A 144,179-nucleotide genomic window follows, 5' to 3' on the forward strand; every position below is an offset into this window, starting at 1 on the left:
TATCTGCACTCAGCTGATTCCTATCTGCTACTGCTGCCGGATTCCAGTCCGCCTCAAACTTTCCTGTGTTCAGCGTGTCTGCTCTCCGCTGCCTCCGTTACTACTGCCGGATTCCAGACCATCTCAACTCTCCTGTGTTCATCGTGTCAGCTCTCCACTGATTCCTATCTGCTACTGCTGCCGGATTCCAGACCATCTCTACTCTCCTGTGTTTAGCGTGTCTCCCCTCCGCTGCCTTTACTACTACTGCCGGAATTCCAGACCGCCTCAACTCTCCCGTGTTCATCATGTTTCCAGTTTTACTTACTACTGCTTCCTGAGTATTGCTCCGTTGATTACCGGTTGCCTTCCGTGCGCTGCACCAACCTGATTACCGCTTCCAACCTCTAGTGGTCTCTCCTCCTGCCGGCGTTCGGCCGTTCAGGTATCCCTGCACGTCTCCTTGACAGCCTGCTCTCCTGAACCGCGGTATGCATACTTTCCATTGACTTTGCTATTGTATTGCATATCCGTCTGGACTGAGTTGTGTTCATCTCCGGAGTCTTCTATCTACTGAAGCTATTGTTACTATTGACTTTGTTTCCTATTACCTGGATCGCTATAGTGACTTTGTATTCTTCAAGCAGCGCTTGTCAGTTATTATTGTATTGTGGATATCATCATGGGATCAAGTTTCGTGTGCCCCGTGTATCCTCTGCATTACATTCATCTCCTCGTGCCCCTCCTCACATATATATATAGCAGTGGTACAACTTGCTGTACGCAGACCACTGACTTCCCCGTTACCTACTTGCACCTGGAATCCATTCCTTCACTATAGACAGTGGTACGACTTGCTATACGCAGACCACTGACTCTCACTACCTCCTCTCTACTCCTGGACATTCCTCCTCACTATAGCAGTGGTACAACTTGCTGTACGCAGACCACTGACTCTCCTCACGTTTCCTTGTCCATCTGGTTCCTCGTGTACATCCATCTAAGTCATTACCAGTTGCTGCTAGTCATAGACTTTCCTTGAGCATTCTCTCACCATCTGCTGATTCTCCTGTTCCGATGTCACCCTGCTACCAGAGGACCATAGTACCAGCTATATTACTCTGGTAAGAACATCATCTGGTGATATGCTGGGCAAAGACTCCTAGTGCCCGTGACAGTAAGATCAGGCCATGACAGACCCAGGAGCGGAACCTACAGCTAAGGAGAAGCTGCAGTAACTGGTTACCCGTATTGAACAACAGGATGTTCGCCAACAACAATTGCTGCAATGTTGCCAGACGTTAGCCTCCCAAAGAACGTCTGCGCAAAATATCACAGCTACTGTTGATGTTCCTATGCCTTCCTCTGTTTCCCCAGTGCCATCCCAGGTGTCTACTGCTTCCACGCTACACCTGCCTACTCCTTCAAAATATGATGGAGACCCCAAAACATGCAGGGGTTTTCTAAATCAATGCTCAGTTCATTTTGAGCTTCAACCTCACAATTTCTCTACTCATCGTTCCAGAGTGGCCTATCTCATTTCCTTGTTTTCCGGACAAGCTCTCGCATGGGCTTCCCCTCTGTGGGAAAGAAATGATCCATTAATACAAGATTTATATATAATATAATACAATTTATTTCCACGTTTCGAAGTGTATTTGATGAACCTGGTCGTGTTATTTCCGCTGCATCCAGCATCCTCCGTCTACGTCAGGGTTCTCGTACTGTAGCCCAGTACGTCACTCAATTTCGGATATTAGCCTCTGAACTTCAGTGGAACACTGAAGCCTTAATTGCCGCCTTCTGGCAGGGGCTTTCTGAGAAAATTAAAGATGCACTGACTACTCAAGAATTACCTACTTCTCTAGAAGATTTGATTTCTCTTTGCCATCGTGTAGACATGAGATTTTGTGAAAGAGAGTCTGAAAAAACAACTTCATTTAAAGCACCTCTTCGCTCAAGTCCTCAAGTTCGCTAAGTTTCAACTCCGGTGATACCTATGGAGATAGGTCGCTCCAAATTAACTTCAGAGGAGAGGGGCCGAAGAGTAAAAAATAGACTTTGTATCTATTGTGCTGATTCTACTCATATGCTCAATTCATGCCCTAAAAAATCGGGAAATGCCAGGACCTAACTAGTTCTGGAGAGGTGAAGTTAGGGTCCCTGGAGTCCTCTCCATGTTCTACGAAATTAAACGTTTGTGCTTTTGATGTTACGGTTTCCTTTGCTACCAAATCTTTCATGTCCCAAGCACTTATTGACTCTGGAGCTGCAGGAAATTTTATTTCTAAATCCCTCGTGAATCAATGGTCCCTAACAGTGATTACCTTGAAAATACCTATTACGGTGACTGCTATCGATGGATCACGCATTATTAATGGTCTCATCACCCAGAGTACGTCTCCAGTAACCCTTCAAATTGGTGTATTACACCAGGAAGAAATTTCATTTTTAATTCTTCCTGTTACTACCAGTCCGATTGTATTAGGCCTTCCATGGCTTCAACGTCATTCTCCCCAGATTGACTGGCACACTCCTCAAGTTACGTCTTGGGGGCCTGAATGTCATCATCGTTGACTCTCTCAAGTCGTTCCTCTCAAGATACAGCAATCCTCCATTTCACCTTGTTCACCGGGACTTCCTCCTCAGTATGCTTCTTTTGCCGATGTATTTGATAAAATTCAGTCTGAACGTCTTCCTCCTCATCGTTCGTGGGACTGTCCGAATGATCTTCAACCTGGCAAGACTCCTCCCAGGGTTTGTGTGTATCCACTTTCGTTACCTGAAACTCAAGCCACATCTGAGTACATCAAAGAGAATCTCCAGCGAGGATTTATTCGACCTTCTACCTCTCCCGCTGGAGCAGGGTTTTTCTTCGTAAAAAAGAAGGATGGGTCATTACGTCCTTGCATAGATTTCCGTGGACTTAACGCCATAACTATCAAAAATCGTTATCCCATCCCATTAATTACTGAGTTATTTGATCGTATCAAGGGAACCCGGATCTTTACCAAGTTGGATCTTCGTGGTGCCTATAATTTAATTCGAATTAGGTCCGGTGACGAATGGAAGACAGCTTTCAACACCAGAGATGGGCATTATGAATATTTATTAATGCCCTTCGGGTTATGTAACGCCCCCGTTGTTTTCCAGGGTTTCATTAATGAGATCTTCCGGGACTTGTTATATGTTTGTGTCGTCGTCTATCTGGACGACATATTAATATTTTCTCAGGACCTGCCTTCTCATCATCAACATGTGGCAGAGGTCCTTTCCAGACTCCGGAAAAATTCATTATTCTGCAAGTTAGAAAAATGTTCATTCGAGTTGCCCCAGATTCCATTTCTGGGATATATTGTCTCCGGAGCTGGTCTTCAGATGGATCCAGAAAAGGTGAATGCTGTATATCATTGGCCTCAGCCAACTACTCTTCGTGCAATTCAGCGTTTTTTAGGTTTTGCCAATTACTATAGACGCTTCATTCAAGATTTTTCCTCGATTGCATCTCCTATTGTGGCCTTAACTCGTAAAGGGGCCAATACTAAACAATGGTCCTCTGAGGCCCTTCAAGCCTTCCAGTTTCTCGAAGAGTCCTTCTCCTCCGCTCCTGTTCTTCGACAGCCTGATGTGACGCTTCCCTTCTTCCTAGAGGTAGATGCCTCTATTGTTGGCTTAGGAGCCATTCTCTCCCAAAGATCAGAGCAACAAAAATTCCATCCTTGTGCCTTTTACTCTCTGGGGCTTCTGCCTGCGGAGAAGAATTACACCATCGGGGACAAGGAGTTGCTGGCTATAAAAGTAGCATTAGAGGAATGGAGATATTTGTTGGAGGGAGCTCGTCATCCTGTGACAATTTTTACTGATCATAAAAATTTGTCATATTTACAGTCTGCTCAATGTTTGAATCCTCGTCAAGCAAGATGGTCTCTTTTCTTTTCTCATTTTGAACTAATCATAACGTTCAAACCAGCTGCGAAAAATAAAAAAGCAGACGCCCTATCTCGAGCCTTTGTGACGTCCTCAGACGTTGAAGATGGTCCGAACGACTCTATATGAGACCCCAAATGTGTTTCTCTGGCTGCTTCTTCCACTAAGGTGCTACCATTTGGGAGAACCCTTGTGCCTCCTGCTCTTAGGAAGAAAATCCTTTCGTGGTTTCACTCTTCTCGTTTTTCTGGACATTCTGGTGAAAGCAAGACTTTTGAAATTCTTTCTCGAAGTTACTGGTTGCCTTCTATGAGGAGAGATGTCAAAGATTTTGTGGCTGCTTGTGAATTGTGTTCCCAGTTCAAGACTCCCTGCAGAACTCCAGCGGGTTTGCTTCAACGACTACCCATTCCTTCCAAGCCGTGGACCCATATTAGTATGGACTTTGTTACTGATCTTCCTCCTAGTAAAAAGTGCAATACTATTTGGGTAGTGGTGGATAGATTTTCGAAGATGGCACATTTCGTTCCTTTGACCGGTTTACCTTCTTCATCTACTCTTGCTGATTATTTCATCAAAGAAATCTTCCGTATTCATGGATGTCCTTCCGAGATTGTTTCAGATAGAGGAGTGCAATTCGTTTCCAGATTCTGGCGGGCCCTCTGTAAGACCTTGGGTATCCGATTATCACTCTCATCCTCCTACCATCCTCAATCAAACGGACAAACCGAAAGGGTCAATCAAGATCTTGAGACTTTTATAAGGATGTTCTCTTCAGCCAACCAAGACAACTGGGTAGATTTGCTTCCATGGGCTGAATTCGCTCATTACAACATGTATCATGAATCATCTTCTAAAACTCCATTCTTTGTGGTTTACAGTCACCATCCGTCTTTTCCGGAATTTCCTGCCCTCCCTCCCACCCAAGTTCCTGCTGCAGAGACTGTTTGTCAGACCTTCAAAAATATTTGGTCTCAGGTCAAAACCTGTTTAAAGAAGACATCTGCCAGATATAAGTCTTTTGCAGATAAAAAGAGACGGGCTATTCCACCACTTAAAATCGGAGATCGTGTATGGTTATCAACCAAAAATATTCGTTTGAAGGTCCCATCTATGAAGTTCGCTCCTCGTTTTATTGGTCCATATAGGATCATTCAAGTGATAAATCCAGTTTGTTTAAAACTTCTACTACCTAAGAACCTTCGTATTTCCAATGCCTTCCATGTGTCTTTGCTCAAACCTCTTATCATCAACCGTTTCTCGGTCCCTCCTTCAGCACCTCGGCCAGTTCAAGTTCATCAAGAGGAGGACTTTGAGATTACTCACATATTGGATGCAAAAATTTTGCGAGGAGTGCTTCGTTTCCTCGTTCATTGGAAGGGCTTTGGTCCTGAAGAGCGTTCATGGATTAAAGCAGAAGATCTCAACGCTCCAGCTCTTCTTAAGAAGTTTTATTCCAAGTTTCCGGACAAACCCGGTTCCAGGTGTTCTGTGCCCACCTTTAAAAGGGGGGGTACTGTCACTCACCGGACTGTGAGTGCCATTTCTCCTGTGTTCAGGAACCGTGGCCGTCCGCCATCCTGAGGGTCTGCGCATGTGCAGCCCTTATGAAACCTTCAGTACCTATTGGTTTTAATTGATTGGATGATCAGGCAACCCTCCCTATTTAAACCACCTGTGATCATTACCTGGTTGCCTGATCTTGGAGTCTCATTCCCCATGAGCCTCTGAAGGTGTTCCTGTGTTTCCTCGTGTATTCAGCTCCAGCTGATTCCTGTCTACTACGATTGTGGTTTCCAGACCACTTCAACTCTCCTGTGTTCATCGTATCTGCACTCAGCTGATTCCTATCTGCTACTGCTGCCGGATTCCAGTCCACCTCAAACTCTCCTGTGTTCAGCGTGTCTGCTCTCCGCTGCCTCCGTTACTACTGCCGGGTTCCAGACCGTCTCAACTCTCCTGTGTTCATCGTGTCAGCTCTCCACTGATTCCTATCTGCTACTGCTGCCGGATTCCAGAGCGTCTCTACTCTACTGTGTTCAGCGTGCCTCCCCTCCGCTGCCTTCACTACTACTGCCGGATTCCAGACCGCCTCTACTCTCCGGTGTTCAGCGTACCTTCCCTCAGCTGCCTCCACTACTCTGCCGGATTCCAGACAGCCTCAACTCTCCCGTGTTCATCATGTTTCCAGTTTTACTTACTACTGCTTCCTGAGTATTGCTCCGTTGATTACCGGTTGCCTTCCGTGCGCTGCACCAACCTGATTACCACTTCCAACCTCTAGTGGTCTCTCCTCCTGCCGGCGTTCGGCCGTTCAGGTATCCCTGCACGTCTCCTTGACAGCCTGCTCTCCTGAACCGCGGTATGCATACTTTCCATTGACTTTGCTATTGTATTGCATATCCGTCTGGACTGAGTTGTGTTCATCTCCGGAGTCTTCTATCTACTGAAGCTATTGTTACTATTGACTTTGTTTCCTATTACCTGGATCGCTATAGTGACTTTGTATTCTTCAAGCAGCGCTTGTCAGTTATTATTGTATTGTGGATATCATTGTGGGATCAAGTTTCGTGTGCCCCGTGTATCCTCTGCATTACATTCATCTCCTCGTGCCCCTCCTCACATATATATATAGCAGTGGTACAACTTGCTGACGCAGACCACTGACTACTTTTTCCCATTGGCACCAGTTTCAAGTATTCTTCCACATAAGCAGTGGTACAACTGACTTCCCCGTTACCTACTTGCACCTGGAATCCATTCCTTCACTATAGACAGTGGTACAACTTGCTATACGCAGACCACTGACTCTCACTACCTCCTCTCTACTCCTGGACATTCCTCCTCACTATAGCAGTGGTACAACTTGCTGTACGCAGACCACTGACTCTCCTCACGTTTCCTTGTCCATCTGGTTCCTCGTGTACATCCATCTAAGTCATTACCAGTTGCTGCTAGTCATAGACTTTCCTTGAGCATTCTCTCACCATCTGCTGATTCTCCTGTTCCGATGTCACCCTGCTACCAGAGGACCATAGTACCAGCTATATTACTCTGGTAAGAACATCATCTGGTGATATCCTGGGCAAAGACTCCTAGTGCTCGTGACACGGGGTTATGGCGGGATAGACAGGGGTGGCCCAGAATTAAAGGAACCGACGGACATTCGATAAGACGGAAGACTATGGATTCCGAATTGAGAGCGCCAATGTTCAACTGTAGTGGTGGGGTCTCCCAAGTAATCTTGCCGCCTGGCAACGGACTACCGCCTAATCCACATACCGTAATGGCAGATTGGAGTTTAATCCGCGGAATCCCAGCAGATCGGGCAAACTCGAGGTCGAGGAAGTGGCCAGCAGCTCCACTGTCAATGAAGGCCGATAGTTTCACAGAACGAGCACTGAAGGTGAGCTGTGCAGGAATCAAAACAGCATTTTTCGGGGAAACAATCTGCAGACCTAGGTGAACTCTTCCCTCGTTCCCTAGGCATGCTCTTTTCCCGGCTTATTTGGGCAGGAACGGGAAAAGTGGCCTTTTGTGCCACAATAGAGACATAGGCCTTGTGATTGTCTCCTGACTCTTTCCTCAGGAAAAAGATGATATGCCCCTAAATGCATCGGTTCCTCACCATCCGTGGAAACAGGAATGAAGGCGGATGGAGGTGATGATGTCTCCTTTTCGGTTTTCCGCTCTTTAAATCTCCTGTCGATTTTAATGGAGAGGTGCATCAGATCCTCCAGAGATGTAGGAGATGGGTATTGCACCAAAGAGTCTTTGATCTGTTCCGATAGGCCGAGACGGAACTGACTACGTAAGGCGGGATCATTCCATCCACTATCAGGTGACCATCTACAGAATTCAGCGCAGTATTCTTCTGCCGACCGCCGGCCTTGTTTCAAGGCCCGTAGATGAGCTTCCGCGGAGGCCACTCGATCCGGGTCATCATATAGTAGACCCAATGCCTCAAAGAAAGCGTCTACGAACTGCATGGCAGGACTGGTCTGTGGCAAAGAAAAGGCCCAGGACTGGGGGTCACCTTGTAGGAGGGAAATGATAATCCCGACTCTTTGATGCTCTGACCCGGAGGAGCGGGGTCTCAACCGGAAATAGAGCTTGCAGCTCTCCCTGAAATTCCGAAACAGGGATCTATTTCCAGAGAAGCGATCCGGCAAATTCATCTTAGGTTCACAGGTGGAACTTGCAGTGGGTTGTGAAGTTTTTGCTGCTTCTTCTTGAACAGACAGACGCTCAGGCAGGCCCTGGATCATCTGATACAAGGACTCAACATGGGCTGCTAGGGCTTGTGCCAGAGACGGTGTGGATCCACTTGCATCCATTCCAACCTCGTCACCGTGAGTGGGCCGGTTATAATGTTAGGAACCCCTCCAGCTGGCACAACACAACCCGGAGTCTACTCTGCCAATCAGGTGTTCACTGGAGTCTTTGATGGTGGGGACAGACTGGGCTGCAGACTGACAGAGGGTCGTGAGGTGTGTACCGGCTGGGGAGAACCCAGGCAAGCGGAGTGAGGTCCACGCAGAGGTCAAGGGCCGGCAGCAGGTAGCAAGTCCAGTTTAACAGGCCGGGGTCAAGGGTCACAGGCAAACACGAGAAACAGTAGGCAGGCCAAAGGTCAGGGTCACGGGATACACAAGCGAAGTCCAAATCCAAAACCTAGGGTCATACACGAGAGGTCAGCAGAATACAATAGACAGGAACAGGAACAGGAACAAGCAGGTCAGCAGACTGTGGGACAGAAGCTATAACCGTCAATGAGGCAGCAGACATCATTTCCCTAAATACTGAAGCAGACGAATGAGAGCCCAGCTCTCTAATTACATCAACTGGCCAAATTAGCCCGCAGGCTTGCCCCGCTGTTGCGCACGCGCCCGGCTGCCCTGCAACGCCGGGACGCGGCGCCAGAGAGAGGAGCGTCTATCCGTTGAAACGGTAACGGCAGGCAAGCCCCCGGAAGTGACGTCCCGGTTGCCATAGCGACGGCCGGGACGGAGGTAGGAGAGTCGCAGTGGCTGGGCACCGCCGCGGCTCGTAACATATACTGAGCTGCGCTGATCATTCTACTTTTTGTTTTGTCACATGTTTGTTTATCTTTATTTCAATTATGGTATCTGTGGATGTTAAACTAGTCTAAGATCTAACACAGTGATGGCTAACCTGTGACACTCCAGGTGTTGTGAAACTACAAGCCCCAGCATGCTTTGCCAGTAGATAACTAGCTGATAGCTGGCAGAGCATACTGGGACTTGTAGTTTCACAACACCTCGAGTGTCACAGGTTAGACATCACTGTTCTAACACTAAGGTTATTAATTTTAGCAAGACAGGCCAGTGCCCTTTCACAATTTTGGAATGTTTGTTGAACTGGGTTATAAAAATGATAGGATCAGTCTGTGGTTTAGGTCTAGACTTGAATGCAAATAGCTCTCCTCTTATCTTCCTTTCTACTTTTTCCAAATCTTCCATGACTTGGCCCATGTAATTTTGGCTCTAATTTGTTAACCTGTTAGTATTTACTTCCTTTTTTAAATAATTTCTCCAAAGGCATTTAAATTGCCCCCCAGGAATGTTCTTGATTCAATTTCTGTGATGGCTACTATTGTCCACAATAGAATTGTTGCAGTTCAAAAGCTTCATTTTTTTGTTGTTGGCAGAGTTTGATCTTTCATCTATATCGCTAGATCTACAAATTTTACCTTCTCTTGGCATATGTTGGCTGAAAAATCCTAAAAGCATGTAATTTTGATTGAAGTGTTCCATAAATAAGGCCTGTTGTTCTTGTATTCTTTTCCAGATGAACAAGATATCATCTATATATATCTTGACCAGGAGATATATTCTGGGAAGGGGTTATTAGTCCAAATATTGTCATCTTACTTCTTCCAGCTCATATTAACCATTTGAAAATATTACACTCTAAGCTGGTCCATGGATATCAGGTGGGGTTTGTGCCAGGTCACAAAGCCTGTGACAACACAACTGAGGTTATAGATCTAATTCATCATATCTCACAGTTGGACATTGCTTCTATACTTCTGTCAATCAACATCAAGAAGGACTTGGGCAGGGTGGATTCAATTTCATGCAGGCCTACTATCTACTTTCCTATCTACCTCCACAAGATTTTAGCTCTCTTTAACTCCCAATCTGCCAGAATTAAAATCAATTGTACCCTGTCTGACCCATTTAAAATAAAAAATGGCACTAGTCAAGACTGTACCCTTGTGTCCTTTGTCCTCTGCATGGAAGACTTGGAAAGGTCAAATAGAATCATCCTAGTTATCTCAGGGATCTTCTTGAGAGATAGCAGATATAAATAAGCACCAGATGATCTGCAGGTGATGATCACAAATCCTGGAAGTTTAGTCTCCAACCTGGGACCTTCTCAGATCTATTGTATTAATTTTCTTTTGTTAATATCTAAACTCTATTTGGAACTTAAGGGCTGGCAGTCCAAGGGCGTTTCCTGGATAGGGAGGAATAGAATCATAAAAATGAATATTTTTTAAAAATTATGTACATACTACATACTTTATCAATGCCTCCCAATTGGTTACTATATAGTAGGGGAGTTTGTGTGGGATGGGAAAATGCAACAGCTGAAACAGGACACACTGTATAGATGCAGAGATGGGATGGGCACATGCTCCCCAGGGCTTCCGGGCTCCCCCTCAGTTTCAAATGCCTTGGTCTGGTCTATACCTAATACCACTTATAAGGATGGCCCGCTGCTCATGGGACATAATATGATGTGGGCCTTCCACAGTGAATCAAACATTATGGCTCCCTAAGCACCTCATGGATTGTGGTGCAGACTCTAAGAAATTAATTAGTCTTTAGTATTCTTACCATTGAGATTCAGCCACTAACCTGTACACTCCCACCAAGTACCCATCTCAGGCGTGCCCACAGGCCTTGAGACCTCTCCGGAGCTTATCACAAAATATCAGAAGGAGCTCTCCGAGTCCCTACTCTCCTGGTCTTTCCTCTGGCAGCCACTAGACCCTCTGAGAAGTGCCCAGCATCATCATGACTTTTAGCAGTGCCCTTTCACAGTAGATTCTATATTGGCTATTTTATTTTATAACTTCTAAAAACATATATATGAATTGTGGCAGCAGGAGATCATTTATCTGCCACCATCTTAAAAGTTTAAAGAGCCGTCTCTGGGTTTGGCAGAATTGACTAATTTATAGCAATAACATGAAGTAGATTGATCTGCATTGTCTTGGATTAATTTACATTGTCTGCAACAAATAACAAGATAAGTATAATCCATATTCCAATACATTTTATTTTAATTTACTGTCTTCTATCCATGTTCCCATAGAATTTACGTTACTACATAAGTACATTTTAGCTTCAAAATGATCATGATGTTTACAGCACAATTGCAAATCTATCACAATGTATTTTCTTTATCTCACATGTTTATGTAGTTAAAATATGAATTAGGCATAATAAATCAATTTAAAAAATAGAGCTTTTTTTCCATCCATAAATGTAAATCTTGCTCTGCTCAGTGAGATTTTGAGATAGCAAAAAAATACATTTTCTATATTTATATATCTATTTCTAAATTAAATGTGTCACAAATAGTAAGTCATCACTAGGTAGTGCAGCAATGTTTATATTCTTGTTGCCTTGAGAACCCTATTCAGAATTAACCCCCTATAGATCGCTACCCACTAGATAAAAAAAATCCCTTGCATTGCAGAGAAATCTATTTGATGGCTACTACAAAGGAAACAAGAAGTCCCTTTCACAGTTAAACCCCTTTCTCAATTTATATGCAGTACAGGCCGTCATATAAGTTTGAAACAATAAATATTCCGCTACTCCTTCGATGACACTAAAGTCTCTTTTAAAGTTAACTCTTCGAATCCAAATCTGTAAAAAAATAGAGTTAGTGTAATATATAAATATATCAAGCACCCGTAAAAATATCGTATTTACGCCCATATGCTGAGTGGTAGTAATCTGGATATGCGTCCAGCTCTGCACCTGCAGCATATATACCAGGTTTACGTCAGACTTATGTCAGGCCTACATACACCCACATACACGCATACGCACAACCAGATCATAAGTGCAATACATTTTTGTTAACCTTTGTTTTGATAATCAAAACACATTCAAAATTAGCCTTCATGTAATACAGCAGATATAGGGCCTGAGTCATTAAGGAGAGTAAGGCAAAAAAAAAAATATATGTTCTCCGGCACAAACCATATTACAATGCAAGGGATGCAAATTAGTTTATTATTTTGCACATAAGATAAATACTGGCTGTTTTTTCATCTAGCACACAAATACTTGATAGCTTTATTTTTACACTGAAATTGATCTAGGACATGCCCTACCCAAACTATAAATCTGTCCCCACATTTTAAATTTACCTCCCCCTCCAATGCAACATGGTTTTGCCCAAAGTTACTCTTTTTTGTATGCTTTGCTATCCTTAATGACTCAGGCCCATAATACTCCTACTCACGTATGAATAAATGTAGCAAAAACAAAATATTCCAAAACATACACACACACAAAATCCTGTAATACATGCAAAATCAATGCAGAAAGCACCAGGTTCAGAGGAGAATTCGCAATTAGTCAATCAGCAGCAGCTAGCTATTACTGGCGACCATCATCATCATGAGCGTGTATTTGCCCCTGCCCTCTAGCAGGTGCAAAAGATATAGCTCTTGACATGCCTAAATGCGTTTCTGTGGTGGCCTGCCTCAGCCGCATTTGCGCAAACACATCCTTACTTTATGTGGCCTATGTTAGACCATTAATTCCCTTCCCCACACCGCCTCTTTAGTCATAAGTAGCAAATGTGCGCAAGTCTGCATTCATGCATATACTGGTGCAAATTTTCATAATTTATGCAACACAAATGGGCATACTTCCAACTCAGCATCAGGCCCTTAATGCCTCCAAACTTATGACTTTTTATTGAATATACAAATATACATCTTAAATTATAAACTTGAACCTAGCTCTTAAAAAGAGATATATTTACCGGGTGCCCAGTTACCTCCTCTTGTTGTGAGACTAATGGGCTTGGTTCATTAAGGATAGTAAACCAAAAAAAAGGAGTAACTTTGCACCTTGCCAAAACCATGTCGTATTGGGGGAGGGTGTAAATTGCAAATAGTGACAGCACATTTGTAGTTGGGGTAGGGTATGTCCTAGATAAACTTTAAATTTCAGTGTAAAAATAAAGCTTAACTATTTGGGGCATATTCAATTAGCTTTTGGATTCGCGGTAACGCACCGTAACGGCCGCGAAACGTAATACACGGTACCGCAATAACGTGGATTTTCGTTCGCAGCCCATAGGGTTGAGTACGAAAATCTGCGTTAATGCAGTACCGTAATACCCGCAAGAACGCACACTTTTCGCGGTAACTCGCGTTACCGCGAATCCAAAAGCTAATTAAATATGCCCCCTTAAAAACTAATTTGCACCTCTTGCATTGTAACATGGTTTGTCCAAGAGAAAATTTACTCTTTTTTTGTGCCTTAATGAATTAGGCCCTATATGATTTATACCTAATAATCTTAGAGTGTCGTATGTACTAGTGAGAAAAATGTCTAGGACTGTAATGGGTTTGAAGATTACTTAGAATATTTTCCCTGTGCTCTAGAAATCTTATATTTAAAGAACATGTGGTGCAACTTACATTTTGTAGACCCCATCCACATTCAAGACAATATATGCTATTCTGTATATAGTATTACAATAAATATACTGTTTAATATTTTATTTATTATTGGTTATTTTAGATTTAGATTTCCGAATTTGAACATTACTAACTTTGTTAGATTGAAGTTAAGATATTTATATTTGAAATCTACGTTCATGATGCAATCGACTTAAATATGTTTTTGCAGCTTTTTTCTCAATCGTGATATTTTAGGTAATTTGTATATTATTAAGTTTTAGGTGAATTTATCATATTAGCACTATATACTTACACTTTATACTTTTATGCTTCCATGCCCAATATCTCATATATTCATCAGAACTTATTTCTAATGTTTTATTCTTTCAGATGTAAGGCATTTTAAGTATAGATAGATAGATAGATAGATAGATAGATAGATAGATAGATAGATAGAGTATTAATTATGTCTGAGTCATTCTCTAAATTTTCTCTTTTAGTATTTTATTATTACTACATTAACGGACAGAAAGGGGAAATAAGTTATTCTATTTTTCCTCAATTATGGACCTCATAAAATCAGCTTGAAAATAACTTATCTTTAAATTATTTTTTATTTTACAAGAACAATTATTTTTTGGTTTATCATAGTACTCTTTTACTGGTATTTACACTGAAAGAATACTTTCTTTGTTTGAATTATTTCCCCCTCCACTAAATTGGTCCTACCTACCTATTTCTCTAGAGGACAAAAATCAATACAGCATGAAATAGCTATTTCTCTGTTTGGCCACATATTGCTGATCAGAGTTCTAATCTTCCCTTCCTCTTACTTTCATTAAAAGCCTTTTATTGTATTTTATAGAAATTGAGACACCACAAGAACAGATTTCATCTATGCACTAAATGCTGCGGTCATAAATTTGTCAAAACTAAATGTGGTGTTCTTTTATAAAGAAAGTAAAACAGAGCAACAATATTGATAAATAGTCCTATTTATGCACAATATAGGAAATACTTTCTAGTGATATTGTATTATACATATATACAGTAAGTATATATGTTTTTATAACTTATATATGAACTAAAAATAAGGAATTTTATGCTTTAAAAGTGTGGGGAGTTGACCGATTCACTATTATTTATTAGTGGAAATGTTTATATTTTTCATTCACATGTCCATAGCCTACTTATTAACATGATTAAAGAGGAATTTGAATTGGTCTAATAAAGTGATTAAGCAGATTAATTGAAAAGTCATGAATTACATATCTTTATTACAATTTAAAATATATAACATATAAGGCTAGATTTACTAAACTGCGGGTTTGAAAAAGTGGGGATGTTGCAATAAAAAAAGCTAGAATCTGATTGGTTGCTATAGGCAACATCCCCACTTTTTCAAACCCGCAGCTTAGTAAATCTAGCCCATAGTCTTAATTAAATTATCATTTACAATGATAAATAAAATGAATATATTTTACATTAATCTTTTACAGTGGTCAATAAAGTAATATTATTGTACCCTTAGTGTATTGTGCTACTACACTATCTGATATGATTTCTGTGCTGCTTTTAAACAGTTCAATCCTATAATTTTCAAATAAATATCAAAAGGTCAAATATGCAGTAAAAGAAAAAATAAAGATGAAATCAACCTTTACACAAGTATGGTCTTAGTAAAAGACATATTGTCCCCCTTGGTTACCTGAGCCAGCCAGTTTGAATAAAGTTTTGCCATTTCTCACAGCCTTATAGTGCTGCACCAATTGACAGTCCCATTACTATTTAAAATAATTGAACTGCTACTGTCAATCAGACAATGTGGTAAGACAGCATGATGCTACAGGGAGAATAAATATACATTCAAACTGGTGGGCTTATTGTTGAGGATTTCACTATGGCTTCAACAACAGAGCTAGCCACTAGTTACTGGCATAGGAAAAATGACTATGTGGTCATGTTTGGGAAGAAGACACTGCAACTTGCTCCTTTTTTCTCCCAAGAATGATAGCTGTCAGAGCCTTTGTTTAAAGAAAGAGTAAGATCTCCTTCAGAGATTAATAGATATGCTAAGGTAGTCATTATAGATATATATATATATATATATATATATATATATAGAATAAAGAAAAATAAAAAAATAAACACATTTAGAGATAAACGGTTATTGGTGTCACATAGGGTTAGTCGACATCACAAGAGGCTTTATTTTACTGGTTCAAATTATTCAGTTAGTCGGAAACTTTCTCCTTAAGCCACTTCAGCCTGGGATATCGTGATGAGTTACAATATGCTTGTGCATAATACTCTACAAGTAAAACACATCTCAGAAATGGCCCTTTCATTACTGTTGCTACATGGGGAAGTCACTGTGATGCATTGTGCATCTGAGAGTGCTGTATTCACATTTCCTATAACTATATAAGCAACGCACTCTACAAATGCAAGATATTAAATACAGAAAACAGGAAACATTTTTTCCAATGTTGCATTGAACATTGACTTCTTATCACAGCCTTGTAGTCCTACAGATTTCTATTAAATTTATTTGAATTTTCATTACAAAGAAAAACGTCTGATCCATCCATTGAGGCATTGGTGTCACTCTATGCTGTGTAGAAACCACTAATACCACCTGGGATTCCCAGATATTGAATGCTTATGCCACAGTTCTAGGTACCATGTAAGAGAAACTGGCTTAGGAGCATTTTTGCAAAGTAATATATTCTCTTTATTTTCTTTTTTAGATTTTCTTATATTTGAAGTTTGGATTTCTTTATTTTTCAATGTAATGATATAAAACCTGAATAAAGTATAGAAAACTGAGGCTCATAATGTGAATTCATCTTCACATGCATTTACTTACTCAAAGAAACACCATTATGATTTAATTCCCAATCCATTAAATGTGTGTGCATCATGTAAATGTATTTGAATATAATCAAATCATACATGAGCCAATCAGGGGTATAATCAACACTTTAATCTCAATTCCTCTGTTTAATTTGAATTGAGTTAGATTGAAATAATGTAACAATAACATTTTATGCTGAAAAGATATATAACTTCAGAAGGATAGGTTTAGGGGTCTATTTATTAAGAGGAATGCTGGCTCACACTGGAACTGGAAGTCCAGACTCGGACTTCCAGTTCCAAAATCCATTATTAAAAAAAATAATATATTTATGAAATAAAACAAAATTAAAATAGGGAGGTGAAAAACTTTATTTTCTAAAAAGAAAAAAAAAGTGTTATTTTTAATAAAGTATTTCTCCATTGCTGCACCCATACTAACTCTATCCTGAGACAGCGTTATCACTTGGAGGACAGAGACGGTATCATGTTATCACCAACATGGGAGCTTTTATAAATAAGCAGAAGTCCTAAATCATATGAAAGCTCCTGTAGGATATAGGGCTTTTGTGCCTTTGTTAAATAGACTCCTTGGTGTTCTTTACACAAAACATATTCTAATGCAAAATTGTCAGTTGTTGATATTGGTATTAAGACATAATCCGAGACAGAAATCCACACAAAAAAATAAGTATTTTGTTAACTATATTTTAAACCAAAGGAAAAAAATTCACATTATAAATACATTTTATGCACAAATAACTTGAAATTGACCTCAGAAAGCTATTTACAATATAAATAATTAGAAATGGAAAATTCTTTGCAAGATATCATATTTTAGCCATGTTTTCCTACATTACATTTCAAAGTTACAGATAATATTGTACAATGTCACTAGAAATATACATTGCAAAGCATGTCAGTGCTGACATCTGAGGCTGAGTATTCCATCTCATAAATATTTCAATGTGATTTAAGGGCACCAGCCATAAAAGCAAACATTACAGACTGAATTATTTTCATTTTCCAATGTCAGACACAATTTTTTTCCCAATATAAACACACCTTTGATTTTAAAGTGCTGTCCACCGCTAATTGTGTCCAACGTTTATTGTACCAGGAAAAATTTCGGACCTATTTTAACATATTTGTATTCTATAATTCACATGTATTTTGCCTCGAAAAAAAGACATTTTAAAAAATAATTTATGCATTATAACCATATGCTGTATTATTGTATTGCTGCCCATGAAAAAACAGGAGAAAAAACACATTTAATTTGAAGGTGCATCATAAAAATATTTCAAAGTAAACAATCATTTACAGTTCTTCATAAAATTAAACATAGCAATGTAAGTTAATAGAAACAAATCGTGTATATATGTATTATGTTTTTAGAATGCTGCTTCTCTCTACTTTTCTTTTATAGTATTTTAGGTAGTATTTTTTATAGCCTGCAATAGTCATGGGTGATATAAAAGAAGAGGATTAGTCAAACACTAGTAGCAAACTAAAGATGAAGTGTGCAGAACAAAATGTAAGTGCAGAGCGCTAATTGTCAAATGTAAATTTTTTTCTGACTAAATAACCTGCAAAGTTTAATGATATTTAAAATGACACAACATATTAAAAATGTTAAAACAGCTCCACTGCAATGGAGTTACAGTCAGATTTCACAAGATGGTTTGTGCAAGGAGTTATGTAGATTGTCCGATCAGTTAATGAGGGCTTTTTTAAATGGGCAAACATTTTTATTTTAGACTTTGTATATTACTGAAGAAACTACAAATACATACAGTTGAATAATAAATATTTATTGGATGATAAAATATAACAATTATTTGAGCTATAATTGTTAAGACAAAAATATTTTGCTTTTTAACCCCATTATAATAGCAAGGAGGATTGAATTGCTTTAGTGCTCACGTGTTCAATGAAACATTTTTCATACAGCTCTAAAAAAAAATCTTTAAGACTGTGCCTCCATATACTATGCAAACTCATTTCAACATAAAGTACCTTTCAGGTGCCACAATGCAAATTAGGAAATGCATATACCTTATATCAGATTTATGTTTACTTGGAAATTTCTATTATCATATGTGCTTGATACTTACTTTTTTAAATAACTTCCATGTGTCACTGGATTTGCATGCAATTTTTATTTATATAGAGCAATCCTTCTGTTCTGATAGTTAGATAGCTGTTTAAAATAACAGACCAATCAACTAATAATATATTACTAATTAATAATCAGTTAATAAGTTATTGGTAATAGTATTGAATAGTTATGATAGTCACACATGCTGTAATTCCACAGCCGATGTTGGGTAATTGTGTGATCAAAAACAACTGGGATGCCCAATAATAATCTTACCAAAATAGTTTGGGTCATTAATTAAAGGCATGTTGGTAAGTACAATTGCAAGATTATCTGTCTGAACAGTCGACTTCCAACTGTGCTAACAGTGATGCCAAAAATGAGCAGGCCATCTCATATGTGCGCCAAGTGGCTGGATTGGACCACATGTCCAGGATTACTTCCCTAACTATTAACAACATAGTGAGACGGGTTGTTCTTAAAAAAAGGCAATTCCCTTTTTAAGGAAACTTTGACATTGCAAAGTTGACTGCCAGGTTAACCAGTCTGTTTTGCTTTTTGTTGTTCAACATCTTGCAACAACTGTCCAAGTAATTCATATTTAGGGGTCACAAATTCTTATAAGGTAATTTCTCATTAAAGACATTTCATGCCAAAACAAACTGCAAATTGAAACATAAATATTGGAATCCACAAATTGGACAACTGTGGTTAGATTCCAGAAAACATATAGGCTTAAAATCTTCAAGAGACAAGAAAAACACTCCAGTGCATAGAGAGGTAATCTAAATCCTATTTTATTCTTTCTAGACAGACTATTTACCAAGAAATACAATTATTTTTAAGTGACTGGAATAATAAAATAGGCTCTGCAAGGATATATGGAATGTTTTTCTCTCAATAAGTTTGAATTTCAAATATAATGTGTTCTTATGTATGGATGTATGTATACAATAATTTGCACCTTAGCATAAAATACTTGTGAACTCGAACTTAGTCCATTTAAACAAGCATGGGACGATAGAATTGCTGTGGTTTCATAAGATTTTAGGGCACAACATATTTTAAATATTTAAGAGCATTTTTAGGACTTCATTGTTAAAGCCATAGTGATAATATAATATGAGAACATTCATTTATGTTTATTGATTTTATCTTCAAACCTACTTCAGTAAATCTACCCTTAATGTACCCTTAATGTAATAGGACACAATAAATGTAATGTAGGTTAAGCAAACATGATGATTTTGAAACGTAACACTTGTATATTGTTTTAATTCTTTTTTCTGCATATCATAATCATATAAATAGTATGTGCATTTGTGCATGTGTATACATAAAGTTGAACATTCAACTTTGCTTCAAGTTCAATGTGCATAGTTTTAGGGGATTTTGTTGGTTTTTTTTTTTGTTTTGCTTGTTTTGTTTTGGGAGGGATGGTTGGGTTTTTTGGGAAAAGGGTCTTTATGTACATGCAAGTGTAATTAGCAAAAACTTGTAGCATTTGAACAACACTGAAATTCCTATTTTTAAAAGCCCACACAACTGGCTAGAATTTGACATGTAACGTTCTCAGACTAATTTTTACTGTTAGAACGTAATAGTGTGTTATAAATACAAAATCCAAACCTACAATCTCCTTCTGTCAAATCCAGTGCACTGTTATTCATCAGATGCTGGTAATAATAGCATGAAAAAAAACTTATTTTAATTCCATTGTAAAGATTATGGTGCATATGACATATCAAAGAAATTCATCAACTTCCGTTCGTTATTATAACTGAGGTGCCCTTGTGCACTTGGGCAGAGTCCTGTTGCATTCTTAAGTGAGAAGTCACATCAAAGTGTGATCCACTGCAGCCCAAAGAGTAGTTTCTAATAGACTCAGTGTCATATAGGTGTTCAAGAGCATATCCAGTAAATGTGTAAGCATGCTTATCAAAATATGGACGGTGGGCACTGTAGTAGTTTGGCGAAGCAGAGTGGTCAACAGTTTGTTGAGGGGACACATTTGTATGTAAAAAGTCTTTTGTTATGGTTACTCCCGTTTTAGGAATTCTGTCAGAATTTGGACTGTTCATCCTGGACAGAGTTGTAGGGCTGTTTTCATATTCATTGTCATGTGGGCTCAAGATTTTTCCATCTCTCTGCTGTAGATGGTCACATGGAGAAGTGCTGGTAACAGAAGGGCCACGGCACACGACTCCAGTCAATTGGGGTTGTTGGTAATTAGCAAAGCAAATTGAATTTCTTTTTGGTGCTCCATTAATAGGAGTTAATTGATCTGGACTAGATTTACGTATCTGTAACCTGTTTTCTTCCTCTTTAATCATTTGTTGAGTGGCACGTATAAGGGTTTCAATTTTGCTTGGCTCATGATGGCTATTTTGATATTGCTCAGTACGATAACGATCTCCTGATTCACTTGCAGAACCAGGGTCAGGAGAACTGACAACACTGTCTTCATCCCAATGATTTCTCCCTAAGGATAGCAACAAACAACAATAGTCAAATATCAAAAGTATAACAACCGCACAGGAGGACATGGATGTCACAAGTGGTTTTTTATACAAACTGTAATATATGATAATGCTTAAAACAGATCTTTGCTCCTTGAAGTTAGACTCCCTCATTGTTCTCTGCATACAAATAAACATCACACCAATGTACTTAAAGTAACATTATAGGTCTATATTAATAATTACATTTAAAGGTATTCTTGCTAGACATCTTTGGAATGAATACATGACAGTTCTTAGTACTGGGACAACAGCATTATGTTCATATAACAAAGCTATGCAACAATTTTTTCAGTCATATATTTTGGTCCCTTTAGCAGGACACTTTCTGCAGCACTTTATTATGTTCTTATTTCAGTTCTGTGTAGCAGAGATCTGGTAATCCACTGGCATGTTGCTCCCTTCCAGAACTTAGTAGCAGTCATTTGAACAGTTGCAGGCATGTTTATCAATTCCTCCCAGGTTTTCAGCTGCCTTTGTGAGTTGGGTTAAGTCCCTGGGAGACCACTCGTTATTAAGAGTCCCTTTATAAGGGACTGCAAAAGAACAGGTACGAGATTTTCATTACTCCACAGAGGATGTAATGGTAATATGAAAGATTGACAATGCATTCAATCCCTGTGTTATAGTCTGCTGATTTCTGTTAATCATCCCTGTTTATTATGCTGAATAAAAGCTTTTATTTATGTTTGGTTGCTGATTTCATGCTGTTTTTTGCTTGGTTCCTGCCAGTTGACAATGGCAATAACAGCCTGTATTTCATTTCAAAAAGTCCTCAGAGAATTCTTGCTATAGTCACTTTTAAAATATTTATTTCCATTTTCAGAATAATTTACTATAGCACAACTGGCTAAAATTCAATAAAGATTGATTTTGAACCGTAACACTCTTTGCTAATCATTACACTGGCTAACAAATCCCCAAATTCAAACTGTTGAACCGCACCTACAAATCCCTCAGCCTGTCTTTCTCCCCTACATTTCCAATGTCATCTCTCTTCATACTGCCTCCCTACTCTGCCAACCTCCCATCTGATAACCATGTCACATTCCCACCTCCAAGACTACTTCTGTACCATTCCACAAGTATGAAACTCTCTCCCATGTCCAATCAGACTATCCTCCAGCTGTCAATATTTCTAATGCTCCTTATAACTTACTTGTTCACCAAAGCCTACCAGTCCACCACTGGCCCGCCCTCCCTACACCCTCACTTTGTCAACCTCGTGTAAGCCCCTTCCCTTTACATTGTAAGCCCCTCCCTTTTAGATTGTCTGCTCTCATAAGCAGAGCCCTCCATCCTCTTGACATCTCACCTGCTCCCTTTTCATCCACCTGTGCATTCGTGTCTTGAACATGCCTTTCCTCCTGCTTCTTCAGCACCTACTATTGCATCTTGTGCACTGTACCCTGCTTTTATGCTTCCGTTTTATGCTGCCTTATGCGGTTTTACTTCTAGGACACAATTTTTTGTCCTTTTTCTTCTTATGCAATCTTTGTTACGCATGCTATCCCCCCCCCCCATTGTGCAGCACTGTGATCCTGTGAAGCACTTCATAAATATGTAATAATAATATTAAATTATTATTATTATTATTATTATTATTAATAATAATAATAATAATAATAATAAATACCCTTATGACTGATAATTCTTTCATTCAATTAACACCAGGTACCAGAAATGAATTTCGGAAAACCACCAGCTGTACTCACTATTGATTTTAGGAGTAATTATCCAAAACATTTTCCAAAAATATCCAGTAATTTTCCAAAAAATTATCTCCAAGTATATGGGTCACTGGTTTACATTTATTATTAGTGTTTCTAGGCAACTATAAATGGCATATAGTATTCTATTTCATCAATATTTACTATATATTTTAAAATATAATGTAACATATAATAAAGGCAATCTGCCCAAATATTATGATGCTATTATTTACCCTAATTGTATTTATTTTTCTTACCATGTACTCTCTGAACTGAAGTTATATGTGGCATGGAGCTCTCATACCCATCTCTGCTTTCTGGGGAGGACTTGGGCACAGGCAGAGTCGAACGAGAACCCCACCATGTCTCTCTCCCAGCTTGTGGGCTTCCTAGAAAGTATCTTCCAGCTTCGCATCTGCCACTTTCACAAGACTGACTATGATGGTGTCTCTCATCACTTAATCTTGAATGGTCAAGGGCAAATCCAAAACACAGGGCACTTCGATCTGGATATTGTCGATATGCACAAGAGACATCATGCTGCTGGGAGTTTGGTCTTTCTATTGGATCTAGAAGTTGTGGTGAAGCTGTATCAGTTAGAGGGCTACCACCCCACTGACTGTCATGGTCTGATTCAGATCTTTCAGTGTGGAATCCAGAATACTGCAAAAATATTATAAAATAAATACAACTATAAATACTTTGTTGTCTAATAATAATCAACTATATTCAATAAAAAAAAATCATATTTGAATATACATAGCATTGAAAAAACTAAAGCAATAATAAAGCATGAAAGCACAATAAATAATAAATTACAGATTTACACAATGGTAATTGTGCACTTATATTAATTAAAAGAAAGCATTAAAACAGTGTCAACAACCTCTCCTTCAACTACCCATCGTTCCTTCCAAATGGTTCCCCTTTTGGATATGATATATATTGCATTAGTTCACAAAGATGTCCATCTAGTAGCTTCAAAATTTAGTATAATAGCATCCAGATTGTATTTTCATTGAGTTTTAGTGCCTTATCTTGTCAATAGTTGTACACATCAGGCTATGTTTATTTTAATTTGTACCTCACAGTCCTCCAAAGACCATGTGTACCATTAGTGCAACCAAAAGGGAATCACTGTTAAACATTCCAATACCAAAAGGTATGAAACTAACTCACTGAAAATGATAAATACATCACAATATTTGTGTGTGTGGAAGATGTCTGTGCTCCTATCCTTATAGTATTAAGGTGAGATTCTACCCATTAAAAAAAAATATAGTGTAAGAGATTAAATCACATTTCTTTTAAATATATAGAACCATATAGCTACCATAACATCACCTTCTCCATTGGTAGAAATGGTAGCAAGCAGGGCAAATCATGCAACAGGCGCACAATATGTGACTGGGACTTAATATCACCATTTGTCTAAATTATACATGCCATATCTGTTTACTGATTGTATTTTAAACAACTTTTCGATTGGTTTAGGGACTAAGCTTCATGACTGCATTAAGCCTTAACATATACTTAAATCCCTGTTTTAAGACAGCAGCATTCATTTTTAGTGTGAAAATTTTGCCTGTAGCAACACTGTGATTAAAATAAGTTGCAGGAAACTGCAAACTGCATTTTGTGTCATTTCTGGTTTTTGTTATTTAATAAAAAACTTTGCATTACAAGAAATATTTTCAAGTGGTAACACACAGCAGAAACTATTATCTTTAGAAAACAATCATTACCACAACAACCAAATCTGAAACATAAGAAATACAAGCATGCCCCAACATAAAAGTATTTGTAGCTATTATAAAAAAAAAAATTGTGGCCAATTGGATAAAAAATTTAAAAAATACATAATTGTAAGAAATAATTTATATTGTAACACATTTTCTACAAACTAACTTGATATGACAAATACCATCCTGTTTAGTATTTTTTTTCTAAAATGTGCTATCTATAGTCTTATACATGGTTGTTTAACATAAATATATTTTTTGGGGGGTTGGGGGTGGCTGATGCTCATCTTTATACAATTCTAGAAGATGAAAAGTAGAGGATATAAAAATGAGTTCTAACAGAAAGAATATCATTCCTTTATCTGGGATTATATGAAACGCTCTTAAATTCTAAATGTTGATCTGTACCTGAACCAAAGGAAAATGCCACAGATGTCTTACACGCCGGCCAGATGGTAGCCATTAAATCACTTTTATCTTATGTTTTACTAATGTAAACCTTAAAGTTAAAATATGTTTTTTTGCATTGAACATTATAGCACAACACAGATGGCAGAAGCCTTCTTTAAAGTAACATAATATAACCATAAAAATAAAAGACAACTTGTAATAGTCTATAATATGTTTTCTGTATTTGAAAATGTTTTTAAACTGAAAACATATGGGCAGGCATATATGTATGCATATTATTGTGCTACCAAATGTGTTAATTGTATCTAATTTTAAATATAGGTTTCAACATTTTTTCTCATGTCTATAGTATCAATGTGTCTTTCAAATAATTATAGTAAAAACAGTGTGTGTTATATAAAATAAATTGTAATCATTAGATTGATAGTAAGCGTAAACTTTCATTTTCCATGAGACACTCAATTAATGTCTAAAAGGGTGTAAAGCAGCAAGGCATAGCTGGCCTTAGAGGTTGTCCCATGCTAGATATGAGCCAAGCACATGATACTCACCACTTTTTACACTTATTAAATGGCAAATTAAATTCTAGGATTAAGCTTTAAGTCCCTTATAACAAACTTACTTTATACTTAAAATGTGTGGACAATTTTAGCTTTATAAGGAACTAGAATTGCTCAAAATCAACTTCACTGGAATTCTTTACATAGAAATTTCGGCATTTCTGGCATATAAAAAGTAAATATAGAATAACTCTGTAAACTGTTCTCTAAACACAGTTCCATCTGTAAAAAATATTTGACCAACATATCCTTTAATAATTCTGCCTTTAGGTCCATTAATCTTAGAGATCTTTACATTTTCATAAATACATCCAAAATATGTTTTGCCTAAATTTGCATATAGTAATAGGAGTTTTTATCATATAAAGTAATGTGTGCTTAAAATTTACCAGCTCTTCTATATACAAACACAATTCAATAATAAACCTAATATAACCTAATCAGAGATGTAATTATTAACACCAGCAAAAGTAACAAAAATAAACATATTAGAGACTCAGAAATCTGCAATCAATAAAACGTCACTATTAGATCTTTGAATTTAAACAAAACTTCCATTAGAGGCAAAAACTACCAACAATTCCGCTACTGAAGACAATTTACTATCTTATGACAAATGATTTAAAGAGGCATTTGTGACATATCAAAGATATAAACATGAAGTCAGAACCTTTGAAAATGTGCATCCCATAAAACATATGCTTAATGCAGAAAAGAGTTTATCAAAGACTTCTAAAGAAATTCTAAGCTACATAATCATTCATTCATATCAAGCCTTCCAAAAACGAAAGCAGAAAGAGACATATCATATGGATTGTGACTGGTTGAAGTGAGACAACCACTAAGATCTCAGGAAATATTACTAGATATTCTTTGTAAGTTTCAGTAATAGGAAATTCCAGAAATATTCCTGGCATAATATTTATATTAGGCTATATGGGGCTTGGCTGCCTATATTTAATTTCACAGCATTCAAAGACTCATCTGCAGGTTTATATGCCCTAAAATTTGCGTTACTCTAACGCTTCAACTGTACTCATTAGAATTAGCCTGTTGAGGTATGTCTCTAGAAGACTAGCAACATGCATTTAACATAAAAGTGCAACTAAACATAGTTTAGCTTTAATGAGCTTTTAAAAATAATGTCAACATAATTTTCATACAAAAATAAAATGAAAACAAACACTTAAATGTTTTGCAAAAACGTCACTCTTTTTAATAAGCAATCAAATATAATGCCTGAGCTAAAAACAAAAATAAAAAAAAATACAATCCATCTTGGATTAAATTACATATCAAGCATCTCTAAATGTCTTTTTGTACAATGTAAGCTAGAAAAGGCAATATTTTGTCTTTCTTTGTGAGGCATCCGCCCAGGCGCGGGCTGGCCCGGGGGGCAGGAGGGCATCGGCCCACCGGGCCGCTCGGTCAGGCCGCTATTAGGGCCGGGGGGTAGGCCGGCCGGCCGCCCCCCCGGCTGCAAAATACTATGCTTTCCCCCGCGGCCGCATCTGATGACATCAGATGCGGCCGTGTCAGCGCACAGGCGGCCGCATCACATGACAGGGGATGCGGCCGCGTCATCAATGACGCGGCCGCATCCCTTTTCATGAGATGCGGCCGCCTGTGTGCCCCCCGGCCACGCCTCTCCCAGCCCGCGCCTGTATCCGCCCCTAGCCTAAACCAATTTAGGTTTGTGAAAAAAGGTTCCTGTTAAAAAACAAATAAAAAAAAATGCTGTAAAATGTTGCAATCAATCATATATTTCCTTTTGTTATCTAAAACGGTCAATAACAATGACAGAATGTGATTGGGTGTGATGGGTTATAGTTATCTGTACAATATTTTACATGTGTTCTACATCATTTCCACACTTTATTACATAAAAGTGACCATTGCAATAATCATACTACTAAAATAAAACTATTTGTCCCATGGGTCCAGACTTATAGTTTAGACTAGATTGAAAGACAAAGCTAAATATACTTTATAACCCTAGTCATGTCATCCTTGGTACTCCCAATCCATTCCGGTGGGATTACATGTGAAAGGTTTGCAACTATTGCTATAATAATGTGTATTTACAAATAAAGTTCGTGAGAAAAAATTGAATCTAATAATCTCTAAAAAAAAACTATTCACTGGAGTAAATTACAATTACTTGACAAAAAATATTGCATGCCAATGGTATCAAAGATATGTAGAAATTATTGAAGATGTGTTCACTAAAACTATAGACTGGTATTCCCAAATATTCTCTAAAAACTCTTCTCTATTATTCTCCTACAACGTACTTGTAAGTAAATTAGAGATGTTGGCTACAACTGCTGAGGTCCTCAGAGTAACTGAGGCTGCTAAAGGTGAAATGCTCAAGTAGCCTAGTTTTGGGAATTCATCCAAGGCTGCATGTGTTTCATATCACAGATGTTATTCAAAGCTATTTTTAAAAAAGCAATTGTAAAAATGATCAGGACCCTGTGTTTGAGACTTAGGAGCTGGTTACCTGGTACCAGGTCCTAGTAAAAAACCTGGCGATATGTGCATAGCGCTGTATATCCTTCTCTAGTAACAGTGCTGGGATTGCACTTGTCATAACAACTGTCATTGAACCATGGGCACATCATTTAGAAGCAAGGCTGCTATTAAGGAGGAGACTGATCACATAAGTTGAGCACCAGCCAATAGAAAGGATGGATCAGCTTCTATTATTTTAGCTATTGTGAACCTGTCTTGTACATCGTCACACAGCAAAACTATTACTCCAGGCACTGACACTAGAGAAATGCACTTAACATGTGCAGTATTTCCAAAAATATGATATATCTAGAAGGGGCTGTTAGACAGACAAACATTCTGGTTTAATAATAGTATAAATAATAAAAAACAAATCTCTTGAAACATTGTCGTGCAAATTCTGCAGTGTGTGTGCACTCAGCACTCATGACCAGCAGTGTAGGCAGATCTCTACAGAGTTTACAGAGTCACAATCTTTTCAGTTGATGATTATGACAGATGAAGAGCACAGATCTGAAGATAAATCTTGTAAAACGTGTATAGTGTGTACACATGAATCGGCATGCTGATCGGGACTTTCAGTCATTGGCAAAATCGTTAACGATATTGCATCAGAAGAAATTTTCTGTAGTGTGTACCCAGCCTAATTGTGGCTCAAATTAAAAGCAAATTAAACAAAGGTTGAAAAAAAAGTGAAGAAATAAGCTAATACAATTTTTACAACTTTATAAGAACAATAGAATGAATATTTAAAAATGGAAAAAAACAACAATATATTTGCAATCAGATGCTGATGGATTAGCAATAAGATTAAGGGACTGATGCAGCATTAGAAGCAAATTAAAAAAAAAAGGAGTAATTTTGCTCCAGGACAAGCCAGGTTACAATACAAGGGGTGCAAACTATTATTTTTTTTACAGCAAGGAAAATACTGGCTGCTTTTTAATGTAGCACACAAATACCTTATATGTCTATGTTTACAGTGAAACTTAAAGAGGATCTAGGACACACCATATCTCAAATATAATATTGCCCCACATTTTAAATTTACCTACCCCCCTCCTATGAAACATGGTTCGTAGGAGGTAAATTTGCTCTTTTTTTGCTTTGCTCCTAATTCAGCATCAGGCTTGAAATGTTTAAAATGAGTGATATGTTTGATGTTTGCATTAAAGAGATGCTATATACAAATCCCATTTTGGTCACAAAATAAAACACAAGACCAGTTCTTAGTAAAAAGAAAATAATATTCCAAAAAAATCAATTTACAGCCACATTTGTTGTACAGAAACAAAAATCCTGTAGAATTCATAAAACCCAAATAAATATGTGAAAGTCAACATGACATCATATCTCAATCATTTACCATGAACTGTAAAACAAGTTATTATTGGGTCACTGTATATTGCTTGACAGGTTAGTTATCTCCTCATGGAACTAGAGGGTTTTTTTAAGAACCGTACCCTTATGTTTATAGCTAACCACTGTATGACACAGATATAGTCTAAAGAAGCCGATAGTGAAAAAAGGGCCAAATGTTTATTGCATTTCACAGTCCAAATAAATAAAAGTTCACCAGCCTACTAATTTCAATATACTAAGCAAGGGAGAGTAGGTATACCATAAGAACGAGGCTTAACATGGTTAAGGTAACATTATATACAACTAAAACCAGAACAAAATTAATCTTAATAATACAAAACAGCAATTAATCAACTTTGAGTATCCACAGAATAAACCTGTGTCCAAGCAGACAAGGTCCATCCCCTCTAGTCAGACCAGACATCACAGGTTCTGGGTTGATCAATAATCTGTACAGATAATAGAAGGTGGACTTAAAACCAGGCTTGTAAGATAATGGAACTCAATATAAGCTACTATACATTTGCTCCTTTGGTGGTTGGTCAGGTCCCCAGATTTCTAACCCTGATAAACAGATGTATTACTTAACGTATATGTAAACATTAATGTCATGTAGAAGAGAGAAAGAAAAATAAAGAAACTGGCATGAAACAGTCTTTCTTCAAAATAATTAATTATATATTGCATATGTAACCCTAATAGCCAAATAAAACTTAACTTTTATTTATACTCCTGGTAAAATAACCTGTTTTTATATAAAAGCTGTGAAATATGTGATATTAATATGGGATATCCCATAGATTGTAATCCTGCAAGCAGGGCCCTCTCACCTCTCTGTCGGTAATACACAGTATTGTTTTGATACTGGTTGTTCCCTATTGTAAAGCGCTACGGAATTTGCTGTGAATTGGGAGTTAAAATTGCCATGTCTATTCCCTAATCTCATATAAACACAAATCCCTCTTCACTTTGGATTCAGATATAACAGGTGTAAAATTGCTATATTGGTCCGTTATCTATTGTCCTTTATAGTTGCTACAAAATAATAGTGTTACTCTAATAATAGACCTGGGGGTAAATGTATCAAGCTGAGAGTTTTCCGACGGGTTTGAAAAAGTGGAGATGTTGCCTATAGCAACCAATTAGATTCTAGCTGTCATTTTGTAGAATGTACTAAATAAATGATAGCTAGAATCTGATTGGTTTTTTCAAACCCGCCGGAAATCTCTCAGCCTGATACATTTACCCCTTGATCTCCTAAAATATTCTGATTATCCCAGTTGGAGTTCCTTCTAGTGGGTGTTAACTGGTAGCTTCTCCCTAAGTCACTGACATGACAGGGATTATAACCCTTTCTCCATATACGGTTCCCTGTATTAACTAAATGTGGGGGTGCTTTGCTAGCTGCCTGCAATACATCTAATTCTCGGGAATGGGCACAACACTAAATCCTCGCACAAGAGTTGAGATCTAAATATAGGTCTTAGTAATCATCCAAAAGAACATAATAGAGTATATAAAATTGAGAGGGAAGACACAGCGAGAAGCTGACACGCATTTCACTGTGATTGCTTTTTCCAAGCAGTAAACATTACTAATGAAATACCAGTGCAGAAGTAGCCTAAACATTGGAGAAAACACAGATTTTATCGCATCAATTAGCCCACTTTTGGGGGGATTTTAATCTTTTTATTACAACCACTTAAATGAGATGCCTAATTATTGAGTTTGGAGAAACAGAGCCAATCCCCTAGAGGGCAAACTTCTAAGCTAGCTAAGTGCTTATTATCTGACATTGTAGTGTAAGGTACCTGTAACTAAGGTGAGCACATAAACTTTATCCACTATCTCCTAGCACCTGGCTGTGCCCACGCTTGGTAGCGCCCTCATGCAGTATTTTTTTTATAAGCAGAGGAAAGTTTGTATAACTAATTTATGCCTATGAGAGGTAACTGTGGTGAGATTCCAGAACTTGTCAAACGCTAATTTTAAAATATGTCATAACATTTGATTAAATGTGCTGCTTTCACTGACCGCTAAATGGAAGATTTTGTATGACACCTTCTTTTTAATGAAGGGGAATGATTAGGGCTTTATTTTGCACCACTCATTATCTTTATTAGAAATGACAGGTCAGTCTATCATAGTAGTTATCTTCATAGCCAAAGACCTTAAGTCTAGGCCATGCCCTGCAGCTCCCTGCAGTGTAGAAGTTGTTGGAAAGATTACAATTAAGTGAGAAAAATTAGATTATAATGAAGAAGAAAAATCTCTGCATTTATTCTTGTTCTACATTTTGATCCAATTGCTGCAGGATTGAAAAGTAGTAAATGTGAACATTTAAGAAAAATGCTATTGAAACTTTATCTTAAAGGAGAATTATCAATTCTCATTATAAGCTACATGGTATGGGAGGAAAGGGGAGATGAAAACAGTAATAGTTCAAGGCCTAATGCTTTGGCTAATGCATATAATAGCTAAAAGAATATAGAGATATGTTTACCACATCTTATTCTCCACATCCATCAAAAAATTTATGTTTTGTAAGCGGCATGTTATACGGTTTGTGAACGGTCATGTGACTATAAAAAGATGCAGGAGTGGATATTATCCCCTACCTTTAAAAAGATCCTATTAATAATTGAAATGCATTGGAAAATGGATGTGGTTCTGTATGTGAACCTACTTTGATGATGGTTCCTGGGACAAGTAGAAGATAGAAATCCCTGGACTCTAGAATAACTTATCTATATGCATTTACCTTAAACAAATCCGGCGGGAAAATTTGCAAGTCCTTTAGGGGATTGATATATGTTTTTCATTTTTTTATAATGTAAGTGTGATACATTTTTTATAAATTGTACGTTTGGAAGTATTAAGGTAATATGCCAAGGCTGCGCTTTATTCCCTTTTTCTCTCCTTTGGAGCTAAGCGGATTTAAATTGACGAGACCGAAAGGAGGGAGTACAACTGCTAAGGACATCAGTCCAACAGAAGGCGCATCTTGACATCTAATTAATGAGGAGTCTCTGTCTATGTCTATACCCATTGGGCCCTTGGTGTGTGCACGTTTATGGAGATAGGATACTGGTTGGAACACGTGGTGTTGGGTTTACCAACTTTTACAGGACATACTTCACCATATGAATTTATTATTCTCTTTATATGGAATTACCATATCAATTGGAGAATCATTTGAAATAAAGACCCACCTACAGATGAATATTTAGGATTTACGGAAAGTACTGACCCTGGAACAAAAGGTGGACTTTATGTTGGACATTTATGAACGTTTGGAAATACCTGTGGAGAGATTTTTCTGCCATTTATGTACTAAATAATTGAAGTCTGCCTATTACAGTGAGTGACCAGAACAATACCAAACATCTTCCAACCCGGTATTTGTAGAGATAGGTATCGTTCCCAATCTCTCAGTTCTGTGCTTCCTGTTATGTACTGAATACAAGGAACCGCTTTTTATTTCCTGCACTAAGTATTGGTTGTTTTGCCATAGTATGCTTAACAGTACTAACTTACAATGCCATGTAGTGAATGTATACATTCTTTGAAATGGATTTGTATGTTAAATAACTACTATAATGACACGTTGACACATACTAACTCCTAGAAGTCTTCCCTGGTACTAGAATACCAACAACAGTGTCCCTATAAATTAACAAACAATTATGAAACTGCCTATTTTAAAATGATTTGCTTTCTTTTGTTGTCCTCTATAACTTGCTGTCTGAGACATTGGTCTCATTACAGACATAGCACTGTTTACAAGTTTACCACGTAGATGTGCCCAAAATTCCACCCATTATATATGAGCTGACATCAAAGACGGCTATCACAGTTCAAATCAGCATGAAATATTTTCAATAGGTTTTGTGTATCCATTGAAATTAATTATTTTAACAACATATCATCTTGTTATTTATAGGCAATTTCATGTTCCCTACTTAGGTGTGAACTGCATCCTGTAATGAAATATACACACTACCAAACCTATTTATAACATTTAGTATCTGCTAGCAGGGAAATCCATGTGTCAAATATAGATAGCTTTCCCCACAACATGACCCATTCATGGAGGACACAATGTTCTGCACTTGTGATTCCACTTATTTTCTAATTGCAGTAACTTGAACCGAATGTCTGATGTGTCTTTTCTATGAATTTTATTTTCATAATTTATCAGCACCATTCAGTTGTTTTCCTTTTCAACCACTTCATACAGTAATTAGATTTTCACTTTCAACCAAATTTCTACTATACACGTGTTATCCCTCCGATATTTCCATTAATCTGTGTTAATATCAACGCTGCATGTACTATTTTCCAAGTTTTTTGTTTTCATTAAATTGCTTGACAAATGCTTAAAACATAATAGACACTTTGAGGAATGAAATAAAACAAAGTGTTACATTTAATTATGGATATGCAGCCTAAACCGCTTCTAAAAAGTACACTCTTGAAGAGTGCGAGTTGCATAAAGAGAGGACATAAAAATGAGTATTAATGTTCCCAATTTTATTTTTGAAAGAATGTCTGACAATGTGCTGAAATGAACTTAACAGGAGATGTGTATTAGGCTACTCAAATATAGTGCTTTGACTGGCTGATTGCGAATTCTCCTCTGAAGCTTTCTTCATTGCTGGTGCCTATACTATGTTTTTTGTGGGCATATTGTTGAATAAATTTTTCGGTCCTTTCATTCGTACATGAGAAGTAAGATTAAACCTGATGCATCATAAAGGGATTTTTTTATTTAAATCAAACCCAATAGTAAATTATTTTTTTCAGTATTAAAACAAATGTAAACAAACTTTTCTCATGCTTTTGACCTAGTTGGGTGTAAGTTTATTTGGGTGTACGTACACCTGATGTAAACCTGGCACATATGCTACTGGTGCAGTGCGGATGCATATTAAGATGCATCTGACTCAGGATGTGGGCATAAGTACGCTACTTGTTCATACCAGCTTTTTAGAGTTTATATTTGGAAGCCTGTTTCGTCCAAATTAGAATGAGCCCCATGTTTGTCTAGACTAAAATTAATTGGATGTCATATGCTTTTTTGAATGTTACACATGTTAGTGTCTGGGCTGTGTGCTTTGTCTTTAATTGTACTAATTTGAAGCTGAAAATTGTAAAAGATTGTTATTTTATACACGTGAAAAGGAACATTTTAATTATATGCAAATGCCACTTACCTGCGGGTATGGTGATGTCCTAGATTTCGACTTTGTAGTAGAAAGACGTGTCTTACTGCTCTTCCTGCTGTCATTTATGGCTGGATTTGAATTTGCATAAGAGAATGTCGGTTTTGTTGTTACTTGATCCAATGATAGCTGCAGTCCTTTATATTCTGTATCCCTGTAAGATATTAACATATGTGCAGTTAGTTATATATTTGTCATATAGAAAACAGATTTGCTTTATGATTTACATAACTCTTCGCAGTAGATGGATTATATAGGGAAATTTTAAGTGCACTTTTGTGCAGGAGACCTTAACTCCTCTTCAGCTTAATACTCTTGATAAGGAAAGTTGAAACTGTGAGCCATTGCCACCCGTTTTGGAAATGGCAGCCTCCTAGTATGGCAGTCATATGATCTGCACATCATCTGAGCACATTACTGCACACACAGGTGACGTGCAATTGATAGGTCAGCATGACAGGAAACATGAACCCCCAATCAAAGTATCAATAGAGCTGCTGCAAAACCATATTAGATTTGGATGAGTGTCAAGAAACCATATTACCCTAATCATTATCCCTTATGTTACAAATGTATAACAAGTAAATGCAATACCTACCCATAGCCTGTGGGTGGTGTTGTATGTTGTTTTTGACAATATAAATGTTTGACTGCAGCCTAAAAGTACCACAAAAGCATTCAACGTCACCTGCAGACTGCACCCATGTCTTACTTTAGTATGGCAGTAAAATAGAGATGAGGGCATATATTTGGCAGGAGGAGCCAATCAAAATGCAATGGAAACATAACATGGATGCAGGTCTTACTAAACTCCTCCTTTAGCCAACTCCATTTACCACTTTAGCATTGATGCATAACTACATTCATTCTAGTGATGAACAAAATAGTTTATCAGGGTCCACAATCAGAGGAGAAAATTAAACGCAATTTTGTTATTCTTGTACTGCAGTTTAGAGATGGCAGAGAGAAATAGTCGCATTTGAACATTTCCCTCCCATAAATAAATGATGATGATGATTTAAAAACAATTAAATTTCATTGTCACTGTGTCTGCCTTAAGCTATACACTGGCTGATGTGGCAACTCAGCCCGAATATTATCACACAGCTGGATTTCAGACAGATTTGGCCATAAACATAACAAATGTCCAGATCTGACAGAGCTACAACTACCAACCTTTCAGTTCGACATCTGATGGCTCTCCATCAGCTATAGATCTGGATCAGCTTTCACACAGCTATTTATGGTCAGTTAGGTCTAGAACGATACAATTGGCCATCTAAGTGGCAGTATGTAGAGACATCTTTAGGTATTGTGGATCTAAATAATTGGTTACCATTGCTTTGAGCTTCAGCAATTGTCCAACCATTAATTCTACGAGAAATCACAAACAATACATGGGATCTATTCAGTTAAATCCTATTCAAGAACACAATACAAAATATAAAGGAAAATTATCATAAAACCATGTGTTTACCATCACTTAAATAGAGCTGCCTCATGACTGAAGATCAATAGTCCTACATGATAAGTGCAATATAATTTCAAATGAAAGGCATGCAATAGATATTTCACAATCTTCTGCTTATTAAAGTTGTCAGGATGACGGATGATTAATACAACATATCATTATGTAACTATTTTATCCTATATTCACTTTGAAATCTATTACAAATATAGACTTCAACTATTTAACATAACAAAATCCTTATATATTGCAAGAATCCAAAATAGTATGACTTCACTCAGTCTGAGTACATTTGTTCCAATGGGATGTTTCTGTCAACTATAAAAAAAAATATTCTTTTGTTTTCCACTATTTTAGTTTCTGCATATTTATTGCCAGAATGCTAACAGATTACCACATACTTTTTTCACTCCCATCTTGCTGTTTCCAGAATTGAGAATTAGATAGTTGAAGGAACAGGGAACCTCAGAAAAACAGACTGGCAATGTCAGATTGATGCAGAATAAATGCAGAATAATTGTGGTGTCAAACAGACCTCTATTTAAAACAAAGTTCTTGCTTCCAATCTGTTTTAAACCATCATTGGAGTCTATTTAGCAATCATCAAAATTATTTCCTCTGAATGCCATATAACTGTGCCTGACATGACAACAGTGTACTGTTTACTCAAGTGTTTTCTGCTCTCTTTGACTAGGGGGCGCTGACAAGTCTTTTTTACATACAAAAGAGATTTAAGCATGGATTCATGACAACTGGGAATGCTTGTCGTCTTTTCTCATTAATATTTTTTTTACAACACAAATGTTGTACAACTCACATACTTGATTAAATCTCATCTAGAGCCAGCCATAATGTTTTGTGCAAACAGTTGATTCATGTCTCTGATATAATGCATTTCTTAGACAGCTCCGTTAATTACTTTCATTTATTTCTAATCTACTTAATGCCTTAGTACAGTAATGCTTGACTAAATATGCATTATGCTCTTTTATTTAAACTCCTAAAACAATTTTCTGCTATGCCAAATGCAAACAGTTCTTATACACACAGTGTGTCACGGTGCTATGAATAACAGTGCAGATGTCTACAATTTATTTCTTACTTTCAGGGAAACCAACATTTAGAATCATTTATTTGCCATATTTCATAGTTTCATTGCCGCTTTTTCAGCAGAGCAAGAAACATGACAGTCTGAAAACACATTTTATAGTACATGCATACTGCGGATTTAAGGAAGTCATTTTTTTATGCTTATTTAAGTTTTTATTTTGATATTTGATACTGAATTCTGTTGGTTTATACAAAATCCCAGAGGACAGTAGCATGCTGCAGGCTTCAGATGTATAAACACTGTAGTCAGTATATTTGGCACTGGATATAAGTATAGATCTGAGACAACACAAGGGCCATAACTGTTTCATGTCACACTGCTTTAACAAAATATTTTAAGGCTGAAATGAACGAAAACATAAAAATTGACACAAAGAAAATATTTTCACATATAACGCCATCATTATAAATATTTTGCTGTTTACACTTTTGCACATGATGAAGCTGTTTGATATAGGATTAATAGACAGGTTTCTATTGCAATCTGTGAAGAATTGCTACCACCAGGATTTATAACATATAATAAAAATAAGGATTCAAGTGTACTAAAAGGGGGTTGGACATGATTTACACTTAAAATGACATTTTTGTCCCTTAATTTACTCATAGAGACGTATCTGAGTCTGCTCAGCATAGTCAGTAAGGAACATCAACACGCACTTTCTACAATATATCTATACCTGGCTGCCCACTACCTTCCATATTCCTCCTCTCTAAGGGTAGAGCTTCACAAGAGGGAGAAAAGTCTCTGTCTGAGATCAGACGGATATGTAAGTGTGCGCAGTTGTAAAAAGCGCTTTATGTGCTTATAAGTCTGACAATTTATCTGCGCTGGTTGCTCAGTTTTACTCAAATTAGTGCATATTTAATTAATCCCGTGTAAACTTCAAGACAAAATTTTGTTTTGTTGATGTCTTGTCACAAAGAAATCACAAAGCTGTAGTGTCTTGTGTTGTGCAGTATTATATGTGCACAAATGGCAGCACAGCTCTCTACAGAATCCATTCTTGATAGTCAGCTATGTCTATTTTTCCAGCCACGTTAGAAAGAATTATAGGCATCCTACATTCTCTAGGACTTTCATACATGACGATAAGCATTCTGCGCTAGTGTTCTTATAATTAATTGGTTAATATAAAATAGCTAGTCAAATTAACACTCTCTATTTCTCCAAACGTTACCATAGTACATTGACTTTATCGTTTCCTGTTTCAAGTCTCTAGTGCTAAATAATCAGTATTTTAAAAATGTATATAGTAAATGTTCCTTTTAATAATAAATTAGATTAATGTAAAAAACAAGCTACTATATTTGAAGTGAGGACAACTTTATGGAGAGTATTTCATTCCAGTTCTAAATACCAGCAGTTAATGTGTCTGTAATGGATCTGTCACTGACAAATCATCCTTGTGAGGCAAGCCTGCTTTAGGCAAGCAGAAAGGGTTCAAGTCCCTCTCTAAATTGTAGGGTTTTAAATGTGTAATCTACCTCTTGTCTCTTTTGCAGTAATAACTAACATTAAAGTTGTATAGATTCTGACCTTTCTCCATTATAAATGTGTTCACTAGAACTTTATGCCACATGTAATAATGTGTGTAAAGTAATTGGATTCTGCCAGAACAGAGCACAAATTCAAAATCCCATAGTCCATAAACATGGGGAAAAACTTGTAAGAAACTGAAATGTGTTCGATGTCAGATGTAGAAAATAACCAGCATCCCTATTGTATTTCTATTTTCACCCATTTTTATTTTTTTTAATCATGCACTTTAAATGAATGCTTGGAAAGCCATGTCCAATCAATTACATATTATAGGTAATATATAGTGGCGGGCAGGAGCAAAGCAGTCAGCTAAACAACCAATCCTTAAATACAAGCAGTGGAATGGCAAATTTGCATTAGCATTGAGCCCCTTTGGACGTGCCCACACAAAGCATGTCAAGGGATCCTCCACACAAAAGGATCAAGAGTCATGTTACTTTGAAAGGGGCCAATCAGCATAGGCACTATTATGAGTACTCTCTGACTACTCAACTCTGACTCTCCTGCCCATCGCTGGGACCCTTTAACAGATTCCCAGCCTTCCACCAAAAGTGCTAACTAGCGACCTCAAACGCGTATATAATTGATCTATAAAACAACCTTAACCCTTCGTCAGTGAGGTCAATCCCGTTGGCAAGAAGAGGCGTCTCTGCTCAACGGTAAATGAGGGGTGGGCACTTATCAAAGCTCCTAGGTTTCCACTTCTGCCATTGAAGGGCTAAACAGGAGAGCAGCCACCACCATACAATTGGGACTTTACGGTGAGGGGCAGGAGCAGGAGGGGAGCGGTAACTCATATGAAGGTAAAAAAAACTCATAAAATCCCGGAGGCTCACCAATAATCAGTGGAAAACAAATGGATAGCGTTATCAGCGCAGCTCTAGGTATAGTTGATATAAATGCTGCCACTAAGGAAATAATGGGGGAGTGATTTCCTGAAAGCCTCCCAAAAACAAATAGTAATATTGATATTCCCAAATGTAAACTATTGTATATACTTGAAACAAGGATGAAATATAATATAATATATAATACTTTACAAATTAAAAGCAAATGCAGCATTCAAAAACAAATAGTAAATAAATAGGTTCTGGCCAGACCAAATATTTAATAGAGTTTGTGAAGTCCACAGCAATGTAATGTTGTGCTCCAAACTCCAGCTTCTCACAATGAGTCATACATCAGGTCCAGTGGCGGATCCAGGGGGGGGGGGGCGATCGGGGCGATCGCCCCCCCTAGCAGGGGCTTGCTGCTGACTGCTGCACACTGTGCAGGTCCGTTCAGCAGTGACAGTGTGCTGCCCGGCTGCTCTGATTGTGTTTTAAACACAATCAGAGCAGCGGGACAGCACACTGCCAATGCTGAACGGACCTGCACATACTGTGCAGCCGTCAGCAGCCATAGAAATTAGAAAGGGGGCGGGTCCTAAATCGTCCCCCCCTAAAATCGCCCCGGGTAGAGCAGTTGCCTAGATCCGCCCCTGATCAGGTCTCAAATCCATGTTTAAAGATCAAGTTGAAGCTTGTAGTTCCACTCTCACTTCAAACCATGGTATACCGAACATCAGAACTTAATTGAATCGGTCTCTATAAAGGTTCTTCAAATAGCATAGTATAGGTGTCAGATGATTCAAAATACTCTTTACCATAAGGTTGAAACTTGATAACAGTTAGCAACAACATTTGTTACTGTAAACACTTGCGCTTAATAGCCAAAGTAACAAAATGCACGATAATTCTATATGTAAACGATAATGTCCAGTATAGATTCCTTCAATGTGTGTAACAACTCACGTTTCAAGGTCCATGCAAATCAGATTATTTCTGGGACATATAGTGTGTCATGAAGGAGGTATCAGCACCTGCAAGTATTGGCACAACTACACAAGGAGGCGCGGAGTCTAACACGCCGCCGGTTTTCACCAGGGACCCCCGCAAGGAGGTTTGGATTTCGCGGAGAATGACGTGCAGGTCGCGGCCCTCCCAGGTAGCTACTTGCAAGATGGCGGAGATATTCGTGGTCGTACAGGCTGGAGTCAGGAACCAAGCGGGCAGATAAGGTACCGAATTAGGAAGCAAAGAATTGTCAACAGGCCGAGGTCAAACTGGAGAATACAATGCTGGACAGAAGGGAGGATCCAAGAGCGAGGTCAGAGAGAGCCGGGTTGGTAACAGGAATCAGACAGGATATATAATATATAGCAGGTAACGCTGGAGGCTAGATAACTAGTTGCTCTGGCACCCTAGTGGTGTCAGAGCAGGCTATTTATAGGAAGTGGCCATCCCTCATTGGTGGGCAGTGGTTCGGCGGTCAGACGCGCTGACCGCCGACAGGAAGCTCAACAGCGCGTCCCATTGCTATGGCGACGGGCGCGCACCACGCCGCCGGAAGAAGTGTCTCCGTTGCTTAGCAACGGGGCGCTCTGACGAAAGCAGACGTCCGTCCCTGCTTAGCGAGGAGGCGCGGGGACGGCATCTGATATAGTGAAAGGGAAGGTAGAAATCAGTGAGAAGTAGGGCCGAAGCTTAAGAAAACAGGGAAAACAGGGCTAGCGAAGCAGGCCAAGAGGGTGATAGAATAATAGAAAGAGCACACAAGGAAATAGGGCCCTGCTCCTGAGAGCTTACATCCAAAAGGAAAGGGGAGACACAAATAGGGTTCTGCTAACTGAGGGAGAGAGCCAGGACAAGGAAGTTATGAGGAGGACTGATAGACTTGAATAAAGAAATGAGTCTTGAAGCCTTTGAGAGTAGATGCTAACCTGATGAAACGTGAACGATCGTCCACAGCGGGGGAGCAGCCAGGGCAAAGTCCTGAAGACGAGAGTGAGAGGAGGTGATCAGTGAAGTAGTGAGGCGGTGGTCACAGGCAGAGCTGAGGGGGCGGGTAGGAGAGTAGGTAGAGATGAGATTGGAGATGTAGGGAGGGGAAGATTGACTAAGAGCTTTAAAGGTGAGGGTGAGGAGTTTAAATTTAATATAGTGCACCAGGGGCGCTTCTACCAGTCCCCTCATCCAGATTCAACCATCTGCCAAGTGGAAGAGGGATAGGTAATACCGGTCAATTGGGCAGACAGAGCAAGTGCTCTGACCCGGTGCCAGTGAAATCGCCAGAAGGTATCTGCTACATCGTTTTTTGCACTGGGAACTGGCGAGCTTCGAGGATGATATCTTTCACCAGGCATCACAGCACCAGCCTGCGCAAAAGGTTTACAGCAGCTAATGACATAGAACTCTGGCAGTTAATCGCCTGCACTACATTGTCGTCGGATAAGCAGTGCCAAATTCTAATGATAAGAATATTGGAAATAGTTCCAAGACCAGCAAATTACTCATGGGCCCTGTATGCCTCCATGAGGGCCCCCGATCTAATCTCAAAATAGCAGGCCACGAAGATGCAAAACTCAGTCAATCAATTGGGAACATCAGGTATGTCTCAACGCCTATTCCCTCTCTGCTGCAGGCTACTAGAAGCTCCTTTTTCAATATGTCTGTCAGGGAAAAACCATGTCCAAGTATAGGCCTTAATCTATCTTGCTCTTTACACTGCTACGCAGACCAGTTAAAGTGGTGTTAGCACAGCGCACCAACTCACCTCCTCATGTGGCCTGGGTAGCTGCCACAGCAGGTGCCACTTTTGCGACATTTATGAAGTGTTCCTGCAAAATGTTTAAGAGCTGTCTCAGACGAGTCCTAACTGGTGCTAGAAATGGTAGGGCTGCGTGTTCGTGCAGAAATAGATGCAAACTTATACCGCTCGGACTCTGTTTAACTTGGCCCTCACGCAAGTCTGCCAGTACTGCTTGTCCTGAAGCCGTGGGGTCTTGCCCTTTTAGCGCTGGAGTGGAATGCTCAGCCATCACCGTTGAACTTTGTATGGGGCGATTCCTCGGCTGCAGGGTACCTGATGTGCTGAAACAGATGACAGGTTAGACACAACGGAACTGGAGACCGTGCAGGGAATCATCAGGGCGGGAGTCGGTTAAGTGGCCGTCCACTGTGGTTGAACAACTGGACCGGCAGTTGGGGTGGGAGGGGAATATGGCAGAGACCAACCTGATGTGGCAGCGGGGTTAGGATCTCTAAATGTTGCAGGGAAAAAGGCCAGGAGGAGGGTAGGATGGGTGAGAGTGGGAGGGAGGATACACACGTGGCCCCAGAGGAGGGATTTGTGGCCAGCGTGTTGTCAGGGGAAAATAGTGTAGCGGATATTTGGCAGTCAGTGGAGGCTGAGGAGCAGGCATAGTGTGCAAAGTACGCAGGGGAAAGGTGGTCCTTGGAATATAACAGGGGCGAGGTAGGGGACTGTGTTCCCAAACTGTAAGATCGTGTTAGGAAAGCATGAGGGGTGGGTAACCTGCGGGGTGCTGGTAGGGAACTGGTGGGGCGGGGGGGAGCATGGCGCCATTGGCTGGGGGTGGTAACATAGCTGCTTCTGCCGCAGCAACCTCCATGGCCTCATTAGTGGCTCTGTTCATTAAGGTGAGGGGACAGGGATTAACCCTCTGTAAGGAGCTCATAATTATGCTAGGGAAACCCCCCCCCCATCCCCCCCGCCTTAGCTGCATTGTGCTAGGATGGGCAGCTGGATGGGAAGGGGATTCTGAAAAGTGTGCCTGCTAAATTTGTCCTCTCTGGAGTGTAATACCTGCAGCCCGACTGTCTGACTTGCAGTCAGCGAGCGACCTCTATTTAATGCACATGCCACCTCGCGCCTGAAGCACAGACAGAGCTCAGGTGCCAGGGAAACCGCCGAGACAAGCAGCGCAGGCTGCTGCGGACATGCTCCCTTGCTGCCACCTCCTGCAGTGACAGTGCTGGGAGAACAGACTGCGGGGGGAGAAAGTCCAAGGGAGCCGCCCAGCCTATGTGGGAGCTGTCTGTATGGCGAGCTGGGGGAGCAGCCTGGTGGCGGGGATGGGGCATGAATAATAGAACAAATGGTGGGGAGGGTGAGCAAAATGTGAAAGGATGAAACTGAAGTGAGAAAAATGGGATTAAATGTGAGGGGGGACTGCTGAAAGGAGGTGGGAGATGCACATGAGTGAAACTATAAAAGGATTGAAAGCAAAATAAAAGAAACATTAAGGCTAAGGGGTAGTGTGCAGAATAAGTAAAGATGGTACAAAATCAGTGACAAAAGTCATAACAGCAATGAAAACCTGGTACAAATCTAAGATGCACTGCTGGATCTGTACCCTGCTCCCGCTTCACACCGCTCTGTTTGAAAAGGGACAGCTGCGTGCACCTAACAGTAGTGCATGCAGCATTGCCCAGGTATATTATGGGGATAGGAAGAGCTGGAAAGCAGCCAAGCACTGTCTAAAATTATAGCTACATCCCCATGCATGCTGGTCACGCCCACTGGTGGCGTGGTGTGGAAACCCCCCTTTAAAAATCCTGCACTTACCCCTGCTTCTTCATGCAAAACTGCGGGAAAGAAGAGATCCAGCAAGCACTGGGGGGAGGGGGGAGGATATATGGTGAAGACTATGACCCTCCCTGTGGATTCTATTAGCTGGCTATGCAGAAAAACTTAACCCCGAATGGGTAAGTGCTTAACGTTACATAAATACATGAATTTAGGTGCATTTAGCTTACGGCCTCACTTGTCGTAATCACTGCAGTACATATCTGACCCACCCAGTGTGGCGGAAGCAGCTACCTTTGTTGGACGCTTCTTACTTAACTACATTGTATAGTAAAGTTAAAATCCTTTTACCCTTTAAATATACTGTAACACTGGGTACACATTACAGGGTTTTCAGCCGATTATCAGGCCAATCACAAGACAAACAAGCGTTGGGCCTGATATCACATTAGTGTCTACACTCCAATGATGAAGGATTATCGTTCCAATCCACATCGTATAGTTTCATTTTATTTTTAAACCAAACGAAACATCTCGTTCAACAATGGAACAATGTCGCTCTAATCCTGCATTGTGTAGGCACTCTTGATCAGCAGGATCCATAGATCTCTATGGAGAGTGCAGAGTCACGGTCTTTTCAGCCGATGGTTATGACAGATGACGAGCACAGATCTGAAGATAAATCGCGTAAAATGTGTTTAGTGTGTACCCATGAATCGCATGCTGATCAAGACTTTTTCAGTCGTTGGTAAAATCGATAACAATACTACATTGGGAGAAATTTTCTATAGTGTGGACCTAACACCTTAGGCTCAGTCTAGTTCTTTGAAAACACTGTGAATTGGCAACACTTTGTTACTCAATCGTACTTATTATTTACATAAAGCAATTGAACTACAACAAAAGTGTCTGTTGCAGCCTTATTGCTGCAAGTTCTTTTTGTGCTTTGTACTGAATCAAGCATTTGGAAACCCTCTATAGAAACCCTGCACTGGCTCTGGAAAGACAAGATCAAGGAGCCTTCTTTATTCTGAAATGACTGATAACAGAGAAAATATCTTGCAATCAGCAGCAATGGAAAAAAAGTTAAACATTTCAAGTTCTGTCAAAGTATGTGAATCTTTACATGTAAATTTGTTTATACCGCAAAATTAATTTTTGACATTGGATCAACTTAATTGAATTTAGAGGCCCTTGTAATTATTATTATAATACAGTTTACAAAAAATGGTATATGGCCTGTCTTGCCTAGTGTGGTTACAAGGAATATTAAGAAAATAAATAAATGCAACTCATTAGAGATTCAGATGTGCTGGAAAATTGGAAACATGTAATACCGGGAATATATGCATCTATGTCTTTGAAGATGTTCTGCTATAACTAACGTTCATGTAAAATCTCTGAATAATTAGGTGTCATTTTATCTTATTTTATTTTTTCCACATTAACATCCAACAGATCAATTAAGATGATTAGTTCTATTGCCTGTTTATTCTGAGGGAAATCAATGTTCTCAGCATTGCTGCACAGTAATCTATTTAACTCCCTCCAGATCTATTTAATAATCTAAAAGTAATTTATCTAAAACACCCAGAGTGGAATCTGTTGCTATGCAGAAAAAACATCTCACTTTTATGCAGTATATGTCATTAAATGACATAAACCTTGTTATTCTCAAGATAATAGTAAAAATATTTCTTTACTTTAAAGTTAACTTGTCCTCTGTATACTAAACTAATTCAAACAATGTAAACCTAGGTTAGGTTACTGAAAACTTGCAAATAATCTGTAAAAAGTACCATCATGCAATATACTGGCATAAAATCATGGCTTTTATGGGAACATCATATTAAATAATGATGTACTACTTATTTCACTTTGTTAGAATTTAGTACAACATGGGAAGATTCTTAGACGTACAACTAAGGAAAAACGTATCTAAGCTTCAACATTTTTCAGTTCAGTTTTGATGGCCAAAGTCATGAAGCGTTCCCCAGAGAACGGATTACGTTACCAAAACTGCATTCATATTTTCTACTAAACTGAAATTGCTTTTTCACGTATGGAGCCTCTGTCTTATTTGGAGATGCCCAAGTTACTTTAACTCTTTAAAGGTTGTAGCGACGCTAAATCAGTACAATGGAGCCATATACAGAAACTGCAGCAAAAATGAACATGCCTACAGAAATAGTAAATAAACTGGCAGTATGTTTCAATCTAGCACTTACAGATCCCACAGGCTCTAGGTCTGGCCTAATGGTCGCCAACAGCCAAAGTGATGGGAAAGGGCAGCTCATTTCTGTGAAAATCAATTGTGTACGTGTTCTTTTCTCAAGGAGGTTTTCTGGTGGCTTTATAAAATTAATTTGAGATGAGCTGCCTTTAAATTAGTTTTAAGAGTCATATGTTATTATAATAAAGAATCTATTGGTTGTAAAAGAGTAAAGAAGGAGCTCATATAGGTTACGGGATTCCTCACAGTGATGCAGTATGAATGCAGTTTGTGTTGTTTATCAAGCCTTGGAGCTTAGTGGATTTTACGCTGACCACACATTGACCAACGGGCCTGCCCCCCAAGCCACAGGGTAAGAAGAGCCATCGTAATGCATGGGCAAGCTAAGCAGTTGCTCGGGGCCCCACAAGCATAGGGGCCCCATAGGCTTGCAAACTTATGTTGAATTTCTTGTTTTGAACTTCAAGGCTCATGTTATATTGTCCAAACTTTTTTGTGGATTAATCTCTGCTATACAGCATGTTTATTAATGTTTAAACACTGATGTTGTTGGAGGTACCAATAAATATAAGCTTAGTATTATTGATAATTTAAATTTGAATGCCTGTGAGTGGTTGTGTAGGTAGTGTCCCAGTGCACGGTTTTCCCGGGGGGCCTATAATGCGGTTAAGACAGTCCTAAGGGTAACTAGCCGAGCAATGTTAATAAATACCTCTCATGGTGAGCATCCATCACAAGAGCAATTTGTCTGAAACAAGCTGCAATCAAATTGGGGGAATAAAACTATATGTACATCTCAGAAGGAGTTGAAGAGTTAAGCCCAGGCCGCACTGGCATATGTTTCACTAACCAATCATTTAGACTTTAAGACAATTACCTTTACTATACAGTTACTTTCTGTTATCTGTGTTTTATAGTGTTAATATAAAAGCTGGTATGTGTTACACCTTAATGGCACATTATGGACACATTACTTTGTCTGTGCCACACTTGCCTACTGCCTGAATGAGAGAGAAGGGCATATTTAAGATGCACCGCATAATATGAAGGATAGTTTTCAACCCTCATCGCATAGATAAGGATTTCTTATGTATTAAAGAACCTTCACACGAACAGTAGTTCCAAAAACTGCTGTTCCTGTGAAGTGCAAAATGCACCTTTCACTTGCCTCTTCTCTTCTCCCACTCGATGCCGATTGTGATGAGGTTTCCTCCTTTCAATCCCTGTGCGCATGCGCCGACCGAAAATCCTCAGACATGCGCACAGAGATCCTCTACTACAAGAACGTGAGTCATGTGACAGGGAGGGATCACATGATCCCTCCACACATGCACTCTGCACAATTTTAGTGACCGTGGCCCTTCTAATGTTTGTATTATACTCCATTTAAATTAAACAACGCCCCCCACTTCATTGACTGACATAGGGGAAGAATGGATTGCTTTTAGTTATGTAAAAACTTTTTGACCAACCCTCCTCTCCCTCACCTAGTAGAGCAGACAGGCAAAGGAGTCGAATGAGGCTGGAAGCATGGCACTGCATGGTGGGATTTCCGTACATCGTCACACTCCCAGCCTAAGGCATGGGAACAGAAGACAGGGGCAATGATGTCACCTCCCCTCCTCCAAGGTAAAAAGTGGAGGGTTTGGGGGACACAGTATTTTAGAGAGCTGCTGAGGGGAGCGATTCCTAGAGCCTTGGCATCAGCCCTAGTGAGGGGTTATGTAATCTTATATCAGATGCAAGAGACAATTGCCATCTCATGTTACTATATTGCATATTGTTTTTTTCATATAGTCAGAACATGAATATTTCCCATGGGAACCTCTATAGGAAATATGTTTTGCTTTTTTTTTTATTATTTGTTTTTGTTGTTTTTAAATCAATGCTTTTATTGGTTATTCTCAGTTCTTACATGCCCAAAGGCCTTCTCTTCTAGTAGTATTTCATCACAACACATTTACACATTTTACATGATATTTTAGAAGAAAATGTAATACAGTGGTCTCTACAGCTATCCTTTGGGAACGCAGTGAAAACATGTCTGGGGTATAGCAAACACATTCCCATTCATATGGAAACTAAGTGAATTCATGTTTGCTTCCTAGTTCATCAAATATTCATAAAAAAATATGATGGTCTGTGGGTCTCTAAGGAATGATTTCCAAACTGTTGTTATAAGTCTGTAGTCTGGCAGACTGACTGAGAGCTTGTTCATGGATTAGATTGGGAGAAGAGAGGCAAAAATCCATTGCCTCATAGTGAAAAGTAAAATATATAAGAAATGTAGCATACATATTTTCAGTCAACAGTTTGAAACAATGGAGAGCTATGTGATATTTTCAGGGACAACAAAATGTAATCCCTGCAACTTTACAATAGCACTGATGGTATGGCAAAAAGTAAATACTGAACACACCAAATGCCAGCAGATAGTGTGGCACAATGTGTATTTTATACAGGTATGAAATATCTTATATGTATATCCAAAATCCAGTTCTTAAAGCAAAAATATACACAAGTTTGGATGTATGAACTTTTCTTTATCTGTGTGGAGTTTGTGTGGGGTTTTTTCCGGGCGCTCCGGTTTCCTCCTGCACTCCAAAAACATTATAGTAGATTAATTGTCTGCTATCAAAATGACGTGTGTGTGTGTTAGGGAATGTAAGCTCCTATGGGGCTGGGACTGATGTGAGCTAGTTCTCTGTACAGCGCTGCGGAATTAGGGGCACTACATAAATAGATGACAATGATAGTATAGTAGTAGAGCATCTTACACCCTGATCTTGCCGCAACAAGAGTTTGACATCACTATGTCTCAGGCTTTGGCTTCCAACTTGCACTGCCCCTGTCTCATACAGACCTGTCCTCACTTATATAATTACATACATGCTCAGGCTATTACATTCCACAAGATCAGCGCACTAACTGAATTAATATGTGCTGCTGTGAACATTCTATTGATCTCAAGTTCTTCTTTCTCCACACACTTCAGAACTGAGAACATTTTAGATGACAGCAAGAAGAAGACTGGAGAAAATAATGTGGTCAGACCCTAATTAAGCCCACCTTAACACATAAGTAATTGTTGTTTATTGCTAGATAGTTTGTACTAGGTAGTGCTAATTTATTGCTGTGTACTACTATCAATGCCTGTTATTTCTACCATGGTTAAACACTTCAAAATGAATCATGTCATCATTTAAGTAGATGGGGTTTGTTCAGTTAAAATATACAAACAACAGCTCAGTCACTTTGAGTAAAAGGTCTTTCTTACGTTAGGAAAGATAGACCTAAAACAGATTCATCTCAGCATATCTACATCAAAATTATCCAACTTAAAACAGCAAATTCATAATTATTTCAATGTTGTTAGGAAACCATGATTCTAAATCATAGATCAGTGTTTCACCGTGATATGCAGTCCTTGGATTAGCAACATATGCTATCACGCAGGGCTATTGTCAACAGCCAGCTAATAATGATATAATGTAGTATGCAGGCACTAGCTCTAATGCTTTCAGAATACTGTAAATAATCAAAAGGGTTTACTATTAATCACAGATGCTACAGTGAATAGGCTGCTTAGCTGTATCTCTTGGCTCTGTTCATCATACTTTCTTGTAAAGGGGTGATGAGTGACGATGTCATGAGCAAAGAGCAGCAAACAACTCCCTTAGCCTTAAATAAATGCCCTCTGCCAGGACTGAAGAAGTATGTAGGAAATAATATACATTCTCTTGGGTAAAATTTACCATGAGTTAAAAACATTTTGTATGCAAACATATTGTACACATTTGTGCGTTTCCGTTATTTGTTATGAAAGCATACAGTGACGTTATGTGTATTTCTGCATATTCGAGAGAAGCATTTTCTTGTAAAATACATATGATGCATCTTCCATACTTGCTTACTCTGCCAGAATTTCCGGGAGGCTCCCGAATTTTGGACTGCTAGAAAAGTAGCTATGCTCCTAAAAACTTGTGGAGGCGGGGCTTAATGACGCAATTGCACCATTAATCCCTACCCCAGCTATTTAATGTATTGCATTTTGGGGGGGGGGAATTAAGTAGGGGACAGGACATCACGCTCTCTACACCTATCACATGGTTTTAAAAGTTGGCAAGTTTGGCATATTCTTCCACCTTTGTTAATACACTTCTCAACATGGGCCTCTGCACATTACTAACAGTTATATAATTAAGTGTAATGTAAGAGATGTACCAACCTCCGGGTTTGTAAATTGGCATATTAGCAAATATGGTAAACACCAATACAATGCAGAGAAAATAAAAAATTTGCCTACATTTTCAGCACATAAAATTGCAGTTCCTGACATATGCTATATGCTATGTTATAGAATGTTAATAAAAGATAGTCAGAGTAAAAGAATGTCAACATCTTCCATTACAATTATAATTGTATGAAAAAAAAATGACCAAGCTGTGTAGACAATATAAAAAAATTCCAATAAAACACACATTCTGCATATTTATTTATTCTCACAATTTGTTGCATTCAGTTATATAGTTCTCGAGAGGCCCTTTAAAAACAAGCTCTGTGTGCTTTCTAAGCTGGGCAACTTGTGGTGATCTGCAGTACAAAGGATTGTGATCTGTTGCGATACTCATGTGAGCAGATCAAGAGGGAAAACAAAACATGTATCTTACATTGGAATGGAATTGTTTGTTCTCTAATCAGAACAACTAATCCCATTCAGAAGGATTTGGTGAATAGTGGAATGCAGGAGCGAGCATACAAGGGTTTATGTGAGCCATGAAATTTACCCCCACATAAATAGCAGAAATAATGCTTTGCTACTGTGACTTCACTGTCTTTTATTGTAATAAGCTTACGAAGTTTATGGCATTTGGTTTTAATTTTTTTTATAAATTTCGTAACTTTTTCTTATAATGTCTTATTTTGTACCTTCCACTCCTATGTTTGTGCTCTTTTGTGTGTAGATTTACAATAGCTACTTGCTGCTCCTCAATGCTGATCGCTGGGTTCATTTACTAAACAGCAGAGTGCAATACAATACCAACGATGTGCAATGAGGTTAACTCTGGCAGTGTTCAGTGATGTGTGATGTTGCTAAGGAAGCAGTCAAATAATGGCCCGCTTACTAAACTGAACTTCGTTCCCTGTATAATGGACAAAAAGTACCACCCACCCACCAACAACCTCGTCCTCACTGTTATGTCTTCCATCCAACATATTCCAAAGGGAGATGACAAAAAAAATAGAAAGAACAAAAATTCCTGTAACTCCTCCCCCCATGCACATACTAGTGGTGATCAAAGCCACTAGTCACCTAGACTTTCCTTCCACATCCAACCAATCAGAAGCAGTAGAATTTTTTTCCCATGCTTCTGATTGGTCAGCACATCCATTCATGCACAGAGTCAGCATATTCCGAGCTTCATTCATAACATTAGCTTAAATCTAAATAAATAAAACTAATGTTAGGAATAAAGCTATTCATATATGGAGTCAGCATTACCTTTTGGTTGATTGGTTGGAGAAGGGGAGTGACACACAGCTTTGTTCATTTAGTGTCAGAGTGTGTAAAGCTGGGTACACACTACAGGTTTTTCACCCAATTATCGTGCCAATCACAAAATAAACAATTGTTAGGTCCGATATCGCACTACTGCATACGCTACCACGATCATATTTTATTATAGCAAAACACATCGTATTGTTGGATTTGATTTTATAAACTTACTAAACATCCCTATCAATGATGGAACAATGTCGGGCAAATTCTGAAGTGTGTATGCACTGACGGCCAGCATTGTAGGCAGATCTCCATAGAGTTTACAGAGTCACAATCTCTACAGCAGATGGTTAGGACTGATGAGGAGCCCAGATCTAAAGGTAAATTGTGTAGGTGTGTACACATAAATCTGCATGCTCATCGGGACTTTCAATCGTTGATCAAAGCATTACAGATAATTACAGGGCGACATAATCCGAACCTCAATCTCCTTTTCGAAAAAAAAAATAAAAACATTTCACTAGTGATTAAAAGTTTGTTTTTTATATTGGCAGGAATGCATATGGAAAAGTAACGCAGTGAGAAGGTTACATAAGTGCCAGTATACCACCATTGCCCGTGCTCTGCTGCCTTAAGTGAAGAGCTTGGAGTCCTTTCCACAAAATTGGGCCTGTCTGTCTCTCAACCACTCAAAAAAGCAAAGTTGCACAAAGTGCCAATCTTGATTTGAGGACACAGTATCACCGTCCCAATCCCGGGTCAGTTGGGGGGTGTAACATGCTGATAATTGTCCTTTAAATACCATATATACCAGTGGTAGGTGCGCATGGCATTCAAGGGGTGTTTTTAGGGAAAAGGAATGGGAAGGGACCGTGGAGAGCCAAGCAATTTGCAAGCACTTGGCACCCCCACAATGGATGTGGCTGTGCTCCCATACTATCATGTATGGTAAAATGTATTCTGATTTTTACACTATATTATTTAACATTATTAACTGACTGCACTTGAACTTTTCATGCATGCTACTAGCTGAGCACTTGTAGTGCATACATGACATCCCAATATAGAGGATATGTTTAAATGAAGTAACGGGATAGCTGGGCAAATATTGCTTTGCTTGTTTCATAAACAGAGTCCTTTAAAGCAGGTGATCTGGAGTATGCCAGGTATCCGTATTTGAAAGCCCAGTTTTGGACTGGCCCAGTGGGATAACAGGAATATCCCATCTGGGCCCCACTACCTGACGGCCCCACCACCTGAGGGCCCCACCTAATACACTATATAACATTTCCTCCTTCCCTCTTGAAGAAGGATATTGGACGGTGAACTAGTTAAGCACTAGTCATGCCCACCATGCACTGACCACTGTCCCTCCAGCAGCTTGCTGTTTTGTGGGCTCTGAGAAAGCTATTCACTCAGTGCAGTTGCAGCATACAGCGAGTGCTGATAACAGAGGAGTAATTAATAAATGCACATACAATATATCTAATACACCAATTCTACTCCTTTAATTCTACTGGCTGATGAATATTAGAGTCCTGGTGAAAAAAAAGAAGTATAACTCTCATAATAAAATAATGGATATTTAAATAGCAAGTAAAGTCAATATATATATACATATATATTGATGGCTGTGTATAAGTAAGTTGAATAATATACCTTAAATAAATGAAGAGTGTATGCTTAACTAAATGTATCTGTTGCTGCAGGCTATCATGTTAGGAGGCAGATGCTTCTCTAACTTAACATGCAGTTTTGAGTGACAAGATCGTAGACTTGTTCAGTAGAAATGTAGATTGGTGGATTCATAAACTTGCACAGTGCCAGTTATTTCACAGCAGCTCAAATGACTGCACTCTCAGCTTTTGTCTTGTAGCAGATCCCATTAGGACAGTGTGCTAAACGTGTGGGAAGGGCTTCAGCTGTCTGTAATGAAATGGGGAGGAAATACTTTACTCTGTAACAGAGCTGCAGAGGAATTTCAACTTAACACTTAACATTGTGTTTTACTGTCATGGTCCATATCTGAAACTAAATTGTTGTGGTTTAGTGATCCATAAACAAGGAAGGTGTGCAAATGATATACGGGCAGATATCAGTTATGCTTGCCGTTGCAATGAAGCTGCAGCTGAGCAAAGCATGGAGGTCAGTGCTATTCATTTTACACCAGATCATGCAAACTATCTACAAGCTTTTCTGTGTTACACTGAGCTAACTGAATTGCCCTAATATTTTTATTCAATATTTATATTAAATGTTTCTTACACATTTTACTGATTATAGTTTGTTTCTTCCTTGTTTAATGTCATTTGTATGGTATAATTGTGTTTGAAACCATCTTCCTTAATTTATTTATTTTTTTGCACAGATACATTTCATTTGGCCTGCAGTGTTCATTGCATGCAACAACATTAGTTATATATAGAGCAGACTATTGTGTTCCCCGACACTGCAGACTCCCACAACAGCTGAGCATAGATGTGGTTTATATGCCTTATAGAGAAGTCTTGTTACATTACAGATACTATATTCCCATGGAAAATCATCATGGTCAAAGTGCTGCTATTCTCTCGTGAGCCAGATTTTTGTTAAATAAGTGCACATCAATGGCATCAAACTTCAGTCTCTTGTTATAAATAAGCAATAGATTAAAAAAAAATAACCCATCACTTTTATTTTTATGGATTTATTGGCCAATCTGGTTCAAATTAAGACACTCAAACTGTACTGTACTGAAGAAAACCAGATGTGCTGTTTAAGTGCTATATAAATATCTCAATACATTTAACGTGTGAACCATGAAGAACCAACAAAGGAGTTTTTCCCTCGGTAACGTCAGCCAAAACCAGCACAGCATTAGCAAAATAAGGACACTGTTTATTAGCGATTATGGAAAACAATGATGCCCAGGTTTACTTACGTAAGGACATAATTCACACTGACAATGCAGTGGGGTCTGGAGGATCGGCTGTTGTGCACAATCGTAGCATAGCTCTGCACCCAAACCCAACCGCCATGCTTAGCCAGGAATCGATAGTACTTAGTGGTGACCTGTCCTTTCACCAGCACTGTGGAGAGAAATGTAAAGACTTACTTTATTCTTTGTATGTATGTTTGTAATGTATGCTAAGCACCCCTTACATTCACAGAGCCAGAATTATGGCCATTAATAATCAAATGTGGTCAGTCAAGAGAGAACTTGAAAGATTACCTCCTTGGCTCTTATTGTCATTTAGATATATTGGAGACATCGCTGCACAATCATGTTTACACCATTAGATAGAAATTATTAAACAATGTATGATGTGTATTTCCATATGCAAGGGGTGCTTCAGTCAAAAGTTATTGGTTGGCAAGACAGGAATACATTTTACTAATTTGCATGATAATTTGACCACTTGGTGGCACTGTTTCTTGCCAACATCATTTTTCATTTACCTGTGTTAGTAGAATAAATACATACTCAAATGTTAATTTCAAAAATAAAAAGCTATGCTTAGCCTTTAAAAGCAAATAGGACAATATATTTTTAGGTCTATATGTTACATTTTATGTGTAAAATAAAAAATATGATAAATCATATTTCAAATTCAGTTATATGTTTCCTTTAAAACATGGAGTTTAAAATAAATTGTTATGAATTAAGATTGGGAATAAATAACATTTCCACACAATGTGCTGTGAGACAAAAATAATAGCTGCAGCTTGTAAGTGACATAAATTATATCCAAATCGAATTCACACAGACTCCTGTATATTGAAATGTATATTTATAGTATAACAATAGCAAGCAGGATGCAATATTTCCTCTAAAAGTACACAATGCTCTTGGTATTGCCAAAACAGACAGAAGATGACAATCATGGATTCTTTCTTTCAATTACTTTGTAGCTGTCTATTATGTTGAGAAAAGCATGTATACATAGTATAAATATCGCAATGTATTACTCTGGTAAGCAAAAGAAAAAAATGTACTTTTACACATATTTTCTCAATACCTTAATCTTTATTTACTTACATGATAAAAGAACCTGATGTAATACAAAATAAGGTCTACACTTTACAAAGATAAGACAAAAACAGTGAACGTGCCATTTAAATATGTATTCTGTGGATATGGACTAATCTTCATAACGGGTTTTTATAATGTTAAAATTATTTCTATACACATACATACACACTAATATATATATATATATATATATATATATATATATATATATATATATATATATATATATATATATATATATATGATTGTATTAACTGTTTATGCACACTTCCTTATATGATGAAGAAGAGAACAACTCAAGGTGAAAGATGCTGAAAAATAATACAGAATATCCTAATGGGACATATCAGATTGCACAAAGTTATCTTTCCCGCTTCAAAAATAATGAATAGAGATGTTTACACAAGTGATGGATGTAGGGGAAGCTGCAGGAGAACATCAATGAACATATTTATAAACAAAAACACAGAAGTGTAAATATAGAGCTGTGGTGACCCTAGACACTGAAAAGGCACAAAATTAAAAGACAGGGGCAAGAAAGACAGACAGGTGCAAAAGCTCTACTGCAATTCATTTTGTAAAATGGATATATAGGACAATAAAAAGAAGGAATAAATGGTATGAATGTGTAATGGATCACACCAAATACTGAGACCCCAACACCTTTCAATTTAATGGAACCTCAACATACAGCATCTACATAACATAGCTATGTACAACTTAAATCTATGACCATTTTTGATCAATTATTACATACTTTAATGTATCTGTATTAACATTGTGTCCATTTCCCTCTTTGTAACCCTTCCTATACTTCCTCATTGATGTACTAGTCCCCCTCTATTTTTTGAAAAATAAGGCTAGACCTGTTGTGCCAATGCTTAGCTCATTAATAATTGACAGAATAAAGAACAGATTTGTGCAACAAAAATTGTAAATGTTCAATTTAATTAAGGATAAGGGACATGTGGAAAGAAGGCAGCACTTACACCTGACTTTGTTACTTCGCCCCTTATACACAGGAGCTCATGACACAAAAGTCATTAGACAATTTTATGCACAATTGGCCTATGAATGTAAGAACGCATTGGGTACTATAGTCCAGGAAGGGACATTATAAATTGGGTTGTCCAATAATAAATTGCAATCATTGAATCTTACACAAGAGAACTCTAGTTAGCTAATAAATAACTATTAGTTAATATGCAAAATTCTTACACATGCAATGTCCACTGACTATTCTATAGAGAAGCATTATTGACTATGAAGTGAGTCAATTACTAGTGAACATCACATCATTAGCAATCTAGCATATTAGTAGCTTTTTACAGTTTCACTACACAACATGAACAGACATCTATTGAGATGGTCTTCTACACTTCCCCTGCATTGCTTGCTATGCTTTCCCTGTGCGTGGGGTGTAAAGTCAAGCAAAAGCACTGCCTGCTTCCCAAATTGGATCTCCACCCTCATTAAATGTAAAAGGGCAACAGGACTGCATTTATGTTAAGTGTCAAATTATGGATTTTTAATTTAAGTAAATTGGTTTATTTGCACTGTATCAGTGAGCACTATTTATCTTATGTACCAAAAATGAGCAAACGCACATCATTACAGTAGTGATTAATGCCACTTCCCACATGATAAAGCCCTTTGCTGCTGGTAGGGGAAACCTTCACATTTGCTCTATTTCCACATCCTGTTGCTTATGTCACTATCTTGCTTCTATAACAAAATCTTATCTTGGCTACTTAGACCATCACACAAATGTGACTAGATCATTAATACATATGAAAAGCTCAGATCTGCTCATCATGCACAGAAAAAATTGCGTATTTGCAAATATTCCACCTTGCCAAGGCCACATAAAGCTGTGTGCAACAATGTAAAAATAGGCACAAATGTGATGACACAACAAAGTAAAATTTGCATTAGCACTTGATAGTGCAGCACAGACTTGTCATAAATTACACTCAAATAATTTTTAAAAAAGTGTCAGGTGAGAAGTCTGTACATGATAATAAATGAACACACAGGGGGAGATTCAATTCGGTGCATGGTGTCTCCGGAATGTCCACAGACACACCTCACTCCGATATTTTGGCTGGAATCTCCACTCCGTTTTCCCTCACAACTCACAGAGGTGCAAAGAAAAATGATCGGGAATGCCTACCATAATTGCCGGCAAAGTACGGACATTATGGCATGCGGACATCACGGGCAATTGAATCTCCGTTAGAACTCTTACACATGTCATGTGATTTCAAAGTTATTCTTTAAAATACTCATCTTATTCGGCATTTTGGTGAAAAATTTAGCACTTTTTAGCAGTAGAATTTGGCCTTAGGTGTTACCAAACCTACCCCAATTATACCACAAAGAAGGCTTAATGGACTATCATTGTACCAGCTCTATCCACAGGCAAAAGCCAAACCCACTGAATTTATTACTGGATCTCCACCTCTGCAAAGGGGTCTGCTCTGCAGCACCATTCAATTTGTACAAAGGCTCACTCATCTCTATATGTGAGCTAAGCTGTCTATAGATGGGAATTAATGTATATATAGAATTCTTACATAAATGATGTGCGCACCGCAGGTGAAATGTGTCGCATCCATGGACATGATGATATAATGTCTTTTCAATCAGATCTTGAGGTTCATATCCAGTTAGCTCTGCAACTCTGTTGAAGATCAAACACATAATTAGAACATTTCAAATTCACCTTTGTTATTTATAGATCATAAACTAAGAGCAACCTGTAACTTGCATAGACTTGACATATCCTATCTTACCTCCAGTCCTGTCCTAGCAGATGTGGGGGGGGTGGGGGAAGACTTAAATCCAACAAGCTTGGGACTTAAATAAATCCTCCATTTAATCTATTATATCAAACACATCGGGGTTTCAGCAATTTTGCCATTGGAATTTAAAACGGCAATTTAATTAAATGTAAAACCAGGCAGTTTTATATCATTCTTACAATTATGGCTTTAAATTCAACCGGCAAAAAACAATCGTCGCTTTGACAAGACCATACGAAATGTAATTTTTTACTTGTTCTGTCTACTATCTACTATTTTAGTGAGACAAACCTACCTGGAGTCTAGAAATATGAGCTTCATATCAAGGCTGGCTCTGAACATGAACATATTGCTATGAAGTTTGATCTCAGTAACCGCACTGGGAGGGAGGGAATGGCCGACAGCCACCAAGCCTACATTCTGGTAGCAGCCATCGAAAGGGGACATGTCCAGACTGTACTGCCTGATCTTCAGGTACCCACTGCAATGAATCACCTGCAATACACAAAAATGAGTATCTCATGTCCTTCTTGTTGTATTAAACCCATGTTTACTGATTTAATAGGGCCAACTTCACAAAAGCTGAAGATTATATATATATATATATATATATATATATATATATATATATATATATATATATATATATTTGTTGATGATGATGAGTCATGTAGTGGGGGAGGAGGTTCTTATTTTCTATAAGACAGGATATTGTCCAACAGTGAACAATGCCTTCAGAACATATTTAGACTGCTATAGTCAAAATGGGAAAATGTATCTTAAAAACTGGGAGCATCTGATTTTATTTCTAAGGGTGCACATTGTATGATGAAGATAAGTCTTTAATATGTTTTGAATTTTCTTAGTTACATTAGGAAGTATTAGCTCAAAATTCTCAAAAGTTTTTTGCAGTGTTATTACAAATTTTTTCTTTGCCTTTATAAGATTACATTTGAAGACAGATGTAACACTACTGGCCCTATACTTTGTAATGAAAATATGTAGTTAGCTTTAATGATTCAAATCAAAGTCACAAAAACTAGTAAATGTGCCACTATTGTTGGTAGCCCACCTTGTACCCCCCACAGGTCAGACCCGCATTCCTTTTTGCCAGCACACACTTCATCCGAAGGAAGAAAGAACGCTCAATCTCATATTCTGCAAAACAAGCAAACTAATGTTATTGGTACATCCAAGTATTCCATGGCTCAGAGCCTTCACAAAGACAGACAGGGAGGACTGACAGTGATTTACCCTGGACAAAGTGAGAATGGTAGGGCTGGTGGGCTGTGAGCACTGCAGTCATCTCATCATGATCAGCTGGGTGAATGTACTCATAGATGCTATTTCCGGTCAATTCTACCTACAAAAGGAGAGGTTTTCCATTGTATCTATTAATAATACAAATGAACAACATGTACCTGTACAATCCCTTATGTAAAAATACAGAATTACCATAATAAATAACAAACTAACCCAATTGTACATAGAAAGGTGGCTGTTTGCTGTTATAATCTTATGCCATTTTCATAAGTGAAGTCAATGGGGGAAAGGGAGTAACACAGACAAACAAACATCACTGATGCAGTTATTAACATGCTACAGCTCTCCTAGTGGATCTGGGAATGTTGACACAGTGTAATCTTCCACACTGCTAATCTATCAATGTTTGTCTGGATATAACAATAGGGACAGCATACATCCCCTCATTAACACCTGCAAGTGTGAGTAATTGTACATACACAAACAGTCACAATCACCTACCTGCGATAAGCCCAGGTGAACTGAAGCCGTTTCAGAGATATACATGATTTTCCCATCGGGTGCCACCACAAAGATGAAACCATCTAAGGTCTAAGTGGGAGAAGGGAAAATAAACTAAATGGAAAAATCACATTCCCCCTGTCTGAATACCCAGAGTGCAGCAATTTAAATACCATTTACATTTAGAAAGCGCTAGAGTGGTCAGATGTCCCTTCACCTCTATTTTAAACATCTCATTGTTGAATCAAACATGGTCTTAGGCAAGAGAGTGCTATCCAAGAAATGGGTTTAATCTTCTATTGTTTAACATATCAAAAGCTTATCACCTGTAAACACTGTGGAAATATATGACTCTCAGCAGGGAAAGTGGCTTTAAGCTACTACAATGCAGAAATCGACTTTTCAGACCATTCTGCCTCTCACTTCACTGGTGTCTGATAAACAGTTTATATAAGTAACAACAGGGGATTAGATATGTATTTTCCTAAACACACCACTCATTCAATTGCAATCTTATTTCCCAGACTTTGTACTCAGTAACAACATGGTAAGAAGAAATATGAGGCTTTATGGTAGTAGGTATTACAATAAAAATTCAATGTACATATATCCATGTTTTACATAACCCGATACCTAATATTTATACATCAACAATTTGATTTGATAATAAATGGTATTAAACAGCTAATAAAAATACAGCTATATTTTGAATGTAAGTGAAGTAATAATTGTAAATAACAATTAGCGATGGATTGGTAACTTTGTTTTTATATTATGGCAATGAGGCTAAAAGTAAAACACGTTGAAGTTTAGAAATTGCACCAGTTGATAATTAACGATTCACTGAAAGGTCTGCACTCTTTAATCATTAATTGGATATAGTACTTTTCCCTAAATATAGTACCTGTAAAAGATGAGATCCCAGCTCTCGACCAACATTATCAAAGGAACTGGGCCTGCTGGGATGGCCCCAGGCTTCTCCAAGCCCTGTATGCATAAACAAATAGAAGAAGTGGTGAGAAAGCTGAATATGGACTCCTGGACACAGAGGTCATGTGCTACATTATCTCACTGCAAACAGGGGCTTTTCATTCATACAATTCATTTCAAACACAAGCAGTCTGGACAGCTAGCAACAACACAAAGTATGACAGTTGTAAGATACTAATGTATACATATATAAAATGCAGATGGTCACATGTATAACTTATGATGGACGTACACCCCAATCCATGAAACAACTTGTTGTAAAACTCTGTGTAAGAGAAATCAATGTATTCACGTAAAAATAGAAACAACTTGAATAATAATGACTCTCAAAGTGAAAGTGGGCGGTACTGATATATATACATTATATATGTATGTGTATATAACAGCAAAGATAATTATATAACACATGTAGAAATTAGGAATAATTTTCTTTAACATGTGTTGCTACATATGGGGCATTTTTACAAACAGAGCTGCATGGTTTATTTCTAAATGATTTTCTGAGTAACCAAAGGTTCTGTAACATTCAAGGAAACACAAGCCAGTAGTTCACCTTCTTCTACAGCAGGCCTGTTCAACCTGCGGCCCTCCAGATGTTGTGAAACTACAAGCCCCAGCATGCTTTGCCAGTAAACAACCTGTTGATAGCTGGAAGGGCATGCTGGGACTTGTAGATTCACAACATCTTGAGGGCCGCAGATTGGAGAGGCCTGTTCTACAGCATTTCTAGAATGTGATTCTTTAAAGTGTGGTATGTTAAAGTTTTTTAAAGTTTTACCATGCAAATTATTATTATATAAATTCAGTGACAGGAGGAGTTTGAGGGGCACTTACATAAATATGGCAGCATGCAACAAGACTTTTCTAGATATGTTTTGTAGTAAAGTTCTGAAATTCAAGCAAAGTCAATAACACCATCTTCTATAATATATTAAACAGTGGGGGATTTCTTCCACTTTACAATGCATTGAAAGGCTTTAAACCATTGTAATGTTTGAATAAATCATTTCTTTTTTTTCAGGTAGGATTTGATTCAAGATGATCCCATGCACAACGTGTGCGCCTTAGTCATTTATACAGAAATGATATGTATGTAGCCAGCTTTGGGCTTAAGTAAGGTTTATGGTTAGTTCTATGTTTAAAGCTTTCAGTAGATTTAAATGCAAGGCTATACAAGGGTTAAGATTAAATGGGTTTTCCTCAATTCATCTTTCTACAACTCACCCTTTATTAAGCCATCACCCTATATGAAAATCCGGATCACATGTGACATAATTAGGACCACCTGTGGATCTGTTACAATGTGTCAGCTAGTAATGAATACACCTGTGCTCCAGCAAGGAGATATGGAAAACCTGCACTGTTAGGGATCCTGAGGACTGGGTTTGGAAAACCCTGCACTAACTGATGCTGTAATAAGGCTCATTGATTCAAATGTAAATATACAAAGTCCAAACTCAGAATTTTTACAGAAAGATTATTGACAATGAATGATGCATTTTCTATGTTTGGTCCATCTTCATTATTAAAAAGTTCACCATCCGTTCTTCATATGTGTAAATAAATATTTTCCAATTACAATTTTTGTTAGGACCAGCCCAGTGAAATTTGAGCTCATGTAAAGCCTTTTATTAAGCACAATATAGGTTCAATGAGAAAATAAAATTGAAAACAATAAATAAATGAGATGGTTATTCCTGGGATTGGTGATGCAGTATATTTTATTGTATAGCAATAAAAGGGTTTGTTCTACAAAGGATAAGTTGGGACTTATAATTTGGAATAGTTCTCAAACTTGTCTGCAACAAATTCAGGGCAATAAATTTATCTTTCTGTCTCTAATGTTAGCAACATACATTGAGATCATGCAGAACAATTTGGTAATTATCCAACATATTTTCCCAAAATTGCTGGTTATGTAAGGCAAAGAAAACTGAGAATGATTATTGCATTACCTCCTCTTTCAGGTAACATCACCATATGGTGACCCCATAAAACCATTTTACTATTCCAGGATGTTCAACGCTGAAAGACCAACTTATTTCTAACTTTGGACTGCAGTAGATGCTGGGAAATATTATTAGGACAATTGTGGTTGTATATTTAGCATCTATGGGATTTTTATGGGCCAAAAAAAAAAAAAACATGTAATAAATCACTATGAACCATACAAAACAAAATGTTCTTGTACTGCTTATACTGTATAATTTCCCTTACAGAATGGGAAGGAGACAGAGAAATGTGGTTTAACATCATCCTGTTGGGCATCATCCTATGGTGCATTTTCATTAATGAAGTATACAGTGTTTGCACAACACAAAAGAGTGATCTACAGAACACTATAGTAATAGCTGTAACTGTATTCACAGAATATTCAACATGCACCTGTGCTCCATTCTGTGAAGTTGCTTTGGATCAGTTTTTTTCTCTTTATAAGGCAATTAGCAAATCAAAATGTCATCCAATCTGGGTATTTTTATTATTGATATTTTTATACCTGTTTAATTAGTAAAAATGGCGGCCAATAATAATCCAACGGAAATCAATCTAGTATTTATAGGCAAGTTGGTTGTGGTCTTTCTGTGTGTGGAGCCTGCTTCCTACCGCAGTAACATTACCCAGTCATACTGGAATATCTACATGTGTAACTGAATAGGAGACTCAGAGCAAGGGGCAGGATCGGGCTATTTGTGGCCAGCTTTACAATTTAAATAAGATAATGGCCAATGTAATCATTTTAAGGTAATTGAAGGTTATTTCAACGTATCCTTTCCCGATTTTAACGAGCATGCAGACAAATATGTAAGCTAGACACGCGTGTACATTGACTGACTAATTTGGTCCTTTTTTAGCAAATTGGTGAATCTTTAAACAAGGTGCAGCACTGGAGAGTCAGGTCGTATAATGACTATTATTGATGTGTTGTAATATTGTTGGACTACCTCTAAGGGATACAGAGCAAATTCTGCAATATTTTTAACTGCAATCCAGTAATTTAGTTCGGTCCTCATTGAAGAGATCTGGGCAATTTGTGTAAACAAACTATTAACAGGTGTGACCGTTCGAGAATCGTTTCAAACAACCGGATTGTAACATGTATGGACTGCTTTAAATGACCAAAAGTTTCGTTATATGTCCGATTTATTAGAAAGACTAGGTAAGAACCTGCAGCCTTCACAGCACAAGCTAGATGATGATTGCATCTGAATTCAAATTCCCTTTTCTTACCATGTAAGGAAATTTTAGCAAACCATTTCAGATTTCATGCACATCGAACCAATTTCACAGGATACAACCTGTGCCTCTTTCTCTTCCAAACAGTAAAGCAAGCTGCACATGCTGCAAATTGACTCAATATTTCCAGGTCTGACCCCAGTCAAACTCGACCAGATAATTTTCAGGCATGCTCATAAATCCAGTCAGTGGATGTTTGGGTATCTCCCCGGTCATCTGCTTACCACACTAACATTCCCCCATATGATTTGGTTGCACAGACTGAACACCGAACAGTTGTTCCTGTGCTGTTTGGCCACCAACGTTTGTGGCCAAATTGGAAAAAGATCTTGTTCCTCTGACAATCCAGACCAATTGGGATAATTTGCTAAACGATTAATGCAATAGCTCATCTCTATCTGCAACTACATTTGCTTTCTGATATAGGTGTAACCCGTTGCGCATTAGGAGGATTGATGTCATTTAGTACTTATGTGTTTAGTTCTACGCAAAATACAATTACACTTTAATTGCATGCAAAATAATCAATTAAATGGTCTACACTTGTCAGAACAAAAGTGAAATGGAGATGTGCAGGCATAGGGAGGGTACAAATGCAAAAACTGCGGCGGGACTATCATTGATAAATAATGCATTTCATACAAAATAACTAGTTTACTATATCGAGGAGATTAAGACAGAAAAGAACATTACTTCTTTGTGGTGGCAAAATACGCTATATAATAGTATATGTGTAAATATTTTGGCAGTATCAAATAAATACGATACAGGGCACGTTGGAAATATTTTGTAGAAGTAATATATTTGTTTAGCTTTTCAACATTTACATATGTGAGTGAAGCAGTGTCTATGGTCAGGGGAATGATATCACCAGCAGTGCTCTGCTAAACTGTAGAAAAATGTGCATGCAACACACGAAACCTACGTTGTTTTTATTAAGTGTTATGATGCAAACTACAAGTGTAAGCGTGTAAAACAATACCAAATATATCTCTATTTCTAGACGTGCTGTCGTTGCATCACAATAAACCGCATGTGTCCTCAACATTTGCACCTTAGCATAGCAGGCTACCTGAAGGTTCACCTAGATGTTCGCCTCTACGTAGATGGTTTAAATGTCACCGGTGCTGTGTCTCTGCCATTATACTGGTCTGAGACTGACAGAACTGTGATTTAACACAACAGTTAACCCCTTTGTAAAGAATACAATAGCTAGCAGTTCTCCCATCAGGCCTGAAGAAACTGGCAGATAGCTCTATAAAAAGGTGCTTACTTGTAGGACGGTAACATTTCCACCACAATTATTATTCAGATCACTATAAAACTAGCGAGGGGATAAAAGCTGAACATTGGGAGACAGCCTGTGTCTCCTGTCCCTTTGACCAGGCTCAGAGGGGCTTAGTATGCAAAGGCTCCCAATAGCACTATCCAAACACGCTTCTTTTCACTGTGCCATCTGGCTCATACCTTCCCTAGCTTTATCTGGAAACCTCTCATTATTTCCATCCCTTTCACAATTCCTGGTTTTATTCATGTTTCCCTACGACTCTTTTCCATAACATAAATGCGCCTACAAGACCACCTTGTAGATACTTCCAATGTCACTGTACATGGTCACTAGGAAATGAGGGACGTGTGAAGCGATTAGACAGACGCAATGTATAATGATTGCCAGTTATATCTCTATTTGTGTTTATATATATATATATATATATATATATTTAACTTTTTTTTTTTTATAGTAATAATATAATATTTTTTTTCAATTAGGTATCGTATAACAAATCTTTTAATTGCGAAATTCCCATTCTGCCGTTGTCATACATTTAAAGTAACAAAGTAGTGATCAGGCATTGGCCGCATACTTTTATACAATAGAATCACAATATTTTCTTATGTGGGACAATAGTTGTTTATTAATCCTAGGTGAGCAGACTAATTGCTTTGGTTCTGTAGACAGGAAATAAAGCGACCGTTTGGTGTTAATAAATAACCAAGTCACATTACAGTTTAACGCCAACTGTAACTTTCTCCATCTATTTCTTCACGCAGAGATGCCTCTCATTTATACCCCTTGTAAACCTGCCTCCGCTGCTACTTGTAATCAGCACCCCAGCTCTTATATTAGCACTGTCATATAATATAAGATGTTTATCACAGTTAAGTATAAAAAACACTTGAGTAAAGGGGGGATTATTAGTAATTGTTACTACGGAATTCTCAAACACCACCTCTTATTACTAGACGTTTTCTATGACTCTACCTGCATAAATACTTCCAATGTGTTTATATCCACCGAGGACATCACCATATAACGTATTTGAGGAGTTAGCGATGCACATTATATACGTGTAGATCAAATAATTTAGGGAATCGGGGGAAAGGAGTAGCATGTGCACACTTAACTTTTTTTTTTTTCTTTTTACACTGTGATTTTTGCACTTGACCTACCGCAGCAAATTCTACAAATCCTTTGATTAAGTCTATTTAAAAAATAAATGGAAACTCGCCATCTCTTTCATCAGGATTACACTGAAAACGAGATTTAAAGATCCCCTAGTAATTTGGAGAGGCTGGCGAAATAATAAGCTCCAAATAGAATCAAGCAGCTTACTGAGAGGGGATGAAACAACTAAATAACACTATGCATAGAATAACTCCAGCCGCTATGTTAGAAAAAAAACCTCCATAAATGACGGTGTGTATATGTATATATATATATATATATATATATATATATATATATATATATATATATATATATATATATATATATACACATACCTATATAGTGTGAGCGTGTGTGTGTGTAGCCATCTGCTTAGTTATTTTATTTGCATTTAAAATGTTACCATTTTAAAAAGTTACAAGGGATACGTTGTATGCTGAAATCAGACAGGGATGTCACTGTTGCTTTAAACTTTACAGCGTTGTGGAAATCTATTTCCATTTTAATACAGCGTGACCCGTGGATTACCTCAATGGACTGGCTTCACGGTCTTTGTAATTTCCTGAAAATGAGATTTCGATTTATAAAACAAGAAACCAATTAGTAACCAAATGAGGCGGAGTAGATCCACTAAAATTGACCTAATCCCACAGGCATCATTTAGGCCAGTTCTTGGCGAATGAGTAATGAGCACCAGACAGCCTCGGCCTCAAAGCTCATCCCCGGCGTTTGTGTTACAGGGGAAATTGATCTAGCTACTTCACATGAATTCCTTACAAAGGGCCGATATAGATTTCATCCCCAGTTACAAACTCTTGTAAGGCAATTCATTAGTAACTTCTAGAAAACCATATCTTCAGCAAAATGCTGATGTACTGAAGCTGACACGAACATATTTTCCTGAACTACACTTTTACGCACACTTTACTATATTACATTTTGCTGTATTCAAAGCAGGTAACGTGTGGCTCTCTAGTCGGTGTGAAACTACAAGTCCCAGCATGGCAAGCTCTTCCACAACAATTCTAGAGCCACATGATGCCAAATCCTGCTGTCAGTGTCTTCATTTGTTTAAATGATTTCTATAACCACATTATCAATTGCAAATGGTTATGGAATATTTAACCATGAGTTAGTTGTATTAAATAGTGTAAAATAATCATTTATTTTATTTTTATTTAAAATGACAACGTGACATAGGAGTAACAGAAGGAAGAATCATACTCACGAATCAAGCCAAAATGATATATGGGAAATAAAATAGTGATTCGAATTAAAGCAATAATAGATCCGGAGTCCAGCTTACCATGGGCGTAAATTGGCTTCTGATGGAAACCACCTGAATGAACGTTTGTTCGTTCTTAAACTGTGTAGTGCGCACTATTGTCACAGATTACATATTTAATATTTCAGGTGCCAGGAATTTACTTGAACAGTATTATTATCTGGAGCAGAGTTTCCTTGGATAGAGGAAAGAATTCTAGTGCCATGGACGGAATGTTCCATCCTTACAAAATATGGGGGCGTTTTTGAGATGATTTGTGCCACAGTGGCGACTTAGAGGCTTTTTTCCCAGTTTGATATATTTTTTAACTGGTCAGAAAGCAGGTCTATAAAAGTGTCAAGATAATTAATTTGTCCTTTTATTAAGTTATCTATGCTGAATGGAAGCGTAGCGCACAAAGGGTTAAACAAGACTTTTCATAGCTGAAGGCGAAATTACATTTAATAGACTGCATATTAAAAGGGCAACACAAGATCACATTGTAGGTTCGACACATTGACAATGTGACTTCCTTGGTTAAACAGACTTAATCAATGTTACTTTTGTCTGGAACAAGGTAATTGTTTGTTACATAAACCTTGGTTTTATTCTTCCCTCATTGCTGTCTAAGTAGCTTAATTGCAGCAAGAAGTTACTTCATCAGTTTAGGTCAATGAAAAAGCAGAAAAAACTGAAAATGAAATGAATAAAAATGTCCTATAACCACCATGCTTTTTTGTTATACACTAAGTAATTTTAGCCCTGGTGACTCCAAAAACGTACTGATAGGTTAATTGGCTGCTATCAAATTGACCCTAATTTGTGTGTGTGTGTATGTTAGGGAATTTAGACTGTAAGCTCCAATGGGGCAGGGACTGATGTGAATGAGTTCTCTGTACAGCGCTGCGGAATTAGTGGCGCTATATAAATAGATGATGATGTGTCTTAAGCGACCCATAGATGCAATAACACCTCATCTATCCCATGGGGTCTAAACAATGCTGATCTCTCAGGGAACAAAAATCCATCCACTTTGATTCAATTGTGAAATAAAAAAAGAAATTTATACCTTACGAAAATCACGGTTCTTACTGCAAAGTAGAGAGACGCAATTCAGATTACTTTAGAAGAGTCTTTCTTATATCTTAGGGGGGTGTGGTTACATTGTAAGTCCACAATATGGAGATGATTTTTTTTTAACACATTGTTGTATTTTGAATAATGATAACATGCTCAGGGAGAAGCTAATGTTAAGCACATTTGTGTAAATAAACTGGGGAACTAGTTAATTATGCGGTTGCCACTTGACTGTATCCACGTCAGCCCGCAACATCCCCTGTGCCTGCTTATGATATCCACCTGTGTCTCTCGGCACACAGTCCTGGTGGAGGGCAGTAGATAGTCCCTTGAGGGGAGGAGTCAGTTCAATGCTCAAGATAACCAAATCCCTGCACTAAAAGGGGCAGTGTCAAGTGGTGATTGTATACTTAACAAGTACCAAAAGTTGTCACACACTGGCCAATTCTGCAGCTCAACCCAAAAAACAAAATGATGGCACAGTTTAGCCACATGGGCCAAACCACTAGATCACTTTCAGCTTTATTACAACCTGTTAGTGCAGATGGAAGATAGCCCCTGTTGGCCTGTGTGTGTGGTTATCAATGATTATTTTCCAACCACATTCTCCTCATCATTTTGGGAAGATTTTTTTCTTAGGGATTGCCATAACTTTTGGCCCATAGCTGCTGTCTAGGGCCAACTGCTCAATATCATCTATGATAAAACATTTGGGAGCAGTGACTTCCATTGGCACTTAATAGTGCTAGCCTCTTACCTGATAATTCACATGTCCGAAAAGGGATAAAATATTTGGTTTTTTTCAATACCACATTGAACAAAATGAAGGCAAACTGAGCATTGCAAAGCAGGTGAAAAGGACACCTCTAGTAAATCTTTTTCTATTGTTTCTAGAGCCCACAGCTAAAGAACTCCACCTAAAACTACCATTATAGGACTGATGTAGAGATGGATGCAATTTACACTGAAATCGTAAGTGTAAATTCCATATAGTAATTTACACAGTATTCCATGTGACTCAGAATATTATGCAAATTGCACAAACATGCTTCTTTATGTGCCTTATGGACCCATGCGCATAACACACTTAACTATATCAGGCACAGCAGCCCTGTAAGGCAGATAAATGAATAATTAAATTAATGTTTAAAAAAATGTGCTTCTCCTCCCCCCAAACAGCACTAGAGTTGGTTATGCTGATTGGGAGGGGGTACACACCTTTTTTTGTAAATTTAGTTATTTTTGTGCTTCTTTTTTAAACACAGCAAGGTCTGCTGCACCAGGAGAAAGCACCTGCAAAAGATACATCTCCTAGAGACCTATCTGCAGCTGCTTTCAACTCAGCATAGCATGTAAAGTGCATAAACACACCTTTACATTGCTAGGGTCACCAACTACCTTCCCCGTTCCACCTCTCTAGCGCAGAGAGGTGTAAGGGGAAGATCCATCTCAGTTGGAGGGCAAACTGAGGCATATCCTTGGCCAAAAGTGCTTTCTGCGCTGATCAGTTGGACTTGCCTCCAATTCTACATCAGGACCATAGTTTTATTTAGAGTTGAAGGAGTAAACATGGGAATAGAAAGTGTAATTTGGGCAGTACGGTGGCTAAGTGGTTAGCACTTCAGCCTAACAGTGCTGAGGTCATGAGTTCAATTCCCGACCATGGCCATATCTGTGTGGAGTTTGTATGTTCTCCCTGTGTTTGCGTGGGTTTTCTCCGGGTGCTCTGGTTTCCTCCCACACTCCAAAAACATACTGGTAGGTTTATTGGCTGCTATCAAAATTGACCCTAGTCTCTCCCTCTCTCTCTCTGTCTGTGAGTGTGTGTCTATATTAGGGAATTTAGACTGTAAGGTCCAATGGGGCAGGGAATGATATGAATGAGTTCTCTGTACAGAGCTGCAGAAATCAGTAGTGCTGTAGAAATAAATGGTGATGTAATTAATTTGGATGTACCATATCACAAATGGTCCATGGCTTTCAAACTGACCAAGCAGGTATCCTCTCCCATAAACTTCCCAGTCCTGTGAAAAGGACATTCACAAGGGAGGGGCATTGACACCTACTCAGCTGGCTTGAAAGTGGTAAAAGTGAGGTGTGGGACCTTTAAGAGCTATTGGAGGCCTTGGCGAATCTGGTGAATGGGAATTAAGGTTAATATTGTTCTTGATTTCAATATTGACGCATTTAAATCTACTGTATCTGCTTTGGTTCTGTAGTAAGCCAAATCAGCTTCCCAAAAAGATACATTGCCTTGACAGCATTGGAGCTAATCAACATTCTTTCAATAAGACCAGATGACTAATATATATATATATAATTATATGTCAATGCCTGTATGTTACTGATCTGAAATAACTAGTGTGTCTATATGTAACTGTTCCATTCTTTAGAGAAATAATCATCTGGATTTGCAGTAATGTACATACCTATCTTGCAATATTTCGTGGCAGTTCTATGTAATTTCAGCCTGCATTCTGTATGATCACCACACTTTAAATGGAGAGCATGGGTAGTTATAACTATTTGTGGTGATAAGGGGGAATGAATTACTATTTAATGTAATTACTATTAGCTATAAATTATTATTAATAATAAACATGCACATTTTTCATGCTTACATTTTAACAATGCTACAGTGTAAAGATAAGCCTCAATTTAACAATGTCTTTCATTATATACTTCATTTATAAAAGTTTCAATTTTGGGGTCTCACTCACGTGCTTGGCTATGATTTGTTTATGTTTCAGCACCAATAAAACAAGACTATAGATGGTGCAGGCATTTTGCAGCCACTCTGCTTGTCAGAGAGCTGACACAGGCGTAAATTGCGTTAAAAAAAAAAAAGAAACTCTCCATAGTATGCCGAGTCGGATACATCTTTATCTTTCGCAACCAGTGGTAGAGCACCAGCAACAGATACGTTTCCTGATAGGCATCTGCGTCCAGGTCTACATCAGTTATACATGGGAGTGCCCAGCCATACTGCTGCCTGAGGCTGTAAATGAAATGGTGCCTTACACAAACTACCATCAACCTTTTTTTACATCATAAGTGTGCCCCTCTCGACTCTTGCTGCCTGAAACAGCTGCGTCAGGTTGCGCAGACAAAAATTAAGTGGAACTCAAAAAAATTATGATATTTGCTGAAGGACATTAAAACTTATATCTAATTATTAAAGACTTGGGGCCCAAAAAAAATGCTAGAGATGTAACAGAGTTCTTGTGCTTTACAGCACAAAAAGCCTTGGGCACACCATGACAGTCCTATAATGGATTTGTAATATATAAAATAATGAAAATGTAGCTAAAAAAGAATAAATGTTGTGTATTTACCTTTTAGTGATGTTTCATACACAGGGATTGTTATACTAAAGCTGATCATTTTCAACATAGTAACAGATCTGAATTTGCCTCCATCCTATCCTGTCACTTGTGGAGATAAAAAAAGATGAAAAAGAGGCTGGGATATTGTTTCTCCAAAGCTGAATGGACAGGACACAACCAAGCTCAGAAGTAGTAGTAGGTGTACAGTTACTTCTTTAGTAATTCTTCACATAATACACCCAACCTCACCATCACTGACACAAGTCTATTGTGACAAATAGTAAGCTACATCATTCAGATGGTAATATACTTAAGCAAAAGATTTTAGGTTTGAACAATATAATATAGTTTGCTTTTTATCTATTTGCATATTTACTAGAGGTCGTACTCATGTACACGGTTCTTCCAGTGGCTCTGTCTACCCAGCAAATTATTGACAGACATTTACCAGCCCATGACCAGATTTTTTTTATTTTTGCATTACTATGTCTGCTAGGTTAACCCATGTGGTGCTCCCCTAGCTGTTATCAGGTCTCGGATACACAATAATAAATATGAAAATATTTTTTGAATGCTCTTATTTTTATTACAATTTGTTTTAGCTACTTAAAATCATGGTACTTGGTTACATCATGTGTGTATTTACTGGTGACTTTACAAATGCTTTAATCCTCAGTTATAAGGTAACTTTTTAATTTACATAAGCGATTAGGTCTTTTTATGAGGTGGTAGTCAGCATATTGATGTTGACTACCCCGACAAGACTTAACCTGACGTCTTCACACAGAAGGGCTCCTTCCCGACGAGGCTCCAGAACGACTGATGTGCCAAACGACTGGAAGCAACCACGATGAAGAAGTCACCGCGAATTGATGACGTCACTGAGAGCTGCAACGCTGTTATCAGTGCTGTTAAAGGGCTAATGTAAGTATGCGGACATGGACAATGTACAATGCTTTGTAAAGTACATTGTCCATGCCCTCATGCTTACATTACGCCCTTAACAGCACCGATAACAGCGTCGCGGATATCAGTGATGTCATCAAATCGCAGCAGCTTCTTCATTCATCGCAGTTGCTTCCAGACGGTTGGCACATCAGTCGTCCTGGAGCCTTGTCGGGAAGGAGTCCTTCGGTGTAAGTCTTGTCAGAATAATCAGCATCATTGTTCCGTATCCCACCCGTTTTTATGTATTAGAGATCCAATCCTGTCCAATCAGGAATGTAGCAGAGAATGGGATTTCCAAGCCTGATTGGACAGGATGAAGTTGAATACAGATCTTACGAGCTGTTGGGAAGTTACACCTTTACATCACCTCCTTTAGGGCCTAGTTCTAAGTTAGAGGCAAAGCAAAAAAAAGGGCGTATGTTTGCTCCTGACCAAACAATGTTATAATTCAAGATGTGCAAATTGGGTGGGGTACGTATACCCTATGACAGTAACACCGACAAGAAAGACAGCGACATAAAAATAACGATTAACATGAATGCGACAGTGACTATATATGTACATACTATAATTTAGATGTACAGCATTTCCAACAGCTCTTATACCCATCACCTGTACATTCCGAATAAACAAAAGGCGGCAACTTGGAAGGACATCATTCACACTGCTGACAGTGTGATTGACGCTTTTTATGTTGCTGTCTTTGTTGTCGGTGTTACTGGTAAAAAATTGTCCATCCTAGTTGGTTGGATGAAAATCCAAATTCACAAAACTGGGGAAAATTTTTGATTTAGTAAGTCAACCCCAAATATATAGAGCCACCATTTGTTTTGGATTAATTTCCATGGAATAAATATTTAATATATAATTGTGTATTTCAACATCAGGTTAAAAGTGTTCCATGACTGATTGCACATTAGCAATTAAGCCCTATATAGAAAATGACATCTTATTTCATTCCAGTGCTGTGGTTCAGCTGATTTCCAGATACATTCTATTGAAAATTGCTTCTTTTGTGGTCCCTGAACAATGAGAATAGCTAAAACAAAAAGGATGAGCATAACTACAGTAAAAGAATAAATCTGAACAAACTAAAGACATGACCATTTGTCTGGGGGTGGAAATCCTCCTTTAGTAAAAGATGACTGCAAAAGAAAGGTTTGGTCTGACCTGGCAATGCACTTTCATTCATATACATTAAATGGACTTCAGCGGGAGAGATGAGGGAAAGGATCCCGGAGTGGAATTAAGTATGGCACAACCAACATTTTAAAATATAGAGGCAGCTTAGGTGAGATTCTAACTTGTCTTGTGATATATAGACACATACCCTCTTACAAACAAATTGTTAATTTGTTTATTACTTTGAGCGTTTATAGGTTTAATTATTTACTCATCCACAAAAATAGTATAATCCAGGATCAGCATAGCACGGCTATTTAAGGAAAATCACTTTAAATCCTAAACCTGTTCTCAGAATGTTAAAAGTGTTATCAAAAAAATAATGACAGTGACAGCCCTCTGTATATAGGATTTCAAGTAATATAAAATAAACTGGAGGAATAAAATAGGGGAAATAATTGCAGCAACTATTGTAGACATTCGTGTTACGAATATTATTTACTATTTGGGGGTGCAATGTAGTTTTAAATGTTGTACACTGATAATAGTATTTTATTGTCACGAATTCTATTATATTACACAAAGCTTAATTGGTTATCTACCCTATTGTAGAAAAAAGCAAATACAGTAATTTGTTCTGTGCCGACCAAAATGTCACCTGCTCTTTTTCATGTCTAAGCCAGCACCTGTTGCCAATAAACTTTACCTAAACGAAGGGAGGTGCTGGAATTAACGAGTGAATGACGGCCATGACAAACCTATGGGCAGTGTCCTCTTTTTCAATGATTTAGAACATCTAAATTTCTGCACTGCGTGAATTGTGTGCTGGGTGTAGATAATACTTAACGTTAACGATTATGTAAATATTGCATTTGTTCAATCTAAACAACAACGAAATCAACAGTGTCGACGCCAACAAGAAAAGCTTCTAGCTTCCATTGGAATCTGCTCAATAATACTCATGTTTTATTCTCCCCACCAATAGTCCTCACTGACCAGTGAATTGACCATATGTTTACTCTGGCCTGCTGCACAGTTTGTGCTGTCATATTACGCCAGACCGCAGAAACGTCCACTTCTAAATCTGTTCAATAGACATTTCTATATAAATTTTAATGGCACCACGTTTCTGTTTTATTTATTACATTAATTTAATTTACAGAATATATATAGTTCAACATCAATTTTATTAAACTAAAATATAGGTTATATAACATATGTAATTCTGCTAAATCTTATTTTAACATCTTATTATTTTATTATATTGCCTAATAATGTGAATTATCCACACAGTGAATGGAATAAAATTATTTATACCTTAATGATATATTATTTCCTAGGTTTCATTTCTGAACTCTTTAATACATTGGTAATCTGTCTCCTGAATCATTATTCATAATCTGTATAATTTATATGGTGTTTAGTTAGATCTCGAAAATGCATGAATATTGACTCTATTCTAAAAATATTTACATGTAGGTAATGTTCAAACGTGTAGCCCTAAGGCATTAAATATTATAAACGTGACAATTCATGTTTATAATTCCCTACCATTGCCCCCCCCCCCTGTTGCATACATTTAGTTCCTGTTCTGATTGATATCTAACAGTACCTTTGAAATGAATGACGTTGCTACATTATAAGTGGTCATAAAAATGAACACAAAACATAGAAAGTGTCATTTTTAAGACAAGTAAATCTAATACCGTTATTCAACATCATTGTAAATAGTTACACAAAATACACTTCTACATGAAATGGATCTTATGGCCGTCTTGCTTGTACTTATACACAATACTATTTGTCAACACACAGATGCTAGAGCCAGGATTATGTTTATTCTTTGTGCAATTCTGATCCCAGATTATGAAAGAAAATCTTATTCATAAATCCACTGCTATAATTATGTGCTCGCTAATTTATTTTTAATTTTCGATATTTTGCAGGTCCAAGAATTAAATAAGATGACAAGACTTTTCAGAATGATGCAGTTAACTTAATTGCGTCTCAAACGTTTTAAGACCATAGGTTGCTTTGTCAAACCTAGTAATTATGTGCTATAACTCAATATTTTCACAATAATATTATTAATAAATGTGAGCAGTGAGCTTTAAAGTGCATCGATTGCTATGAGTAAAAACACATTATTTCTAAAATGTTGCCCAACAAAGATCAAATAGTCTGTAACTTTACGAAATCTTAAAAGCGAGAATATAGAGAATTAGGTATTGTGTATTTCAGAAGTATTCGTGTTGCATACTATTAGTATACGAACATTCGGACTCGGGTGCCAAGCAGGCATTAGGGAGAAGGTTACAATGAAATCACAAGGTATGTCTGCTTGATTGTAACAATTAAAACTTGACTATACATGAGGAACGGAAATTGACACCTCTCTATGACCTGTAAAGAAGCACTGCTATTAAAAAGGGCGGCACTGGGGATATGTAATTCGATTTGTTACAGGTTTTGATTTTATTAGAGTCCGGCCAATTGATTTCCTTTTATTCTGAGTTAGTTAGAGGGATATTTTACAGTTCACATATTATAAATTATCGGAAATTGTTTACTGAAACTAAGAAACGAAAAATATACATGTAATAATCAGATTTGATTGTTGCAGTTTTCTGTGTGGTTTCAAATAGAATGTTAATAGTATAAACTATGACGGATATTTTTATTTATAGTCATCCATCTAGATGAAAGAGAGATTTATGTTGTTGTACAATGGTAAACACCAAGCACACAACAGAGAGTGGAAGGAAAGAGAGAACAGAGATTCTGTAAAACATTATTCATATACCAGATTCCATGCACAAAAAAAATATGTGTTATTATTGTTATGTTTGTATTGGTAATAAAAACGTGCACGCTATAAAATATGCTTTAGCAAGCCACAAATCTTGAGAGAGTGTGACAATGAATACATTATATCAAAACTAAAAGCAGTCCCTCGCCGATCAAAAGGTGAATGTGATTTATATTTAGGATCCAATACTAAATGTAAAGTTAGATCTACACTTTTCTATAGGCTCACCCACAGCCATCATTTCGAGCAAGCTGTCATTTCACAGGCCTGAGTGTATGGATTAATTTTTGCTTTTATGGCCGATAGTCATTGTGAAGCTAATTGTGATGTCATGATGACACCCCGTATCTCTAGTGCTCTCACATTAACAAATAATATAGCATCTCATTCACTAAAGGGCTGGGAACCATCTAGAATTGCACTTAATTTGTATTGACTTCATTTTTGTTTGTCTAGTCACCTGACAATAACTTCTAACACCCTGGGCTGAGAGATATCCTAATTTGCTGAAGTGCTGATGACTAATGTTATTCAGACCTTTAAGTCAAATTATTGGTTATGAAGTATGGCTATGGTACTGTAAATAACAGGTTATCATTTCGCAATCTCCTTACATCGGGAATATTAGATAATTGCAGCAAATTCGAAATGTGGTAGCTGAAAATGCTAAAGGATTGCACATTGTAATGGATGGATCAGGCTGATATCGCATTAAGGGGCGAATTCAGGTTAAATTTTATGAGGGTGTGTAAAAATACTGGCTATAAATCCAATTTACAATAATTTTATGTAAGGTAAATAAATATACATTACACATATTCATCTGTTCGCTGCTGGTAGCACATAAATCTCGGGTTTAACTATTCTATTAGATGTTTAGTTCAGCACATCAATGTTTAAGCCCACATCAAAAAGGGGGGGATTAATGTAGCGAAGTAGCTGCGAGGAAAGTGCACAGTTTAAAGGCCTGGAGATGAGAAAAACTTCTGTAGTAAAAATAAACATTGAAACCCAACACTCATTCCCTTCTTCATCTCTCAAAGCAGAACAGGAGCACACGGGGCACCACGTGGGAATGTAACTGTTCCATGTACAACACCACACACACGAGCATTGTACCAACCGTAGTACCTAATTGGGGTCCCCCTAATTACACACTACCGGTATTATGCTATAACTGGAGAAAAAACATATATAGGGATATAAATATTGATACTAAATTGATAACTAAAGCTCTACTCAGAACATTGTTAATTATTCCTGTGCATTCACACTGATTTACTCTATCAATTACTGCCTGTATTGTGAAATGCATAACCCATCATTACTAAAACAATGTCAATTTCAAATTTAATTAGCCAACACCTATGTGCTATTATTTTTGCTATTGTTCTGTTTTTAGGTATGATTGAAAATATTCACCGGTACATTACATAAGCATACAATAGACGTTTGTTGAAGGTATTTTGCATATTTAGTAAAATGTAAATAAATGTTGTCTATAGATAGTAGGTCTCATAATTCTTTTTTTTATCTGACAACAGTCTCAAAATAATTAATTTTAAATTTGGCAAAGAAGAGAAACGCGCTATATGTTTTTATAACCAACATTATTTCCTGTTGCCGACACCTATATAAATTACAATTAATATGTTTTGAGTTGTTTTGGAGGGGGTGTTGGATCATCATTCCTAACTCTAATGACCTCAAACGGTTTTATCACCAAAGACAAAGCCGGCACAAAACGTCCCGGTGTTTCGCCAGGATTGTCCAAGATGACAAGGAACAGGTATAACGACAGAGTGATTGGCTTCCCTAGTGTTTAAGACGGTGTCGTCCTTTGTATATGTATTTTAGTGCCGCATTAGCATAGTCTTTGGATTTCAGTTTCTGAGGCTCTGCCGCACTATGCCAGGCTATCCCCAGGTGTATTGAGGTATTCTCTGTGCACCCAGGGACAAGGAGCTGCTATTCTTTTCCTCCCATGATTAGGCACAGCCCTGCAAGCTGCACCATATGCTTCTTCTGATCAAACAAGCAGCTACCTAGGCAGCAATAATTGACGAGATCTGTTGGAAATCACGCAGAAAAGGAGCCCACTGAGACTGGGAGAGTTGACAAATCATTGCTAATAATCCTTTTAGGGACATCACTGACTTTGTAGTTTACAATAGCTTTATATATATTTTTTTTAATCAAATATGCGCTGACATAATGAAGAGCAAACCAGAACTCATGTTTTATCACACGATAATTACATAGTAAAACCACTGATCTTCCCACATATCCAATTCATGGAACATACATTAATAATAATAATATTGTTTACTTTAATAAATACTTTTACTAGGTAACTAGTAAGAAATTCTTGCACCCTTTCTCCGGAAATGTTTGGTGTATTATTAACTTCCTAGCAACAATTAATCATTAAAAAAATTCTTTATACTCTATATGCTATATTAATAAATATAGTGGATCTTCAATGCCTCTGGAATAATTATCAAATCTAATTCACTTAAAACTGAAGTCCCTAGAGTATGGGTTAACAGTGGGAAAACCTTGGTATTCGGCGCAGAGGGGGAGGGCCGGGCATGTCAAAGTTTGCAGAAAGAAAGTAATGTTTATTTTAGTATAAACGTGGCTGGTGTTCGGGACTGTGGACAATGGAATTAGGAGACAGGATCCCTGCCAGAGCTGCAGCATACGATCCAGACCTTGTGGGCTGGGACTTTTAAAGCTTTCACAAAATCTTGGAGAAATACAAGCACATTTGCACAAGGTTTAACAGATCAGTTCATGAGTGAAAAGAAGGTAAACAGGGATAATGAGGACCTACCTTCAGGAAAGACCACTCTCATTTTTAAATAGCTGGTTGTCAGTCTGATTATAGACGCTTTGTCAAGCTGAGAGGTGATCGCAGAGGGCAGTGGCAGCAGTTTAGCCAGTTCATAGAACTCACTGTTTTCTTTCTCCCGCCTAGTCCGCGCAGCGTTTTTGGATTTCTCTTTCATGGCGGTGCACTAGCCCTTTGTTTGCGTAAATAAAACTCCTCAGAATCATCAAAAAGTGTGACAGCTAAAAACAGCTCTGTTTTTCTAACCGATGAACATTTAATGGCAGAAACACGCAGCCTCAGAACATAATGATAATAATAATTATGATGGTGATAATGATGAAAAGCAAGGGTTAATGGCAGGTAAGAAACTGGTATCCACGGAAACGTGATATCCAGGTATGTATTGTGTTTTGGAGACTTTAGTAGTGGGTTCAGTTCTTCTTTTGTCCAAAACAGGAGCCGGTGTCATTCCAGGACAGATACGGAGTTGTCGGAGTGTCTGTGTCAGGTCAGAAGGCCTCATATGCCAGCATAAAATGTTACCCTGTGTAGAAAGCAGAGAGATCAAAATCAGCTGACACTTGCATGTGATTCGGGTACAGCCATCCCTCAGATATTATACTTACAGAAAGGTAGATAGACACGCATTACATGTGTAATAAATATATATATATATATATATATATATATATATATATATAATACAATGACTGTGCGTGTATTAAAAATTAAAAATATATTGTTTTCCTATTTCAGCACCTGTAAATGTTATTATGGTGCTATGAGTTATCTTTACAATATGCTTTTTCTCCAATACTGTAAAGTATAGCGGGCACTGCACTCCATTTTCCAATAGGATGCATACATATCTAGACTTGTGTATGTGTGTGTGTATATATATATATATATATATATATATATATATATATATATATATATATATATATATATATATATATACTACACACATTAACGTGTACATTTCCCACATTTTATCTACTGGGCTATTTATTAAACACAAATTGATTTGTGTAACAAGTTGTCATATAGCGTAGTAAACAATAGTCTCAATTAAATGCTTCTTTCTCTACAGATACAAACTAACAGTGTTGAAAGAAATATGCAGATTTTCAGTAGATTATTCTATTATTCAGCTGGTGTATTGAACCAGTATATAGAGATCTAATTCTGAACAGTAATGAAGCCACAAATTCCCCCACCCAAACAGATCCACTCACTTCATTGCCTTGTATCCTGTGGAGAGCGGGTCCAGTGCAGGCTCCAGTGATGAAGTTTCTGGTTAGTACAGAGTGGCTAATTGTGAGCTGAGGTAGCCCATTAACTTGTTCCTATCTTAGCGTTGTAGTTAGTAAACTTCATTCCTGGTCCAGCTCTCTGTATCCCTCCCTTACTGCCACTCACAGAGCCTTGCTGGTCCCCATTGGACAGCTCCTTCCACAGTATACCCTCTGATTGGCTGCCGGCCGTCATGTCGTACTTATACTGGGACACATTGAGGGGTCCCGGCCTGTGACCCCCAGGAATTGTCCTTGCGCTGGGTCACTGCCTGGACCTGTACGTTATAAAAGCTGCAATATACAGATACTGCAGAGAGGAATGTGATAGTGACAGTGCTGTAGGCGGAGGGAAGTGCTATCAATACATAGATGACGTTAACGTGACAGCTAATTGCGCTATTAAGTTTAGCTTAAGTCCAATTGGAGCTCCAGCTGACGGACTGATATGTATAGTCTATCATAATGCCACAGGTATTTGATTTTGTAATTACATGAGAGCATAGAAAGGAAATAGAAAATATTTGTATAAATAGATTCATACATGTAGACAGTGATATAGAGAGATATTGATTGAGTGTAGATGAAGGCACATGATAGTGTATTGATTCAGACAGGCATTTTAAATACATCTGGGCAAGAAGTAGGTAGCAAGCTGTGCCTGGTGGGTTATCTATTAGCTGTTGGTCTATAGTCTGTTTTTCATGGTTTTGGACTCGTGATGCAAGGACAACCCTGAACTAAATGGAACAGCTACCATGCTAACAATGGCGTAATAAACCTTCTCATAGATACACTGGCATACAGCTCATCAGATAGGTGCACTGGTGCCGGCTTATTGTAGTTTATCCTTCTTATGTTAATACTTAGCTAAAACTTTTATGACAAAATTATTTACTCTTGATAAATAAATTTCAATGTAAATTTTGTTTTATTAGCTGTCATTTTATGCAAGCGATCTATTATTTATAGGCACGAATCAGTTTACACTAAGATGTTCATATGTCCTTATTATTAGAAAATAATACCGTGTACACAGTTATTTATATTATAGGGCAGCGACAGTATTTTTCTACAACTAACATTCCGGTTTGGTGGAAATAGCTCCCAGGAAGCCGATGGTCCTCCTGTTATATTACCCACACAGCTTAGTGTATGTTGTATTACATAAGAGACTGCAGTCAGGCTCGCCAGGAAAGTGAACACTATGTGCAACTTTTATTGGAGGTGGTAATTGCATTTTATACTAGTATAGTCACTCTACAAAACGTTCATTGTATATTATTACACAAAATATCTAATTCAAAATTATCACTGAAAACAAATATCTAAGTCACAAATTCGTCACATTAAATAAATGTCGGTCTAATTACTCTGTTAGCAAATAATAATTAGTGGCGGCGTGAAATTCGCGAGTACTTTAGAATGTATCATTTAGATTAACCTGGTTAGTGTAAGGTGAGTTCTGCGGTACATCTGTAAAACATAGCACATACATTATATATAAAAGCCATTTCTTAAATGCATTGTTTTAGCGCCTGAAATTATTTAACACATCAATATAAATAATTCAGGACACCCAGTCATTTTAGATGTCAGATTGGTAAATGCTGTGTGTTACATTATTCTAAAATATAACCAATTAATCTGAAATGTTTCTACATTTACCCAATACACTGCCAACACACTCCCCCAATTAAAGTCCAAGAGCGAATCATCCTTACAACATTTCCAATGTATTTATAATGTGTATTTAACCCTTTCCGTACCCTGATCACGGTAGCTGAGCACTTTTATTAGATGACCACGATTTATATCTAGAAACTAAGACAGTAATTAGGCACAGATTATTAATTAAAAAAAATGAACTGACTTTAACTTTATAGTGTACATCTCAAAAGCAAAAGCGTGACAGTTATGTGCATCTATATATATATCTACTTTCTAGTTATATTCTTCAGTGGAGATGTTTAAGAATAATGCTAAAAAAAAACGAATTATGAAACCATTTTATTTCTTTTTATATGTGTTTTATGAAGAAAACTTTATGACAAGATAACTTTGTTTACAATAACGCCATCTATTCATTGGTTCGTGTCTTTGTGAGAAATGCATGTACCGGTATATAATTGAATATTCCTGTCTCCATAATATGGATTATTCCATTTGTTACATCGTGAAATCCCGGTTAATGAGTATTTATTTCAGCATTAATTAATACAGAAACACTGACACAGAAAGGGTAGTGCAAAGGTAAATTATTGAACATAATCTAAATATATGTATATTATCATAGTTTGCTTTACAACGGCCCAGGCATTGTATAGAGTGCTTTGATTATACACTGCCTGTTACACATACTTTGTCAGAGTAGTACTATGAATAATCCACACTGCAGGGTTGGATTTAATGCTATCCCGATGCGTCTGTCAAGCATAACGCTGATTTCCCAAAACACACATACCTATCCATATACATACATAGCACGTCTATTATATCAGAGTTTACCCACTTAATTCCAATTAATAACAATAATAATAATAATGTATAGTTATAAATAAGGCAGTTACTGAGTATAATTCTATATTACAAATTAAGTATTTTATGTTTCTTGCGTACATCGTTTCAAATGTCTGTAAATAAATATTTCAATAATATACCATTGGTGAACACGTCCTTAAAGATAGGAGAATGGATTTGTTAATTGTAATAATATGATTGGCAATGTCTTTAACGTCTTATCCAAACATTAATTTAAATAGTCTTGCAAACAATTGATTATAGACCAGTCTAGCAGCGTTGCAATATCTATCTATCTATATGTATATGTGTGTATATATATATATATATATATATATATATATATATATATATACATATAAAATATATATTACACATAGTTAATAAACTTGCCACGAGCGGGGCAAATATATATGGGCTATACATTTCTGGTGGATTAATTGAATAAACGACGAATTGACGTTCACCTGCAAAAATGTACAAATGAGCGTAATTAATCTGCGAGGGTTCTGTGCACGGAATGAGCGAGTTACAGTAACCTTTGGTGTTTCATTGATAATTAATACCCACGTAATGAGAATAACAGTCAGACATTTCTACATATTCGAGTCATCTAATTGTTCTCGTATCTCCCAAGCACTTAGAAAATTAGAAATAAAAAATATTCCTATATATGTACATATGTCTATAAAATCAGCAAGCATTCATATTACTCGTGTGATTACCTACATTTAATAGGGAAATGAATCTATAAGTGGGCCCTAATGTGAGCTGTGTGCGCATTATACCATTAAAGGATTGCTGTAGGGGTCTGTATTCTCATTCTGCAACACGAACCCATTACACCACCTGGCCATTTCTATTCACAAAGCTGGACACAAGGCTGCGTAGATACCCGCTAACACAGCTTCTTTCCATGCAAATAAAGGAAATGTCCTAAACTTCTCAGAGATCATGAAATTAAAATGTGAGGATCCCTCTCTCACGCTGCCATCTGTGCATGACATCCCATGGTTACTGCAGCCTGTATCTCCAAACTTCCCCCTGCTGTGGTTCTAAGGTACCTTGCTCCAGACACATTGTCATGCAGACATTGTCCTCCGAGGGCCTGATGCTGAGTTAGGAGCAAGGCAAACAAACAAAAAAATAGGAGCAAATTGGCACCTTGGCAAAACAATGTTGCATTGGAGGGGTGGGAGTAAATTTAAAATGTGAAGACAGATTTATAGTTGGGGGTAATGTGTCAGAGATCAACTTTACCTTTCAGTGTAAAAATACAGCTGTCCAGTATGTGTGTGCTAAATGCAAAAATGGTCCAGTATTTTTCCTGCACCCACAAAATAAATAGGTCAATTTGCATCCTTTACAATATGCAATATGTAGCACTTAGTCTCTTGTATCACACTCACATTGTCCCATAGATTGTAAGCTTATGAGCAGGGCCCACTTACCTCTCCCTCTGTATTACCCAGTCTTGTTTTATTACTGAGTTTGTTCCCAATTGTAAAGCGCCACAGAATTTGCAGGGGCTATATAAGTAAATGATGAAGATGCATTGCAACATGGTGTGTCCGGGAGCAAATTTACTACTGTTTTTTGTTTTGCTCCTAACTCAGCATCAGGTCCTGGGTGAGCAAGGTGGTTTCATTTTTATCAGATTTACAGATGTTAACTAACAATCTTCATCCAAAAGCTTCCATACTTATATTTATAACAATGACAAGAAATATCACAAGACTATATGTGTGTGTGTGTGTAGTAATAATATAATGTTAATTGTAAAAATAATACAAGTCACTATATAGGTTGATGACCATGTAAAAGAACAAGGTTGGAGGCTTTTACAGGGGCACAAAACTCTGAAGTGACTTCTATAATATTTCTCTAAATCAGAACTTATTGCTGTACTTTGATTGCTCATTGCAGTACTGTGGTTCACCTGTTTAGAGTAAAACAGTAGCCAGGGAGTGGAAAAAGTGTTACACACATGGAAATTAAAATGCTATGAAGCCAAATGAATGTGTAGCAAAATATTTTTTTTTATTGCAGTACTGTGTCAGCCAGAAAAATCTATGTGATGTTGAATACTTTTGTGTCAAAAAATACAAAAGTATTATATGAGTGATACGTTTATTGGCTAACTAAAATACATTTTTTATATTTGCTAGCGTTCAGAGCACAGAGGCCCCTTCATCAGGTACTTTACAAATGAATGACTGAGAAAAGGGCACAACATTTAAGAGATGTTACATCAAGCAATTTGTACAGGGGGGAGGAATACATCATAAAGATAAGTCAAATGAACAGAGAAAACAGAAGCATCTTTTTGAGCTGACAAGGACCTTACATCAGAGACAGTGAACTTCAGTCTTTTCAGCCTAGTTTTTTTGTAGATATTTAGAATAAACAAATAAGGTCTATAATAGGCTTGAAATAGGAAGGAAGAGAGAAATATAAATGTTATTAAATATGTCATCATTAACACTTTAATAAATAGAATAGCAAGTAGGTTACTGTAGGTGAATTTCTGTCTTCTTTTTTCGATAAAAAAGACCCCTCTCTGTTCAATTTTTTTTTATTGGGATACATAGATTGGGGACACACATTACTGAAAGCATAAACGTTTACCCCAATGTAGTCAATCTGTGCTCAACGTTATCAAACAATCAGTTTAGGAGAAAATAAGAACCAGCCAAAAAAATATATATATATTTTAAACATTTTTCCTTCACTTTATTCGATGTTGGAAAACAGCACAAGTCCACCAATCTGGGAAAATGATGCCTTTATTATATCACTTCTTTGTGTGTGAATAAGCTTCTTGTCCCATGATTCAGTATCAGCCTTATGGAGCACTTTCTTTAAATTTATTATTGGCTATTTTATTATTTTATACTTTAATGGATATTAAACTTCAAAGCTGTTCAATGTAATATTAATTTACAATTAACAATAAGTTTACTATTTGGTAAAGCGAAGTCAGTTTGCAAAAACAGGATCATGGTAACCAACTTTTAATGAAACTGCTGCCCAGCTTTTGAATTCTGAACCATAGGTTAAGAACACTTGAGGTTCACAATATAATTTAAATATATCTTAATGTCATTGCTGTATTATACAATGTTTTGTGTGTTTTTAAACAGATGGTTTACTAGTATTGGTATCTGCTTCTTTGGTAAAGTCCCTGTTTGGAATTAGTAGTTTAGTAGTGTTGACTAGCGGTGAACATTGAGAAATAAGGTCACTATTATTATTAATATTTATTAGGTTAAATTTCACATGCTTGAAATAACCTGGGTACATGTACATACCATAATAATGCATATTATGTTCCACAGAGAAACAATTAAATGTCTCTGAAAAGCTGGTAACATGCTAGTAATAAAATTAATCCATGTAAACCAAAATACCATAAGATTCAGGACCCTTGGTTTCTCTACCACAATCCCCAACCCCTGGCATGTCTTAAAGCTACAAGCCAGGGTTTTTCCTTCAATTCTTTATCATATACCTTGTCCCTCTCCAATCTTCCCTTCTCCCTTTCCTGTCCCCCTTGGAAATAAAACAAAAAAAACACCCTGGGCCTGATTCATATTCGGACGTAAGTCTGTTTTCATGCCGTATCTTGTGTGAAATTTGTGTGAAACGCAAATGACACTCATGACTGCCTATTGTTAGGAACCCCTCCACCCGGCACAACACAACCCGGAATCTACTCTGCCAGTCAGGTGTTCACTGGAGCCCCTGATGGTGGGGACAGACTGGGCTGCAGACTGACAGAGGGTCGTGAAGTGTGTACCGGCTGGGGAGAACCCAGGCAAGCGGAGTAAGGTCCACGCAGAGGTCAAGGGCCGGCAGCAGACAACGGTATCAGTAAACAAGCTGAAGTCAGGGGTCACAGGCGGATAGCAGAAACGGTAAACAGGCCAGGGATCAGGGTCACAGGATACACAAGCGGAGTCAGTTCAAAGCCAAAGGTCATATACGGTAAATCAGAAGTGGTCTCAGAAGACTAGCGCAGGAACAAGTAGGTCAGCAGACTGGAGCACAGAAGCTATAACCGGCAATGAGGTAGCAGACCTCATTGCCTTAAATACTAACCCCAACCAATCAGAGCCTAGCTCTGCCAGAATACTGCCCATATTTAATTAGCCCACAGGCTATCTATGTGCGCACGTGCCCAACAGTTCCCCTTGCTGGGACGCGGCGCTCTAACACACAGCTTCCCGACCGTTGCCTAGGCAACGGCCGGGCCGAGCCCCCGTAAGTGACGTCCCGGTCGCCATAGCGACGGCCGGGATGGAGGTAGGGGAGTCGCGGCGGCTGGGCACCGCCGCGGCTTGTAACAGTACCCCCCCCTTGAGGAGTGGTCGAGGGACCCCGACATCCAGGTTTTCTTGGATACTTCCTTAAGAACTCCTTCAACTGTTTAGGGGCATGAAGTTGTCTCCGCGGAACCCAAGACCGCTCTTCTAATCCACGATTCTTCCACTGTACTAGGAAGTGCACCTGCCCCTGCACTCTTTTAGAGTCGAGGATTTTCTGGACCACAAATGTTTGTGGTAAGTTCCTAATTCCAGAACATAGGTAAAGAGAGGGAAAGAAATGATCAATTGGGGCACTCAAAATGGACATATCATATATTGCATATGTTATAAATTCTGTTAAATACTCTTTTATTAGTTTATTTTAAAACATTCAAATAGCGAAATATAAAAAGTGAAATTATAAGTGAAATTGAAAAGTGTTTAACTGATAAAAAGGACAAAATGAATTGTCCTACCGCGATACTACTCCAGGAAACTAAACTGTTTTGTAGGACCATGAATATTGTCATAACGTTAGTTCCATAGATTATTCATTTCCCTGGATACTTATTATTTGGACCATGCTTTACGCTTGCCTCTTATATTTTAAAGGTGTAATGTGACTTCACTCACAATGAAACCAGTATCATAAGCCTATCAAGCCACAGTGGGTTTGATTCTAATGAGCCCGCTTGTTAGAATATTAGGAACCCCAATGTAATAAAAGTATAAGCCCTTTGGTTAGTTGCAGGCATGCGCTGACTGCACTTAAGGCTTAATTTACAGGCTACATTAATATGAAGCCTTGCCAATTAGGTCCATATTGCCCTTCATATAAACGTGATCAATACTGCTAGTCCTCTTATGGTATCAGGACAAGGAGATAAACTATACTCTAAAGTTCCCTTATAATATAGTGATTATTGGCAGTATGTTTCTTTGGGCTGCTAACATATGCCCTTGACCATCCGTTTATGGGTTAATTCCCTATGAGCGGCACTTGTGAGAAATGAATACGTGAAAAATTGCCATATACAATTGGTGGACAAGCTGCATCGGAGGAGTCAATATTTATAATTATCAACTGAGGATTAGCACATACTGCCTAAATTAAACTGCCAGAGGATAATATCATGGAGGAGTAGCAAACGCGGCGTCCGCCGACGCGCGTTTCGCTAGATGCTTTTTCTTGCCTAGAAAAAGCATCTAGCGAAACGCGCATCGGCGGAACGCCGCGTTTGCTACTCCTCCATGATATTATCCTCTGGCAGTTTAATTTAGGCAGTATGTGCTAATCCTCAGTTGATTTCATATTAATGTAGCCTGTAAATTAAGCCTTAAGTGCAGTCAGCGCATGCCTGCAACTAACCAAAGGGCTTATACTTTTATTACATTGGGGTTCCTAATATTCTAACAAGCGGGCTCATTAGAATTAAACCCACTGTGGCTTGATAGGCTTATGGTACTGGTTTCATTGGGAGTGAAGTCACATTACACCTTTAAAATATAAGAGGCAAGTGTAAAGCATGGTCCAAATAATAAGTATCCAGGGAAATGAATAATCTATGGAACTAACGTTATGACAATATTCATGGTCCTACAAAACAGTTTAGTTTCCTGGAGTAGTATCGCGGTAGGACAATTCATTTTGTCCTTTTTATCAGTTAAACACTTTTCAATTTCACTTATTATTTCACTTTTTATATTTCGCTATTTGAATGTTTTAAAATAAACTAATAAAAGAGTATTTAACAGAATTTATAACATATGCAATATATGATATGTCCATTTTGAGTGCCCCAATTGATCATTTCTTTCCCTCTCTTTACCTATGTTCTAAAGTTACTTAATGATCGGGTGCACCTATCCTCATGATGTGCAGTTAAGCTAATGGAGCTAGATTGATACATACATCAATGAGGAAGTGTATGGATTACCTGGTGCGTTTTTTTTCTTTTTTTTTACAGTTGTAATCAAGTTCCTAATTCCCACAGAAGGCCCTGTAGGCTGGGATTGATTCGGGTATAATACTGGCTTAAGTAACGAACAATGAAACGTGTTGGGGATTTTCAGAGAGCCAGGGATCTTCAATCTAAAAGCTACCGGATTAATCTGCTTGGTGATCATGAACGGATCAATAAATTTAGGCCCCAGTTTTTTACAAGGCTGTCTGAGCCTCACATTCCGAGTTGAAAGCCACAATTTCTGGCCCACTTTGAATGAGCAGGTGGTACGATGGTGGTCCGATTTTTTTTTACCAGACAATGAAGATTTTCTCAAGGAGGACTGAACTTTCCTCCAAATTACTTTCAGATCAGCAGCTGTGGAACGAATCTCTGGGATACCAGCAGATTTGAGAGAATATAACGAATTAGACCTGGGATGGAAACCGAAGTTACAGTAGAACGGGGAAGTTTGAGTAGATGAGTGAGATGAGTCAGGGCAGCAAAGAGGACCAGTTGTCATGGAATTCTGAAGTATAACATCGGAGGAACTGTTCCAGTGACTGGTTAACCCTTTCAGTTTGCCCATTTGACTGAGGGTGATATGCAGATGATAAACTGATCTTGATTCCAAGGAGAGTACAGAAGGATTTCCAGAATTGGGCTATGAACTGAGAACCCCAATCGGAGACGATGTCAGTAGGAAGTCCATGGAGCCGGAAAATATGTTGAATGAATAAGACGGCCAAATCCCGAGCAGTAGGCAGTTTGGTTAGTGGAATGAAATGTGACATTTTGCTGAACCGGTCTACCACGACCCAAATGGTAGCGTGTCCTGCAGAAGGTGGTAGATCAACTAAAAAGTCCATGGACAAGTGCGTCCATGGTTTTGCAGGAATGGCCAAAGGAACTAACTGACCTACTGGACGGGTCCTGGGGACTTTGTTTCTGGCACAAACCTCACATGACAGGACGTGACTCTTGACGTCAGCAGACAAAGATGGCCACCATACAGTACGGGAAAGGTTTTCTAATGTCTTAAAGACTCCTGGATGTCCAGCAGTTTGACTATCGTGTGCTTCAGCAAGAACTGCCCTCCTCAGATGAACTGGGACAAACAAACATCCTACTGGAGTATTATCAGGAGCTAATCTTTGAAACCTTTGTAAAGTACAGCTCAGGTCTTGGGTTAACCCGGCATGAATCATAGACAAGGGGATAATAGGTTCTGGATTAGTAACCGGAGCATGGTGTGCCAGAAAGCTTCTGGACAGGGCGTCTGCCCGGACATTCTTAGATCCTGGACGATATGTAATTATAAAGTTAAAACGAGTGAAGAACAGCGACCAACGAGCCTGCCGAGGGTTCAGTCGTTTGGCCGACTGTATATACTGCAGATTTTTATGATCCGTTATAACGGAGATCTGGTGTGTAGCGCCTTCCAACCAATGTCGCCATTCCTCAAAGGCCCATTTGATTGCCAACAGCTCTCGGTTTCCCACATCACAGTTGGCCTCCGCTGAAGAGAACTGGCGAGAGAAATAGGCACATGGATGTAAGCGGTGAGTCTGGGAATCTTTTTGAGACAAGATGGCACCCGCACCGACGTCAGAGGCATCATCCTCAAGGATAAACGGTAACTTAGGATCCGGGTGTCTGAGGACCTGAGCAGACACGAAGGCGTTCTTCAGGGTTTCAAATGCAGTTATTGCCTGAGATGTCCAGTTAGCTGGGTCGCTTCCTTTGCGAGTCAGGGTGACAATAGGAGCCACAATATCCGCAAAGCCGCCAATAAACCTCCTGTAATAATTGGCGAATCCCAGGAATCTATGGACCGCCTTGAGGTTATTCGGTTGTACCCAGTCTAGGATTGCTTGGACCTTGGTTGGGTCCATAGAGAATCCTCCTGAGGAGATTATACAACCAAGAAAGGATCATTAAATAGTGATCTTATAACAGTAATAGCATATAGAATATATAAAGATATAGATAAAAATTATGCTTATAAAAAGCAAGACATAAAACAATCATATTACATGGCTTTCAAAAGAGAAAAACATTGCTATCAATATATAATTAACCCTTATTAGACAGTATCCAGTTAGATAAGGGTATCCAACAGCTGAATCAATAACATTTGCAGGTGCTAGTAACCCTTAGAAGATCCTAAGCAGCCGTGGAGAAAACCAATAGAATGTCAATTCCAATAAATCATCTGTAGAAACAGAAGTTGTCTCTTTTGATAAAGAGGAGTACAGTAACTTTAATATTGCGATGTTGCCTCTTTTAGTGAAGAGGAATACAATAACTTCAATGTCACAAAGGGATAAGTTAGTTTGTATCATAAACCGAACCCTTGGTCACGTGACTTGAAAAGCTTATCCGGATTGGTGCGCACCGAAGAGGACCTTTAACCTGTCTCCGGATTGTTCCATTAAACAGTGGCTTAATATAGCATTGTTCCTTGATGTGAGGACATTATCCGCTGGGGGTAAGAATACACATATATCTATATATCTTATGTGGAGGGACGCAATGTCTGCCGATGTTTAGCCGTCCAGATGGTAAGAAGCTTTCATCTACCACATATCCTTACTACTCTTAAACCCCAGCTGCACGGATATTACTTGTATACGGACATATGAATATACAATTACCTTTGTGACATTGAAGTTATTGTATTCCTCTTCACTAAAAGAGGCAACATCGCAATATTAAAGTTACTGTACTCCTCTTTATCAAAAGAGACAACTTCTGTTTCTACAGATGATTTATTGGAATTGACATTCTATTGGTTTTCTCCACGGCTGCTTAGGATCTTCTAAGGGTTACTAGCACCTGCAAATGTTATTGATTCAGCTGTTGGATACCCTTATCTAACTGGATACTGTCTAATAAGGGTTAATTATATATTGATAGCAATGTTTTTCTCTTTTGAAAGCCATGTAATATGATTGTTTTATGTCTTGCTTTTTATAAGCATAATTTTTATCTATATCTTTATATATTCTATATGCTATTACTGTTATAAGATCACTATTTAATGATCTATGAAAGCTTTACATTGGTTGCTCTCACATGATCTGATTTAATAAATGTTTTATCAGGCAATTCCTGCGCAACTCTCTGTTTGTTGTCGTTGCATTTATATGGAGGTTTGACACTACCTCCTTTTTGAGTTGCTGCATTTATTGCCTAATATTTAATAACATATTGATTATTATTTGGGACCTATTAGCGCCAGAGATTTAGTTGTTTTTGACTTTTTGTGTGATAGTGTTATATCTCTTGGCTGCTGGGTTTGAAATACCATGGCTGATCTCCAATGTTGTAGAGATCGTTATACTAGACGAGATAAATATATGTCTACATTTGATATTTCTAATGTTTTTGATGGTCCACGTGAGGACACTGGTATGAATAAGACTTTCTTGAAATTAGAAACGCTGTTAAAAAATGAGGTCAGACATTGGTGGGACAATGTCTTTCTTCAACAATATGTGGATTCAAATAAGATACCTAGAGGTCTTAGAATCATTAAACATCTCTCTATCCAGGATGATATGGATCTTAGAAAAGAATGGGAGAACACATTGGATTCATGTTCTATTAGTTTAATGAAGATTCTCATTCAGTATAGAGAGAAAAAGATTCAAAAGACTATGGATGAGATTGAAACAATCAAAACCACTCTAGCCCAATTTAAAGATCTCCCTGAATTTAATAGGAGGGATATTGAAGTGAATAAAAGGGTTGAATCCTATGAGAGCGATATTCTCAAAAGGAAAAAACAGAAATTCTCTAGGGATCAAGATGATTATCATAGAGGTGTTGTAAAATCCTATAATAAACGTGAACCTAGGGAATTTTTCTCCTCCAGGAATAGATTAGATTCCGGTTATGAGAGAAATAGATCCCCTGCTGGAAAATTTTCTAGAAGGAGATCACCTGATCCAGCTCCATACACGAGACCTAGATCGAGAGATACTAATTATAAAAATATGAGAGAGAGGGTGAATCCTTATAGGAGAGATTCTGTTGACAAAGATATTTCACCCAATCATAATGGTAGACACAGGAATATGGGAGCTAGACCGAAAACATATTCCAGTGGCTACAGACCTCATTTTTTAGACAGGAGCAATCAGTGGGAAACATTCCAACATCGGAACCGGTTCGATGTATTGGCACCCAGAACACCAAAACGCCCAAAAGAACACGTGGAAAGAGAGGAAGAGGAGATAGAAATAGAGCCAAAGAGACATCAGAGGATATAAAAGGAATTTTTAATATTTCTACTAAAATATTAGATACCAGCCAGCTACAGCTCTTAAGTAAAGGATTGTCATTTGCCCCGAGCGTGAACCCTAATCTATTTGATCTGTATACTGAATTGAATCGATACATTAGAGCCTTATGTCGTCAAAGGTATTTTGCCTCTAAGAACTTAATTAAGAAACAAGTAGATGGCTCCCCCATCTGTCTAGATGCAGATGATTCTGAGGGGTTACAAATTTTGGAAAATCTGTGGAAAGAGAATAATATCTTGGATTCAGCTACTCATGACCCCATTACTGTTTTTGACATTAATACTCAAATTAATCCAACTAAATTCAAGAAAAAATCTGAATTTTATCCTGTCAGTCATAGGAGCCCAGCGATCCAACTTTTTTATAAAAACACTCTGGATGAATTTAAGACATTATGTAATAAATCTTTAGGTAGAGATTTGGGTAAGAATAACCTCTCACAAAGAGAAAGGAAAGCACTTTTTTCCTTACAGAATGACTTGACACTGGTAATTAAGCCGGCTGATAAGGGGGGAGGGGTAGTTGTGTTGGATAGGGAGGATTATTACATCGAAGCCATGAGACAACTTCAAGATACTCAATTTTATCTAGTTTTAGATAAAGATCCCACTGTACCATATCTTAAGGAACTTCAAGCCCTGCTTAGTCAGGGTTTAGTGGAGGGTGTGATTGATAAGGAGGTTCACAATTTTCTCTTTACCCAACACCCTATTACACCTGTTTTTTATTATTTGCCCAAAATCCACAAATCACTCACTACACCCCCCGGGCGTCCCATTATTTCTGGTATTGGTTCTCTTACTGCAAATCTATCTTATTACGTTGATCACTTTCTTCAGGGTTGTGTTGTCTCCCAGAGATCCTATCTGAGAGACACCATGCATATTCTCAATTTGATTCAGGACATCACATGGCATCCTGGTTGGGGTTTTCTAACCTTGGATGTCCAAGCTTTATACACCCATATTCCTCATGATAAAGGAACGCGGATAGCTGGAGAAGCCCTTTTGAAAGTGGGAGGGGTCTCTGGGAGCCAATGCAACTTTCTAACTGATGCAATTATGTTTATTCTTACTCACAATCACTTTTTGTTTGAATCGGTTCATTATTTACAGGTCATGGGGACGGCCATGGGCACCAGGTTTGCCCCAAGCTTCGCCAACATTTACATGGGGGCGTTGGAGGATGAGCTCATCTGGGGCGGTCCTTTTGGGGCGAACCTGGTGCTTTATGGCCGTTATATAGATGATCTATTTATCATCTGGGAAGGAGGCCCTCAATTGGCCTCTGAATTTGTCTCTTTCCTCAATACTAACACTTATAATTTATTTTTTACTCACCAGTTTGATTTGTTCACTGTGAACTTCCTTGATATTACTCTGACAGTAGATCAAGACAATAATAAAATTATTTCAACCAATTACAATAAACCCGTTGATTGTAGTTCATATTTACATTTTCAGAGTGGCCATTATAAACCCTGGATTCATAACATCCCTAAGGGACAACTGTGCAGAATTAGACGTAACTGCACTATGGATAATGATTTTGCACTTCAATCTGAGAAAATGTCGGCGGAATTTTCCAAAAGGGGTTACCCAATATATCTGATAGATAAAGCCAAAGACTTTGCTCGAAAGAAAAATCGTAGCGATTTGTTAATACCGAAGACTAAGAGCTCTCTAAACACTAGTTTCAACAAAAAGGACACCTGTGACTCTCTTACTTACATCTCCAAATTTAATAATAAGTCGCATCTAATCAAACGAATTATTATCAACAACCATAAAATCTTACTTCAGGATACTATCCTGAGCAACATTCTTGATAAGGTTCCTAAAGTGGTATATAAAAGAAATAATAATCTTAAAAATATGTTGGCCCCAAGTGTACTAAAAAATGATACTAGTCATACTACAACGACATTTCAGTCCTGGCTACCAAATAAGAAACCAGGCTGTTATAAGTGCAATAGAAATATTTGCCTTACATGTAGATTTATTGGACAAGCAGTTACTTTTATTAAATCAAGAGCTAATAATATAGAATATGGTATCTCCCAATACATTAACTGTGAAACTTCATTTGTTATTTACGTACTGGAGTGCCCGTGTGGCCTCCAGTACGTAGGTAGAACCACTCGTTCTTTAAAAAGCCGCTTTAGAGAACATAGACAGAATGTGATTAAAGGTTATATGAAACATAGTGTATCCCGACACTTTAGTGAGAAACATGATAATAACCCAAAGGGCTTAAAAGTTATTGGTGTAGAGAGACTAGATCCAACACTGAGAGGAGGTGACCGTTATAAGAAACTTTGTAGAAGTGAAGTGTCTTGGATATTTAAGTTGCAAACCCTTTGCCCAGATGGCTTGAACGAGACTATGGATTTTAATGATTGGCAATCCTGATCCATACCATGATTGTTTCTATTTAGGTTCCTGTGTTTATATTAACATTTTTTGTCATCTGCTATATAAATATATAGTTTTGTTCATGCTTATATAAGTCTGATCTTATATGTATGTATGCATGTTTGTATGTATTCATGCATATTTATATGCGCATCCATATATCTATTCATATATATATATATATATATATATATATGTATATTTTTGTTAAAAAAAATTTTTTTTTTTTTTTTTTTATTATTATTTTATTTAGCTTAATTTTAATTTATTTGTATAAAAACTTTTTTCTAACAATATGTGCAATGTGTATTGATTTAATTGATCTCATTTTTAATTTTTAATTTTAATTAATACTAATTTTTTATGCATTTGTTGATCTATAAGAATGGTAATTTAATTGGCCATTTACATCTAAATATACACAGATTTCTTTTAATGTAAAATATATGTATATATTTGGGTTCCATATGAAAGCTGAATTAGCAGGTCTTATACACATGCATTAGTTAGCTTCAGTATCCAGACATGTGTTCTTAATTATGCTTGATGAGATTTCCTCTTTAAAAGGCAGCTCCCTAGTTAGGGTTCTACTGCTTGAGAAAGTCTGTATATCAGACGAAACGCGTCGCCTTGTGTTTGCTGCCTGAATTGTCAATTAGACACTGTTCGTGCACTGATGGGAAAGAATTGTTCTCTGCTTGTGATGGAACTTCTATCTATTTGAGTTGCTATTTTTGCTATGCTTATATCACCTGAGTTATCATGAGCCTAACAAAGGGATAAGTTAGTTTGTATCATAAACCGAACCCTTGGTCACGTGACTTGAAAAGCTTATCCGGATTGGTGCGCACCGAAGAGGACCTTTAACCTGTCTCCGGATTGTTCCATTAAACAGTGGCTTAATATAGCATTGTTCCTTGATGTGAGGACATTATCCGCTGGGGGTAAGAATACACATATATCTATATATCTTATGTGGAGGGACGCAATGTCTGCCGATGTTTAGCCGTCCAGATGGTAAGAAGCTTTCATCTACCACATATCCTTACTACTCTTAAACCCCAGCTGCACGGATATTACTTGTATACGGACATATGAATATACAATTACCTTTGTGACATTGAAGTTATTGTATTCCTCTTCACTAAAAGAGGCAACATCGCAATATTAAAGTTACTGTACTCCTCTTTATCAAAAGAGACAACTTCTGTTTCTACAGATGATTTATTGGAATTGACATTCTATTGGTTTTCTCCACGGCTGCTTAGGATCTTCTAAGGGTTACTAGCACCTGCAAATGTTATTGATTCAGCTGTTGGATACCCTTATCTAACTGGATACTGTCTAATAAGGGTTAATTATATATTGATAGCAATGTTTTTCTCTTTTGAAAGCCATGTAATATGATTGTTTTATGTCTTGCTTTTTATAAGCATAATTTTTATCTATATCTTTATATATTCTATATGCTATTACTGTTATAAGATCACTATTTACACTATTTAATGATCTATGAAAGCTTTACATTGGTTGCTCTCACATGATCTGATTTAATAAATGTTTTATCAGGCAATTCCTGCGCAACTCTCTGTTTGTTGTCGTTGCATTTATATGGAGGTTTGACACTACCTCCTTTTTGAGTTGCTGCATTTATTGCCTAATATTTAATAACATATTGATTATTATTTGGGACCTATTAGCGCCAGAGATTTAGTTGTTTTTAACCAAGAAAGGATACCTTCTGAACCTCAAACACACATTTTTCGAGTTTAGCATAGAGATGATGTTTTCTCAACTTTTGTAAAACTTGTCTGACATGACCCTGGTGTACTGACAACGAGTCCGAATATATGAGGATGTCGTCCAAGTAAACCACAACGAAATGTCCCAGAAACTTACGTAGCACTTCATTATTTAGATCCTGAAATACTGCAGGGGCGTTACTAAAACCAAACGGCATGACCAAATATTCATAGTGGCCAGAGAGCGTATTGAATGCCGTCTTCCACTCATCACCTGCTCTAATACGTATGAGGTTATATGCACCCCGGAGATCAATTTTGGTGAAGACTGTTGCACCTCTTAGTTGATCGAACAATACAGAGATGAGAGGAAGTGGATAGGTGTTTTTGACTGTGATGAGGTTCAATCCTCTGTAGTCAATACAGGGTCTTAGCCCTCCGTCTTTTTTAGACACAAAAAAACAACCAGCTCCTACTGGAGATTTGGAAGGCCTGATGAAGCCCTTTTCCAAATTCTCCTCAATATACTCCTGCATGAACTTGGTCTCAGGAGCTGAGAGGGAATACAGGCGTCCCTTAGGCAACTTGGAACCAGGTATGAGCTCGATAGCGCAGTCGAAGTCACGGTGAGGTGGTAGGGTATCCGCCGCTCTCTTGGAAAACACGTCCCAGAAGTCGTGGTATTGTGAGGGAAGTTGCTCCGGAATAGACTGGATCACCCGCAGCGGTAGTGACAAGCAGAACTGTTCACAATAAGAACTCCAGTGGACAATTTCTCCTTTTATCCAGTCCACTACAGGGTTATGCCGGGAAAGCCATGGGTGGCCAAGGATTAAGGGCACCGATGAGCAATCAATAAGGAGGAAGGTTATTGATTCTGAATGGAGGGCTCCGATATTCAACTGTAGTGGCGGGGTCTCCCAGGAAATCCTGCCACCAGGTAACGGACCTCTATCTAGGCCACAGACAATAACAGCAGACTTGAGTCTTACCATAGGAATTTCAGCAGCGCGGGCGAACCCGATGTCAAGGAAGTTGCCCGCAGCTCCACTGTCAATGAAGGCTGCCAGGTCCATGGAACGGGTATTGAACGTGAGCTGCGCAGGGATCAATACGGCATTTTTCGGGGAGACAATCTGCAGACCTAGGTGAACTTTCCCCTCGTTCCCTAGGCATGCTCTTTTCCCGGCTTATTTGGGCAGGAACGGGAGAAATGGCCTCTTGTGCCACAATAAAGACATAGGCCTTGTGATCGTCTCCTGTCTCTTTCCTCAGGGGAAAGACGATATGCTCCTAATTGCATTGGTTCCTCACCATCCGTGGAAACAGGAACGAAGGCGGATGGAGGTGATGATGTCTCCTTTTCGGTTTTCCGCTTTTTAAACCTCCTGTCAATTTTAATGGAGAGGTGCATCAGATCCTCCAGAGAGGTAGGAGATGGGTATTGCACCAAAGAATCTTTGATCTGTTCCGATAGGCCGAGACGGAACTGACTACGTAAGGCGGGGTCGTTCCATCCACTATCAGGTGACCATCTATGGAATTCAGCGCAGTATTCTTCTGCCGACCGCCGGCCTTGTTTCAAGGCCTGTAGATGAGCTTCCGCGGAGGCCACTCGATCCGGGTCATCATATAGTAGACCCAATGCCTCAAAGAAAGCGTCTACGGACTGCATGGCAGGACTGGTCTGTGGCAAAGAAAAGGCCCAGGACTGGGGGTCACCTTGTAGGAGGGAAATGATGATCCCGACTCTTTAATGCTCTGACCCGGAGGAACGGGGTCTCAACCGGAAATAGAGCTTGAAATTCCGGAACAGAGATCTATTTCCAGAGAAGCGATCCGGCAAATTCATCTTAGGTTCACAGGTAGAACATGGAGTGGGTTGAGAAGTTTTTGCGGCTTCTTCTTGAACAGACAGACGCACAGCCAATCCCTGGATCATCTGATACAAGGACTCAACATGGGCTGCTAAGGCTTGTGCCAAAGACGGTGTGGATCCGCTTCCATCCATCGCAACCTCGTCTCAGTGTGTGATGGGCGGTTATAATGTTAGGAACCCCTCCAGCCGGCACAACACAATCCGGAATCTACTCTGCCAGTCAGGTGTTCACTGAAGCCCCTGATGGTGGGGACAGACTGGGCTGCAGACTGACAGAGGGTCGTGAAGTGTGTACCGGCTGGGGAGAACCCAGGCAAGCGGAGTAAGGTCCACGCAGAGGTCAAGGGCCGGCAGCAGACAACGGTATCAGTAAACAAGCTGAAGTCAGGGGTCACAGGCGGATAGCAGAAACGGTAAACAGGCCAGGGATCAGGGTCACAGGATACACAAGCGGAGTCAGTTCAAAGCCAAAGGTCATACACGGTAAATCAGAAGTGGTCTCAGAAGACTAGAGCAGGAACAAGCAGGTCAGCAGACTGGAGCACAGAAGCTATAACCGACAATGAGGTAGCAGACCTCATTTCCTTAAATACTAACCCCAACCAATCAGAGCCTAGTTCTGCCAGAATACTGCCCATATTTAATTAGCCCACAGGCTATCTATGTGCGCACGCGCCCAGCAGTTCCCCTTGCTGGGACGCGGCGCTCTAACACACAGCTTCCCGACCTTTGCCTAGGTAACGGCCGGGTCGAGCCCCCGGGAGTGACGCCCCGGTCGCCATAGCGACGGCCGGAACGGAGGTAGGGGAGTCGCGGCGGCTGGGCACCGCCGCGGCTTGTAACACCTATGACTTGAATGGAAGAATGGGGGAGGGAAGAAATAACATAGGCAATGTACAGTAAGGGTGCTTGTGACAGGACGGACAGCCTATGCCACCCTGTTTGCTGTTGCTGGGAACCGACTGGGCATACTTTGTCACCATTTCCTTTCGTTATCCCAAATGCGCCCTCTCACCAAGTAGAGGTAACTAAGCTAAGGTAACTGATGCTGCGAGTGTACCCCATTACTGGTGTATCTGGGCTGGTACTCCTGACCTCTTGCTATGGATCAGGGTTGCTGTGGATGCATCCACCCTGGCCTATCACACTGGCCAGAGCTGCTGGTAGCGGGCAGAGCGGTGGTACTGGATGCTGGTTCCAAACCTCAGAAACAGCTGGATTTTTCGTATGGAAGGTGTTCTCAAGCAGGTCTTTGAAGCAAGCGATGTTTATTTGCAGTCACACTGATTGACGGTATCAGTGCTCAGGACAGATGGAATTAGAAGAACAACTTTTAATACAAAACAGAGCCTTTTTTATACACATTTGGACTAGTCTTAGCAGGAGGTAATCCGTCCTCCTGTCACTTTAATCAATCTGGGTTGATTCATGCAGCCTGCACGTGAATCAAGTCAACTCAGAGAGGTTCAACACCGTTAACATTGCTGCTAGTGGCAGGGGGGGGTATGCTTCCCCTCTGTCCACGAGCTGCCAGGGAGAGGGGGCTCAGCCCACTCTCCTCCCCTGGTGCCTGTCTGTCTGGGGCAAGAGATTTATCTTTTGAATCTCCTGCCCAAAGTTACTTCCAGGGACCCTGCTCCGGGGTCTGGCTCTGCTCCCTGTCCGAAAATAGTACCAGGGGAGAGCAGCCAGATCCCGGGGCAGCAGTCCCTGCCCTGTTGCTAGTTGAAGCTCTTTGAGCTCCAACTAGGGACTTAGCTTCCTGGGACCCCCAGGAGGCGCTCCACGTCCTGGACCTATTTGATTCCAGGAGGCTGGTTGTTAAGTCCCTCGGGTCCCTCCTGAGGGTGAAGGGGATCCAGGGCTGGCTCTGCAGCCCCAGCACAGGGTAAGTACTCTTTCTTTATTTTACACATATACATACACTTTATACATTTAAAATATACATAGTTACATTAGGCACCAGGGGTTAACTCCTTCAGCGCTGAGCGGACGGTTCTTTATCGGCGCTGCATCGCCTACACATATACATTTCTATTTAAAAATACACATATGCACACTACTAAGTCCCTGGCGCCTAACGCCGGGGTTTAACCCCTTTCATGCTGCAGCTTTGGGTGCCACTCAGCCAGCGCTGCAGCGCACACATTAAAATACATTTTTATTTTAATACAATACATTTTTATGAATAACTTTTCAGGCGGCGCCTGGCACCGGTGATTTAACCCATCCAGCGCTGGGTATTAACCTTCCTTAAGAACATCCTGATTTAAATATTTCATTTATAAAAATAACTCTGAAAAAGTATTTATTTTAAACCAAATTTATTTTTATTAATGATTATACTGTTTAGAATTGTTCACTAACTTTATAATATAATTTTTTTTGCATGCGTTCTAATGTTACCTTACATTGCAAATATGCTTGAACGTTTATTGTACTCTGTTCTGGCTGTTACCATATGGCAAGTACTGTGTAGGCAGGGTATACTTGCATTCAGATGAAATTGAAACACATCTTATTATCCACTTGGATTTGAATTCGTCTGGAACTACGCTCAAGTTTCGTTGACTTTTTTAAACCACAACTTTTGTGCAAGATGCGTTCCAGTTTGAATTATGCCCTCTGTATCGATAACCTGGTTATAAGTAATGCATGATTAAGTCCCTATCTCTTTATTTAACAGGATAATTAATCAGTCCCTTATATAGAGCCCTGGTGAGTATGGTCTTTTGTATTGCTGGGCACCTTAAGTTTACAATGTTTATACAGGAATGTCTGTGTGGTTTCTGTATTTGTTGTAGAGTTCAATAAACATGAAAGATTTAAAAAATATATCCATGTGTTCCTCAACTCAGAAAGGAACTCAATGGCCTCTACCAAGTTTGAGAGTAAGAATGATGTCATATGTGTGCTTTCAAAGCTAGTGGATTAACCAGAGAAACACACAAACATTAATTCAACTCGCGGAGATCCCCCTTCATTTCACTATGTTAGCATATACAACACTGAGCTCCATCAGGCTGGATCACCCATTAGGCAACCTAGGTGGGAGTCTAGGACCCAGTGGGTCCTGGGGGCCAGCCCACTGCTACTACATCCTGAATTGACCTTTATTTATTTTGTAATGTTTTAATTTTAAATTGATGCCCTCACTTGACAAGATTAATTTTAATAATTTCATATTGGGGATGAATGGTTGAAAATAGACCTGTTTTTTAAAAGTGAATTATATTGGGCTGGTTGAGGGAAATTTACCTAATTATTAAACATAAATGCTGTTAATTTAATATCAGGAATGATTGGAGAGACATAGGCTTATTTATTAAATATGAATGCTATTAATTTAATGTTAATACTTCGGGGAGATTTCAGGGCTTGTTGGGGGCCTTGGAGGGGTCACTCATTACTCGGCTTTCCACAAGGTGAATAATACTTATCTTTTTTCCATACAGGTCCCCTACATACCAGGACTGACCCAAGTTTCAACTGGGAGAGGAATTTATAGTCAGATTAAGTAGGTCAATACTATGCAACCTGTTGCCCTTGAGTCATTGTGTAATTACAAGCCCTAGCATTATATAATAATATATGTGTAACCATTGTGTTTGTGTTTATAACTGTGTTTCTCTTTATGCAAAGTAAATAGCCTAGCTGGTTTCTAACATGCTTGTATCATGGGGCTTGTAGTTCCACAACAGCTTGAACATGCTGGGGCTGGACGGGAGTTCTCATTGGGAATATGATGATGTCTGACTGAGAACAAGGGAAGAGGTGAAAATTATTCTCTGTTGCCACCGAGTATGTGGCTGGATGATGGCAGCGATGGATATATTTTTATTTTGATCTATGGGAGGACATAAGTGTCTATCTGGAGGAGTATACTTAAATAGGCATATATATGCCAAATGCTGAACAAGGTAAAATAATGTTTGGTACTTATATAGGGTAAGTACTGTAAATAGAATTGTATCATGGAACAGGGGAGAATATCATGTTAAAGACATTTTGGCATGATGAGATGGAGGGGGGCTCAAACTAGTATCTTACCTAGGGCTCCATGGGATCTTAATATGGCTCTGAGCTCCATTACTGGATTTCCAGCTGGAATAGTGCTAAGCTAAAAGTCTGACACCATTGTAACTACAATTAATTCAGTGCATTGTAACTTCACAATATAAAAAGGCTTTTATATGACAGACTAATTAAGGATTTGTACAGCAAAAAATGTATTTTGTGTCAAGTCAGTGTGTTGTAACAACACACCGTTCAATATCCCAATGGATTGCCTGGAGCATAATTGAGCCAAAAACAAGTGCAAAAACAATATAGATAGGCCCCCATTATCTCCATGGGCTCCAGTGTACGGCACCTGCCGCGCCAATGGTAGTTCCACCACTGTGGGGAACACTTGTGCGTGTGTGTGAAGCATTTTATTACAATGCCCGGTGTGCACCTAGAAATGCAACTCCGTAATCATGCAATTGTAAGTGTAAAGTGCATCTCGTTAAAAGTATAGTAAAGCCAGCGCTAATGTGGTGCAAAATTTTGCAGGGTAAATGTGCAACTGTACATATGACATATTGCATTTTGTATATGACCTATTCAGTTTGTACAGAAATTGCATATATATATATATATATATATATATATATATATATATGTGTGTGTGTGATATCACTTTTTTTTACATATATATATATATATATATATATATATATATATATATATATCACTTTTTAAAAAAAAAAAATCCCCTTTAACTTTTCAATCGCCCTGTTTTTCAAGTTGAATCCTCTTCTGTTCTTCGTCGATGTTCTGCGCTCCTCCGTGCTGTGCTGGCAGTGAATGTCGGGCGTGATGGTGTCACCACATCCGACATTAACTGCAAGCGCATTACTGAAGAGGGGACCAGGGAGTGCGCCGGATCGCCACATGACCTGAACGATCAGGTGACCTAAGAGGTAAGTTGTTTTTTTTATATGAGTCTTCCTCGGGCCACCTTGTCTGCTGGGCCCCCGGGCACATGCCCATCATGCCCAGTCGGAAAGACGGCACTGGGCTGGCCCCTCACTGGCTCCGCTTGTCTCTCCCCTCCCTCCCCGGTGTCGCATGGGACACTCACCACGTGACAGGTGCCGTTCCATGTGTGAAGATCAGCGCTAGCGGATGGAACAAGGTAAGTGGTGTGTATGTGTGTGTGTGTCAGTAAAGTGTGTGTGTGATGTCAGTACAGTGTGTGTGTGTGTGTGTGTGAGAGATGTCAGTACAGTGTGTGTGTGTGAGAGAGAGATGTCGGTACAGTGTGTGTGTGTGTGAGATGTCGGTACAGTGTTTGTGTGTGTGAGAGAGATGTCGGTACAGTGTGTGTGTGTGTGTGTGAGAGATGTCGGTACAGTGTGTGTGTGTGTGTGTGTGTGTGTGTGTGTGTGTGTGTGTGTGTGAGATGTCGGTACAGTGTGTGTGTGTGTGTGTGTGTGTGAGAGATGTTGGTACAGTGTGTGTGTGTGTGTGTGTGTGTGTGTGTGTGTGCGAGATGTCGGTACAGTGTGTGTCAGTAAAGTGTGTGTGAGATGTCAGTATAGTGTGTGTGTGTGTGAGATGTCAGTATAGTGTGTGTGAGTGAGATGTCAGTATAGTGTGTTTGAGATGTCAGTACAGTGTGTGTGTGTGAGAGATGTTGGTACAGTGTGTGTCAGTAAAGTGTGTGTGAGATGTCAGTATAGTGTGTGTGTGAGATGTCAGTATAGTGTGTGTGAGTGAGATGTCAGTATAGTGTGTTTGAGATGTCAGTACAGTGTGTGTGAGATGTCAGTACAGTGTGTGTGAGATGTCAGTACAGTGTGTGTGCGTGATGTTAGTACAATGTGTGTGTGGAGTATGTTATTATAATGTGTGAGGGAAGTGGGGGCTTAATTTAGTGTGGGAGGTAGGAGGGGGCTAGTTATTTAATGGGTGCTATTTTGTTTGTGGGGTGGTGGGGGCAATTTCATTTATTGGTGGGGCTGTTTGGAGGGAGGTAAATAGGTTTATATATTAAATGTGTTTGCTATCTAATGTAAGGGTTCGTTGGAGGGAAATAGATCTATTTAGCAAATGTGAATATTATTATTTTAATGTTGGGGCTGGAGGAAGGCCTAATTATAAAACGTGAGTGCTATTAATTTAATACCGGGGGGTAAATGTATTAGTGTCCAGATTCTTCAACTCCGGCGTGTTTAGCGTCTTCGGCGATTAAATTTAAAGCGGCGCTGCATTGTAAAGGGAAGTTTCCCTTTACAATGCAGCGCCGCTTTAAATTTAATCGCCGAAGACGCTGAACACGGCGGAGTTGAAGAATTCGGACATTAATACATTTACCCCCGGGACTGTTTGGAGTTTTCTAAATTTTATGTATCCATTTTTTTTTCCAAATAGGGCCTCCAACATTCCAGACAAGCAGCAAATGAGTTAAGAAACCAGCAGTCACAAGTGGTGAAAGTGACAAGAACAGGTAGGACATACTTGCCAACATTTCCTCGTTGGCTTCAGGGAGATCCCTGGGGGAGGTGGGCATGCGGGGATGGAGCTTGATGAATCGCATCATTTTGGTCCCGCACCCTAAACGATTGTCACAATTTTGGCCAATTACAGCAGGGGGGCTGGTCTAAGATGATGCAATATTTGCATCAATAAGCACCGCCCCCCACCAATTATCTATTGCGGGGGTGAGAACCAGAAGTTTGCCCTGCTCTCCCGGGAGGTCTCCCAGAAATGCGGGAGTCTCCCGGACATTCCGGGAGAGTAGGCAACTATGCGTTAAAGAAAAGCAGCTAATGAACCTTTAGAGACTGAAGTGTCTTTTACATTTCTGTCTCCATTACGGAAGTCATGTTTTCTTACCTGTCAATCTTTGATTAAATCTTGGTCTCCATGAAAATGGCCACCTCCATAGGCATCAACACATGGACATAGGACACAATTACTGAACTGTGTCATCATGCCACAGATGGCAAATCCAACCACGTCTTGTACTGGCTCAGCATCAGGAAGAATGCCAGACTCTTCAGGGAGTGAGGGAGATAACCTCTATTTCAGGGAATACTTGCCAACCCTCCCTGACATTCAGTGAGGGTTGGCAAGTATGAGTTAGGAGAGAGCAGGACAGTCTGCCAACTATCCTGAATCTGGTGGGACAGTGCCGAATTTGGGTCACTGACTCGCTTAGGACAGTTGGGAGGTATGTCCCGCTTCACGGTGTACTGCTGGTAAAGGAAGAACTGCATGCACCAAACGGTAGTGCACACAGCATTGCCTGTGTATTTGTCTAAAATGATAACCATGTTACATCATAGGGGCCCCCTGTCTAAAGTACACCCTGGTCCCCCAGCACTGGGCCAGGGTGTCAGATTGACACCTAGTGCTCTACTCCTCCTTCCAATACCACCCTTAATATTATTTGGTTTAGGTTAACTCTAAAACAAATAACCCTATTAGTATATAGGGCTTTTTGCATTTTGATAAATCCCATTATAATCAGCCATGTATGTTTAAAAAGAAAAAAAAATGGTGTAGGGAGAAGGAACATATAAAATAAAATGCAATATAAAGTGAGGTCTGCTTTTTGTTGCATTATTTATTTTTATTATTTAATATTTATTATTTATAATAATAAAGTATCATTGAATTAAGTAACACTAAAATAGCCTCTTTTTATATTGATCAATATATATTGTACCGAAAACCACCCTTTAAGGAAGGACTGACTGCTACTTATGGGCCAGTGCTGTATGCTTGCCCCCTGGGCTAAAGTCTGCCAGTCAACCCCTCCCTGGACTCCTCCCTACTTGTTTCCTTGCTAACACTCAGTCAGCCGACATCAGCGCAGAGAACTAGATGGATGCAAACTCCAAACAGGTTATCACCCAACCTCAATGGCGTAACAATTTTGTGCCATTTTAGTATGTGATGTTTTACATAAAAGTAAGACAAATTCCTCTGGAGTTCACTAAAACCCCTGGTAGAGATGTTTATTCATATACATTTGGCTTTCAAAAAGATATTACAATTGTGTCCCATATTCCTAAGAAGAATAAGGTGGTTTTGCTTATATCAACTCTACACCATGATGAACAAATTGACAAGTTAACAGGAGAATAGAAAATTACTGAAAATAAATACATTTTCCAACATGACGAAGTAGATATTGCAGATGAGCTTTGTTCGACATATGATATAGGCTGTAATTCTAGAAAATGACTCCTAATTTTTATACCATGCTAAATATGGCTGTAGTCAATGCGATGACAAAATATCGGTGTAGTAATAATAGTGTATCGAAAAAAACAACGCAAATTCATCAAAACCTTGGGTCTTTGTCAGGCGCCGTCCCTGTGCTGTGTTCGTCGCACAGGGACGGACGCCTGCTACTACCTCTGAGCTCTCGGTTGCTAAGCAACCGAGTACACTTCCGGGTCGGCGGCCACGTTCCGTTGCTAGGCAACGGAACGCTCTCTAGTAAATCTGGCGGTGGTGTTCCGCGTCACCACCGCCACTAATTGAGGCGCTATTTAAGGATCACTCTGGCACTAGGAGAGTGCCAGAGTAATAGGTCCCACCTAGCTCCAGCGTTCCTGTGTCCTCCTTGCTCTCTGTGTATTACCCGGCTTGCTGACCATTCTACTGCTGATATTCCTGTGTACCGAAAGCGGCTTGCTGACCATTCTACTGCTGATATTCCTGTGTACCGAACCCGGCTTGCTGACCATTCTACTGCTGATATTTCTGTGTACCGAACCCGGCTTGCTGACCATTCTACTGCTGATATTCCTGTGTACCGGACCCGGCTACTTCTGACTTTGGCTTGGATCTTCCTTGTAGCATATCCTGATTCCCTCGTTCTGACCCGGCCTGCCTGACACCGTTTTCATCTCACCGCTTCACTGGTTGCTCCCTCTGAGGACCGCGACCTGCGTGTCTCCCGCAGCTAAGACCATACTCCCTTGCGGGGGTTCCTGGTGAATACCTGGAACACGTTAGACTCCGCGCCTCTTTGGTGAGTAGTGTCAAAACCAGTAAGCACATACTCAAGTTGTGACAGTTTACTCTGGCCATGACGTCAGATGGAACAGGTGAACCCTCAGCTCGGGATCTGCTCATCCACCTGGGCCGCCGGGTGGAACAACAAGAAGCCGATCAGGGTCGGTTACTTCAGTGTGTCCAAGGAATACTGTCTCGTCTAGACTCCTTACAGGCGGTCCAAGCACCTCCGGTGGAACCTCCCGCTGCTCCGTCTTTAGCCGTAGTTGCTCCGGTGGCACCGTCCCCTTCCCCGGCTCATTCTACTGGGCTTAGAATTCCCTCTCCAGAGAAGTATGACGGAGATCCTAAAAGATGCAGGGGGTTCCTCAACCAGTGCGCAATCCATTTTGAGTGCAACTCTACTGCCTTCTTATCTGAGCGCACCAAGGTAGCCTTCATGATTTCCCTGCTCAGCGGTCAAGCTTTGGCCTGGGCTTCACCGTTATGGGAGCGCAACGACCCTTTACTAGAGAACTCCGCAGCATTCATCGACATGTTTCGCAAGGTCTTCGACGAACCAGGTCGGGTCTCCTCAGCTGCTTCTGGTCTATTAAATCTTTGACAAGGTTCGATGTCAGTTGGCCAGTATGCGGTACAGTTCCGTACTCTTGCGTCAGAGCTGCGATGGAACAACGAGGCTCTCATTGCTACCTTTTGGTAGGGCCTTACGGACCGAATTAAGGATGAGATGGTCACCAGGGAACTTCCCTCTGACCTGGATACCCTCATTTCCCTGTGTATCCGGATTGACCTACGTTTTAGGGAAAGAACATCGGAGAGATCTTTCTCAAGACGCCCCATCCGCTTGGCACCTACCTTTCAAAACCTATTCCGGCTACAGAGGAACCGATGCAGCTGGGTCGCTCAAAATTGACGCCTGAGGAGCGTGAGAGACGATTCAAACAGAGACTGTGTCTATATTGCAGAGAGTCCGGACATGTACTAAGCCTCTGTCCTAAAAGACCGGGAAACGCTCCCTCCTAAACGGTAAGAGGGAGGCCGCCTTAGGAGTATCTGTTTACACTCCCTACTCAACTTCTAACCCTGAGTTCCTTATGCCTGTTCTACTGGTCAGTTCTAAAGGACCCCAGCAGATCCTTGCCTTCGTGGATTCGGGTGCGGCCGGGAATTTCATCTCGGCTTCTCTTGCCTCACAGCTTCAGTTATCCATTTTGGCTCTTCCACAGACGTTAACACTAACAGCTGTAGACGGTAATCGTGTCAGCAACGGCACCATTTCCAGCATCACTAGTGCGGTTCAATTGCGGATTGGAGCCTTGCACAAAGAATGGATTCAATTCCTAGTGTTACCTCAATCAATCAATCCTTTAATATTGGGTCTCCCCTGGCTCCAGAACCACTCTCCACAATTTGACTGGGCTCGTGCCGAAGTTGTCTCCTGGGGTCGGCAGTGCCATAATCGGTGTATTCTTTCTCCTCGCTCCAACGTTTGCCTCACTCAAACCAATTCGGAGACATCCACATTACTTTCGGTCTATCTGACTTTTAAGGACGTCTTTTCCAAGCAAAGATCAGAGATTCTACCACCTCATCGCCCTTGGGACTGTCCGATCGATTTAATTCCGGGAAAACAGATTCCTCGTGGTAGGACTTATCTCCTGTCTCTGCCAGAAACCCAAGCTATGTCCCAATATATCTCTGAAAACCTAGCCCGAGGGTTTATCAGAAAATCCTCCTCTCAGGCCTGAGCAGGGTTCTTTTTCGTCAAGAAAAAAGACGGATCCCTACGCCCCTGCATTGATTATCGGCAACTAAATAAAATTACCATTAAAAATTGTTATCCTCTGCCCCTTATAATGGATCTTTTTGACAGAATCAGCGGAGCCCGAGTCTTCACTAAATTGGATCTCGGAGGGGCATATAACTTAGTACAAATTCGCCAAGGGGACGAGTGGAAGACAGCGTTCAACACACGGGACAGACATTTCGAATATCTAGTTATGCCCTTCGGGTTTAGTAACGCTCCCGCTGTCTTTCAGTCCTTTGTAAATGAGATTTTTCAAGACTTATTATATCATTCCGTAGTTGTCTATCTGGACGACATCTTGATTTTCTCCCGAGATATCTCCTCCCATCGTCTTCATGTCAAAGAAGTTCTATCTCGACTACGAGCTAATCAACTCTTCTGCAAATTAGAGAAGTGTATCTTCGAAGTTGAGCAACTCCCTTTTCTAGGGTACATTGTTTCAGGATCAGGATTACGCATGGATCCAAAGAAGGTATCCGCTATTAAAAGTTGGCCTCTTCCTCAAGGCACCAAGGCCATTCAAAGATTTGTTGGGTTCGCCAACTATTACAGGCAGTTTGTTAAGGGGTTCTCCTCGATTATAGCCCCAATAACCGCCCTGACCCGGAAATCATCCAATCCTAGAGAATAGTCTACTAATGCCTTAAAGGCTTTTAATTCCCTAAAACAAGCCTTCTCATCTGCACCAGTTCTTTCTCAACCTAATCAATTGGAACCCTTTTTTCTGGAAGTTGATGCATCTGCAATAGGTACTGGAGCAGTACTCTTCCAAAGATCTGAACTTGGTACTCGTCTTCCCTGCGGATTTTTCTCTAAAAAATTCTTGCCGCATGAAAAGAATTATGGTATTGGCGACAAAGAATTGCTTGCAATCAAGGCCGCCTTGGAGGAGTGGCGACATCTCTTAGAAGGTTCCCATCATCCAGTAACAGTTTTAACTGATCATAAGCACCTGCTGTATATCAGTGAAGCTTGGTGCCTCAACCCACGCCAAGCTCGATGGGCTTCATTCCTTGCACGTTTTGATATTATTTTAACTTATCATCCTGGGTCCAAGAACATATGAGCGGACGCCTTGTCTCGATCTTTTGATAACACGGATCTTTTCACATCTCTGAAGCCACTGCCAATCTTAACTCCTACCAAGGTTTTAGCCCTTACCAGAACCTCTCCCAAAACACCTCCTAGGGGTTGTTCTTTCTTGGAACCCAAGCTACGAGCCAAAGCTCTACGGTGGGCACATTCCTCCAAACTGGCGGGACACGCCGGGGTGAAAAAAACCTACAAATTTCTTCGTCAGAAATATTGGTGGCCGGCCTTGCATTCTGACGTACGGAAATTTGTGGCCTCATGTTCCACGTGTGCTCGTTGTAAAAACCCCAGATTGGCTCCACCAGGTCTTCTACAACCACTTCCTACTCCAGATTTTCCTTGGCAAAGTATATCCATGGATTTCATCACTGACCTTCCCCTCAGTAATGGGTTTACTGTCATTTGGGTTGTCGTTGACAGATTTTCGAAAATGGCTTACTTTGTACCCTTACCTGCTCTACCGTCTGCCTCTCAGTTGACCCTTATCTTTATTAAGGAGATATTCAGAATCCATGGTTGTCCTCATGAAATCATTTCGGATCGTGGAGTGCAGTTCGTTTCTCAACTCTGGAGAGCCTTTTGTAAGATTCTTGGTTCTGACCTCAAGTACTCCTCCGGCTATCACCCACAAACCAATGGCCAGACGGAACGGGTCAACCAGGACCTCAAAGTATTTCTACGATGTTTTTCTGCAGACAATCAAACAGAATGGGCCAATCTCCTACCTTGGGCAGAATTTTCTCACAACTTTCATCATCACGAGTCTTCTGGTGCCTCTTCATTTTTTGTTGTTTATGGAACCCAACCCACCCTCCTAGATTTCTCCGGTCAGATTTCCTCACCAGTTCCAGCTGTGGAAAATTTAATACGGAACTTCTCTCAGATTTGGTCAACTACTAAAACCAAACTCCAGGAGACTTCTTTACGCTATGAAAAAGCGGCTGACCGTCATCGGAGACTTATTCCTCTATTACATGTTCACAACAAAGTGTGGTTGTCTACACGCAATCTTAAGTTGAGAGTTCCTTCTCAAAAATTGGCTCCTCGTTATATTGGACCTTTCCCTATAACACATGTTATCAACCCGGTGACCTACAGATTTCAGTTACCGCCCTCCCTAAAAATTCATAATGTGTTTCACGTCTCTCTTCTGAAGCCACTTATACTCAATAAGTTTCATCGCTTGCCTCATCGCCCAGCTCCTGTACGGACTACCAATGGCGATGAATTTGAAGTAAGCCGCATCCTGGACTCCCGTATTCTCCATGGACGACATCAATTCTTAGTCCATTGGAAGGGCTTCGGTCCAGAAGAGAGATCATGGGTGGCTAAAGAGGATCTTCACGCCCCACGACTATTGAAACAATTCTTGGACCAAGGATCTATCCAACAAAGTAGAGGAGGGGGTACTGTCAGGCGCCGTCCCTGTGCTGTGTCCGTCGCACAGGGACGGACGCCTGCTACTACCTCTGAGTGCTCGGTTGCTAAGCAACCGAGTACACTTCCGGGTCGGCGGCCACATTCCGTTGCTAGGCAACGGAACGCTCTCTAGTAATTCCGGCGGTGGTGTTCAGCGTCACCACTGCCGCTAATTGAGGCGCTATTTAAGGATCACTCTGGCACTAGGAGAGTGCCAGAGTAATAGGTCCCACCTAGCTCCAGCGTTCCTGTGTCCTCCTTGCTCTCTGTGTATTACCCGGCTTGCTGACCATTCTACTGTTGATATTCCTGTGTACCGAACCCGGCTTGCTGACCATTCTACTGCTGATATTTCTGTGTACCGAACCCGGCTTGCTGACCATTCTACTGCTGATATTCCTGTGTACCGGACCCGGCTACTTCTGACTTTGGCTTGGATCTTCCTTGTGGCATATCCTGATTCCCTCGTTCTGACCCGGCCTGCCTGACACCATTTTCATCTCACCGCTTCACTGGTTGCTCCCTCTGAGGACCGCGACCTGCGTGTCTCCCGCAGCTAAGACCATACTCCCTTGCGGGGGTTCCTGGTGAATACCTGGAACACGTTAGACTCCGCGCCTCTTTGGTGAGTAGTGTCAAAACCAGTAAGCACATACTCAAGTTGTGACAGTCTTGCTCTCCAAAATGACCACCTAAGCATCTGCAAAGATGTATACCATTTACCTAGAAAAATGCTCAAAAAGAATTAGAGATTTCAATGGACAATCTTCAGAGGAGCCACCAGAAAAAGTACGAAAAAGATGTCAAGAGTGTTTTGCCCCCAAAAAAATGTAAGACCACTCTTACATGTCAAACGTGTTACAAATTGATATGCCCGGAACACCTGATTTCATACTGCAGCGAATATAGTGATAAGCTGGGTGACTGATTAGTGGTAAGACTAATTTAGTTTTTGTATTGTTTAATTTTCAAAGCTCTCATACTTAAGTCAATGAAAAAGTTTAATTTTAGATGAAAAGTTGTTTCTTGTTAAGATATTAGCAATAACTTTTTTTTTAAACTGTAGAAATAAAATCATCCTTAAAATTTCAAAATCAGGCATTAATTATACCTGGGTCATAATGATCCACCTCAATGTCTGTGTAACAACTTTTCACCACAATGACACCGGGTTAATGAAAAGTCCAGGATCAGAATTTTATGATAAGAAGTAGTCATTGAAAGAATTATGAGGTCAGGTCTGAAACAAAAATGAGTACAAATTAAATGTACTTGTGCAAAATGATTTGTTTACATTGTATTATACATATCTTTAAACATAATTCCATCACCTTCTTAGAATGGCTAGATTTGTTAGAGTGAACGTATATAAATGTTGAAAAGTTTTATTAACCAACCAAGTGCATTGTCTATATTACATGGACAGTTTGTTTTAGGTTCTGAAGTGTATGATCTTAAATCTGCATTACCACCTAGACACAGGGTCGGACTGGCCCGCCGGTGGACCGGACTATCCACCGGTAGGCCCCGACCCTGAATCGCTCCCCTCTTCGTTGGTGGGGGGAGCTAGAAACTTTAATAGTAAAAAAAAAACAAAAAAAAACAACTCCGCAGCGCCGGCTCTGTTCGCACTGAATGCCGGGTGTGATGTCATCACGCCCGATGTTCAGTGAGGAGCGCCGGCAAGACAGAGGAGAAGAAAAGGAAGAAGCAGATAGAAAAGGTAAGTGATAGTGGAGCATGGAACAGAAATAGGAGTATGGAACAGAGAAGGGGGAACATGGAACAGAGAAGGGGGAACATGGAACAGAGAAGGGGGAGCATAGAACAGAAATAGGAGCATGGAACAGAGAATCGGGAGCATGGAACAGAAATAGGAGCATGGAACAGAGAAGGGGGAGCATGGAACAGAGAAGGGGGAGCATGGCAGAGTGAAATAGGAGAATGGCAGAGTGAAGGGGGAGCATGGCAGAGTGAAGGGGGAGCACAGACAGTATGGCAGTGTGTGAAGGGGAGCCAGGAGAAGGGTGGAGCAAAAGCAGCATGGAGGGTGCAGTGTGATTATAAGGAGGCACATCATGGTGATGAAGGGGTGCAGTAATGTGTGTGTGATGGCACAACGGGCTTGTGGCAATGTAATGTGTGTGGTAGGTGGTGGCTAAATAATGGGTGCTATTTTCTTTGTAGGGTGAAGATGGGGCAATTTAATTTTATAGCGGGGACTATTAATTTAAGATGGGGTGGTTTGGGGGCTATTAATTGAATGTGAGGCTGAGTTTGAGGAGCATGAGGTATATTTATTAAATGTGAATATGAATTATTTAATGGCAGTGACGGGTGCAGGAAATAGGTATATTTATTATATGTAAATGTGATTAATTTATTGCAGGGGCTGTCTGTTGGGAGGGAAATAGGTTTATTAAATGGGAATACTATTACTTTTATGTTGGGGCTGGAGGAAGTCCTAAGTATTAAATGTGGGTCCTATTGATTTAACACCGGGGCTGGTTGGAATTTTCTAAATGTACCCATTATTTTTTCCAAATAGGACCCCTCAACATTCCAGGATCCAAACAAGCCGCAGCTAAAGAAACCAGCAGCCACAAGTGGTGACAAGAACAGGTAGGACAGTCTGTCAAATGTTTTGAGTCTAGTGCAGGCTTGGCTAACCTGTGGCACTCCAGGTTTTGTGAAACTGCAAGTGCCAGCATACCCTTCCAGCAATAGGCTGCTATGTATTGGTAAAGCATGCTGAGGCTTGTAGTTTCACAACACCTGGAGTGCCACAGGTTAGTCAAGCCTGGTCTAGTGGGATAATCCTGATTTTTGGTGACTGTTCTGCCCAATCTAAGGTGCAGATCAAGACTGTACTCTTTATACACACTGCATTCTTTATATACTACACTATTGTACTAGCTGTCCTTTGTGGGCTGACCACTCCCCCTCTAGTGTCAGGTCTCGCCTCTTTGATGGTTGGCCACACCCCCTCTGGTGGGCCCCTAGTGTTGCTGTCCCCTGGTGGGCCCTTCATGCCCCAGTCCGACACTGCCTAGACACCTGCTAAAAGGGCTGTACTGAACAAATCAATTCCATTTGCCACATTTAAATAGCAGTGGAAGGAAGGTGTGAGCAATAGGATCAATCAAAAGCCACATTGGTATTGGTGGCCGGGCAGCTCTGCATTAGTGTTAAATTACTCAAAATTGGGCCCCTGAATTTAAGTTTCACATTATGGTTACCTTATAGTAAAGGTTTTAAACATGTAAGGAAATCTTTAATTTTTAATAAAATTTCCTTTCTGATTGTCTAATGGAAATATTTAGAGATGAATGCATAATAATATACTTATTATATATTGTTATTTCTAATTTACTAATTTTGCATGTAGTGCTCACTTTTCTTTTTCTCTCTTTCTCACAGTTCTCTTATCTCTTTCCAGAGTCCTCTTGACATTAATATTCATGTGTGGTACTTTTCTCTCATTACAATAGATCTAGTGTTGGAGACATGGCTTATTGCCAAGTCTACTGCATATTAGCCGCTGGGCCAAGTCCCAAAGTCCCACACTTATGACAGAGAGTAGAAAAAAGGTAAGGTAGTGGCAGACACAACTGCCTAAGGTTCCTCATAACCTATGTTTTGCATGTACATTGTCTTTTACCATGCACAAATAGCTAAAGAACATTTTTGAGACTAGAGTGCCTACAACTAATAAAATGTATACTAGTCACTATAGAGTGGTGAATAGTGAAAGTATCCGAACTTTATTTCTGCAATCATCTCCACTATATATGGTAAGGGTACTTGCCACACCCTAGTGTTTCAGGATTTTTGTTTTGTTTCTTTTTACATGTATTGGCATTAATAATGTAGTAGTTTTTTAAGTTTCAATAAATTATATTTTAAAGGGTAATATGCCAGGATAATTTGTCTTGGAATAGATTGGATGTTCATCATTTTCCTATAGGTGATGACACCATTGTAGATCAAAGAACATCATATATGGTAAAGGAGGATATGTGTCCCATATCACATGAGTTCAATGGGTTCACTTGGAGTGTGTGATTTTTACACTGGATCTTTGAATCGCTCCTACTTTTTTTTTTTCTCCCTAATTTTCTTTTTCTGTTTTTTTTTTTATAAGTTATGGGCAACTCTTGCAGATTTGACATAATGGGATTATGCAATGATAGGGGTACAGTTATTTGTTGTTACATAACCTATACAACTATATTACTTTTCTTGTTTGCATACTTATTTTTTGGTTAAATAATAAGTGGATTTATCACTACATTGCACTATGATATTGAAATCTACTCAGAGAAGAAATATGATGGCCTGTTATACACACATGGACTGGAGTTTATTGTATGTATAAAAGAGTATTAATAGTCATACTTACATTTTACTTTTTTTTTTTAAACTGCGTATTTTTATTCATGATTATAGTATTAAGAGGTGTTAATGTATTTACCTTTTTTACCCATGCGTTCTGATGGGAGTTTATATTGCACATATGTGTTCTTTGTGTCTCTATACGGCAAGTGACATATAGCCAGAGATCCTCTTGTACTTGAATACGGACATGCAATTTGCCTGCGATTTAAAAAAATACAAATTGCAACCTCTTTGCGCTCATTGATGAATCAGGACCACAATCTGATCACCTAGATATTAGGAAAAATGTCAAGTATTACAATGATAGCGCTTCAAAATACTGTTCCATTAAGGTAAGAACCCCAATAGTTATTTATGTTTAACATTACCAGTGCTTAATATTTAGGGTGGTAAGATAGCAATATAAACAACTCAAAAAATTACATAACCCACAGACAGTTAAATAAAAGCATACATTTATTTGCAACTTGTATAATAACAGTGAAAATTAAATGAGTATGACATTGTAATTCTGCAGTCACATTCTACTGTATTATATAGGTAATACAAAAAGAGGACCACTCCATTGCTAATTCTCGTTGCTGAAAAATACAAATACTAGTGCTGGCAGGCTTGGTGTAATTCTGCAGTCACAGTCTACTGTGTTTAGGCATGAGCGCACTCGGATTTCTGAAATCCAAGCCCACCCGAACGTTGCCGATCCGAGTCGGATCCGAGACAGATCCGGGTATTGGCGCCAAATTCAAATCTGAAACCGAGGCTTCTGAATTTGCAGTCAAATTGTACAGTGTTATATAGGTTACACACAAAGAGGAGAGCTCCATTGCAAAATTGCTAATTGTCATTGCTGAAATAGAAATTATAGGGCTGGCTGGCTTGGTCTAAATCTTCAGTTACATTTTACTATGCCATAGCTCACTCAGAAACAGGAGAGGTGGCAGGGTTCAGTGCTGAAACAGAAATTGTAATAATACGGCTGTCAGTGTTCTTAAAAGTCTCCAGTGAACATCTACTGTGCCATAGCTCATACAGAAACAGGAGGGGTGACATTGTTGTTTTCATTCTCCAGTCTCAGTCATGATGATACTTATACCTCTACCTCATGTGCTAAAGCTTATGTTCAAGTGCATAGTGGTTTTAAGTCAGGGAAACAAAAATGTAAATAAAAAGCTTGTACCTTTTTAAAGAAAATAAAAACTCTCTGATAAAGCTGAAAGTTTACTGTAGAAAAACATAAAATTGCCAAGATGCCATTCTACCTAAAATATTACCAAGCATACCAGCATCAGATAGCTCCTTCTAGATTTCAGCACCTGCAATCTACTACTATTATATTCACCCTCATCATTGTGTACATCTTCCTCAAACAATACTAATTCATCCCCGCTGGAATCCACCATCACAGAAGTCTGTGCACTTTGATGTAATTGCTGATAATGGCCTTCCTCATGGAATTTGTAGCTCATTTTATGGCAGAGCTGTCACGATTTTTGGGCAATTCTTTTGCACCTGCCCAAATGTTAAAATGTTGTGCTGACTCATCTGCATCACCACTGGGTGTCTTCGGAAAGCTTAGTTTTTTCATAGAAGCAGTTGGCAGAGAAACTGAAGGAGGAGACATCGTTATGTCATGTACCACTTGAGCTGTCAGCCTGCTGACCAGGAGCTCATTGCATCTCTTTTGATCTGGGACAGTGGGAAATAAAGACATAGCTCTTAAACCTAGGATCAAGCACAGTTGGCAAAATGTGCTGATCCGATTTCAAAATGTTGATAACTCTTGGATCCTGGCGAAGCAAATTAAGTACTTAATCTACAATGACAATATAGCAGATTTGCTTTGTTTCATTTTCTCCTTCAATTTCTCTAGCTGCTTCTCAAAAAGTCTAATTAAGGGAATCACTTGACTCAAACTAACTGTGTCTGCACTCTTTTCATAGGTGACTACTTCACTGGACTAAAGTACAATCCCCCTCAAATTCTTTTTTCTTGCAGCTGCTACATTCTCCTACATGCTGTTGCACAATCCCGAAAATGACCCTAAATATTTCCAGACACAGACAGCATTTCCTGCATATCATTGTTATTTTTTAAAAAGTTCTGTACCATCAAGTTGATTGTGTGAGCAAAACAGGGAATGTGATGGAGATATTTTTATAAAGTCTTGCAACATAAGCATACAGTATTATTACAAAAAGGTGGCACCACTTTTTTTATAAAATCACAAACCACAACGTAAGGCACTGGAAATCTGTTATCCAAGCTCAGACAGAGTCCTGCAATATAAATAGGACTATAAATACATATATATAAAAAATAAAACCCACATAAAATAAAAAAGGGTGCCACCACTAAACCATAACATATCCAAATACAAATTGACAAACACATTACCCACCGCAAAGAAGCAAACTGTAGGTGCATGCTAAGCCATACTTGAAAAAACATTTAACCACCAAAATCTAGGGGCTGAAAGAATAGGAAGAAAAGCCATTTAGAAAGGAGAAAGCACCAGACTTTGACCTCCCTACGGAGGCCTCAGACCCCGCCAGAGTCTGAGCCAGTTGGCATTGTTCATCCGACGTCCCTCCATATCCCTCAACTTCCACACCTAGTGGAGAATGTCACCCACCACCACTTCACAAGGAAGGATTTTGTGTCTGATGGACACCTGACACCGTGCATTCCACGTGAAATATCTAACCACTAAACGAACTAAAAAAAGGGTACAGAAATCAAAAGCCCTCCACCTGGCCTTGAATGCCCCTTAGACCCATTCAGAGTAACTAAGCCCCGAAAGGCAGGGGATCCCCAAGGATCCGGAGACTCTTTTATAAATCTCTACGTTAAAGGGACACTGAAGCAAGAAATGGTCCATAGTCTCCTCCACCCCTAGACACTCCTCCCGTGGGCAGCCACGATCATCAGCATTTCTATACTTGAGATTCCCTCTCACGTAGCGTCTCCCTTGAAAGGAGAGCCAGGCAATATCCCAAAGCTTCAACGGGATTCTCCCGGAATTGATCAGAGAAAGCCCTGCCGAACTCACATCACCTGGGCAGTCCCTCAGTGACAGCGGGACCCAGAAATGGGAGTGCAGGACTCTCTTCTCCAGCTCCCTTCTAGAAGAGCTCCTGACTTCCCCCACCCTCAGGCCCCAACGCCTTGTCACCTTCAATCCCAAGGAAACGTAGGCCGGGAGGTACCCATGCCGGACCCGGAAGCTTTTCACCATGCCCCCCCATACCATGCACTAAGAAAGGGATCCACCCAAACCCTGAAGCCATCCACCCACCAAGGAGGGGTCTCAACTAGGAGACTGCTCAGGTGCAACTTTAAAAAGGTTGTGATGAAGAAAAGCACTGGGTTAATCATGCCCAGGCCACCATCCCTCCTCAGCCGATAGGTCACAGCCCGTCTGACCAGGTTCAGCCTATTCCCCCAGAGTAACTGGAAGAAAACTACGTAAACCCTAGACCATAAAGGCTCTGGCAAAAGGCACACATAGCTGATATACAAGAAACCGGGATCAGAAAGGTCTTGACAAGGTCCACCCTTTCCCTGAGAGAGTGTTTCCACCTCTTCCAGCTCTCTACCTTCCGGGAAGCTTCCTCCAGCCTAAGTTCCCAGTTTTGCTTGGCATAATCACCAGGGCCGAATTGAATTCCTAAGATCTTGATCTTGTTACTAGCCCAGGGGAGACTGTCTGGAAGGCTGAATTCACAACCCTCCTCCCCCATCCAGAAAACTTCACTCTTTTCCTGGTTTACCAATGAGCCACTGGCCTCGGAATACCCGCAGACCAGAGTTGCAACCTCTATTGCTTCCGCGGGACTCAACAAGACAACAGTAACATCATCGGCGTAGGCCACGACCTTCAGAGGACACTCTGGACCCAACAGCACCCCTCCTATGGAGCCGCTTTCAATCCTTCGAACGAAGGGATCTATTGCAAACACATACAGGAGGGGGCTCAGGGGGCAACCCTGCCTTACTCCAGAGCTGACCCCAAAGGACGGACCCACCCAACCATTCACAAGAGGGAAGCTCTCGGCCTGCTTGTAAATAGTACGAAGCCAATTCACCACCCAGACTGGAAGACCATACCACAGAAGCAGAGCCCAAAGGTACTCATGGTTTTTGACTGGTCTAATGCTAAAAGGTACTTCCCCCACTTCTCAGCACGACACCGCTCAATGGCCTCCCGCACCCCCAGGACAGCACTAAAGGTGCTTCGACCCTTCACAGTGCAATGCTGAGAGGGAGAAAGTAACTGTCCGGAAACCTGCATCAGTCTATTAAAAAGTACCTTTGCCAAAATCTTCCTATCGGCATTGAGAAGAGCGATGGGGCGCCAGTTCTCAACACAGGATTGATCCTTCCCCTTGGACAACAAAATAAGGGCGGAAACCCTCATGGAGGGAGGCAATAAACCTCTACCCAGGCTCTCATTAAAGACCTCAAGGCACGGGGCCAGGATGTTCCCAAAGGTTTTAAAAAACTCAGATGTCAGACCATCCGGCCCCGGGGCTTTCTTGATAGATAAACCATCTATCGCCATCCTGACCTCGTCCACCATTACCTTACTGCCCAAGGACTCAAGCGAGCAGCTTAGGTCTCCAAGGCCAGGGGTTTCCCTCAGGAACTGGTCCATCTTTTCTCTGTCAAGTGACTTCTCCGAGAAGAGATCAGAGTAGAAGGACCGCACGACACCAAGGATATCCTCCCTGAGCACACCCCCAGCATCGTGCAAGCCCCTCACCTCCTTAACATCTACCGAGTTCCTACAGCTCTGGAAGGGGTCGGGCGAATGGTACTTCCCATAGTCCCTCTCCAGAATCAAGGAAGCATACCGGTCATATTGTATCTCTCTCATCTGAGCCTTCACTCTGGAGATTTCCCCACCATCCCCCTGGCCAGAGATCAAGAATCCTAGTTTCCTTCTTAGTGCTAGGTAGGTACTCTCTTTTAACAAGTTATTTCGGGCTACCAGTCCACAGAAAAAACCCTGGGTCCTCTTTTTAAGCATCTTCCACCATTCAGACCTACTCCAACCCGCCTCCAAAAGCGTTTCCTGGGATTCAAAGAAGTCCCTAAAGGACTGTTTTATCACCTCCTCCTCCAGGAGCTTAGAGTTCAGGCGCCAGAGGCCCCTACCCTTCCGAAGAGTCTCCGAAGCATTCAAAGACACAGAGAGGTAAACGTGATCAGAGAACTCTACTGGCCTCAGCTCAGGAGCCAAGGTTTTCGAGCTGTCCTTAACAAAAAAACTATCTATCCTAGACCTACAGCTACCTCTAAAGTAGGTGAGCGCCGTGTGGTCCGGAAAATGGCGAATATGCACATCCACCAGACCAGCCTGCCTAATTATGCTAGCTAAAAAATGGGAGTCATAGCCCAGAGAAGTCCTTGAACCTCCCCTATCTTTAGTCCTAATGACAGTGTTAAAGTCACCACCAAAGACTATCTGCCGGGCTGAAAAAAGGTATGGCTTTATCGCACCGAAAAGGCACTTCCTTTACCACCTGGATTGGGGACCATAAACATTAATCAACCTCAGGTCGTGCCCTCTCAGATTGACATCCAAGATCATGCACCTACCTACCTCTAGTTCTATAACTCGCTGGATGGTTATCATGCCGGTAAAAAGCACCGCCACCCCACTGTATGGCTCGGCCGCAGGAGACCAGTAGTAGGGCCCACACCTCCACTCCCTTTTGGCTTTATGAAGGTCAGCCATCTGACTCAATCTGGTCTCCTGCGAAAATAAAAAATCAGCCTCAGCCTCAGCCGTGCTGAAAAAATCAAAGGCCATATAACGAGCTTGCTCGGAACGTATAGATGCCACATTAATGGTGGCAAATCTAATGGGCTGGGAAGCCATCCTTCAGCTATAAAGTAGGAATCAGCTCACTTCTTTTTTACCTGTTTGGCAGAGTCCTCATCTGAGGACCCATACCTCTTGCAACTTAGGCCCGCTGGCAAGGCCTCCCCCTCCTGAAGAATAACCTCTTCACCAGAAGGGGGGGGACCCACCAGACCCAACACTGGCCACCACGACTGACAATTTAGCCACCAAAGTTGGGGTACTAGGAGGAATATTAGCGGGCAAGACTCCCGACAACACTGACACCTGACTCAGAGGAGCTACAAGGAGGGGGACGGGATGAACAGGGTTGGGAGGAGGAGGAAGGAGAGGAGGGACAGGAATAGAAGTCGGGCTATGGGAAAGGACCAAACAAGACGGAGAGGCAGGGACGGAACCTGAACCGGCAATCAAGGGAGATACCTCTGGAGCCAACCCAGAAGGGATCAGAGCAGACGTAGAGGCAGGAGCAACAGGAAGGGGTGCCGGATCAGGGTCAAGGTCGGGAATAGGAGCTGGGGCTAATTCTTCCACAGAGGGAGGACCCTTGGGGGAAATTGATTTAAGAAAGGCCCTCGGGGACTTTGATTTATCTTTGGGCTTCTTATAGGCTGCTATATCACCTAGGACAGGGCCGGAGCGCTTCCTTCTCTTGCTGCTAGTACTTTGTCTAAGAACCAGATCCCCCTCGTTTGTTCTTACAACCTCCCCCTCCTCTGATTCTTCCCCCTCACTAGACAAGAACTGGAACTTATTAGACAAAACCAGTTTTTTTTCCCTTCTTGATTTGTTCTGCCTAATACTCTTTTTTGGCTCCACCCATTCCTTGCCTATGGATGAAATTTTGGTACTAAGACCAGGCTGCTCAACACTCGGCCCCTGTTGGAAAGGGGGGGGGATTGGCATAGACTTCAGCGGCTCAGTGGAGACTGGATCAACAGGTTTCGCCACACCCTCACCCTTCTGCGCCTATTCTGTCCCCTCAGCGGCCTGTACCAACATCTCATCAGCTATTTCTGTGTTATGGAATGCATAGGGCATCTACTGAAGGGATGGCCAATTGTCCCACATAAGTTACATCTAATACTGCTACAGGAACGGATTTCGTGCCCGGTATCCCCACAGTGCCCACACTTTTGATGCGGGCAATTGGTGCTGAGGTGGCACATCCTCGGCTGACCCGGATAAAAGCACTGAATCCTGTTCCTTCCCAGGAAGGCAGCACTTGGGATATGGGCCAGGCCAGCCTCCGTGCACCGCAGGTCTACCATGGCGGACCACCCACCACCCCAGACACCATGGCTTGGATCAGGCACCTTCACAAGTGGGGACACCAGGCACGCGTACCGCCCCACCCAAAAGGCTAAGTCAGCTACAGGGATAGACTCGTTTCTAACCAGGATGGTAATCTTTCCTGTCTGGTGACAGCAATAGCTTTAAATTTCGCCCACGGATCCTGTCCCCTACATCCACCCCATCGGCCCCAGAACGCCTGCAGCCCCTGATATGTCATAAAGCTGACATCATACTCGGGGGTCCCGACGGGATGGATACAGGCAAAAAGATCCGCTGGGACGAAACCAAAGGAGGAAAAAAAAACCTTCAGAAAATCACCTCTATTTGGGGGTTCTTTCCCCATGTACCTTAGCTATACAACACTCCTTCTCTTGGGGGGTTGGCCTGTGAGAGATGGGCCCCCAGACTGAGGACCCCTAGGAAGAGGGCCACCGGAAGGAGGCGCCACAGGTCTTTGTGCACCCGATACCACCCTGGCATAAGAAATTGGCCCCGGAACTGGACCTAATGGACCCTGACCATACCTCAGGGGCACCAGATTAATTGAGGGGCAAACAGGGGTGACCGGCCCGGGGCCAGTCCTGACATCAGGGTTATGCCTTACCACGGCAGGCAAAATTGGACCCACCAACTCCCCTCTAGCGCTAATACTGGACTTATCTTGATCCCCCAGACCCCCCTGGAACCTCTCCGCATTTTCCCTGGTCACTTGGTCGATTAGAACAGCAGCTTTTTTAGCCCTCTCTGTCACCTTGTGGGGCCCGTATATAGTATCAATAATTTTTGATTGTGCTGGGCTCAAAGGTATTCCAATACAGTTGCTAATAGGGGCGATCCGGCCTGCGGATATAGAAACCTTACTGGTCTCAAGGGGCCTAGCTGTACACATAGTCATGCTGCTCACATCAGCGAGCACCTCAGCATCAGGGAGAGGGGAGCTATTGCTAGCAAACACAGGAGTAGATAATCCACCGCTATTAATCCCTGCACCAACCTCTAATGCTGTAGTAGCAGGGAACAACTTATCAGTGCCTGTTTTGAACTTAGTGGAGACAATATCAACAACAGATATGGCATCAGAGATCCCGCCTTCAACAACCGATCTCACTGGCATTACATTACACATCTCATTCATACCTGCCTCCTGGAGAAAGGAGCCTGATGCTACTGCATCTACCCTCAGCCTCGGGATACCCGGATCAGGACTGCCAGCCGTGACCGGAAGTGACGCCAGAGGCAAGACCGCCGAGCCAGCCGCAGTAACTACGGCCGATGCAACAACCACCCCGGCATCAGCTACAGCCCCCACGGGTTCCTTCACGGGCGGCTCCCCCTCCTGCCTCCTGATTTTATCATACAGGGAGTCTACCCCCGCATCAACAGGAGTATCCATCACCGGGTTAGCAGGTAAACATGATTGATCACCGGCCGAGGCATCCACATTACAGGACTCCATGTGTTGTAGTTGCTCAGTCAGGCGTTGCAGATTTTGTTCTTTCAGTAACAAATTAGCCAAAAGTTCCTCTATCTCCAAACGCATAACTACTCTTTCCCTGCTAAAAGCACAATTGCTCTTTTATTTCAGTGCAGATATTTGTCTTTTCAACCTCGCTATATCAGCGATCAGCCCCTCATGACGTTCCTTGGTAATTGGCTCTTCGACCTCCCCCTCCGATTCAGGTAAGTCAATACTACCAGGATCCACATCAACGACAAGAGGTTTCTCTCCTCGGGACACGGCGTGATCCACTGACAGGCTGTCCCGGATTTCTGCTTGCGGTAACTCCGGATCGCTCGCACCAGTTGTAATTTCATGGGTCTCATCAGGCGGTGCCACGGATGCTGGGGAGTCCGACTTGTTAGACTGCACAGACGGGTCTCCCACGGTCCTCGGTTGTGTAGACACCGGGACTTGCTTACCTGCACCACTCGGAGAGGAGTCCGACATGTTAAATGGCACAGACGGGCCTCCCACGGTCCTTGGTTGTGTAGACACCGGGACTTGTTCACTTGTACCACTCGGAGAGGAGTCCGACATGTTAAGTGGCACAGACGGATCTATCGCGGTCCCCAGTTGCATAGTCACTATGACCACATTGGCTTCATTCGCTTTCCCCACCATGTTTAATTTCACAGTGGGAGTTCAATGCCGGCGCCTAGTTGCCTCACTAGGGCCTGTTAATGGGATGGTCCTCAGATACAGCCTCCCCTGAATTCAAGTCCATGCAGGGGGAGCATTCTTCAACCAAGGTCATAGCCTGAGGCCCAGAGATTTCCCCCGTGATATTGCTTGGGGGGGGGGGGGCTTCAGCAATAATGCTGGCAGCTTGACTGCGACTTTCCATGCTAGAGGGGTCATCAACCATGCTGGCTAAGATGTTTTGAGGCTGCAAAAGGGAAGAATTTACCCCAGAGATCACACTTTCTGGAGGTGGAGTAGGCCTGGAAACCTGGGGGCTTTCCTCCTCGCCTCCCCCAGGATCCTCCATCCTTCCTGGATCAAACAAAGTACTATTCTGCGTCTGCAGGAGCTCTCCAACACACAACCTACTCTATGGAATTCCCCCCACTGTAATGCTCTAACAATATTGGTGGCATTATCAGAAATCCCATATTCTCAGTCCAAGCAGGATAAGCCCTTTATTATAAAGGGCTTACAAAAATACATCCCTTTATTTTTTCAAACAGGTTGTCAGCAGTATTACCTCTGACCTGCACCTTGTCTCGTCTCTGATAACTACCTCTCACTCCCGCCTGCATCGATAGTGGATATTGGACGCAGATCTAATACTAGCAAAGTCGCCATGACGTCTGTGATCCGCTTTGCGACTGGGTGACAGCTTTCAATCTTGCTAAGGATTGTTTAACAGTCAATTGTTGCAAACTACTAGTAGTATCCTTCTTGGTCTGCTTCTGGGTTGAAGATCCACCCCCAGTAGCAGGAGCAGCAGCAGTGGGCCTAACGCATAAGGATTCTTCTGAGTCCTGGGTACGGGAGGAGTCAACTCGCATTAGCAACTTGGATGCAGGACTAACTCCTATCATTTGTGAGGATATTGATGATGAATGTGTTGGGGGGTGTAGATTGTAGGTGCTGGGATCTAGATGAGAAAAGGGAGGTAGCTGATCCTGGACTGCTTGTTGTTATTTTTTCGCATAAGTAACTGATTTCCCCAAGAACTTTCCATGAACTCGCTTCAAATGGCGTAACATGGATGAGGATCCTAGATGATTAAGGTGCCTACCTCTACTGACTGTGACTTTACAAACGCTACAAATGGCTAGACAACTGTTGTCAGGATTATGGTAAAAATAATTCCACACATAAGAGGTGGATTTTTTTGGTCTGATACCCAGGCATGACAATAGCCTTCTTCTTATTACTGGCAAGAACTGCTGCAGTCTTTCTTTGAAAGTGTATGAAAATAATATTGTGATGTGTGAGGTGGTCAAAATTGACTGCAAATAACTTGAAATTAGTGTTATTGAGGTTAATAATAATGTAGGAACAAAAAAAGAGCAAAATTATGTGATTTTAGCATATTTTAGCAATTTTTCTAAAAAATACAGATCCAAAACCAAAACACAAGGGCGGTTTTGCCAAACCCAAATCCAAAACACAAAGCTAATCCAGATCCAAAACCAAGACCAAAACGACTTCACGGGGATCAGTGAGCATCTCTACTTTTTAGCCATGTTGTTATCAGGAAGTATCAGTGATGGAACTATAACATCGCCTTGGAAAAGTACTTCTGGGGTTAAATTCCCCCTCCACAGGGAATGCTCACTAGTGAGCTTTACAGACAGCCAGAAGCCGGACCCAGTAGGGGGTCACCTGAGGAAAGACACCTGGGAATGTAGGGAAGGAAGCTGGATAGTTTGAGAAGCCCACCAATCGAGACCTTTTGCAACTCTCACTGGAATTATTTTAACTGATTTCCTCACTTGTTGGACCTGCTATTGTTAAAGGGACCGTACTGTACCTATGCCACTGGATTTATTTGAACTGATTTCCTCACTTTTTGGACCTGGTATCATTAAGGGGGCCTGCTGTATTTATTCCTGTTCTGCAAAATAAATCCTCCTTCTATTTTTTCCTCTAATACTGTGTCTGAGTGATTTGGGAGCCACGTATCTTCACATTTAGTGGCAAGCGGTGGGATCACTCAGTGACAAGCACGGAATTAGAAAGGCACAGCAGAATGGAGGCAGCAGCACAAACATACGGAAACACCAAGAAAGGAATCCTGAAAAAGCTTTGTGAGGCAAGAAGTATTGAGATCAACTCAAAGAAAACCAGGGGGTCCCTAATCGAAAAATTGGCTCAGTGGGACCTAGAAAACCTTGGTGAGGAGGAAAAAGAAGCGGTTCAGGACCCGTCAGGAGACCCGAGTATTGGAACCAGGGGGATGACAACCCAGGCAGCTGCAATAATTGTTGGCAACACGGAACAGCTGCAGATTTGGTTGGATGTACTTGGACCAGGAGCTGCTGCACATGAGAAGGCAGCAGTATTGGGAGATGCTGCGATTGGGATATGTCACAAATCGGGATCTTAGCCGCACTTACCTCATCCGCCGCTGTCATATCACGGCTACCTGGGTCCCTTCTGGTCATCTGCAGCATTCCCGTTCTCCACACCTTCATTTGTAAACAAACACATACTGTCTGTCCTGCTGCATGGGCGCGGCCATCTTGGATGCAGTCAGGTGATCAGTCCTAACCAACCAGATTCAGAAGCTGTGATCACATGAACTGATCAGCCAATAGTTGTTTGGGACATCCTATTTAAACCTGCTGCTGTGATCTGTTCATTGCCAGAACAACACACTTCTCCCCAGAGGATAGTTCTTGGCTCCAGTGTTCCTGACTGCATTACAAGTGCAGTAATCCTGTCTGCACTCCTAAGTGCAGTGTTCCTGACTGCATTACAAGTGCAGTGTTCCTGGCTGCATTACAAGTGCAGTGTTCCTGACTGCATTACAAGTGCAGTGTTCCTGACTGCATTACAAGTGCAGTGTTCCTGACTGCATTACAAGTGCAGTGTTCCTGACTGCATCACAAGTGCAGTGTTCCTGACTGCATTACAAGTGCAGTGTTCCTGTCTACATTTCCAGACTGCTAATTCCCCTGCTATATTCTACAATCAGCACGAACATGAGCAAGAAGTTCATCCAGGCTGCTAAGTTCTGTTTCACTCCTGCTCCAGCTAGTCCCAAGGGTCCCGAATCGGATCAAGAAATTCAGACGACCGTGACAGTTTGTTCTGGCCTAATGGATCCGCTAGGGGAACATACCCCGAGGGAGGACTCTGTCCAAATATTAGCTGAACGCATTGAGAGACAAGAAACTAACCAGGGGCAAATTTTGAGATTGCTGCATGATGTTTCTACACGTATGGATACCTTGCAGTTATTCCGCAGTCAACCATCCCAGACTCCGCCTGAGCCAGTAATACCTGCTTCACTACTTACTTCATCCAGACTCCATCTTCCCATGCCAGCTAAATACAATGGCGATCCGAAGAATTGCCGCGGGTTTCTCAACCAGTGTAGTATACACTTTGAATTACAACCCGGAAATTTCCCCACTGCACGTACCAAAACTGCTTATATTGTTTCGCTACTATCAGGGCAAGCTCTGGCATGGGCATCACCGCTCTGGGAAAAATCTGACCCAATTTTATTTGACATTGATAGCTTCCTGTCTACCTTCCGCAGAATATTCGACGAGCCTGGAAGAACAACGTCAGCCGCTTTAGATATTCTGCGCCTTCGGCAAGGGCAGCAGTCTGTGGGCCAATATGCCGTTCAATTTCAAACACTTTCCTCTGAACTATCTTGGAATAACGATGCTCTTGTTGCGGTTTTCTGGCAGGGCCTGTCTGACCACATTAAGGATGTATTAGCGTCTCGGGACTTACCTACAACGCTAGACCAATTGATTACCACCTGCAATCGGGTTGATCTTCGGTTCAGAGAAAGAGCTCTAGAAAAGAGGAAGCTGAAACACCCCAAGTTCCACCCTATTCAACGGGTCCGTGTACCGTCTCCTTTCCCCGAAGGACCCATGCAATTAGGCAAAGCACGTCTTTTACCCACCGAGCGAGAACGGCGAGTTAGAGAGAAACTTTGCTTATACTGTGCCAGTTCCGGACATCTGTTACATCATTGTCCTCGTAAGCCGGGTAAACACAACCTCCTAGCTGACGATGAGGAAGTGAGCCTAGGAGTGGCTCTTCGCTCCCCACAAGGCAAGGACTGTATTATCCCAGTCACTCTGAAACACGCTCAAGGCTCCCAATACATTTCAGCCCTGCTGGATTCTGGAGCAGCTGGGAATTTCATGTCTGCCAGATTAGCTGCTGAACTAGCCATTCCACTAGAGAAAATTCCAGTGACCATCTTTCTCTCTGCGGTTGACGGTAGCCGTATTCCAGGGGGTACCATTACGCATCAGACTTCTCCAGTGACGCTCCAAATAGGAGTTCTGCATTCCGAGTCTCTTACCTTTTTGGTCATCCCAGAAGCCACTAGCCCTGTGGTTCTCGGGTTTCCATGGCTTCAAACGCATAACCCCCATATTGACTGGTCGACTCCACAAATCCTGGCGTGGGCTCCAACTTGTTTCGGGTCCTGTTTACAACGTGTTCTTCCACATTGCTCCACCTCTGATAAGGAAGTTTTGCCAGTTCCTTCTGCCTACCAAGAGTTCACAGACGTTTTCAGTAAGCAGGCCGCTGAAACTCTACCACCTCATCGGGATTGGGACTGTCCCATTGATCTTGTTCCGGGTAAAACCCCACCGCGTGGCAGAGTCTACCCTCTTTCTATCCCTGAGACAAAATCTATGTCTGAATATGTAAAAGAGAACTTGGAAAGGGGCTTCATTCGCCCATCCTCTTCACCGGCAGGAGCCGGATTCTTTTTTGTAAAAAGAAAAGATGGTAGATTACGTCCCTGCATCGATTACCGAGGTCTCAACGACATTACCATCAAGAACCGGTATCCTCTGCCCCTCATCACAGAGTTATTTGACAGAGTCAAAGGTGCGCAAATATTTACGAAGTTGGATCTCCGCGGGGCCTACAATTTGATCCGTATCAGGCGTGGCGATGAATGGAAAACCGCCTTTAACACCAGGGATGGGCACTACGAATATCTTGTCATGCCATTCGGTCTGAGCAATGCCCCAGCGGTTTTTCAGAATTTCATAAACGAAATCTTTCGGGACTTACTGTACCATACTATTGTGGTATATTTGGACGATATCCTCGTTTTCTCCTCTGATATCCAGTCCCATCGCAGACATGTTAAAGAGGTCCTCAGCCGTCTCAGAAGGAATAAACTGTATTGCAAGCTTGAAAAATGCACCTTCGAAGTTGAATCCATTCCATTCCTGGGGTATATCATCTCGGGCACCGGTCTCCGTATGGACCCAGAGAAGGTGCAAGCTATTCTTAACTGGCCTCAACCATCTACACTAAAGGCAGTACAGCGATTTCTGGGATTTGCTAACTACTATCGAAAATTTATTCGTGGCTACTCTACTGTAGTAGCACCACTCACCGCCCTCACCAAAAAAGGAGCTAATCCTGCCAAGTGGTCTGAAGAAGCCCAATCTGCTTTTCAACTTCTGAAACAAGCATTTATTTCTGCTCCCATACTGAGGCAACCAGATTTAACCTGTCCATTCTACTTGGAAGTTGATGCCTCATCTGTCGGAGTAGGGGCAGTTCTCTCCCAAAAACCAGCTGATGAGCAATGGCATCCCTGCGGGTTCTTCTCCCGAAAATTTTTACCAGCTGAACGAAATTATGCCATAGGGGACAAAGAGCTGCTTGCCATCAAATTGGCGCTTGAAGAGTGGAGACATTTACTTGAGGGAGCTCGTTATCCTGTCACAATATACACGGATCACAAGAATCTGCTCTACCTTAAAACTGCACAGTGCATGAATCCACGTCAGGCCCGATGGGCACTATTCTTTTCTCGATTTGATATCCATGTCACCTTCCGTCCCGGTTCCAAAAATCGCAAGGCCGATGCTCTGTCACGTTCTATGGTAAAAGAAGAAGATTCCATCATTGTGGATCCACGGCCTATTATCAGCCCACTCAGCATCGCAGTCAGTAGACCCGACAATACACCTCCCCAGGGGAAAACTTTTGTTCCTGAGAATCTGCGTAAAAAATTGCTCCAATGGGCACATTGTTCCAGATTTGCCGGTCATGCTGGCATCCGCAAAACTCAGTCTTTCATATTGAGAAGCTACTGGTGGCCTACGCTTCATCAGGATGTTCAGCAATTTGTTTCCGCATGTGGCAGCTGTGCCCAACATAAAAGTTCAAGACAATCTTCAGCTGGTCAACTTTTGCCTCTGCCTATTCCCACCAAACCCTGGACCCATATTTCTATGGACTTTGTTTCCGATTTGCCCAATTCTAATAATTTCAATACCATCTGGGTCATCGTTGACCGATTCTCTAAAATGGCGCATTTTGTTCCTCTCCGTGGACTCCCATCAGCACCTATCCTGGCTCAGCAATTTATAAAGGAGATCTTCCGTTTGCATGGGTGTCCTGAAGAAATCGTCTCAGATAGAGGAGTTCAGTTTGTGGCGAAATTCTGGAGATCCTTGTGCCAAGCACTACAGATCAAACTAAACTTCTCTTCGGCCTATCATCCCCAATCCAACGGGCAAACGGAAAGAGTTAATCAAGACCTAGAAACATTTCTCCGTTTGTACATATCCTCTTCTCAAGACGACTGGGTAGATCTGCTTCCTTGGGCAGAATTTGCTCATAATAATCATTATCACGAATCCTCTGCTTCCACTCCATTTCATACGGTCTATGGCCTACACCCCAGGGTACCCTTGTTTACTCCACTTCCTACAGCCTCAGTACCTGCCTCTGAAGTTTTCCTAAAGAATTTTTCAGGCCACTGGCGCCAGGTACGGGAATCTCTACTTAAGGCGTCCCAACGCTACAAGATTCAAGCCGACAAAAAGCGACGAGCCATTCCAAGCTTGAAACCCGGAGACAGAGTCTGGCTGTCTACTCGCAATCTACGCCTCAGAGTTCCATCTATGAAATTCGCTCCTCGCTTTATTGGACCGTTTAACATCTCCCGAGTCATCAATCCAGTGTCCTACAAATTACATCTACCATCTTACCTCAGGGTACCCAACACCTTCCATATCTCTCTCTTGAAACCACTGGTGCTAAATCGGTTTTATACACCCAAACTGGTTTCTCCTGAAGTGCAGACTGAACATGGTGACGAATATGAAATTAAAGAGATCTTGGACTCTCGGTTTCGACATAAAACCTTACAATATCTAGTCGACTGGAAAGGCTATGGTCCAGAAGAGAGGGCCTGGATCAAAGCTTCTGATGTTCACGCTCCATCTCTCATCAAAAAATTTCACCGCAAGTTTCCAACTAAGCCCCAATCTAAGTGTCCAGTGGCCACTCGTAAGGGAGGGGGTACTGTCACAAATCGGGATCTTAGCCGCACTTACCTCATCCGCCGCTGTCATATCACGGCTACCTGGGTCCCTTCTGGTCATCTGCAGCATTCCCGTTCTCCACACCTTCATTTGTAAACAAACACATACTGTCTGTCCTGCTGCATGGGCGCGGCCATCTTGGATGCAGTCAGGTGATCAGTCCTAACCAACCAGATTCAGAAGCTGTGATCACATGAACTGATCAGCCAATAGTTGTTTGGGACATCCTATTTAAACCTGCTGCTGTGATCTGTTCATTGCCAGAACAACACACTTCTCCCCAGAGGATAGTTCTTGGCTCCAGTGTTCCTGACTGCATTACAAGTGCAGTAATCCTGTCTGCACTCCTAAGTGCAGTGTTCCTGACTGCATTACAAGTGCAGTGTTCCTGGCTGCATTACAAGTGCAGTGTTCCTGACTGCATTACAAGTGCAGTGTTCCTGACTGCATTACAAGTGCAGTGTTCCTGACTGCATTACAAGTGCAGTGTTCCTGACTGCATCACAAGTGCAGTGTTCCTGACTGCATTACAAGTGCAGTGTTCCTGTCTACATTTCCAGACTGCTAATTCCCCTGCTATATTCTACAATCAGCACGAACATGAGCAAGAAGTTCATCCAGGCTGCTAAGTTCTGTTTCACTCCTGCTCCAGCTAGTCCCAAGGGTCCCGAATCGGATCAAGAAATTCAGACGACCGTGACAGGATATCACAATGTACCACGCTTTGTGGAATCAGCCACGGACATTCACACTCACCTTCAGTTATTTGAGTGGCAATGCATGATAGAACTGTGGCGGAGTGGTCGAAATATTTGATATCTAGTTTGATGGGCCGAGCACAGGAGGCATACCATGCCCTAAGCCCAGAGCAAGGAAGAGACTATCAGGAGATTAGGAAAGTATGATTGGCTCGATATGCAGTCACCCCTGAATACTAAGTTCAGAACAATGGCAAGAAGCAGTGACTCTTCTTATACAGAATTTATCAGTTTATTGCAAAGAAACTGTAATCGGTAGCTAGAAGGGAAGCACGCCACAACCGTAATGGACATTAAAAACATCTTTATATTGGAGCAGCTAATGAATAAAATGGCTCCAGAAATTAGAGAGTGGGCGGTGTACAGAAATCCCACTATCCCAGAGAAAACAGCAGCATTAGCCGATGAATTCCTGGAAAACCTTCCTCGCTAGCGGAGCTAGCGGAGGTGAATGGGTGACTATTCGAAGGACCCTACCCGATCAAGATACACCACCGGCTACATCACGCCCCATGTTGCCACTTACCCTAGCTACGCACTCTAGTGCGGCCGAACCTCGTGGTCCGGCAGTATCCGACCATATGAGGTGCTATACTTGCCAACAACCGGGACATATACAAAGAAATTGCCCAGAAATTGACCGTTCTCTTGCTTGAGACCAGCTGTGCCCTGAGTTTCAGTGTGCCAAGGAACATCAATTGAGGAGGGGAGGGGTACTATGATCCTGATGCCCCAGGGCGGAGGAAGTAGTCTATCAGGTGGAGGTGGTAGCGGCAATCGGCAAGGCTACCCCTGCTAATATAATTGGACACCTGCAGCCTGTAAAAGGGAATGGTCAGGAACTGCAGAGTCTCCGGGACTCGAGGGCTTCTATTACTGTGATACGGCCCAGTTTAGTCCCACCTACTCAATGGCTGAATCGTAAAATCAAAATTTCGATGGTGGGAGGCCAGATTACAGTAATCCCCATGGCCAGGGTTAACTTGAATTGGGGCCAGGGTTCGAGGGAGGTGAATGTGGGACTTTTGGATGGATTACCTACCCACTTTATTCTGGGGAATGATGAGGTGGGCTTTGGTGACAGCTCCCGAGGACCCACCCATATCGGCACCAGAAGTCCCTGTTGGATCAGCTGCCACACCACCTGAATTGCTGTCTGTAACGCTGTACCAGACTTACCTGACATTGACATGAATCTGGGGGAGGACTGCATTTAGGGAAGCCCAACGGACTGACCCATCTGTAGATGGTCTCTGCAGTGCGGCGGAAAAGACAGACTGGGGACCTCAGGAGGATAGGATTATGTGGGAAGAAGGGAGGTTGTACCGGGTGCCCGCCAAGGCTGACCCTCTAGAGCCAGAAGTGGCTAGGAAACAGCTGATTGTTCCCCAGCAATACCATCGCTGATTACTAGCTTTAGACCATGACATCCCCCTAGCTGGCCACTTAGGGGTTCTTAAAACCCATGTTGCTAAATTTCTTCTGGCCTTGAGTTAACCAGGAGGTCAAACACTATAAGTCCTCATGCGATGTATGCCAACTCCTCGGGGGACCCCCACATCGAGTCCTCCTACAGTCCATGCCCATCATAGGTGTGCCGTTTAGGAGGTTAGCCACGGACATTGTGGGACCTTTTAAGAAACCAAGCCGAACAGTGAAGAAGTATATCCTGACCGCAGTCAACTATCCGACGAGATATCCTGAGGCAGTGGCACTAGCATCCATAGATACTGAACATATTGCTCAGGCTCCCATGGATATCTTTAGCCATGTCTCAAGAAGTAGCCACTGACCAGGTGATGCAATATCAAGGAGACTTGCTGCAGACAGTATGGGATTAATTTGGGGTCCATCCCTTCCGCACAACCCCCTGTGCCATCCCCAGACTAACAGTTTTTGCGAGAGATTTAATGGGACCCTTAAGCAGTTGCTGCGGGCACATGCAGAGTGGGGGAGACTGGGACAAGCCATTGCTGCAACTATTATTCCTGTGACTAGATCACTTATAAATAACTTATGGTATACATTTATTTAAAGAAATAGCGCAGGGCGCTTATTTATATAATTGCCAATGTACTAATTTTTGATATAAGAAATCTTTATTTCTGAGACCAGGGGAGAAAATTTGTTTTTTCTGTTTTAACCTTGCTAGAAGAAATGCATTATTTCTGATGTAAATATCTGATACAATAAAGCTTTGTTTAGAAAGTCTTTTGTATATATTGGTGTAAGGAAATGCCTTGTTTGGGGTTTGCAACTTTTCTTGCATTTCCTCTAGCAAGGTTAAAACAGAAAAACTAATTTTCTCCCTGGTCTCAGAAATAAAGATTTCAGTGCATTGGCAATTATATAAATAAATGCCCTGCGCTATTTCCTTTAAATAAATTTATACCATAAGTTATTTATAAGTGATCCAGTCACAATTCGCGTACCGCAAAGTGTCGCAGGATTCTATCGGGTTCTCTCCTTTTGAGTTATTATATGCTCGAAGGGTACGGGGACCTCTTGACCTAGTCCGGTCCGGGAAAGCTGGGAAGGGTCATTCCAGGAACCTGAAGTTCCAGTCTTGGAATATGTGGTACAAATGAGGGATAGACTGCAGAGGTTGATGCAGCTCGCTCTTGACCATACTGTGGGGGCACAGGAACGGCATCACCATTATTACAACTAGGGGGCTCGAGAAAGGGAGTAAGAAGTTGGACAGAAATTGATGGTGTTAATACCTGCCAGAAAGCACAAGTTACAGGCGACCTGGGCAGGGCCCTATAACGTAGTGGACAGACAGGGCCAGGTAGATTACGTTATTGCACTAGATCGAATCGGGAAGCGGGTCGGTACCTATCACATTAATAGGTTAAAAGAGTATGTCACCAGGGAAATAGGGGTCGTGGAAATCTACTGCCCATCTATTGACAACCCAGAGACTGACCCCATACTCTAAATTCTCGCAGAAACCAAAAAGGACCTAGGGGTAGAGGCTGTGCGCATAGGCTGCAGTCAACAGGAGCCCAGACTCAACAGATGAAGGGAGTATTGGAGGTAGAGCGACCTCAGTTCACCAGCATGCCTGGGTGCACACATGTAGTGACTCATTATGTTGACACCGGGGAGGCTCTGCCTTTTCGGCAACCCGTGTATCGAGTGACTCCCATGGTGCTTCACGTCATCAAAAAGAGGTTGATGAAATGCTGGCACTGGGAGTCAATATACCATTCAAAAGACCCTGGGCGGCCAGAGCTGTGTTCGTGCCCAAAAAGACCGGAGTACACACATCTGTGTGGATTATAGGAAACTGAACAAGGTGACGGTGACAGAGACGCGTATCCCATGCCCCGGGTATATGAGCTTTTACACAGGCTGGGGGCGGCTCGCTATTTGTCCACACTGGATCTTAGTAAGGGGTACTGGCAGATATCCCTTACCAGGGAGGCACAGGAGCGGTCTGCATTCACCACTCCGTTTGGACTATTTGAGTTTACGGCCATGCCCTTCGGAATGAAGAATGTCCCGGCCACCTTTCAGCGTACAGTAGACAGTTTGCTGACAGGGTGTGAGGAGTTTGCCCAGGCATACCTGAACGATATAGCTATTTTTAGTGATACCTGGGAGGACCACCAGCAGCATGTAGATTAAGTGTTAGCACAGATTAGCCAGGCAGGGTTGACGATCAAACCAAACAAATGTCAGATGGTGATGGCGGAGGTTTTGTACCTCGGGCACAGGGTTGGCCAAGGAAATATTCGACTAGAGCCAGAAAAAATTGATGCCATCCTGAATTGACCTCACCCCACCAACCAAAAACAGGTACGTGCCTTCCTTTGGATGGCGGGGTACTATCGCAAGTTTTTGCCCCAGTACAGCACCATTGCCAAGTCACTGACTGATTTGATGACCAAAAAGTACTCCCGACAAATTGACTGGACCCCTGATTGTGAGCACGTCTTTTCCCAGCTTAAGGATATCTTTTCCCGGTCCCCAGTATTAGCAGCCCCTGACTTCCGACCGCGCTTCATTGTGCAAACAGATGCTTTGGGCTGTGGAATAGGAGCTGTCCTGAGTAAAGTAGGGGAGGATGGTTGTGAACACCCAGTGGCCTATCCCTCCTGGAAACTTGTTGATCGCGAGATAGTATACGCCACTATTGAAAAGGAGTGCCTGGCCATAGTTTGGGCTCTCAAAAAGTTGCAGCCGTACTTATATGGGCGCCAGTTTTCCATGGTCACAGATCATAATCCCCTAGGTTAGCTACAACACACAACAGAGGACAATGAACGGTTGTTGAGATGGAGCTTGGCCTTACAACTGTATAACTTTTCCATCTCTCACGAAAAGGGTAAAGATCATGGAAACGCAGATGGCCTGTCCCATCAGCAGGACCCAGACTCTAAGCCTCGTTGTGCCCCTGGAGCTGTCCAGCCAGTCTTTCTCACCACGGGGTACACGGACTAAAAAGTGTGGGGAGAAATGTAAAGCAACAGGCATGGTGTATGGAACCAGTGTTACAACCTCTTAATCTAACCCATACCCAAACTGCACTTTTTAGCCATGTTGTTATCAGGAAGTATCATCGCCTTGGAAAGGTACTTCAGGGGTTAAATTTCACCTCCACACGGAACACTCAGGAGTTGAGTGAATTAAGCAATCATTGTTATTTCTGTTTGCTCTATTGTCCACTAGTGAGCTTTACAGACAGCCAGGAGCCGGACCCAGCAGGGGTCACCTGAGGGAAGACACCTGGGAAGGTAGGGGAGGGGGCTGGATAATGTGAAAAGCCCACCAATCAAGACCTTTTGCAACTCCTCTGGGCAGGCAGTTACCAAGGTGGGATTATAAGGTGATAAGAGGCTACCCTGGGAGCTGGACACGTTTGTGACTGACTTTGGCCAAGAGGTAATGCTCTGCCAGAGATGTGCTTTGAAACCTATCTCACTGGATTTATTGAAATTGAATTCCTCACTTGTTGGATCTGCTTTTGTCAGAGCGACCGTGCTGTACCTATTCTACTGGATTTTTTTGAACTGATATCTTCACTTGTTGGACCTGCTATCATTATGGGGGCCGTGCTGTATTTGATCCTTTTATGCAGAATAAATCATCCTTCTATTTTTCCTCTAATAACATGTCTGAGTGATTTGGGAACCATGTATCATCACGAGTGTATTTTCTTTTACCCTCCCTGTCCTATATTAGGCTAGATAGACACTGGAGAATTTACAGGCAATTATCGGGCCAATCCCCCTATAAAAGACTACTCTGCCACATATCGCGTTAGTGTGTATACTCACATGTCAAACAACAGTAGTTCCAAAGTGGTGATTGTCATTTAATTTGGTTAGTCGTACTGTTTAATAATCTTGTGTGTATGTGAGTGGAGGAGGGGGCTGATGGCAATGTGTGTGTGTGAAGGCAGCAGGGGGAGGGGTGATGGCAATGTGTGTCTGAAGGCAGTAGGGGGGGAGGCTGATGACAATGTGTGCGTGAAGGCAGCAGGGGGAGCTGAAGGCAATGTGTGTGAAGGTAGCAGGGGGGGCTGATGACAGTGTGTGTGTGAAGGTAGTAGGGGGGTGTTATGACAATGTGTGTGTGTGCAGGCAAGAGAGGGGGGCTGATGACAATTGGTGTGTGTGAAGGCAGCAGGGGGGGTCATGGCAATGGTGGATGTTGGCAAAGGGGGCTTGTGGAAATAGTGTGTTTTGACAAAGGGGGCTTGTGGCAATGGTGTGTGTTGGCAAAGGGGGCTTGTGGCAATGTAATATGGGTGTGAGGTAGGTGGTGGCTAATTAATGGGTGCTATTTGGTTTGTGGGGTGATGGTGGGGCAATTTCATTTAATAGCGAGGACTATTTAAGATGGGATGGTTTGGCGGCTATTGAATGTGGGTATGAGTTTGGGAAGAGGGCTATTTATTAAATATGAATATGAATTATTGAATGCCGGCATGGTCGTGGGAAATGGTTATATTTATTAAATGTAAATGCTGCTAATTTATTGCTGGGGCTGTTTGGAGGGAGGGAAATAGGTTTGTTTATTAAATGTGAATTCTAGCATTTTAATGTTGGGGCTGGAGGGAAGCCTGTTTATTAATTGTGGGTGCTTTTGATTTAACACCAGAGTTTGTTGGAGTTTTCTACATTTTATGTACTCATTTTTTTTCCAAATAGGTCCCCCAGTATTCCAGGATCCAGACAAGCGGCAACTGATCAAGAGACACCAGCAAGCACAGGTAGGGAAAGCAACAAGAACAGGTAGGAGAGAGCAGGACAGTCTGTCATCTGTATTTTTCTATATTGGCAGTTCCTCTGCAACATGTTATTAAATAAACATGAATATGTTTCAGCGGGACAGTCCTGATTTAGGGCTCTGTCCCATGAGTGGGAATGTTGGGACAATGGTGGTATGTAATGGGCAGTCTAGCAATATTCAGCCCTCTGATGGCATAATCAACTCTGCATTAACCCCGACTTTTTTTGTGTTTACCCTGCCTACACTTGATTTGGTCCTGCCCACATGAGGCCACTTTATGTTTCCAATCCACCCCTGCACAAGCCCCCTGTGCTATCACACACACATTACTGTGCCCCTTCATCACCACTTTGTGCCCCCTTATGATCACACTGCTCCCTCCATGCTGCTTTCCCCCTTCACCTGGCCCTCTGTCATCACACTGTGCATGCTGCTCCCCCCTCTCCTTCATCACACTGTGCCATGCTGCTCCCCCCCGACTTCATCACATTGTGACATCCTGCCCTCCACTCTCCTGCATCACTGTGCCATCCTGCCCCTCCTCTCCTTCATCACTGTGCCATGCTGCCTCCTCTCCTTCATCACTGTGCCATCCTGCCCCCCCTCCTTCATCACTCGGTGCCTTTCTGCTGGCTCCCCTTTATTTCCTCATACTGTGCCTTCCTCCCCCCCTTTATCCTCATACTGTGCAACTATCTCCACTTTATCCTCATACTGTGCCTCTCTCTCCCCCCTTTTCCTCATACTGTGCCTCTCCCCCCTTTTCCTCAAATTGTGCCTCCCTCACCCCCCCTTTTCCTCATATTGTGTCTCTCTCCCCCTTTTCCTCATATTGTGGCTCTCCCCCACCCTTTTTCGCATACTGTGCCTCTCTCCCCTCATTTTTTTCTCATACTGTGCTTTTCTGCTTTCCTCCCTTCTTTTACCTTTATATTAGCTTCTTTCTTCTCTTCTCTTTTTTTCTGTCTTCTTTCTTCTTGCTTTTTAATTGTTCCTCTCTGCGTCGATCCTCACTGAATGTTGGGTGTGACTTTATGACGTCACGCCCGACATTCAGGATGGATGGATGAGTATATGGATTTTTTTTACTACCCTGCTCCACCCCCACCAACAAAGGGGTGGAGCCCCACGAAGCCACAAGCCCCCTGTGCCATCACACACACATTTCTGTGCCCCTTTATCACCATGCTGTGCCCCCTTATGATCACACTGCTCCCTCCATGCTGCTTTTCCCCCTTCACCTGGCCCCCCCTCTCCTTCATCACTGTCCCATCCTGCCCCGCCTCTCTCCTTCATCACTGTGCCATCCTGCCTCGCCCCTCTCCTTCATCACTGTGCCATCCTGCCCCGCCTCTCTCCTTCATCACTGTGCCATCCTGCCCCGCCCCTCTCCTTCATCACTGTGCCATCCTGCCCTGCCCCTCTCCTTCATCACTGTGCCATTCTGCCCCCCCCTCTCCTTCATCACTGTGCTATCCTGCCCCTCCTCTCCTTCATCACTGTGCCATGCTGCCCCCTCTCGTTCATCACTGTGCCATCCTGCCCACCCTCCTTCATCACTCGGTGCCTTTCTGCTGGCCCCCCTTTTTTCCTCATACTTTGCCTTTCTCATCCCCATTTGCCTCTAACTGTGCCCCCCCCTTTTCCTCATATTGTGCCTCTCTCTCCCCTTTTCCTCATATTGTGGCTCTCCCCCCCCCTTTTCCTCATATTGTGCCTCTCCCCCCTTTTTCCTCATATTGTGCCTCTCCCCCCCCTTTTTCCTGATACTGTGCTTTTCTGCTTTTCTCCTTTGCATTAGCGTCTTTCTTCTCTTCTCTTTACTTCTGTCTTCTGTCTTCTTGCTTCTTTCTTGGTCCTCTCTGTGCCGCTCCTCACTGAATGTTGGGCGTGACTTGATGACA

At 40.5% G+C, this 144,179-nt stretch overlaps 1 protein-coding gene across 1 annotated transcript; it reads right to left on the bottom strand.

Moving 5' to 3' along the window:
- Window positions 1–18,270: 18,270 nt before the first annotated feature.
- Window positions 18,271–82,012, bottom strand: SIM1 (SIM bHLH transcription factor 1). The gene is made up of 12 exons (XM_075200634.1): window positions 81,691–82,012; window positions 80,453–80,996; window positions 61,302–61,384; window positions 60,394–60,487; window positions 59,888–59,992; window positions 59,706–59,791; window positions 58,929–59,128; window positions 58,406–58,512; window positions 54,738–54,885; window positions 34,585–34,747; window positions 23,037–23,442; window positions 18,271–21,030 (listed from the first exon to the last, which is right to left on the bottom strand). Exons 2-12 carry the CDS (start codon window positions 80,625–80,627, stop codon window positions 20,306–20,308), a joined length of 2,292 nt encoding a protein of 763 aa, XP_075056735.1. The 5' UTR covers window positions 80,628–80,996; window positions 81,691–82,012; the 3' UTR covers window positions 18,271–20,305.
- Between the last annotated feature and the right edge of the window lie 62,167 nt (window positions 82,013–144,179).

This window comes from Mixophyes fleayi, chromosome 3 (assembly GCF_038048845.1).
Source record: "Mixophyes fleayi isolate aMixFle1 chromosome 3, aMixFle1.hap1, whole genome shotgun sequence".
Classification (NCBI taxonomy): Eukaryota; Metazoa; Chordata; class Amphibia; order Anura; family Limnodynastidae; genus Mixophyes; species Mixophyes fleayi.

Excerpts from the sequence above, each read along its gene's own strand:
- SIM1 (XM_075200634.1), bottom strand. The coding sequence starts at position 80,627 with ATGAAAGAGAAATCCAAAAACGCTGCGCGGACTAGGCGGGAGAAAGAA. Across the intron at positions 60,488-61,301 it reads TGGGATCTCATCTTTTACAG|ACCTTAGATGGTTTCATCTT; the intron begins GTACTATATTTA and ends TCTCCCACTTAG. Across the intron at positions 59,792-59,887 it reads CCATTCTCACTTTGTCCAGG|AATATGAGATTGAGCGTTCT; the intron begins GTAAATCACTGT and ends CTTGTTTTGCAG.